The sequence below is a fragment of the Chionomys nivalis genome, chromosome 10 (genome assembly GCF_950005125.1).
Source record: "Chionomys nivalis chromosome 10, mChiNiv1.1, whole genome shotgun sequence".
Taxonomy (NCBI): Eukaryota; Metazoa; Chordata; class Mammalia; order Rodentia; family Cricetidae; genus Chionomys; species Chionomys nivalis.
Window position 1 is genome coordinate 31,500,826 of NC_080095.1, and position 144,179 is coordinate 31,645,004.

Below are 144,179 nucleotides of genomic sequence, written 5' to 3' on the forward strand. Positions count from 1 at the left end.
GCCTTTTGTTTTAGAGAGTTAAGCATAGAATCACCATGTAACCTACCATATTTTACAAGTATGTGTTCACTTAAAAGACTTCAAAAATATATGTATAGAAATAATTTCCACATACAGATCCTCAGCATATTTTCTTTTCAGAATTGCGGCCTGCCTTGAATAATCTCTGTGCTCATCAGCAGTGTGTACAGAGCATTTATTTTATTCCCATGATGTATATTGCTATTCAGAAACAGAGATTGCTAGAAGCAGCAATGCAGCTGTGTCTCAAAAGCGTTTTGTTGAGTAGGAAATCAGACAAAAAAAAAGTCATCTTGGATGATTCTGTATGAAAACTCAGAATAGACAAAGCTGATGTTTAGAGACAAGACACGGATGAGTGGTTGTCTGCAGTGAAAGCTTGGTATTGTGACAGCAAAGAGAGACAAATATTCCTATATGGGGGACAGATTTAGTCTGTCTTGGAGAAGTTGAGATTTTGGTTGCAGTTGTGGAGTATGCACAGATTTTTATTCAAGTACATTTTATCATATTTAAATTATGCAAGAACTGGTCATTTGTTTTTCAAGTGCCAGGGATTAAATCCAAATCTTGCTTTTGTTAGTCAAGTCCTTTACCACTAAGATAAATCTTCAACCCATAGAACAAGGTAAACTGGTTGAAAAGAAAATAATCTTGTGTCACAGCTTACTGGAATTCACATAATTGAAGTCAAAATTACTAAATTTTATGTCTGTTTGCAGCCATGTCAGCCAGGATGAATCTCCCCACTTACATGCTGTGGTTGCAATGTCTCGAGGATAATCGATAAAGTCTGTGTTTTCCCCCACGTTTCTGCCCTGCTTGGTTTTTTGACATTAAGCTACTTTACCTAGATATTTCAGAAATAAGTTATATTAAACTTTCTAATAGAGTTTAGAAAAAATTTGAAAAGTTCCTGATTGGTCAACTAATCTTGTATATGTAGTAACCGATATAACAGTTTCTGTGTCACCAAACTCTTGTTAGTAGCAAGAATATTAAATTTTCCAAGGTTCATTCAGTTACCAGGTTCTTCCCATTCATCTTGCCAGACGGTAAGATGCAAAAATAAAATATTAGGTTAGAAAAATTGTGAATTTATAACAACAGACTTATATTCTGGCTTGTATGCAACTTACAATTTTTTCTAATTAATTTTAAATTCTTCCATTTTTTCTCTCACTGAAGTATCTTTATGCAAAATCAGTATGCTTCATATACTATTAATTTTCTAGATAATCTTTGAAAATTTGAATTACTAGCCCAGAAAATACACACAATATTTAGAACAGCCTATTAAATATATCTAAGCTGTTGATTAAATAAGCACTTATTAAAGTACCCATAAAATATCATGAAATGTATAGAGTAATTTTAGGGAAGATTGCAGTATAAAATGTTATAAGATTAAGTTTTTAGACTTACACTTGATTTTTACAGACAGAATCAAGGGAATTGTAACATTAGTTCTATATTGTGACAGCACTATTCTTGTCTTTTGACACAACAGCATCAAAAGGAATTAAATAATTTTCAACCCCAAGACAATATTTGTACTATTTCATCCATCTCAGTACTGAGAACAACTTGTTTCTCACTATTGAGTGGAGTGCAGCAAGTTATCAGATAAAGAATGTGAGTGTCAGTGAAAACAAGCAATGAGGACAGCTCAAGGAAAGGCAGGTTTATAGCCAGGATAGCTGCTACCTCTCAGCAGGGTAGGACCACCAGTGAGAAGACAGTGCCACCTTAACTGTGCTAATTAGCTGAGCAGTCATTCCTTTAAAGAAATTGTACTTTCCTTACTCAGAATTTCTGTCCCTAGCAAGTACTAGGAATGGCTATGTGCTGAGTGAGGGTGGATCTAATCATCCTTCTGAATTCTAACTAAAGCCGGGCGGTGGTGGCGCATGCCTTTAATCCCAGCACTTGGGAGGCAGAGGCAGGCGGATCTCTGGGAGTTCGAGACCAGCCTGGTCTACATGAGCTAGTTCTAGGACAGGCTCCAAAACCACAAAGAAACCCTGTCTCGAAAAACCAAAAAAAAAAAAAAAAAAAAAAAAAAAAAAAAAAAAAAGAATTCTAACTAAAAAAGGTATAAGTTTTTCATACCTCCTTCCCAGATGATGGGCAGGACCTAAACACACCTTTTCTGGCACTTTATTTATCTATTTATTTATTTATTTATTTATTTAAGATTTTTGCCTCCTCCCCGTCATCGCCTCCCATTTCTCTCCCCCTCCCCCAATCAAGTCCCCCTCCCTCATCAGCCAGAAGAGCAGTCAGGGTTCCCTGCCCTTTGGGAAGTCCAAGGACCTCTCACCTCCTTCCAAGTCTAGTAAGGTGAGCATCCAAACTGCCTAGGCTCCCACAAAGCCAGTACGTGCAGTAGGATCAAAACCCAGTGCCATTGTTCTTGACTTCTCAGCAGCCCTCATTGTCTGCTATGTTCAGCGAGTCCGGTTTTATCCTATGCTTTTTAAGAGCCAGTCCAGCTGGCCTTGGTGAGTTCGCAAAAGATCATCCCCATTGTCTCAATATGTGGGTGCAACCCTCGTGGTCCTGAGTTCCTTGCTCGTGTTCTCTCTCCTTCTGCTCCTAATTTGGACCTTGGGATTTCAGTCCGGTGCTCCAATGTGGGTCTCTGTCTCTGTCTCCTTTCATCGCTTTTCTGGCACTTTAAACTTCTTCATTCTTTGTATAATTCTCCTACATTCCAATCATATTGCTGCTTGCCACCTTGAGGCTAACCTCCAGTCTATTTAACTCAAAAGATTTGCCCACTTTTCCGCTTTCTTCTCCATTCTTCTCTGGGTAACCGTTACTGAATAACCTTGGTGATAAGATACCTGTTCATACTGAAAAGAATTCCAGTAGAGTAAAGTGATGGGAGGTAGAACTAGGAATCACATTTCTGAATATTATCAAACAATCACATTTTAGAAGCTTGAATACAGTTTATTTTTACATTGGGGGGGAAGTAAAATGATGAAGAAAAATGGAATAGCTTGGTCAATTATAACCAGGAAAGTTCATGATGATTGTTGACATTTTGAGTTTCTGAGTTCAGAATCTAGGCTGGGGGTGAATAGGGATAGAAAGGCCCTCACCTCTGAATGGCCACTGTGAAAACCTCTCGTGCCTATGACTTTAGTCCAGTTAGTGAGGGAAATAAATTATGTTAGTCAATACTGGCACTATGTTGAAAAGTTGCTCTCCCAAGGAAACATCGTTATAGTGAGCTCTATGTTGTTTCACTTGTCTGACATAATTGTGTTTGGTGATGTGACTAAAGTATTTTGAGAAGACAACACTATAGACTTATAGCATGTCTCAAAGCCAAGTGTACTTATTGGAAACAGAATGCAAAATACACAAATACAAAAACACAAAGAATGGTAGAGAGACAGGTCAGGTATCATTGGCAGCAGAGAGTCAACCAAAAGTCAAGGGACTCCAGACATTTCTGAGAGGCAGGAAAAACAAAGAGAGATGCCTGGGACAGATTGTCCCTTCGGTTGGTCAGGCAGCAGTGTGTGCTCTGATACCTTGATTGACTTTATGGTTCAGAAATGTGGCAGAAGAAATTTTTGTTTTCAAACAAGCTTGATATGATTTATTCTACTAGCCCCGAAATAATCCTGTTGTTCCTTTCCTACCTATATCATCACTATATGATGTACCCAAGATGTGGGGAAAATCATTTGTCTAGTTCCCGAAGGTTAATTTTAAGTTGGCATTGATTATCCCTAAGGACAGCTAAACCACTTAGGTGTTAGAAAGGGCCCCATTAAATGTTAGATATGTTAGTCTCACCATCTAGATTTGGGTTAAAAAGAAAATATTCATTTTCATTAAGGATCTATTCAGAAAACTGAAAACAATAATGAAAGAAAACACATGCAGCTAGTCATTAAAAGCAATAGTTTAATGTTTGTTTTGCATGATAGTAGGATAGTCCATCAGGTAAACAAAATCAAAAATTCCTTAGCAGAAGACATAAAGAAAAAAATATGTGTTCTTTTTAATCTTTAAAATATAAGTGATGATAGCAACAAACCACAGATTATAAAAAGACAGCAGATACATGTGGCTGATTCAGGTGAACCTCTTAGTTCTAAAATAGACTCAAATAGCATGGTGGGTCTATATTGGTTTTGGTACTGGAAGAATTGGTGTTTGTTTTGCTAAAATTGATAATACATTGCCTTGTTAACATCTTCTAAAACCCACATCAATTTACATAAGAAGACAATTAAAACATGGGGATTACACAAGTCTATCTGACCTCTGTGTACATTTCTATGTTTATCATTTTTTTTCCATTTGCGAAATGTTTATGATTAGTAACCAAAACATGCTGGGCTGTGGGCTTTAGTCAAAACAGACAGGAACCTAGAAGTGATTTTCGAAATAAGTAGACTTAATTATCATCACCCTGGCTTTATTACCACAATGAAAATGTTCAAGACTTACTTCTTTTTTAAGTAAAAAGTTTTAGTAAATAATTCTTTTTAAGAAAATGTTTGAGAACATTGTTCTCAATCTTGTGCACTTTCTTAGTTTAAAAGGAAGGCAGGTTCTTGCTGATGATTGTTCTTCCTATGTTCAAAGATTCTTTATGGTTACCAACACAGCAGTTCTTCAGATTCCACTTTTAAATGCAACAATTTACAGATAATTGATAAATATTGTAACTTTTTCTGGCAAGTATAGAGAGTACTAATACTATGAACAATCAAGCTAAGGATATAACACATTATAATTTTAAAAGCAACACCATAATAAAAAATTATTTGCTATATCAATAAAATAAATTTCAAAGTAAAGCAATTACTCTTATAATATTTACACAGGGCCTTGCCTTTCTAGTAGAAATGCTAAGTACAATAACAAGAAAGGGTTGAGAAATAAATGCCATTTTTAAGGTTTTAAAACCATTTCTCACTATCTAAATGATAAGAAAGATGAAACAAACTAATGAATACTTTTAAAAAGATGATCTTAAATCAAATGCCACACTCATACAATTATTTATTTTGGTATTATTTTTCAAGGAGAAGTTGAAGAGTCATATGCATGATATAAAAGGATAAATTAAAATTTTCCTTGGAGAGGATGGGGGGAACTTGGGGAAACGGGATGATTGGGGATAAAGGAAGGTTGGATAGGTGAGCAGGGAAGCACATATCTTAGTTAAGGGAGCCACCTAAGGGTTGACAAGAGACTTGAACCTGGAGTGGCTACCTGGTGCCAGGGCAATGTCCCCAGTTATTTCCTTGGGCAGCTGAGAATAGGGAACCTGAAATGACCCTATCCTATAGCCATACTGATGAATATCTTGCATATCACCATAGAACCTTCATCTAGCGATGGATGGAGATAGAGACAGAGGCCCACACTGGAGCACCGGTCTGAGCTCCCAAGGTCCTAATGAGGAGCAGAAGGAGGGAGAACATGAGCAAGGAAGGCAGGACCACGAGGGGTGCACCCACCTACTGAGACAGTGGGTCTGATCTATTGGGAGCTCACCAAGGCCAGCTGGACTGTGACTGAAAAAGCATGGGATAAAACCGGACTCTCTGAACATGGCGGACAATGAGAGCTGACGAGAGGCCAAGGACAATGGCACGGGGTTTTGATCCTACTTCATGTTCTGGCTTTGTGGGAGCCTAGACAGTTTGGATGTTCACCTTCCTAGACCTGGATGAAGTGGGGAGGACCTTGGACTTTCCACAGGGCAGGGAACCCTGACTGCTCTTGGGGCTGGAGAGGGAGGAGAAGAGGAGTGGGGCGAGGGGGAGAGGGGCGGGAGGAGGGGGAGGGAAATGGGAGGCGGAGAGGAGGCAGAAATTTTTTTTTTCAATAAAAAAAGAAAAATAAATTAAAAAAAAAAGAAAAGAAAAGAAAAAATTTTTCCTTGGATGCTTTTGAGTTTGCTTGATTCATGTATGATGTATATTAAAATATGTTGATCAAATATTCAGGCAAGACTTAGTATAAGTTGAGAAAGGATCTAAGATTGTATATTAAAATTTTAAGAGAACATTAGGACTATGGACTGTTAATATCAGCTTTTATTTGTATTATTATCATTATAGATTAGAATTCAGCTTCTCCTCAAAAAACATACAGGCTAAAGAATGGTACACAACAATAATATGGGTAGTTCTGAGCTATGCTAATGACTATGACTGAGTTTTCTATTATGCCTTATGTCTTTCATTCCAAAATTTACTGGGATTCAAATAAAATATTTCTAATGTACATATAATACTTAATTCACTTACACAATTTATTGCAGACCACATTTTTGGGCTAACTTCTGCTGTGATTCTAGCCATGGTGGGTTTATACCTTCCAGGATAGGGGCATGAGGATTAGAAATGTTAAGTAGGAGGAATAGAGATAAGAAAGAAACACAAAGACACAGGAGAGTATAGGAAAGTATAGGGAGAACAGCTCAGTATCTCCTGCATACTAAGATCTGACTTCTGAGTTCACCCACATTTATTTTTCCATACACTTTTATATCCCAATGCAAAAGGGGGAAGAAGGCAAAAAACTGCTTTAACATGACCCAATGAACAACCATGATGGCCAATTGCTCCAGTACCTGAGATATCAATCTATTAATTCTTGAGAAAAGTATGTGATGCTTGGGACAGTGAAAACACCCTAGACCAAGTATCTTGAAAGCAGCCACTCCCTAAGTCAAACCTCCTATTTCAAAGAAGGAGCGGAAATATGCTTGAATTCTCTGATGCTTTGGAAAGGGTGGAGCAGATCTTCCTCTGTGGGCCATCTTAATATCCTAAACACGAAGTAACCACTCCCTAGGTCAGAATATCTTGTTTTATAGCTCGTTAACAACTTTGAAAGAGCAAAAATAAGTTCAAACTCTCTCACCTTCAGACAAGGTGAACTAGGTTCACATTTTTGGTTCTACACAATTCTTGTTTTAAATTAACAGAAAAAAATATCCGTGGCTATATTTTGTAAACTTATATGTAAAAAACATCAGCCAATGACAATGCTCAAATCTTTTAAAAGAACAAAAGTATTAATAAGTTTGAATTCAACTAGTAAAACATGAAATAATTCTAGCCACTTTAAGAATACTTTTTAACAATATAATAGCACTGAGACTGATTGATATATAAAGGAGCAAAGGTAATGGAAGTCACCAATTTCTTCATGTGTTCCAAGTTTTGTGTAGGAGTCAGAATCAGTTCCAAACCCAAGTAGATAGAGCAGCAAAAATTGTTTGTAGATAGGAAGACAATTAGGAATTCACTCTTTTTTTTTTTTTTTTTTTATGAGTGTAGAATGATACCCTAAATTTTAGGAGACTTGAGAAGTAGTTCCTTTTTGGACAAAGTATGTCACTGAGGGTAGGCTATGAGGTTTCAAAACTATAATTCATTCTGAGTTTTCTTTCACTGTTTGCCGCTTATGGTTTAAGAAGAGAGCTTGCTGCTCCAATTGTCATGCTTGTTGCATTCCTGTTCCCCTGTGATGGCTATAGACACTTTCCTGCAGTGTAAACCCAAATAAACCTTTGCTTTTATAAGCTTACTTGATCATGATATTATATCACAGCAGTAGAAACCCTACCTGAAACAAATACATTTTAGGTGGTAAGAATGAGGTGTTTCCTGCTTTGTATATATGCGTTTATTATTGGGTAGAGAACATTATAGCTACTAGAATCTAGAATATAGTAATCATTTTCCATAAATCCTATCGCCAAAATAATATGCCAAAATTCAATTCAGGTAGGATTTATTGCCTGTCTACCCAACAATAGGCAGCGTGATGTCCTTAGACATTCTCTCCTATAATTTATGACAATCCATGGATTTCACATTAAATTGAGAGTCACATACTCTGGTGCAAGACTCCCATATTTAGCTTCTAACTTTATTATTTAGGTACTGTGTGAAGCCATACATGTTTCTTGTCCTCTGCATTTCTCAGTGTCATTTTGTATAAAGAAAAGATGATTTCAGCCTCAGTTATATTGCTCTGAATGTGAAATTACATTAAAGGAAGGAATTGGACTCAATTGGTATTGCAAAAATTTTAGTTTGTTCTATAATTGTTGTGCTCAGCATGATGCAAATGACCTCATAGACCTACAGTGTGCTTTTAATTCTCAACAATCAAAGAGGTGTTGATCAAATCTAATAAAATTCCCTGTTAAATATATTAGAACAATCCTATTTTGGAAATACTCATTGTAAAATGTATGTGGAATGTCAATGAAATGAATTTACAAATGTGATTAAAGAATTACTTTTTTCCTTTATAAACATTTGGAGTAAATAATATAAATATTTTCTAAAATTTTTTTATACTCTCTGTAAATTTATAATATGCATTTATAGTGTTTTTAAATTTGATGCCATATCTTCCAAAAATACCTGAAAATATGATGTGTTATTTTTGCTTTTCGTTGTTTAATTCCTGTATATATGTATGTATGTCAAGTATCTTTTAATGAACACACACACACACACACACACACACTGCAACTGCGATGAACCTAAGTTTGTAAATGTTTTCCTTCTGTAATAAAGAACACTGTACTTTAGTTGCTATGTAATTTTAAACAACATTTTTTTTATGAATATCTTCTCTTGTAGATGAGTATCAATAATCACCTTTTTGAAGCAAAAAATATTATTTTAGATGTATTTATTTATGAATGTTCATGATGTCTTAAATTCAAGTGTCTTTAAAAAAACATATTAGAAAAAACAAAAACAACAAAACAAAAACACTGAAGCTGAACCCAAAACAATAACAATAGCAATAATAGTAGTGGCAATTGATTCTAATAATTAACAATGCTTTTGTTTGAAAGATTCTAAATCTTGGAATGAAGCTATTAATTTGAAATAAGTTTTCCATGAAATTGTGTACTGATTTTGTATGATCAGTATAATGTCTTAAATTCATTTGTAAAAAAATGTTTTAAAGAATAAATATGGGAAAATATCCTCCTTAATCATAGATGACTTTGGTGTTGGTGATACTTGAGTACTTCTGAATCACTTAAGTCACTATATCCTCAATGACTTTTATACCGAGTAACACAATTTTTCAGAATTTTCGTAGACATGTTGATAGACACAAAATTATTTTCTAGGTAAATTCTCCAAGATGTAAGGCAATATTAATATACAATGTATTTATTTTAAAAATCAATTGTTATCCTCATTAAATTATAAATACTTTATCTATCAGTGGTCAACGAATATTCCTGACCATGCTCTCAGGTCTAAAACGAACAAACACCATCAAACACAATTCCCTTTTACATTATTAAATTCACTAGGATTATCTTTTTGAATCTTTTAAAAATATGAAATTTTGTGCTTGCGAGTGTGCATGGGTGTTTGTGTATGTGTCTATCGGTATAAGCATTTACATAACAATATTGTAAAAGCCAGTACCGTGTGTTAGTTCACAATCTGTGAATATGGAGGTCCAGGCAGTTGTTACCTGCCACGTATGGGTTTTGGGAACCCCAATCTGGTCCTCAGGGAGAACATTAAGTGTTATCAAACAACAACCCATCTCTACAGTCCATAGCACAGTAGCAGACTCTTAACAGAAAAATCTAAAGAATCTTAGCTCATCAAATCATATGCTTCAATCATGTTTGGAAGCAAAACTTGTTGTGTACCTATCTTACTTACTGACCTACAGAACTGGTTCACAAGCAGAGGTTTCCTGGGTAAGATATGATGCTTTCTGCAACTGCTTTCTCCTTATAGAATATCTACCTGATCATATAATATATATCATCATGCATATTCTGTGACTCTACATTACTTTCCTTTTATAATTTAGTACAATGACTTGTTTATTTCTGGAATGTGCAGATCCATGGCTTAGGTGTTAACTTCACAATGGCCTTAGTACAAGAACTAAATTTGTCAGCAACTTTAGAAACCTGTGCAGAGATATCAACTCCTGTAGTCAGTACTTTTGCACAGGAATATTGCTAACTGGAGAAGGATATAAGGGAAAAAAAGGAGATAAAGTCCCCACGCTTAGGAAACTGGTGCTTTGAATACTAGTTATATGACATAAACATAGATTTCTGCTTAGAACTATATTTCAATATTATCTTCATTATTTCAGACTTCTAGAGAAAATTCCAAAGAAACAATTTTAAAATCTCAAGCTAATGAAGAAGAAAAGAGAGAGGACAGAAAGAATACTGAAGAAAAGAGCTAGTATGTGTCTCTACAGGAAATATGAGGTATTGTGGAGGTCAAAGGAAGAGGCTATATGAGAAGAAGGAAGTGCAGAATTGAAACATCTAAAAAATTATACATGGTGAAGACCTGAAAGAACCCACTTGGTAAGATGAACTCAATAGTGACCTTAAGGTGACCTGGTTTCTGTTCGAGGTGAGGTAGATATCAGCCCGGGGTACATCCTGGTGCCAGCACAGTGGAGAAGGGCAGGAATTTAGATTCTGACAGAAAAATCTCATTTCAAAAACAAAAGGATGTTGAGAAACAAAATAGTGTTTTCTTAGCAGTAAGTAGAGTTGAAGGAGTGATATTTTCAGACAAGCAATAAAAGTTCAAAGTTTTGTTTTAAAGAAACTGATCTAGGGATAAGAAAAAAATAGATTAAACAGGAAAGAAGGTGGTTTTGCAAAAACAAGAAACTTGTGACTGTTGCCCAAGGCACATGTGAACAGCCTGGTTTGGAAGACAGTCTATGTTCTTTAACACAGAGAAAGCTGATGCTTATAGAATTTGAGTCCTTGGTTTGCTTTTGGAGTGTTAAGGGGACTCATTCATGAAATTTTCTCTTTCCTCCAGACAAATTCTTCAGCTCTGGTGCCACAAGGAGGGGGAATGAGGATTTGAGGTAAGCAATGGAAAAGTAAGAATTATGATTGCAGAGTAGAATCAAACTGGCAAATACCACAACTGTTCAAATAAAGCAAGTCTTATCAATTATCTAGGATATATCTTTAGCTAAGTTTTGTCTAAAGAAAAGTGCATAAAGTGTGTCCTTGAGATACTGGGTAATTTATGAAAAGAGAAGTTGGGAACAACAGAGTCACCACTTTAAAAATTCCCTTAACTTTATAGCTACGCTAACTGGACAGAAGGAATACAAGAACCAATAAACATGGTAAGTCAACAGACTGAAGTCCTTAACAATTTCTCACCTCAACAATTAATCTCTAACTGCGCTTGAAGTCTTAAATAAAGTATTTGATTTCCTAGCTTAAGGAAATATCTGGAGAAACCATTGTAAATTTCCTATTTTGGACACAAGGATGAGATACCCAGAGACTCTTAAAAAGATTTGTTCTCCATCTTAAGAGTAATTACATGGTCATCAGATAATTCAGTTCTGACAAACTTCAAGAACTCTCCAGATGTGAACATCTGCATTATTTAAGATCATGTTCATTCTAGGACTGTCTTCATTCAAAGAGATGTACAGCTTTGACAATTGTTGCTCATTACAAAAGAGGCTGCCACTCCTTGCTCATGGAAAAAGTATAACACCTCAGTCTTTACAGATATATTATATTACATTTATAATGTATAAAATACATTTATATTACTTATCCACCATAGACAAACTTTTTCCATTCCTAATTGCATATGATAAATTATCTCTCTTCATATTATTGCATAGCAGGCATCCCTAATCTAAATATCTACAATACTTCAACATTTGGGCAATGACCTGATACTATAAGCTTCTATTTTATGAATCTTTATAAGATACACAAAATTTTACTGTATTATAAAATTAATTTCAGGCTAAGTATACAAATAACTTCCTGTGTATTTTCTATCCCAAATATATCTCTTTTTATGTAAATAATTTATTCCTGAAGAAAATCTAAATTTTGCAGCACTTCCTATCCCAGTAAAATAAGATATATTCAAATTTCAGTGATTTGCGGTGGCATACCACATTAAATGAGATTTTAAGGTAGATCTTCTGTCTAACTGTGATATACTATGATAAAAACAAACAACTCCCTCTCTTCATGTGGGTTGCCGTTCTGTATCTGTGAATATGTCTTTTAACCTTTGGTTAATAAAGATTCTAATTTCAGCAATAGCCGAGCAGCATATACCCAGGCAAGGAATCCAAGTAGAGAGACAGGCAGAAAGAAAACAGAGTCAGAGAGATGCCAGCAGCCACCATAGAAGCAAGATGTTTTGTAATGGCACAGCATAGAATAATAGTAATGGGTTAATTTAGGGTGTAAATGCTACTTAGTAATAAGCCTGAATCATTGATCACACATTTTGTAATTAAGATTAAGCATCAGAGTGAGTATTTGGGAACTGATGGACTGGCAAGAAACCTCCAGTTACACGCTATCTCTCTGCTTTTACCTTCATCTCCCTCCTCTTTCTCTCTTTATGAAGTAAAGGCCTATGAAAAGGACCCAGAAGAATCAAGAAGTAACCATTTTCAAGATATCAAGGGGAATCTTATCAGAAGTCAATCCTGATGAAAGCTTTATTTTTAAATTTTAACCTTTAGATAGATAAGAACCAAGTTACTTCCTTGGTTCCTTCCAAGTTGCTTCCTCCTAAGTTACTCATTGGACAGTTTTGTTACAATACTCATTTCATGCACTGAATGAAATACCTTGCCACCCAAACTTCCATCTGTATCTAGAGAAAAAACCTTCTCTTTCCCTTCATACCAATTATTTCCTTTTATGGTTCAGCCACCTGACTCCATGGCCTGAGAGTTTTAGACTACAGAGTCTGTACCTATAACTCTACCTTAAACATTTTTCTGCAAATATTTTAGCTTCATTTTTCACTTTTTGATGTTTTCATTTATGTGAAATTTTTTCTATAACAAATAAGATAAAATGAAAGAAAAGGATTGTGGTACCTGTTGACAAGTATGAATTACATTTTGTAATGCCTTTCCTCTTTTTTTTTTTTCATTATATTGTCTTGGTATTGTTAAATGTCTTGGGACTGAATTTGCTCAAGTTTCAAAAATATTCTTTTAAGAACTATGTCAGTACTGGGAATATCTAGCACAATAGTCTGATTTTCTAACAGATTAAAATAGATTGATTTCTAATAAAATATGTCATGCCTTATGCAGAAGTATCCAAGAAACACAGCATACCAACAGTAGGAGTCTCTGTAGTCAGCATTTCTCAAATGAGCAGAGGTACTTCTTTGCATGGCATGGCCTTGCAATGCATTGTCACCACACTTGAAATTGTAAATGCAGATTTCACAAATGACTGTCTATACTGTGTTCTAGTCAATGATACCCACATAGACCTTAAGTATAGTTGCATGATTAAGTTGTCATGATCCTCACTTTGATTTCTGTATACCCGGTGTTTTGTCTTTCCATATCCTATGACTGCGCCCAGGACCTTAAACCAAGAAACTCTTCCTTCAAAATAGAAGATAGCATTATGTCCTGATGGCGAGGAAATAGTCAATCTGGGATCCCCAAGAATGTTTTATGCTTTGATTTTGTTGCTGTTTGTTTGCTTACTTTGCAATTTGCACTTAGAAAACAATAACTGGGTGCTTAGGTTTAGGAGAGAGTTAAATTTTGTAAACTGAAAGCTTTAAACTCATGTGTTATGTGTAAATTGGCAAGATAGCATTATCAAATATGAATAGAGCGAGCTTAGTCAAGGCTAGTTTGGCAGACACTACCCGTAAAGTACCCGTAAACTACCTTGACCATATTTTCCTGATGTGTTTCTTGTAACTGTGGAGAACAAAACGCTTAGGCCATCTGTCTGTTTCCACATTCTTACAAAGCTGCAGGAATATTGTGCTGATGTTTAGAGGTAATGCTTAGAGCATGCTGACATAGCTTTAATCTCACCACTAGTCACAGGTCCATAAAACGGGATTAACTTTCTCCATGATTAACTTTTATGGTTTCATCTGGCTACTAACAAAATAAGCTTTGCATATTCTTTGACAACATTCAAGACAAGTTCTAAGGTTTTTTTTGTTGTTATCTTTTATATAATGTGATGCATTATATTTACATTGAGGTATTAAAAAGAAAAATAAACTAGGGAAAATTATGATATTTATTTCTTGATATTTTCTTACCTGGCAGATCTAAAAAAAATTAAATACAAGTAACACATCTTTACTGTCATAAAACTATACTTCATTTAATTTTTTGTGTCAAGGACCCCTGCATCAACAACCTATATCCTATTGCTATTCATTAAGTAGTCAATTTTCTTTCTCTTTAAGTAAGATGGGGACAAACAATTAAAGCAAGGAAGTGCCAATGACTCACTCCTGGAAGGGATTTTTGAAATGACTAACATACCTCTTAAGGTTCCTGACAATTCTTTCATTTCTGAAGAGGTAATGTAGTATGCTACCCTTAGAGAAGAGAAATAACATAACTCATAAATTACAATCATTAAAAATTTTCTCTTTCAAGATTTGCTATTTTTCATGTTCAATAGTATTCCTTCTTTTGCTTAAGGCATTACTAAGGGAACAGGCAAGCTGAACAAATAGATAAAGGAAAAGGAGAAAGATTAAGTGGGAGTGAGAGAAATGAGACAATAAAAGCAATAAAAACAAGCATGTAAAAATAAAACACATATTCACCTGATTAACATCTGACCAGAACCTCTTCTCCCCAAAATTAGACTTCTCTATCTGATAAACTACTTACAGATTTTCCTTCCAGCAAACTCAGTAGAATATCATTAAAATAAAAATTAATGGAGTAAACAGTAATATTTTGCAAGAGCCTTTAGACCATGTAAAAGTACAATTTCCATGTTTTCTTTGCCTAATTTTACTTTAGAGCCTGCTGAGTCTAGGATGCTAAACAGCTTCCCCCAGCTGAACAAGTGAAATGAACTTTCACAAGCCTCTATGTTTGATGAATCTAAACAGGTCTTGATCATCAGGTTTTATTTATAGTGACAACTTCAGTGCTTTGAAGCAGCTATTTATTATTTTATTTATGTAAATGTGTGTGTAACTGTATGAATTTCTGTACACCACTTGGGTGTAGGTGACCACAGAGGTCAAAGGACATTAGATCCTCTGGAATTAGAGTACAGGCAGTTTTGAGCCATCTAATGTAGGCCCTCGAAGTTGAACCTGGATAGTCTGCATGAAAAGTAGTTACTCTTAATTGCTGAGTCCCTCATCAGATTACCCAGTCATAGTTTTGCAAAGAAAACCTGCAGTGTAAGAAAGGCATGCCTTTTGTCAACCAAGTACTGCACTTGTCACCCCTGTTGGGATTTTACCACTGCACTTTATAATAAAGTCCAGATGGGATTTCAGGTGAGAGTTATCAGTGGTCAAGAGGCAGGAATCCAGCTTTAGACAAGGAAAATAGCAACAGTGATTTATAGTAGAAAAATATTAAGCCTACTTGGAACCAAATAGTTTCTACTGTATTTTGGCACCAGAAAGCTTCTGGGTTGATTGAAGACTTTGTCACTGACTGGTGAATGAAGTCTTTCTGTCTATGTGTTGCTTGTATTGCTTAATGAATAAATCTGTTTTGGCCAGTGACTTAGCAGAAAAGAGCTCAGCAGGAAAACTAAACTGAATTCTGGGAGAGAGACGGAGGAGTCAGGAGAAGCCAAGTAGCCATCACTGGGAACAGATGCCTCAGTTGGAGCCCACCAAAAGTTTTCCAGTAGGCTATGACCACATGGTTGCACAGATTAGTGGAGATGAGTTAGTTTAGGATATAAGAAGTAGCTAGCAATATGCTTAAGTTAATGGCTAAACAATATTGCAAATAATATAGTTTATGTGTGTTTTTTTTGTGGGACCGGGTGGGACAGAAACATTCATTCAACAACTGACAGTCAGGATTCCATCAATTATAGGCTTTTCTCAGAATGTTCCCTTGTTTTTGACTTCTGAGTTTGTGTGAAAGCAAATCAAAACCAGCAAATACCCTGTCACTATTGATATTTTGGCTACAATATTTCACAGAAACTAATGCTAGAACTTTAAATTTTTAAAATCAAATTTATATTTTAATAGTTTTAGATTTATCTATATATCATCTTGGTCATATATATTTAAACTCTTCCAACTTAAATATAATTACTTTGCTTATCTCTAGAGAATTTTACCATTTGTATACTTTAAAAAATAAAAAAAAATTATGATAGCTTTTCCAGATTTGAAGGTACATAGAGTCTGGCAATACATTTTGTCATGTCATAGGAAGAAAAGTTCTGACAAAATATGTTATTATTATTGTTAATAACAATATAATTAATTTATAATTGTTTGTCAAACAGTTGCTAATCTTATGAACAGTTGGTGTAGGCACTGCTAATAAAGAAATAATTTCATAAGTGTTTGAAAAGCAAAGTTGCTTTTTGCATTGTTTGTTTTTAAGATTCTAAATTCAGATATTTGATTTAGAATTGAAAGAGACATTCCAACTAATTGACAGAAAACTAACATTTAAGTCATAAAATATAAAAAATATAATGTTTTGGGGATTGGGTCTGGATCCCCACAGGTTACTAAAATGTAAAGTTAATTTCATCAACCAGATTAACCAGGAGAGCATGTCTAAAATATTGATCAAATATTAGTCTAAATTTCTTTGTGGAAATATATTTCAGATGAGATTAGTGTTTTATCCCTAATACATCTTGAAATTTAATGGTTCATATTATTTTTTATTCTACAAAACATCATAAATTAGAAATATTTTTATCCAAATATGTCTTATCTACCTGTCATAACAAACATCCCAGGCCAGGAACACAATGTAGAATATCCATTGCTCTCATTGCTACTTTGAGATTTCTCTAAAATTGTACCATGAACTACTTCAATTGTTCACCATCACAAGAACACTTTGTACCATGCATCATGTATTGGGAAAAATAAAAAAAAAAATCAATATTCTAGGTAATATTTTTTCATAGGCTTATTGAGTGGGTGATTCAATCCTAACATTTGACCAAGCCAGGAGGGTTACTGTCAGTTTGACACTAGACAGAAATATAATGAAATTTTATCATAAACCTAAAACAAAACAAAATATTTGGAAAGGCTACTAATTTTTGTTAATAATCTACCCCCCTCCTCTATAGAAATCATTTCTCTTCTTGAGAAATTTTTTTTTTCTTTTAAAGAATAGGGAGGGCATCCAGTGACTACTGTGATTTGACTCAAGTTATTCAAAGGTTTTTTATACCCCATTTCAAAAAGGTGGGGGAAAACAAGACTTCCCTGCCAGTATACAAAGAAAAATGTGATTTTCTCCATACATCTCCAAACATCAAGTAACTACACCCAAGATCAACATATCCTTTTGTCTAGGCAGAACATCTTGTAACTACACCTAGGTCAGAGTGACTTTCACTAAAGCAAAATGCAAAGACCTTTGCCCTGGATTATGGAAAGGAACTGGCCCTGTTTTAATATGGGTTCTACAGCATGTTTGTGTTCTTTCACAGGAAAAAAAATGAAATGAAGCCCAATGGCTCCCTGAGTGTTTGATGATGTGTGTGGTACGAGTTTTGGTGGTATTGTGGCTACTGGTGCTCACCCAGAGGAGTTGGGATAAGACTGCTACACCTGCTAAATCTTGAGAGTTTTTTGGAGGAGCATCCTTGAATAGGATTTCATCTGCAAATACAGGCACCTTGACTTCTTCTCCTTTGGCTCTTTACATAACCTTTATTTCCCTTCTTCTTTTATTCCTCTAGCTAAGACATTGAGCATTGTACTGAATAAATGAAGTCAGGGTAGACCCTTTATTTTTATCCCTGATCTTAGTGGGGGGCAATTTGAGATTTTTCTCCATTCTTATGCATAGGTGTGCTATTTAAAGTCATTATTATATTAAGATAATTTCCCTCCATCTGTCACCTAAATACTAGGAGCTTCAGTGAGTAAAGAGATTTTTGTATACTCAAGTAAAAACATAGGAACATCACAGATGCCTGATCATTACTGATGGGGAGTGAGGCAACCCTTTTTGGTGATAGTAGTATATCCCCTCTCAAGGGATTTTCAGTCTTATCAAAGAACTTATTTTTGAGAAAGTTTAATAAGAACCACCAGGGACTATGTAACCCAGAAAGCATATTCTTCTACTAAGCATATCAAAAATTTTTATGGGACATCTCAGTAAAGTGGACACCAGAACCACAACAAAAAAAGTAAACATTTTTTTAAAAAAAAATAATGAAATTTAACCTAAATATTCTTCTACAAAAAATAACTCCAATAGTATTCCAGGTAAAACAAGTGTTGTGGGTCATGCCTCTGACTCAAAGGAGCAGTAAGATACAGTTGGGAAGTTCGGCTCATACAGAATTAACTGAAGCATTGCGATATGGTAATAAGTGGAATTTTCATGAATGGTGAGATGGGCTTACAATGGAAGAACCAGAAATTACAATCATGCTGTACCAATGAAGTCGTTTTCAGTTAGACATTACCAGTATTTTATTTCCCAGAATACTACATGGGACCTTCAAGATCATGTACTGTGTTTCTTAAATCTGTTTTGCAAAGCAGGTTAAAAGTCTTCTCAACAGAAAAGATACAGAAAATTATCTAATTTTCCCTCACCCTGCCTTCAGATTCTTGAAGATTGAAGGAATGGTTGTGTTATGCTGCATCATTACAGGATAAAAGGACATTGTCGCAGCATGACAAGTTGACGTTGCATCATTGGAGACAGGATTATTTTATAAATTGGTAATATCACAGACTGTCAGACTTTCACTCCAAAGTCCTTGTCCTAACCCATAACTCTCTGGATCTGGGTCAATTTCATGGAAATAACTTGTTTCTTTTTTCCTTAAAGAGACTAGATTTGCTTTTCTTTGTTTTATTTTTTTTTTTAAGTCCGAGGATGTTTAAAATTTATCTAATTGAGATTTTTGATTATTTCTGGATTCTGACTTTAGAATTCAATAAAAATGAACTGATGATTCAACAAACATAAACTCTTTCATTAAAGCAAACACAAGAAAGGACATTTGCTTTACATTTTGATTGGTTTTTTTCTGACCTAGAGTTAGTCACATCTTCTCAAATAAAGAAGTTGGGACATTAGATAAGTAACTGCTTTTGAAAGTTCACAGGTGAGTCACGGAACATCTTTGGACTTTGCTCGTTGCGTTTCTTATGTAAATATCTTGAAGTCTACATTCACAAAACTGTGGAAGTCAGCATTGCTATTATGAAGCATTTGATTGTTGTAAAAGAAGTTTGTAGATTTTGATTGTAACTCAGCAAAGATGTTTCAGTGTTGATCACTAGCATTCAATAAAGAACAAAAAAAGCAATAAATAAGATTTTTCATAATTTCAATATCCAAATAATGTGATGTATTACATTGAAATACCATCAGCTTTCTAGAATAGATGCATTTTGTTTAAAATAGGCAAATTGTATTTAATCATAGCCCTTAGGCTCTTAGTTTTAGCATATGAACAAGTAAGAATCATAATTCCATGACTAGTATTCAAAAACAGTATAAATTGGTCAAACATATCAAAAATAACTAAATACAAACTGTTTTTACAGTAAGTATATTTATTAAAGAGAGTTTAATTAACTTGAGTAAGAAAATACAATAATATTATGGCTAACAGAAATGAGTTTCCTCTTTCTTCTGCTGATCTTTCTCTGTTTTACTTATTAAACTGAAATCATTTCGCCATTTTAGTTTCTTTTGATGTCGCAGATAAGAACTGCATTCCATGGTCCAATAAGATCACTCAGTGTGTAACAGTGTTTGAATTACAAGTATGGATAGCTGAGTTTGATATTATAGACCAGTCAGTGTAAAAGGTGAAAGAGTCAATTCCATAAAGTAGACCTCTGAGGCATGTGTGTGTTACATTACAATGCTAACTCACACACATGCATGCACATGCACAAACACGTACAAACACACAGTAAAAATTACTTTCAATTTTATTAGAAATTCCGGCTATGAACCTGTTTGTGCTGTGTTGATTGGGTGTGTTTGTCCTTCCACACCTTGATGATGAAGTTCTGATCTTCAATGAAACACTGTTTGTAGATAGAGCTCTGAAAAGTTAAATTTGGTCTAAATATGACCGTGAATATGGAGATAATCATGATGGGTGATGTGCTCTTCCTGAGATCATGCCAACATTCTCCCTCCCTACCATGTGAAGACATAGGGAGATGCTAAACATCCAGGAATCAGGATAAGCATTCGTGACATAGAAACTTATAGTGCTGACCCATTTATCATGGTCTTTTTCTGGGAAATAAAAATGGTAAGAATTCTGGTCTCTGATTTTCTGCCTCACTACCCCTGTTAAGATCTTTAATACAAAAAATAAAGAAAAGCATGATGGTGCAGCAAACAAACATTTAAGACCTAACAGACTGGACTGGACCTCTTAAAACCACAAATTAACGCTAAAGAACCTTAAGAAACATAGACCAAATTTTGGTTAATATTAATTAGACAGAGGGTACTTTGATTAAAAGTTACCAGTTTTACTTATAAAAGGTTAACAACTTAGTTTTATGTAGCAGTCAATTACCAAGAAGTCAGTAAATAATACTTCATCTCGTTAAAGTCTGCTAATTGATTATCAAATTAGGGGTATTCCATTTTTTAAATTAGTGAAATTAGGAAGTTGTATGTGCCATTCAGGTAATTATTATTGTAGATTTTTCATCAGTGACTACCAAAAATTCCATCTGAGAATCTTAAGGATTATGATCTGACGCAATTTTAAATAGCTAAGTGTTAACATTTTCATGGTAATAAAATTAGTTCAGATTCCTGCCAAATAGGAACAAAAACAATATTTCTCTCACAGGGATCCAATTAATTGGCATACCAATGGACTTCCTTTTTAAATATTTTTTTCAAAGTACCAGCATTTAAGGGCTGGGGATGTAGTTCAGTAAAAAGTTTGGTTGGCATTGTAAGGACCTAGGTTCAATCTCCAATAATGAAAAACAAATCAAATAAAACACCAGCTTTGAATTTACTTATAAGAGATTGGGCTCTTCTGTGGATTAGAAATTTGTATTCAAATATGAGAACAAGTTGTGATAAGAATTCTCTTGTTTTGTAGATCACAGACAGAATGGAATTGATCATTTCCTCTCTGGCTTAGTGTGGGTGGGTCTTAAGAATAGAGCAGTACTCAAAGAGAGGAATGTCTCATCATCTCCTAGAACACAGTGATGAATGCAGCTTATGAAAAGAACAATCTGTAGAGTGAATGTCTTGAAGAAATGAGTAGGAGCCATTATCTTTATAAATGGTCTTGAAGCAGGCCAAAGGAAAAGTTCTCATATTAGTATAATTGCTACATTGTATTCCATTTTGGATTATATCAAATACACTCATTTCAATTGGACCCTGCAAGCTAAAAGTTCCACTCCACTAATAAACCCTCCTATTTCCTCACAAAATCAGTGGAACTCTGAAGCACAGCCTAGGACTACACAGAGAGGACAGAGAGGAGCAAGAGAGAGAAACAAGAGAGGAACTCTGAAGCACAGAGTGGAATAGAAAGTGAACCAAGAGAGCAGAATAGGAGAGCAGACCAAGAGAGAGGGCCAAGAGAGACCTTAGTGGCTCTCTGAGACTCGAACAGTGACAGTACAGAGCAGACCAAGAACAGCTCCCAAAGACACAATCAGCTACTGCAAGATTGGACCAAGAAGTAAAACATTGCCAGCACCAATTGAAGGAAGAGATGGGTAGGTGATGATTCAAGAATCCGTAAAACAACCTAAAAACCAACCTAGTAACACCATAATCCAGTGGGTGGTCATATAACAGGAAGACTTGATCATCCTAACCCAGAAGAAGCACAAGAAAAAAATTAAATGTAATTTTATGAGGACTATAGAGAACTTTAAAGAGGAAATGAAAAATTCTCTCAAGGAAATGAAGGAAAACAAACAAACAAAAAAAATGGAAGAAATCAATAAATCTCTCAAAAAAACCCCAAGAAAACCAAAGGTGGGGGTGAATAATCTAATAGGTGAAACAAATGGTTCAAACACTCTAAGACTTGAAGACTGAAATAGAGGCAATAAAGAAAAAACAAACAAACTGAGGAAATAGAGGACATGGAAAATCTTGGTAAAAATGAGATCTACAGAGGCAAGGATAATCAACAGAATACAAGAGTTGGGAGAGAGACTCTCAGGTGCTAAAGATACTATAGAGGAAATAGAGTCATTGGCAGGGAAGGTTCAACATATGAAAATTTTTCAAAGTAATTCATTATATAATAAACTGAAGGAAATAAAACATATGATTATCTCATTAGATGCTGAAAACGCATTTGACAAAATCTAACACATTTTTATGATAAAGGTCTTGCAGATATCAGGGATATATGGAACATATATAAACAATACAAGCAAGCTGACAGCCAACGTCAAATTAAATGGAGAGAAACTCAAAATGAGTCCACTAAAATCAGGAACAAGACAAGGCTGTCCACTCTCTCCATACTATTTGACATAACTCTTTTATTATTTTTTATTTTATTTTTATTGAGCTCTACATTTTTCTCTGCTCCCCTTCCTACCTCTCCCCTCCCCTTCAACCCTCTTCCAAGGTTCCCCATGCTCCCAATTTAGTCAGTAGATCTTGTCTTTTTCTACTTCCCATGTAGATTAGATCTATGTCCTCATTGTTGTCTAGGTTCTCTGGGATTGTGATTTGAGGGCTAGTTTTCTTTGCTTTATTTTTAAAACCTACTTATGAGTGAGTACATGTGATAATTGTCTTTCTGTATCTGGGTTACCTTACTCAAAATGATGTTTTCTAGCTTGACATACTTCTTGAAGTTCTGGCTAGAATAATAAGAAAACAAAAGGAGATCAAAGAGATTCAAATTGGAAAGTCAAATTTGCAGATGATATGCTAGTATACACAAGCGACCTCAAAACCTCCACCAGGGAACTCCTACAGCTGATAAATACCTTCAGTAATGTGACAAAATACAAGATTAACTAAAAAAAAAAATCAGTAACCCTTATATATACAAATGATAAAGAAGCTGAGAAAAAAATCAGAGAAACATTAACCTTCACAATAACCACAAATAACATAAAATATTTTGGCTTATCCCTAACCAAAGAAGTGAAAGATCTGTTTGGTAAGAACATTAAGTCTTTGAAGAAAGAAATTGAAGAAGATGCCAGAAAAAGTAAAGATTTCCCATGCCCTTGGATAGGTAGAGTCAACATAAGAAAAATGGTAATTCTACCAAAAGCAATCTATAGATTCAATGCAGTCCTCATCAAAATCCCAACACAATTCTTCACAGACCTTAATCACTTTCATATGGAAAAAAAAAACCTAGGATAGACAAAACAATCCTGTACAGTAAAGGAACTTCTGAAGGCATCACCATCCCTGACATCAAGCTCTATTATAGAGATATAGTAATGAAAACTGCTTGGTATTGGCATAAAAAGAGGCAAGTTGACCAATGGAATCGAATCAAAATCCTGGATATTAATTCACATATCTATGAACACCTGATTTGACAAAGAAACTAAAATGATACAATGGAAAAAAGAAAACATCTTCAACATATGGTGCTGGCAGAAACTGGATGTCAACCTGTAGAAGAAGGAAAATAAATCCATATCTATCCCCATGCATAAAACTCAAGTACAAATGGATTAAAAATCAATATAAATCTGGCCTCACTGAACTTGATAGAAGAGAAAGTGGGAAATAGCCTTCAATGCATGGGCAGAGGAGACAACTTCCTAAACATAACACTAGCAGCACAGACATTGAGAGCAACAATAAATAAATGGGACCTCCTGAAACTGAGAAGCTTCTTTAAAGCAAAACACAGAGTCAATAAGACAAAAAGGAAGCCTATTGAATGGGAAAAGATCTTTAACAAACCCACATCAGACAGAAGACTGTGGCTGAGGACCAATTTCCAAAAAATTACCTCTTACCAGGGTAGGAGTGTGGGAATTAAAGAAATACAAGTAAAGGATATGAAGACACATAGAACAACAAGACAGATAGCGTAAGATAGTACTGGTAGGTCTTTTAGGGATTACTCAGACCCTTAAAATACTGGCATTTATTTTTCTACAGCTTTTATACCCAATTTAAACTGGAGAGAAGGTAACAAATGACCACCCTTCCCTAGGTGACCTCATAGTTAAGAAGGAAGGAGCAGATGTACATTTGCATATCCTGACCCCCTGTCAGGATGGCATTGAGCTATCTTAATTTCAAAAGAGCCAGGCAACCTCCTCATGGTTGAGTTAGGATGTGCAATTATGCCTGCCAGTCTCCAAACACTCTGACTTTCACACAAGGTTAAAAGGACTGATCTCCAAAATATATAAAGAACTTGTTAAATTAGACATCCAAATTCTAAATAATTCAATTCAAAATTGGGGTACAGAAATGAACAGAGAATTCTCAACAGAAAAATCTCAAATGGCCAAAATGTTCAACATCCTTAGCCAACAGAGAATGCAAATAAAAATGACTCCGAGATACCATGTTACACCAATTAGAATGGTTAAAATCAAAAACACCAATGATAGGTTGTCCTGGAGAGGATGTAGAGTAGGGGGAACACTCCTTCATTGCTGGTGAGAATGCAAACTTGTACAACCTCTCTTGGAGTCAGTATGACATTTTCTCAGAAAATTGGGAATCAATCAACCTCAGAACCCAGAAGTACCAATTTTGGCATATACCAAAAAGATGCTCAATCAAACTACAAGGAAATTTACCCAACTATGCTTATAGTAGCATTATTTTAATAGTCAGAACCTGAAAACAACCTATTTACCCCTTAACTGAAGAATGGATAAAGAAAATGTGGCACATTTATACATTGGAGTACTCAGCAGTAAAAAACAATGGCATCTTCAAATTGACAGGCAAATGATTGAAAATAGAAAGAAAAAAAAAAACATCCTGAGTGACGTAACTCAGTCCAAAAAGATGAACATGGTATGTACTCATTCATAAGTGGGTACTAGCAGTAAAGCAAGGAGACCATAGTTAATGATCCTAGAGAATCTAAGCCACAGGTGAATTCAACAAATACACTCATTTCCTATGAATGAATATTAATGTTGTGATTGTCTAATTTCAGGACAATAACTTTTCAAATTTTTCTCTCATGCCTTTCCTTAAGTTTTACAAACTATGTTTCATAATGATACTGCTTTGTTTAAGATTATTCTGATACGGTAGATATTCTGATACATAAATATATTATATATTGTGATGTAACTACTAATTTAGCAACCTTAAACCAATACCAATTCACAGTTCTCTAGGAATCATGTAAACAGTCATATTCAGACTTCAAAATGCACGACAGTTTATTAATGCAAAATGGCATCTCATATGAAATTTCTTTCATGCCAATAGCACTATTTTTCATTTTAAATTTTATTATAAAAATTTGAAGGTCAAATATTTCACACAACTTTATTAGTGAGATCCAATTAACATACACACACCCCACAAGCACTCACTCACACATCTCAGTTAACTTTGATATACTTAAAATAGTCATTTGAAACAGGAGCTGTATAGCTTCACATTAGATTTAGCACATTTTATTTATTTATTTATTTTTACCAACTTGCCCCCCAAATGACAAAATTAAAAATACAAATACAATAAGATTTTATATTTTCTCTCACAACTCATTAATATTTAATCTTTCTTATTGTGTTTTCTACATGTTACACTGGAATCACATTTATATTTGATCAATATATACATATAGGGCATAATATTTATTCATTATATATACTATATATGTGTTAAATTCCATGTATAAGAGACAATATGCAGTTATTTTATTTCTGAGATTTTTTGACCTTTCTTAATATTATACATTCTAAGTCATTTTCCTATAAATGTTTGATTATATTTTTTTAAAAGCTGAATATTTTCGTATAAGTATATACAAATATTGTATATATTCTTTAATATATAAATATCTTTATTTTTCACTTATATCTATAAATTGTTTTCTAATACTTTACTGGATTAATTTTACTTTTTATTGTTTTCTAGTAATTTGTCATGTTTAAATCACAAACACTTTCTCCCCTAAATTTCTAGTTTATTTTGAAATTGTAACTTGTCTTTCAAATAAAAAAGTATTTTGATAGCATTGACATTTTAACAACATTTATTGATAAGTGTTAATCAATACTTACACATTTTAAATGCTTTTTGAGATTTAGACTACTACCCACTAATGTCTAAATATTGTGTGGCTATGTTCTCCTTTGTTCAATTTACTTCAGAGTCTTGTTTGAATAGCTCATTTTCCCTATCTCCTTCTAGCACCCATAAAGAGCTTATTTGTGAGATATCGTCTGTGGAATCAATCTATCCATCTTTTAATTTATTAAGCCTTTAATGTTTTGCAATTTGCATAGGAAAGCCACTAATATTTACTTTTATTCAAAAATGGATTTTCCCATTTAGTGTCTTTGTTGTTCTTTACTAAAATATGATCTATTTGCCAAATTATATTAAAACTCTCTAGGTTTGAATGGACTTTTTCTAGAATTCTCAGAAAAAAATATTCTTCCAAAAATATTGCAGTATTAAGTCTTTCTGTGGTTCAATATTGTAAATTTATCAGGTACCTTATTTTCAAATAATCTACTTCGTTTGTTAAAAATATATTGGTAATATGTTCTTATGTTTATTCTATTTTATAACATTTTATTTTAGTAATTAAAAATTTGTATTTTCTTGTTTATGTAGCCACTTTATTAAATTACATTATTACATTTAACTTCAATATAGATACCATGTGAAACACTCAAATTCCCAAGCCTTTATTCAAAATTCTCACCTTTAAATCCAAGTTTGTGCCTTTTTTAAAAGAAAAAAAAATGTTTGGCACAACATCTTACTCCAAGGGCAAATCTGATCTGAACAGATGTTCATCTATTTGTAGTCTTTATCTTAATTGCTGTGAATATTCATAAGTTTCAGTGAAAACATTAATGGATTTGATTACTAGGGCTTTTCACAGTCTGCCGAGAATATCACACAATGTCCTGTTTCTGTACCTTGTTGTCATTCCTAAACCCACACGACTGTATTCTGGATACCCGTGTGCCTGTTCAGTTGACGACTATGAGTACAGTTTCTGTTTTTGTTTTGTTTTGTTGTTTATAGGCATATGAATTTGTATTGGTTTATCTTTGGTCAGTCTTCATATGTTTTTAAAATGGTCTCTATTCATTTTTTTTAAGCTGGTGTTAAAATATGTGTACTTCAATTTAACAGATAATCTTCTGTCATTTAGTGGGATAGTTATAAGATTTCTCTCCTGTACTCCTTTATATATTTCTGTAGAGTAATGAACTTCATAATGTGTAGTAGCATTTAACTTCTAAGTGCACAGTTCAACATATTCATGATTAATATATTTCGTATATAATTCTAGATTTGGTTTTCTAATGTTTTTCTTTTGTTGCCATTAATTATGATATGAGTCTAGATATGCAATGAATATTTTGATTATAAAAAAGTGATAGGAATGTCCCTTTTTACTCCCAAAACATTGTATAGTTGATCAGTACTGAGAGGATACACCTCGAATACAAATGTGGTCAAGGATGGCATTTTTTCCTCATTTATTTTAATGAACATATTCTTAAATATTGACTCAAACATTTACTACATATCTCTTTGGGATTAGTTGATTTTTAAGGTTCATAACTTAAATTTTTCTGAAAAGCTAGACATTTTATCTATATTTAAAGAATTCTTGGACATTATGTTTTTAATAATGTTCTTATATTTTAGTTTTCAACTAATCATTATCAATACTTTTCAATGTTTAAAATTCTTATTTTTATTTTCACTATTTTGTCTTTGACATTCTTGTTATTAGAGTGCCTAGTAAGTTATTATTTCCAAATATTTGGCCACAGTAATGTTTGCTAGTATTCACACATTCTTTTGTATCTCAGAGGCTAGCATTCTTCCACTCTTCATCTGAGACACATTCTTTTATTCTTGTATGCATTCATTAATTTCTCTTCTGATCCATGTTTCACTCAGTAGTCTCTTTAAAGACTGTATCCTTCAAATTTGATAGATAAATTTAACGTGTGATTTTGAAAACATGTTAATTTTGATGATGGATTTATCAGAACTTAATTTTTTTTGTCACCATTTATCATACACTTAACTGATGTTATTAAATGCATTTGGGGATAGAGCTTATTTGTTGTAAATAATACTCTGTATAAACATATATGCACATATATGTATGTACAAATGTTAGTGTCTATGTATATAATTTCAATTTGTCTGAAACAATTTGTTACCTAAAAATACTTTGTAAGATAATGATATAGTCACCATATTTTTTTTTTTTTTGTGTGTGTGTGTGTGTGTGTTTGTATTATATAGCTTTTTGCAACCTGGAACAAACAATATTTTTTGCCAATCTAAATTCATATGTTTTAAGAAATCTATAACTATACTCTATATGTTATTCAATATTTATCATATTTACTGCTTTTGGAGACCATGGCTATTTGTAGAGATTTGCTAAGAAACTTCTTTGAGCCGGGTGGTGGTGGCGCATGCCTTTAATCCTAGCACTTGGGAGGCAGAGGCAGGTGGATCTCTGTGAGTTCGAGGCCAGCCTGGTCTACAAGAGCTAGTTCCAGGACAGGAACCAAAAGCTACGGAGAAACCCTGTCTCGAAAAATCCAAAAAAAAAAAAAAAAAAAGAAAAAAAAGAAACTTCTTTGAATATCTCTCTCTCAAGTTATAGTTGTTTTATTTGTGGTGGGTCTTGGGATATTAATTTGGGGAAGGAAAATCGGAAAGGTAAGTTCATTACTACATATCAGCATGTGCATGACCACAAATTTACTAATATTTCTCTGCAAAATACCATGTCTTTATATGAGTTTATGTAAGCCTGAGGTCTCCAACCCTAATTCTACACAGATGAATTGTGTGAATCATTCTGGCCTCATCTTGCTGATTTGTAAAACTTCATTACAACAAAAAGAAGGCCTACTATCATCAATTCCATCACTGAGTTATTTGATTTAGCTTTGGAGGATATAAGTATTGTCAATGTTATTAATTCAAATTCTTATGAACAACATCTTTACAAATTAGGACACACAGTTCCCTTTGTTTTCAGTCTTGCATTCATGACTCATTTCTAAAGCTACTGGCAGCAACTACATTGACTCATATCACATTCTACTGTGTATTGTGGAATATTATGACCTTCTATATATACATTTTCATTATTTACATGCAATATAATTCATCGTTCACATTCTGAAGTTAAATGAACATTGGAAGCCCTAACTCTTATATTGATTACTGTAATGGCACACAACATAGTTTTCCAAACCTCTCATCCTTAACTTCATTTCCTTTCAACTCTTGATATTTTTTAATATTGTCTTGGGCTACACAATCTTTTTTTTCCCATAGAAAGTCATGTACATTTCCTTCCAGACTGACTTTTTTCACCTATATGTAGGATTTAAGAGATGGCTTCTCAGCTCACTCTTTTGTGATTCAAAACAATAGTGTAATGCACCATGTGGATTATGTCACAGGGCCTTATTTCATTCATACAAAGAAGGGTATCTTGGTTGTTCATAGCCTTAATAATTAAGAATAATAATATTTACATAACCAAAAAGCTGTTATATGCAGGCAGTTATATATAAAGCAATTGACTTTAAATAATTAAAAAAAAAAAACCTCTAAGAAAATAATGTGTTTTGGTCATGAGAAACTGCTATTCTGTCTACCACAGTGGCTTTATCATTGGTATTCTTAACAAACAAGAATGAGAGTTCTGATTGTTTTGCATTTTTTGTTATCAATGAATTCTCAATTTAAAATTTTAACCATTATGAGGTATTCATAGTATTTCATTCTTAGTTTAATGAGCTATTCTTCAATGAAAATGATCAGTGATCTGTGTTTCATTTTGGTCAAATGTTTATTGAGATCAGATAGATGTTTTTATTTAGTTTTGTGTTGTTGAATTTTTAATATCTTTCTTACATTTGACATTAGTATTTTACTAGTTTGGAAGATTATAGATACTTTCTAATTATTTTTAATTTTTCTTTTTATGTCCTTAACAATGTATATATACTTTATAATTTTAGTAAAAATCACCTTAGTATTGCTTTTTTGATTAATGATACATTTTATGTTATATCTATCATGATACTCAGTCAGCAAGAACAAAACAAAACAAAGAAAATATACTCAGAATTTCTGCTTTTACAGTATGTTTTATGTTTAGGACTATCATGTAATTCTAGCTACATAAGAAAGACTTATAAAGAGGACTGGGTCTATTTATATATCTGTATATTTTGCTTATGAATACTCAATAGTTTCTACATTATTTGTTTCAATGACTTATTTTTAATACTTATTGATTTTGCTACCTTTTATATTTTATTTTATTTCATTTCATTTCATTTTATTATTCAAGACAGGTTTTCTCTAAATAGCCCTGGTTGTCCTGAAACTCACTCTGTAGACCTGGCTGTTCTCAAATTCAGAAATCCAGCTGCCTCTACCTCCCAAATCGTGGGATTAAAGGTGTGCACCACCACTACCTTGTATAACTTTTATTTCCTGAGACAGAATTTTATGTATTTCAGCCTAGCCTTGAAATTGCTATGCAGCCAAGAATGACCTTGTACTTCTGAAGCTCCAACCTCTACCTCCCAGGGGCTGGGATTACAGGCTTGTGCTGCCACGTCTGGCAGGCGGCTAAAATCATTTAAATTAAAATGAGTCTTATCTATCTTTTTCATCTCTCTGAAATCATTTCAAGTCTATTGTTATTCAATAGAGAAAATTTTGTTGTTTTTACTATAATTTAACATCAATTTTGGCTCAATTTTTAATAATATTTAGAGGACTGGGTAATCTGAAGTCAAGGTTTGCAGGCAAGGGATTTTTATTTTTATTTTTTATTCATTTCATGTTCCTTTGTTCACATAATGCCACATACTTTCTGGGAGATCTATAGCTAGTGAGAAAATATTGTGGCATAATCTTTAAATATCAACATTGTTGTGAAAAGAATACAAATAAATGAGGACTGAATTACATCACGAAATCCTGACTACTGGCTTTATTTTGCAAATGCAATTGTTTTTACAAGTTGAACTTTGTTCTATTTGGGATATAAGACTGTCTCCAAGAGTAGTACAAAGATTAATTATAATCATATTATAATAGCTAATATTAAAACTCATATTGGATCTCACATGAATAATTAATCTTATAAATAATTTGATCTGCTGATTTTATTACAACTTCTACCTGAAAATTATAATAATTATCTGATTTTAAAATTATCTTATTTTCGTGGTAGTTTGTTAAATTTATTTTGTTTCATATATTTTGCAAGTTTTCCTTTCCTTTCCTTCTTACCTTTATTTTTTGTATCTGATGTTTGCCAGAATGTATTTCTGTACACCGTTAGAAAAACTGGTACCCAGAGAGGCTACAAGAGGGTTTTGCATCTTCTGGAACAAGAGGTACAGATCGTGTAGGTACTCGAAAGGAAACTGAATCATTTGGAAAAGATACATATTTCTTTCACCCACTGAGCCATGACATTTTTTTAAAAATTAAATAAATTAATGTTGAAAAAAATCCTTCTAAGAGCACAAAGTGGGCTTCATGAGGACCTAGGTTGTATATCCTCTTCAACTATCTTCAATTTGAATTATCATCTGAACTTGGGAAATATTCCTTTTCCTGATCCATTTTAAGCTCTTCAAAAGCACAAGTTCTCCTAAGTATTATTTTTGCTTCTATTTGTACAAAGTAAATACCTGGTCTGGCACCATTTAAAACTCTACAATTATGTGTAATTTTGTAGTAGGTTTGATGAGACTTACATTGGATAACTGTTCACCACTTGTATCTGTTTACTTGTCTGAGAGAAATAGAATTTCAATTATAACTTAATTCAATAAAGTGCTTATGAGTTTTCATGGGCACAACTATCTAGCATTGTGGAAGCCATTTTGTGGTGGTAAATCTTGATTCTGGGTTTGATATACCCTAGAATAGGGAGCCACAACTGAATAATTGCCTCCATCCAATTAGCCTGTGTAGAAGTCACTGGGGTATTTTCTTAACAGGCCTAGCCCTCTTTGTATGATACAACACCTGGAAATGAAGGATTGGGTAATATAAGAAGGGTAGCTGAACAAGGGCCTGGGTTCAAGGCAGTAAGTAAGAATTTCTTTGTGAACTTTGCTTCAGCTCCTGCCTCTGGGGTCTTGTTTTCATTATCCTTGATACTGGGCTGTAACAAATAATCCAAACAAATGCTTTCCTCCTTCAAATTTGCTGTTGGTCAGTGTTTGCCACCGTAGCAGAAAGTCAAAGAGAACACAACTTGGCAACTTCTATCTGATATTTTGATTCCATATTACAGTTGAGTAATCCTGAAGAGACGTAGGAAAGTAAATTAAAAATGGCTCAGGTCGCCGATTAAAAACAACAACAACAAAATAAAAACAGAATCCAAATTATTGAGAATCATCTGTATTCCCCCTTCTCATTTCCATTATTTCATTTAACTAAGACAGATAGAGGCTAACGTGCTTATTCTGCGATAACACGAATGATATCTCTAACTTACACCTTTGCTACCCACACTTGGAACTTTCACTTAAGTAAATACTAAAGTGAAACCTGAATTCTGCTCATTTCGACTCAACTAATGACTGAGTAATAATAGAAGATGTATTTCCAAGTACTCCTGTCTTATGTACAAGCATTGTGTAATATTGACACATAAGTACTAATAATTACTACAGATTCATCATTGAGCTTGTAGTTGCCAAGTCATTTTTCAGTTATTTGGATTTTTTTTTCGGGGGGGGAGGGATTGCATTTATAATAAAGCAAATCAGTCTTTCTAAATAGAGATGTAAGTGAAACCAAATATTTGATGAACTCTTGACTGAAAGAGCTCTATGTCAGAAACCTCCTATTAGAATCCAATTATGTTAACTGTGAAATGTTAAAAGCCCTTCATCATAAAGTGCGATGCTTTTTCCTTCTGCCTAAATGCAATCTAATATTTACCTCACCTGGAGGGTTTTGTAATGGATGCCCAGAGGAACTTTACTATTCTATGCTTTTTTTTTCTTTTCTTCAATTCTTTAAAAGTCAAATCCCAGCCTCCTTAATAGGCATTCTGGCAAAGTATAGTATATGTTCCCTGGGTAATCAAGCAGTCCCCCATAGAACCTATAAAGGAAATAGCAGAACTTGGGGGAGGTGAGTGTACCTCCGGAATAGCCCCATTGTTCTCAAAAGTAAGTTCAAAGATTTCCTAAAAGGAGAGGTTCTGATTTTATTCTGTGTAGGAAGAAGTCTTAGGGCTGTAAACTATAGCTGCCATTCTCAATAGTAAGAGACTCCTTGCAATACAAAAGGTGCTAATGTTTGATAAAAGGCAAAGCAAACGTGTACATTCAAAACTGCTGTTTTTGTATTATGCTATTTCAAAATCTTTCCTTTTGCAAGACTGTAAATTCATCCACTTTACCATGTTGGCTGCATCTAAGAAAGCTATCTCAAACATATTCTTTTATCTGATAGAGAGTATTGGAAGTGGGGTTTTGAAACACTATTTCATTTTATGACAGGCAGAATTTAATGATTTTTAAGGGTGTTCAAGGAAATATATGCTTAATAATTAAACCTTATTCTACCAAGGCAATATAATTTTCACTTCTTTTTTTAAGGGGAAAAGATGGGTACATTGATACAAAGAGTTTAACAATGAATTTCACCCTTTGTACATATAATTATACTAAGATACACACCTTGACAATACAGTAGGAAAGGAAATCAGGAAAGTGGAATTTCTGCAAATATTCAAAATACTTTGAAGTTTCTACATTAACTTTTTTTTTCCAAAATTTTATATTTGTATAATTTTAAAAAAAAACGGAGATTGCTGAGCAAGGTGATTCATTCTTAAAATCCCAGCACCTGAAGATAGAGTCAGAAGACTCATTCTAATTTCAAGGCTACTCTGACATGGTAAATAGTTAGTTCCAGGCTATTCATACCTATAGTTTTTTTTTTTTGTTGTTTTTTTTTTTTTTTTTTTTTTTTTTTTTTTTTTGGTTTTTTGAGACAGGGTTTCTCCTCTGTGGTTTTGGAGCCTGTCCTGGAACTAGCTCTTGTAGACCAGGCTTGCCTCGAACTCACAGAGATCCGCCTGCCTCTGCCTCCCAAGTGCTGGGATTAAAGGCGTGCGCCACCACCGCCCGGCTATACCTATAGTTTGAATCTTGTCTCAAAACAGTTACAGTCACAAACCTGATTTAAATTATAGCAGTATAATGCTCCTAAAATTTTTATCCAGTTACTTGCATGACAAAGAAAGTACAGTTTGAATCATGGTTCTATAAAGAGTATTTGTGTAAAACTTCTCAATACTTAGAATATAGAAATGTAGATATTTCCTACTATGTAGTCACTGAATTTTTTATTTGGGTGCATGCAAAGTTAAAAGTCGATCAGTGAGAATCAATATAAATAGTGAGTACAGTGTTTCCAGTAAAAGGAAGCATAGACCTTCTGAAAGTGTTTTGAGGCTCCGTTCTATCTGAGCTTATGTTGGGATGGAAGAAAATTTGTAAAATCAGATAAAGAATGACATTATGAGTAATTCTATGTGTATTAAAAGACATAACTAGGGAGGCAAGGAAAAATGAAGACAAGAACTAATGAGATTAAAGATTACATAATCATAGAAAAGACTGGGTGATTCATTTGTTTACTTTTCAGAATGAATTTATCATGTTTCTAACTGTGCCCAACATTTTGTTCTGTTATGATAAATAAGACTTTGGTCATTCTGTTCTGGACACTTCCAGAGTATATTGTGGGTTATGCACGTTTTAGAAATGCTTTGTGATAATTATGAATGTTCACCAGCACCTGGGGAGAATCAGTCAAATGTGTTCATAGAAACCCGACACTTGAGTTTAACCTGAGGTAAAGGAAATTTTCCAGGTAGATCAACCCAGTGAACAGGTCAATCACACAGCTAAAGAGCCACCCTTCAGAGGGCAAAATCACCCCTAGGAAGATAATTCATCCTTAAGCCATGCCAAACGCGTAGCTGAAATAGTTATTGATCTAATGAGATTCTTTACATTTCCTTCCGAGGATTTCTCCTGTCTCATGGGGTGGCATACAGTGTATCTGACATGCAGCTTTGTAAGTTAGTCCACTTTTTGGAATTTCTCACAAAAATGTCAATCTAAGTGTGATTTTCCTAACACTTTGGACTTTATTCTTTCTCTATAGCTTCTCTGCCATGCAGCTGCTAGTTTACTCTGCAGCTGACCACCACACCTGTCTCACCCAACTATCGTGGCTTTTGCTCTTCCTCCTCTCTATATCCCTCCTCCAGACAGCTGCTGAGCTTTATAGTTTAACTGCATAGGAATTTTTCATATCAACTCTCCTACAATCATCTTCAAACTCTCTTCTGAGTTCATTGTTAAACTTTTTTTTTTTTTTTTGATTTTCGAGACAGGGTTTCTCCGTAGCTTTTGGTTCCTGTCTTGGGACTAGCTCTTGTAGACCAGGCTGGCCTCGAACTCACAGACTCACAGAGATCCGCCTGCCTCTGCCTCCCGAGTGCTGGAATTAAAGGTGTGCCCCACCACTGCCTGGCTCGTTAAACTATTTTTAAATGGAACTATAAGCCCAAAAGAAGGGCACCTGTTTATCTCAGTAACATTAGTTTATGGAGTTATCCTTAGCTTAAGCAATGAAAACTTGTATGTGGGCTCAAAACAAATACTTTTTAAAAGCTTATAGAATTCAGAAAATTTTTCTCACTAGGGAAAATAGTGTGTAAGAAAGAGTAATTAGTGTAAAGTTCATGAGTTTATAGTTAAAATAAATTGCATTCATCCTTCCACGTTTCAATTGCAAATAATTATCTGTCATTTATAAATCATGTTCACAAATCTGTACTGATGCACAGCAGAAGTTAATATAGTGAGGTTAAATAAGCTATATGCAGAGATCTTATGTGACTAGAAATAAGCCATGAAAGAATTAAATCACTAAATAAAATAACTTCTTTAAATTGGAAATACATAATTTAATATCAGTACATCCTAGCTTTTTTACATGAATTTTTGTACCAGTTTAGAGTGAAGTTCAAAGATAGACAGAGAGAGAGAGAGAAAGAGAGAGAGACAGAGAGAGAGAGAGAGAGACAGAGAGAGAGAGAGACAGAGAGAGAGAGAGAGAGCGATGAAGTGGCTTAGGTGATTAAGGTAATGATGGCATTTTCACTAGATATGAATCCAGGTGTAAGAAAATATAAAACAGATGATTTTTTTCTAATTAATCTGTCAAGCCAAAAGATAAACTTTCTGATCTCATCTCAGTTTAATAGTGAGATTACATGACACTGGAAGATGATGAGAGCATAAGAAGTGACTGTCAAACACACACTTTATTTCTCATTTATGTTGTCTTTTCACAAGGGTCGTTGAGCTCCATTTCAGCCTGGAAATCTCAAAGGGATGTTCTGAAATGCATTCAAATACAGAAAGAAAAAAAACCACCAGCGGTGTAATGGCAATCATTGCAAGACACAATGTTTTACCTTTGCCTGATTCTGGTGGCAAAAACTGCTCACAAGTGTAGAAGAAAGTCAAAAAGAAGCAGAGACATCATTTTTGATTAGGAGTGTTATTAGGTACTTTGTAATATGTATATAGCATGTTAAACACTGTCAAAGAATTATTCTGGTGGTCAAAAAAGGTTGCAAAATACTGTAAATCTATATGTTATTTAAATGAATTTAAAGGGTGCATGCACTCAGCAGCCTTCTCGTGGTTCCGTTATACAACCTTGTTTCAAATCAAGGCTACCACACTTTGTCTTATAAAATACTACTTGTCCTAATTGCAGAGACACCTGATTTACTACAAGAATCTGTGAATATGAAAATGATGCAGTAATAAAAAATCTATACATTCAGTATTATAATTATCTAAAAGAAAATTATGTATATTCTCTAGGAAGGGTCTACTCAATGGCATTTCAAACTTTTGACTGAAGAATAATTAGAGTAATAAGAATAACTAGAAAGTATGATTTGACTAGTTACCATCTCTGCTCAGTATTTTGGTCCCTGTGAATATTTTATTGAAGGCATTAGATGTTAAAATGAAGATTTTTATACAGTAAAGTTTAATAGAATAGCAAAAAGCTGTGGCAGTGATGGTCTATATCCACCAAAGCTTCGAAAATTTCGGTAAAGTTTTCTATAGCAGCTGGCGCAGGCCTTAAGAGAATGAAATTATAGAGAGGGAAATGGTCATATTATTATCTTATTATCTCATAATTAAAGTTGCATGGATGGGCTGCAGAGCCCACAGAAAATATGCTTAGATAAACCGTGGTTTTAGAGCATGGTTTTGACTCATTTCAATGTTTTTCTGTTGGAAAAAATATTCCATTTTGTCTGTTTGCAGGATGAGTTAAATTAAGCTCGAAATTCTGAGAAAAATATGGCTCAGAAGTATTTTATAAATATTATGACAGTAAGTCTGTAGAAAAATCACTGCAGCCATGTTTACAAAAGGAAATATGTAAATACCCAAACTCTAGGTGACTGGATTAGTAAAGATGTTGACATTGCATTTAGTACACATGTTTTCACATGTAATTTAGGACAAATAATTTAACAGCAAACCTATATATAAGTCTTTTAAAATTTTTTACTAAATTAATTACACATATACACATGTGTGTGTGGTAGCCACAGGGCAAGTTTAAAGAGTTAGTTTTCTGTCTAGACTTTGTAGGTTCTAGGAATCAAACTCAGGTCCTTGTTGTAACACCAACTGTTCTATATAGTTTATGTCAACTTGGCATAAACTAAAACTATCTAGGAGAAGAAACTTCAATGATAAAAATAAGTCCATATTATTGGGCTATAGGTATTCTTGTAAGACATTTTCTTTTTATTTTAATGATTGATGTGAGAAGATTTGACCTAATATGCATGATGCTTATACATAGACTGTTGTTATTGGTTGCTATTAGAAAGACTGAGCAAGCTAGAGTAAGTCATCCAGATAATGGCATTTTTCTAAGGCCACTGCAGAAGCCCCAGCTTCCAGGTTCCATTCCTGGTTGAGTTCCTGTCCTGACTTTACTCAACGATGAACAATGATATGGAAGCTTAAACCAATAATCCCTTTCCTCCCCAAGTTATTTTGATCACGTTGTTCCATCACACCAATAGTAATCTAATTAAGGTATGACAGCATCATACTCTCCATTGCACATAACAATGTTTATGATAGAGTATAGCTGAACAATAGAGTGTCTGACTATCATGGCCGAATCCTGCACTCAGTTACTAGTACTAAAACTGTAAAAAAGTAAATATGAGCTTATACAGGCATGGCGACATACAGAGCTAGTAAGGTTCACGATGCTTGTCATCTGATTTGCTGTTACTTGTGCCGAAAGAACCCCATAACAGTGCTTTATATCCAGTGTTCTATATTTTTTAAATTAAATTATCAGGTCCCTCATTAACCATGACTCAATAAACCTGTAGGATATAAGAGTGAGCAGGGGTTTCAAAAAGTCATAAAAATTTAAGTTTAAAGCAAACAGTATTAATAAACTTTAATTATTAATTTTAGTTTTATTAGATTCAATGTTTCTGTGTATTACTCTTTTGCGCCGATGTATGTTTGTGAACCATTAATGTGCTTTTTGTCCACAGACTTTGGAGAAGGATCTTGGATTCTATGGTTCTAGAGCTATAGATTATTATGAGTCAGGAACAGACCCCTAATCCTCTGCAATAGCGCCAAGAGCTCTTAACAGCTATGTTGTCTCTCCAGCCCTATGTGTCATCAGCATAGGTATTACTTTTAGACTGAGAACTCCATAGTATTCTAGGCTGTTAATTTTTTTCCTTCTCGCATAATTTTAATACTGCTTATCATTTATAGATAGAGCTCCTGCTATATAATTTATTTGTATAGAAGTCCAAAAGTTAGCATAGAAACAAATGGAATCTTTTCTTTTTAATTAATCTCATTTTTACTGTTTCCAGATTGGACTCCCAGGGATGTGGCCACAGAGGTTTAACATTTAATTTTGTACAACTATTATTCTAAAATCTGACTTTGTTTTAATTTTATGTAAAATGTCCAATGAACAATGTACTAGAGGCCAGCATACCCATGGCATATTCTCCTTCTTTCTCTGGAACAGGTTCTCATTCAAACTCCTCTTGGGATCTGTTACCCTCTGTTACCCTTACAATTGAAAGATGATTTCCTGACAGCACAGGAAAAGGTTCAAAACCTTTGCTTTTTCTTCAGATCCTGGACAGTATCCTGCACAAGGATAGAGGAAGCTAAAAGAATACAGGGATCTAGTACATTCCACGTTCTAATTTTGGTCACAGCAGATATTATCTCCTTTTCCTGGCTGGCAGCAAAGAGGACAGAGCAGAAGATTTCCTTCTTGGCAATCTTGCAGCCACCAGAATTACTCACTGTTCCCAGTTAGTCCCAGTAGGATGAGGATCTCTACATTCCAATTAGAACTGTTGACTAAGTGCAAGAGGGTTATTCACTTCTCGCCTTAATGACCACACATACTTTCAAAATGGGTTGATATTTTCACTGAGCTCTAGAAATTGCATAGCTAGTGCTGTATTTTGTTGTTGTTGTTGTTGTTGTTTTTGTTTCTGTTTTTTCGAGACAGGGTTTCTCTGTGGCTTTGGAGCCTGTCCTGGAACTAGTTCTGTAGACCAGGCTGGCCTCGAACTCACAGAGATCCGCCTGCCTCTACCTCCCGAGTGCTGGGATTAAAGGCGTGTGCCACCATCACCCGGCTGCTAGTGCTGTATATTAATCACTTCCTTCTAGATGCAAGGCATATTTTGTGTTTCTTGAATACGTTCAATTTGGCAATTTCTTGTAAACAAAATTTTAATAAAAAAACTTTGAAATTTTTAAATTGAAAACTCATAAGGTATTGATTTAACACTACTAGGATTTCTTGAAAGTTGTTATTAATATTTAACAGGCATCATAATTTTTTCTCTAATAAATTTGTATAGTCTTCATGCCAATACTGAATAATAGTTTAAATCAATCTAAATTTAGTTGGTCAGTGTGTATCACCATTCTGCTCTAAAACAGACTTATATGTAAAATGTATGATGCTTATTTTTCACTGATAGTAAGTTCTGGTCTGCCATTCCAGATCCCAAAACTCAACAGAGACTACAGAGAAATAAATACATTTTTTTCTTTTGGTTTTTCGAGATAGGGTTATTTTGTAACTTTGGAGCTTGTCCTAGAATTAGTTCTTATAGACCAGGCTGGCCTAGAACTCACAGAGATCCATCAGCCTCTGTCTTCCGAGTGCTGAGATTAAAGAGGTGTGCCACCACAGACTGGTTGAGAAATAAATATTTTTAATAAACTAATCTTTATCCTTAAATATGGTAATATATCATGCAAGTTAGCTAGTTTTTGTCCACCTAGACATAAGTAGGTAGACAACTGAGGCATTGACTCCATCAGAGAGGCATGTGAGCAAGTCTATGGTACATTTTCTTCAGTGATCCTTGATATAAGAAGGATCAGCTCACTATGGATACTGCTGTCACAAGGCATGTGGATATGAGCTATATAAGAAAGAGAGCTGAATAACCTAGGAAAATCAAGACACTAAGCCCAGTTGCTTTTTTGGTTTGTGCTTCAAGCTCCTGTCTTGAGTGTTTGTCTTGACTTTGTCTAATATGAGTCTTTGAGTTGAAATAAACAATTTCTTTCACAAGTTAGGCTTAGTGAATATATTATAAAGCAAAAACTAAACTAGAACAAATATTATTTATGTAATGTTAATTTTTACACTAAATAATTTACACATTAAACTTATATGGAAAGTCTATTCTGTAACAAATGATTCTGAGTTATATTTCCAAATAGCTATCAACTCTGTTGAACTTATGACTTCTCAAGAGAATTCCTTTTTATTCTCATTTAAAACATTTCATAAATGTATATCAACTCCCCTCTACATAAGTAACATTACTGCATGAAGACACAATTTCTTTGTTGAGGGCAGGCAATAGTAACAATTTTGCTTATTTTTTTTAATTTTACTTTTAGCTTAAAGAGTTACTAATCCTAAATAACCAGATTCATAAATTTGCTTGGCATCTACCCTTGGCTTTACTTTTAATCATCTGCTGTATATCTAATGACTTCATAGAAGCATTGCCCCTAGATGCAGGTTATGACTAAGTATGCTACTTGAATTCATACAATTTTCTGAGCATTTATGATGGGAATTAAAGTAACATTTCTGAGACGTGTGTTTCTTTCCTGATATATATATATATATATATATATATATATATATATAGAGAGAGAGAGAGAGAGAGAGAGAGAGTTGGTTATTTAACTCATATTGAAGTGACGAAATTGTATTATCATATATATGTATATATAAATATTTAATTGTTGACTATTTATTTTTAAAACAAAGCCTGCAACAAAGCTAAGACATGGAAAATTTAACTTATATTGCTTCTCAGGACATGGAAGTAAGAATACATACCTTCATCCAAACACAGTGAAATACTCTCAAGAATGAACAATTAAATGAAGATATAATGAAATTTAATTACATTTAATACTTATTAAAATAATAAAGAAAAATAAATTCTAAAAATCAGTTCTTAAATGAGAGAAAATTTTCAAGTTCTTCAGTACAAAAAAAAATCAAGGCAAAAGCTGGAAGCACAAACACTGATGGAGGAACTGGACTTAGGGGCTTGCTTTCTGTGGATTGTTCAACTGCTTTCCTTATATAGTTCATATCCACATGCCTAGTGATAGCACTGTCCATAGTGAGTTGATACTTGGCATGCCCATGATCAGTGACGAAAGTGATTTTAAAATGATAAAAGCTCTACTTTAGCTAATCTATCAATGATTTTCATATTCTTACCATTTACCAACACCGTCATCAATATCAAAATTTTGTCCCATAGCTTTTGAGTGTGACCTTCATCCAGAATTCCAAATCAGTTGTACATGAAGACTACATTACAAACACAAGCCGAAAGTCTTCTTTTATCTGCGATCTGTCTAAACACAGAGACACGTGTCTTAACAGCTGCTCCTGCACTGAAATGACCAACCAGACTAACACTTGCTCGGTAGATAATGGCTTAAGTTCAGTAACCTGATTATAGGCTTGCATTAGTTTTTTTTTTTTTTTTTTTAAATCTTCAATGTTTTGAAAAACATTTCTGGAAATTGCATACTAAAGATCTATTCTAAAAATACAGTCTCATCTGGAGAGGAGACTTACCTGTGGTACCAACAGGACATAAATCCTTGCTCTGGTGAGACATTGAGATTTTAAGATATATTTACACATTATTTTAGCCTGTGCTAATATAGTCAGAAAAGCAAATGTTGTCTCTCAGCAATATCTTATAAGGATAGATTCTGGCAATTAATTCATAACTGTACTGACCTACGTAAATGTTTTTCAACAAGCAAATTTGGGAAAGTGAAAGTGATTGCCAAAATGTGTGTTGTAAGTGCTAATGTGTGCTGTAAGTATTTGCTTCCTTTCTAAGCACGTGTCTAGGCTTCCGAAAATTCATGTGGAGACTATTAGTCATATTTCCCTATGCATAGTTGTTGTATCTTTAAAAACAGCATTTTGGTTTACTTTTGTTGGTAGATATTATGACATAAGTAAAGACCATAAGGTTCTATATAGGTGACATAATCTCGGTGACAATGTACAATGCTTTAGTAACATTTACTTACAGGTGGGAGAACTGGCCTCACCTACATAAATAGTCAATCAAGAACTCCGTGAACTCACCCATTTGCTCTTGAGCCCAGTGGATGTGGAATTTGATTCTGAGGTTACAGTTCAGAAGCTGTGTCTGGGTAGCTGCACAAACTTTCACTATAAAAATGCCCCATAGGACATATTTACAACTTTCCATGTTCAGATATGAGATATAGCCTCCAATTACTCACCTTCAGTAAGTTAATGAGAGTTAATCTCTTGCCAAATAAACTTATCATCCCTGTATGGATTTTGGAGTACCTTCCATTTATCACGCATGGCAGTTTTTCAACCTGTTCTGATAACATGATCTATTCAAAGCCATACTAGAGATGGGACACAGGTACTAGGTGGATTTTCTGTCTAATGCAGTTTGCAGGAGACCAACAGAGGGAATCAATCTCTCCATTCTTCTAAGATTCTGACAGTAGACTGCAAGACTCTGGGAAATGTTACATTTCATAAAGATGTGCCACCACTACCATTTATCAGAATACACTGTGGAGAAAGTAGATCTCCATGAAAACACATAACATATTTTTATGACTTTTTACAATCAAAGCAGATCATAATTTTGTTAAAATTTCTATTCATAAATATATCAGATTTAAACTGATAAAATTATTGATTATTTTGTATACATTAAATCTATTATATTAAAGTACATAGCAAAATGGTCCCACCAATCATTATATCATATTAGACGTAGTTACCAATTGGGACATTTTTAAATAAACAGAAAATGTAATCATTAATGCTATCATACCATTAACATTTTTCTAGTAAAAAGTTTATTCTAATTCTTTCATGAATTTTATAGTTTTATTACATTTTAATGGTATCTTGAGATTTTACTATATGAATTAAAGTCATTTTCTTTAATGGTATGCAGATATGAGTTACTTTATATCCATAGAACCTAAAGTATAACCTAAAACTAAAGGGATTCTCAGAGAAGTTATAGAGAAGGTATACCTTCACCTTTCAAGAAAATTTTTCTGCTCTGTTCTCGTGTGGTCTATAGAATTTTTTTTTCATTTTATGTTTTATTTGTGTGTCTTCTCCAAATGTTTAATGGCTAAATTACCAGTGCATAGAGAACTTTACTTAGGAATGCACTGTTTAGGTATAGTGGTGGGTGTTGCCATAAATTGTCTTAATGTTGAGAGACATTCTTTTCAAGTTTCAGTGGAGTGTGAATGAATTGAATTGCCCAAGAAGCACTGTGAAGACTCAGTGGATGAATAATTAGTAAGAACAAAATGAAAGAAGGGGAATTCTGAGTTCATCAAACAAATATTCCTGGCAACAACAGGCCAGGCTAATCAAACATTCAGTGGATGGTGAAGGCTGAAGAAGCTTATCAGGTGTTTATGGCTAATTAGTAGAGAAAGACTTTTACTATATTGTTTTCATAAGGATTGTTAAAATAGAAACTAACGAGAAAGTGAAAAAAGTACAGCAAGGGTTCAGAATCCTAGAGAAAGTTTATCAAGCAAAATATCTTGGTCAGACAATGAATGGTTACAACTTGTCAATGACGTGAATTATGGACAATGGAGAAAATGGGAAAGAGGAGGAAAGGAAGAATAGAAAGAAAAAGAAATGAAAACTATTTGCAAATATTTCCGAATGCTTCATTTACTTTGGAATAATGTCTTACAGTGTTTTAAATTATAGTTTGATTTACTCCACACTCAGAAATTAACTATCAATTTCCAGGTTGCTTTTAGGGCAGGATCTTTGCCTACTAAATATATCATTTCATGCAACACTAAGAACAAAATATAGAAGGTTTAACATTTGTAATTCTTTGATTTTTTTACTACTATTATCAAACAATATGACCCAAAAGAGCTTGGGGAGGAAAGGGTTTATATCTTGTAGTCTATCATACAGAGATGTTGAGATAGGAGCTCTAGGCAATAGCCTGGGGCAGGAGTAGAAATTTTTGAGGAATGTTGTTTACAGGCTTGCTCCCTATAACATGCTCATCCTGCTTCCTTATACAACCCAGAACCACCTACCCAGAGGTAACATCACTCACAGTGAGTTGAACCTTCACCATCAATCATTAAAGAAAAGCAAAAGTTCACATATGCTTGCCTACAATCAAGTCTTAGGAAAGCATTTCCTTGATTTAAGGTCCATCCTTACAGGTGACTCTAGCTGTGTCAAGCTGACAAATTTAGCCAGCATAATCAGGATAATAGCTTCTTTATATCTTATTTTTTATATGTATATACACCAACATTGTGTATATATATTTATGTGTATATATACACATATATATATAATTTTCATGCCAGCTATATTAACATACAAAAAACCAAAAATAAGAAATTTAAAATTAGTATTTAAAAAGGAATTATAAAATCTGTTTTAATGAGTCATTTTTCAGTTTCAGTTCTATCGGTAAGACCAGCTAAACCTACTGAGGACAGATTAGAAGTGAGTGTTAAAAAGTTAACAAATTTGGTTTATTACCCAGAGATTGCAAGTCATAATGTGGCTACCATATTTATTAGGTTTGAATGTTTAAGGGTGGAGAATGTAACCCTAAAGACCTAAGACAATAGAATTTAAGACAACATGGTGGTAACAGAAATATATGGACTATCTAGAAACATGGTAAGAGAATATGCAGAAAAGGATTGATGCATGTGCTGAAAGTATGATCAATGGAATCTCCAAATTATATGAACTATAAAAGAATGATCTCTGACACTGTGAATTTATTTCACATTTTAAATTGATGTTGTATTTGAGTTTTTGAAAAGCCTCCTTGTATCATTCCAGAATATTTTATTTATATCTAATGTGATATGCATAGTTTCTACATTATATTTCAAAATTTGACCTATTATAGGCATTTATCAATTTCATTAAATGTAATTTGTAGTATCATGATGATGATGATGATGATAATGAAATTTCTATTCAAGTAAAATATAACTTCCTACAGTGCCCTAAAATTATATTAATACTTGAAAGAGTGCTTAGAGACAGTGCTTTGTCCTTAATGTCTGCACATATAGGAAACAGGAGTCAAGTAGAGTTTACTAACTGAATAGTAATTTCAAATTTGTGTTACTAAGTCCAGTACTTCCATGATCAGTCCAAAAAATAAATAATTTCTCTTCATTTAAGGGTTTGGTTAATAAATCACCTGAATTAGAATTACTAAGTCTAAGTAGAAATACATTTGTAATGTAAGGATTTAATTATTTTTAACAATTCATTTATATTTTTATTTTATGTTATGAGTGTTTTTCCTTCTCTCTGTGTGTGTATATATATATATGTGTGTGTGTGTATGCATGCATATGGGTACACATATATGTATATATACATATTTGTACATATGCACATATGTGTATATGCACACATATGTGTATGTATATGTGTGTTTATATGTATATATTTATGTGTATGAGAGTGTTTGTGTTTTGTGTGTGTACTGGGTATGTGCCTGGTCTTTAAAGTTTGTGAACAAGTAGATCCTCTATAAGAGAAAAAAGTGCTCTTAGCTGTTGAGCCATTTTCTAGTGCCCCTGAAGAATTAATTATTTAATTTAATATTTATAAAATCTTTTGAACAAATTTTGAACAAAATTCTTTCAGCATGTTATATTTATTTCCAAGTCCAGTGTAGCTGTATGGCTTTGGTTTTTTATGTTTACTCTTAAATTTTGACATAATGAGTTTGGGAAAACATATTTCCTATTTATGATTTTTTACATTTTTTCCTGTGTGTACTCATTTTTTTATATGATTTACTTATATCAAGTGCTGTTCTGCTAGGATCTTGGGTATCTATGTGATTCTGGAGTTTTCTTTCACCTGTACTGGTTGGGAATCTGGTCCTCACTTGTTTTTGAATTAGGAAATTTACTCAGACTCCTTGTGAACTTTTTCTTCATTGGTAAAATATGACCAATAAACATTCATCTCAAACGTTTCTGAAGTTACATACCTTAAAATGTTTTAAAGTCTTTAGAAGAATACCTAATGCAAATAATCTTTAAAAACATACTGGAAAGCTCAAGATATTACCTACTACATTTTGAGAAAAGTATTGACATAAAAATCTGTGTCATAACCTTGTTATATGTAATTATCTTATAGATGGGAAACAATATTGTAAGTTAATGTTAAGACTCATTAATGATGAAGATGGAGTGATACTGTACATGTTTAGTGTGTATGAGAACTTGAACATGATCTTCAACCCTCTGTAAATAAATTATTAACAATCTATTAATTTATTTCCCTTAATTATCATTTAGTTTCTTGTGTCACAGATGATTCATAAATGTTTATCGATTGTTGTCATCAGGATCTCTTATGTATTTGGCTTTCTCTTTCAAGCATCTCTGTTACTACAGCTCAAGTATTATTGCTTTAGCACTTACAGTACCACAGAGTTTTGATAAACACAGGTTGATAATGACTTAATGATACTACCAAACTATTTGAAAAATATAAAATGTTTATTTCTAATGTTTACCATTGATAGTATGCATAGACTGTGGAAGAAACTGCCCCTGAAGGTTAGTGTTTGTATTATAAATTGATAATAAGGGAAGTTCAAAATGGAAACAAAAAGAGAGCCCTAAGAGAGACATATAAGGATCCACCTGGGAAGGGGAATTAGACAAGATCTGGGAATATTATGAGGAGAGGGTAAGAAGGGAAGGGAGGAGGAGAACATGAGGGAATGATATGGTTGAGATGGGTGAAGGACAGAGAGGGAGATCAAGAAAAGAGATATCTTGATTGAAAGAGTCATTAGGGGGCTAGCAAGACCTGTCACTAGGGAAGTTCTCAGGAATACACAAGAATGACCCCAGCTAAGCAATAGTTTATAGGGTGACTATACATATCCGTCTGTTCAGAAGGACACCCTAATTGTCATCATAGAATCTTCATCCACCAACTGATGGAAGCAGATGCAGAAATCCACAGCTAAGCCCTGGACACTGGCCTGAGCTAGTGAGAGATTACTGACTCAGGACTGATATTGGAGAAACCTGCATAGGACCAAATTACATTTACTGAATGTGGTGACAGTTATGTGGTATAGGAAGTCTGTGAGGCCACTTGCAGTGGGACCGGAATTTATTCCTAGTGCTTGAACTGGCATTTTTGAGCCCATTCCTTTTGCAGTGATACCTTGCTCAGCCTGGATATGGGGTGTTGGGGGTCAGTCATGCCTCAAAGTGTTGTGCCAGACTTTGTTGATCCCCCTTTGGAAGCCAATGGGAGGCAGGGGTGAAGGAAAAATGAAGGAAGCAGGAGGAGGGGAGAGAGTGGGAACTGGGATAGGTACGTAAAATGAGAAAAGATTTTTAAAAAAATTAATAATAAAAGAACTAACAAGTAAAGAAAAGAAAAAAAAATGAGAGAGTAATTTGGGACCTAAAAGGTATTTAAAGGGAGTGCTCTGTGATTAAGGAGGGAGACTGAAAAGCGCTTCTTTTATAGTCTTGGAAACTTATTCTATTTAAAGATTTAAGAACTTAAAATTGAAGAAATTGGAAGGATGTTTCACGTTCGATTATTACCTTATTAGATTTTTTTTTATTTTCCTCATGAAATGAGTAGATACAGTTACTATTGCTCTGTGTTGATAGACACCAAAGTTTTAAATAATAGGAGAAAATAAAAATATCACTGAATAATAAAATTGGTAGAGGCTCTAATTGTTGATTTTCTCTAGTTACATTTTAATTTTTAATTTAATTTTTAAAGCTGTGTTGATAGTTTAACAATTCATTTACATATATTTTTCTGTTTTATTCATATTCACCCCTTTTCCTGTTACATCTTCTCCAAATCCATCTGAAACCCTATTTTCACAATACATTCCTCTTCCACTTGCATATCACATTTAAAAATAATCTAAGATTTCTGTTTGTGTTGCTGTGTGTAGCTGACCCAGAAGCTATTTATGGAATCATGACTGCATGTTTGGATGAAAAGAGACTGTGTGGTAATGCTAGCCAGCACTAACTGTCAATATTTCAGCCAAGGGAGGGTCTTCCTGTGATCTACACCATCTCTGCAAACTCTAAATGATCTGGGTCTTGTGCAGGTAACCTTAACTGTTGTGCAAACTTGATCACAATGACCATGTCATGTCCAAAAGATAGACGTCACAGCCCTCTTAATCAGTGTTTCATATTTGAGTAAGAAAACAGCCTTCCCTCCAAAGATTGTTTAAGTGATTCGGATTTCTGTGACAGCAAGCCAGAGAGTAATGGCATCAGAGAACTGGTAGAGACAGGAGGTCTCTGGGCCACTAACAATATTCCAAGCATAGATGTCAGTAGTCTTAGCATGCTATTCAGTCTGCAAAGTTCACTTAGATAAACATCCATTATAAGTGATGGTCCAAAATATGAAAATGGAATGTTTCAGGGATTTTAATCTCCATCACTTAAGATAATAAAGTGTTTTTCATAGAGGTCTCTGGTGTTATGAAGAACAAAGGACTTGGATTATTTCAGTTGGTCACTTGTGTCTTTTCATTCATATTTTAGTCGTATCAACTTCATAGTGACCTGTTGAATTATAGGGACTTTCTCTAATAAAATAAAATAAAGCAGCTCAAAGCAAATCAAGACAACAGATCTTCTCATTGTTCTCTGAAAGTAGATCTGAAGTCAAGAAGCCCATGGAGTTTTGTCAATCCAAGAGCTGTGAGAAAGACTTTGTCTTTCCATCTGGCTCCTAGAATCTGCTGGCATCCAATATAATTTAATCCCTGCATATTTTACTATACTCTGTTTTGCCCTTTAACACCTGGCCCAATTATGTGTCTCCAGAATGTCTAAACCCTTTCTTTTTATGAGAGAATCATTCATAGTTGATTAAGAGCACACTCTAATTCATTTATGACCTCATCTTAACTTGATTGCTTCTTCGAAGACCCCATTTCTAAATCTGACCACATTATCAAGTACTGAGCCAGAGATTCAACATATATTTTTAGCATACCAAATACAACCAGTAACAATATCTAAGACAAAAATAATACTTTACAGTCACTGAATTTGAGGATACACGTCAATAACTCAAAGGGTCTTGATATTTTCTAACCCCTTTGAATAATAAGGTAGATTCTGGTATAACAGCTACGCCAAGTCCTCTTCTCCAAGTAAACAATAAACCTGGATAATATGTGTTGCTTAGACAGCTTACCTCTTTCACTTGGTTCCTTTTCCATGTATGCTATGCTATGGTTAAACTCATCAGTCCTGTTTTAGGGCAGCTATATTCTTCCAAAGCTTCCAGGGTTGGTTGATGTCCTCTTCCAACAGCTTTCTGCCAGGCTGACCATATGAGTGCTCTTATATGCTCTCATAATGGATTTTTTTCTCCTTCTCTCTGATATTCACTCCTGAGTTCTTAAATCCATGTTTTACTCATAGCCACACAAGCCACATCCTTGTTAGTCCAAATACAGAACTGGTTGAGGCACACACCTGCTATTTGTGTATAAATCAGCAAAGTGCTCCTGTTTGACGCTCACTTCATTAACATGATTTACTATTTCTCCACTATACAGAGGATTATAGATTTCATTTTACCTTGAGTCACATAATTCATTTTTACATATTAGATCACAAACAATTGGCAAACAGACACTAATTGGCAAATAGCCGTTTATGTTAAATCTAGGAGCTAGTGTTAAGCTCTGACACTTTCCCCTTGAAAGGCTTTGGAATAAAATTAAAATTCATCATTTGGAGATGAACGATTTATGCTGTTGAGAGCTAATTACCAAGCTCATCTTGGGAGCATGTGCTTATCTCTCTTCCAGGCCACTTGTCTTAAACTAGAAGCCCTGGATTCTACAGTTAGAACTAAATCCTCCAGTTGCCAAAACAGGATAAGAGCTGTTTCAACAAATTGCATTCTCATGAGACCTTAGTCTGATGCAGGTGAATGGAAATAACTGCACCTGCTCATTGTCACCACTGGCATCATCATACATCCTTGAGTGGGTCTAATGGTCGTCAACTGTGTGATCTGCCAAGGAGAAGAGAGTGGCACACCACCATCATAAATAAGCAAAATGAATACATTTAAGAAGTGGAAACTTCTTTGTTCCAAATGCCTAATAGAGAATAAAGATGGCTACCACTGATCTGGATTCAAATTTTCAATCAAGTTAGTAAGGAATATTAAACGGAGACCAAATGACAAAAGTCAAAAAAAATGATTTTTCCTTTTTTATTTGTACCCAGTGCACCTTGTTGCCCTCGAGTTTTCAAAAATCATAGTAATTGCCCTTGACTCTGGTCCTAAGAACTAAGCCATAATGAGTGTATATAGGGCCTTATTTAGGAAAGAAATTGTTATCGGTATTTCTAAATTATAGTCTCTTGAAAGAAAGGATTCTGTCAAATGACCTATAAGACAATTTGATCAGAAGTTTATTAAGAAAAATTATTCAAACTAAGGACTCCAAAGAGAGATTGGTGTGGACTGAACTAAGGAGGGGAAAAGCCCAGGGCCTTCAACATTGTGACTTTCAAAAATGATTTTTCTTAAATATTATGAGATGAGAATATCACAGGAAAAGACTGCCCCTTTTACCACCTAAATCATGATGGGTCAGATTTCCCATTCAGAGTATTGGTAACCTTGGAAAACCCACAAAGTATGGTGATCAGAATTACAATATAACAGTATTATAATTGCATTAGTCTTCTGGGGATATAAACACTTTGTAAGGGCACAGATAAAAGGAAAAAAATCTTAGCGCCATAGATTCTTACATAGTAGGAACAGCCTAACTATAAGCTTAAGGATCTTTAAACATAAAAGAGGATTCTGACAGTAGTAAGTACATGGACCAAGATCCAGCAGTAATTTTTCTTGGTTTTATCACTGAATGCATTAACTATTCATTAGCAAATGCACATAGTTTCTTCCTATAATTTTTGACTCTGCTAAAGATATTCCTAGTGATGGCATGCTCTCTAACTTTTCTTTATCCATCTGCTTTAATCACTGTGTATTTCTCATTTCACATTTCTGTCTAGAGTTTGGACGCTTGTTTGATCTGTCTCTGGTTATCTATATGGCCATGTGTACTGGACCTTTTTGATGCCTATACTGACTGACTTTCAATAATGGAAATACTTTCATCGACTCCTCTCTTATTACTCCTGTCCTCTAACTTTATTTTTTAATGAGACTTTAATATAATTGGAGCATCCACCCCCCCCCCTTAACCTTTGTTTTTCCAGACCCTTCCATATGTCTCTCTTATCTCTCCTTCAAATCCAGGGCCTCTTCTTTCACTGATTGTTACTGTATATCTTTACATTCCTAAATAGAACTAGTTCAGACTCTACAATGTTACCTGTATGTATGTTTTCAGACCAGACCATAGCACTTCACAACCCAACTGTTGTTCTCTTTCTTGGGTTAGTCCACCTCTCCAGCTTTCTCCAGTTGCAAGAGATCTTTGTGTAGGATTGAGGCCTCTTGGGCTTTTCCTTGTCCAGTTTGGAATATTCACTGGTATCATTCTTGTTTAGCCTTTGTAAATATAATCCTGTCTTTTATTCACTATCCAAGGAATTCAACTATTTGAAATTTGCTGCTGTCCTACCTGCCCCCTCCATAGCACTGAAGACATTCTTCATCAGTTTATCCCACTGTATTTTCCCAAAGGGATCTGAGTAACAGAAACATTTATCCACTTTTACTGGCAGGAACTACCGATTTATTAGACCTGCTCCCTGATAGGGGAGCAGTTTACTGTTCCTGCCCTTGTCTAGGCTGGTAGCCAAATACCAGGTTCTCAAATTTGATCCATAGGTACTGAAACCTGGGTAGATATGTGCTCAATAAATATTATTTAATAGACAAACTAATAAATAGATGGCAATATTCTAGAATTTCTGGGCTAGACATATAAACTACAATATTGAGATTCAAAATTGAGGTCCCAGTACTGGCTCCTGTAGTCTTGAGATATTATCCTGCCACACTGCAATTTTACTTAGAAAACAGAGAGAAAGATAATAATGCCTGTTTTCTGAGAAAACTGAGAGAAGACAACCAGATGACAAAGAAAGTATACACTGTATAGAGAGACCTGAACAGGTCTCCAGGCTTGTTAGAGAGTTAATGACATTTCTCATAGTTGCTCTTGGTCAAACAACAGCATTTCGTTTTTCTTTGTAATAAGAACTTATCATTTCTTTATTTTCAAAAAGCATGTAGAAATGCTTATTTTTATATAGTGAAATTATTTATTTATAGTAAAATTATTTATACAACATGAAGTATTAAGTAATAAAGCATTCTCAAACAAGCTGGCTACTTAATGAGAGAGAAATAACTACAGAAAACTGCAAAGTGTAAATTAATAATATGTACTGTATAACGGAATCAAAGAAAGTGAAATCACTTCTTATGAATTGGTGAGGGCACACTGAACAGATTGTATCTGAATAAAACGACTTTGAAGGCTATAAGCTATGCTTTTCAGTGCTTAATAATGATGGTTACTCTCCTGAAATTGCATACAGGCAGTGATCAGGTTGCATTTATATATGCAGGCATATGTGTGTGTACAATAATGATTAAAGAAAAAGAAGGCATAACTTTAAGAGGCAATAAAGGCCTATGAGAGAGGGCAAAGGAGGGGAGGGAAAAAGACAATGAGGTAATTGTATTTTAAACTTAAAAATTCAAAAGAAAAGTTAAAAGTAGAATTCTGGGTTTTACACGTATCAAATTTTGTTTAAATAATATAGGGGACAGTGTGTACATCTTTCATATGTTAGATAAGGAGGAAATGGAAAAAGAGAGAATGCTCTCTTTTGGTTTAGTTGGTTTTTGTTTTCAAATAGATTCAATTTTCTGCCAATATTTTTATATGACTTTCATTTTAATATTACAGTCTTTTAACCATTTGAAACCACTTGATACCTGGGCTATAAATGTGGCATTGTACAATTGTTGAACACATACAAATATGCAATGTTTTTTTGTTTTTTTTTTTTTTTTTTGATTTTCGAGACAGGGTTTCTTCGTAGCTTTTGGTTCCTGTCCTGGAACTAGCTCTTGTAGACTAGGCTGGCCTCGAACTCACAGAGATCCGCCTTATGCAATGTACTTTTGAGTCAAACATGTATGTGTGGATTTTAGATAGATGACTTGTAGATAAAAGATAAATGATACATAGATATAGAAAGATGATAGATGATAGAAAGATAGAAGAGAGATAGAAGATATAGATAGATGATAGATAGATAGATAGATAGATAGATAGATAGATAGATAGATAGATAGACAGACAGACAGACAGATATGGTAAGTACAGAGAAAGCTAGGTTTCCTCCTGCTTTAAAAACATCAGCACAAATCTCCTTCACATGTCCAGGAGATTCAGTATATTTTCAGAAGAATGGTCATAACTCTGTGCTTAACTGGCTTTCCTCACTTGTCTTTCAATCATCCAAGGAACCGAAGCCATGTGTACAACTCTGAATCATTAATACGTTGTGACCCAGATATAGTTTCTACTGTTTTTTTGTAAATTGCAAATGACCAGTTACATAAAGTTAATAGATACAGTATTCCACAAAATATATATACAATGAAACAAATGTGCTTTATTTCTTTTTTTTGTTAATTAATTAATTAATTTATTAAAGATTTCTGTCTCATCCCTGCCACCGCCTCCCATATCCTTTCCCGTCCCCCAATCAACTCCCCCTCTCTCATCAGCCCTAAGAGCAGTCAGGGTTCCCTGCCCTGTGGGAAGTCCAAGGACCTCCCACCTCCTTCCAGGTCTAGTAAGGTGAACATCCAAACAGCCTAGGCTCCCACAAAGTCAGTATGTGCAGTAGGATCAAAAACCCATTGCCATTGTTCTTGAGTTCTCAGTAGTCCTCATTGTCCGCTATGTTCAGTGAGTCCGGTATTATCCAATGCTTTTTCAGACCCAGTCCAGCAGGCCTTGGTGAGTTCCCGAAAGAACATCCCCATTGTCTCAGTATGTGGGTGCACCCCTCATGGCCCTGAGTTCCTTGCTCGTGCTCTCTCTCCTTCTGCTCCAATGTGCTTTATTTCTAACATTAAAATAAAAACTTGCCCCTCTTATTTGAGATGTGTCCTCGTTGTTACAATTCAACCTATTAGCAGGATTCACTAATAATAACAAAAATAGATTTTTCTCCTGAGTGCTCATTTAGTGCTAAAAATAAATATAAAAACAAAAAAATCAAAGTCAATATGCATATATTGAAGAATATGTGGTAGCTGTGATTATGATTTTTACCCCCATTATGAATCTTTATTTCCTTCTTCTATGCTTTTTACAAACACCAGAAGCTTCTGGAGGAAAATAGATGCTTTCTTATAAAATACTTTTGCTTGAAATTGGAAATATTTTTAGTATTCACAAGCTTTTCACTTCTTCCTGAGATTATTGATAATGTGTTTCTTATGTTAGTTTTTTCTTTAGAATTTAGCCTACATTTGGACAATTTAAATATGCTTTCATTGTTCCTATTTTTATTTTTATCCCTTCCTGGAAGCCTGCACAGCTTTTCCAGGTTGGAAATCTCCTTTCTTTCCTTACAGACTATACAATACAAATATTGTATACACGACTTTCACCCTGGGGCAGCATTTTGTTTGAGGCAAAATTGTTCTTTGCTACTAATTGCAACTGCACTATTTGACAAAAATCTATGTGGAGGAATAAAGGAATAATTTAAGTGATCTGAGAGCTTAGACTCAGCTCTGAACCTCTATAAAAGACAAAAGAAAAAAGAATTGTGTTCTACAGGGAATATACCTGTAGAACATGCAATTTCAGTGCTAAATATAAATGAAATTAAAATTAGAAAAATAACAGGATACTAATAGACACTCATCACCCTAAAGGTTGATGTTCTAAATCACCATCATACTTTCAATTATGTTGGGTATATTTCTAATGTGCTCTGTGTAAACCAAACACAACTTAATAAACTTGTTTATATTTAGTAGTGATGAAAGAATAAAATTGATTCTACTGATTCACAATAAACACATAGGGGTTTCACAAGGCCAAATCTATAGATAAAATATGAAAAATTTTCTGTGTACCATGCATCTTATCTAAAAACATATGTAATATATACAGACTTGGAAGTTTATGGGAATTAAACCACATTACTAGATTTTTTTTTTAGTAAGGATTTGTGAAGTCTAATGTTTACTTGGAGTCAATGAATTTATTTACCTAGGTGGTATTGTTATTTTCCAAAACATTACGATTTTGCAATGATATGATATCTTATATTCTGATGGCAGACTAAATGGGCAATTTCTTAGATTATAATTTTTATTAACATATTTTCAGCATCTGTGTAGCAAAAGGAGAATATGTATGTTGGTTTCCTGTTCTTGTAAAATGTTTTAGTTATTAAATTGAAAGAAGAAATCTTTATTCATGCGATAGTTTGAATGATAATGGCCTGTCCAGGTTCATACACTTGAATACCTGATTCCCAGTTGATGGAACTGTTTTGAGAACGATGATGTATGGCCTTGTTGGAAGAGGTATGTCACTATTTCTCTGTTTTCTCTTTTTGCCTCCAATTACTGGATCAAGATGTAAATCTTGTAACTTCTTCAGGCCTGCCTAAGTGATGCCATGACCCTAGCTATGACGGTCATGGACTCACACTTTGAAACTGAAAGACCTCAGATAACTCTGCTTTCCGTAAGCTGTTTTGCTGATGATGGTATACTGTCATGACAATTGTAAAGTAAATAAGAAAATTTAGCTTCATAGATTTTAAAGTGCAATTAAAAACCAATTGCTCGCCCTGCCTAGGACATATGACAAGTCAGCATATGGATCAGAAGTACAAAAAAATGCAATTTTTCTCAGTTTGATTACATGAAGGGAGGAAGGGAGGACAGTGTTGGGAACTACAATATTAATTTTCCTCCATTACTCAAAACATGCTAGAGACCAAGCTTTTAAAACATAGGAGCCCACCAAGGCCAGCTGGTCTGGGACTGAATAAGCATGGGTTGATTCCGGACTCTCTGAGCATGGCGGTCAATGAAGACTGATGAGAAGCCAAGGACAATGGCACTAGAACCTTCATCTAGCGATGGATGGAGATAGAGACAGAGACCCACACTGGAGCACCGGACTGAGCTCCCAAGGTCCTAATGAGGAGCAGAAGGAGGGAGAACATATACAACGAAGTCAGGACCACGAGGGGTGCGCCCACCCACTGAGACAGTGGGGCCGATCTATTGGGAGCTCACCAAGGCCACCTGGACTGTGACTGAAAAAGCATGGGATAAAACCGGACTCTCTGAACATGGCGGACAATGAGAGCTGACAAGAGGCCAAGGACAATGGCACGGCGTGTTGATCCTACTTCAGAACCTTCAACTAGCGATGGATGGAGATAGAGACAGAGAACCACACTGGAGCACCGGACTGAGCTCCCAAGGTCCTAATGAGGAGCAGAAGGAGGGAGAACATGAACAACGAAGTCAGGACCACGAGGGGTGCGCCCACCCACTGAGACAGTGGGGCCGATCTGTTGGGAGCTCACCAAGGCCAGTTGGACTGTGACTGAAAAAGCATGGGATAAAACCGGACTCTCTGAACACGGCGGACAATGGGAGCTGACGAGAGGCCAAGGACAATGGCACGGGGTTTTGATCCTACTTCAGGTTCTGGCTTTGTGGGAGCCTAGACAGTTTGGATGTTCACCTTCCTAGATCTGGATGGAGGGGAGAGGACCTTGGACTTTCCACAGGGCAGGGAACTCTGACTGCTCCTGGGACTGGAGAGGGAGGAGAAGAGGAGTGGGGGGAGGGGGAGAGGGGCGGGAGGAGGGGGAGGGAAATGGGAGGCGGGGAGGAGGCGGAAATTTTTTTTTTCAATAAAAAAAAAATCTACCTAAAAATAAATAAATAAATAAATAAATAAATAAATAAATAAATAAAAATAAAACATAGGTCAGGAAATTTGGGATCAGCCTACCCCAGGATTCAGCAATACCACTTTTGGAAATATACCCAAGAGATGCCCAATCACACTACAAATCATTTGTTCAACTATGTTCATAGCAGCATTATTTCTAATAGCCAGAACCTGGAAACAACCTAGATGCCTCTCAATGGAAGAATGAAGAAAGTGTAGAATATATACGTATTAGAGTGCTACTCAGCGGTAAAAAACAATGACATCTTGACTTTTGCATGCAAATGGATGCAAATAGAAAACACTATCCTGAGTGAGATAACCCAGACCCAAAAGGGTGAATATGGTATGAGTCTACTCATTTGTGGACTCTAGCCATAAACGAAGGTCATTAAGCCCAGAGAAGCCAAATAACAAGGTGAACCCAAAGAAAAACATAGATATAGATACTCCTGGAAATTGGAAGCAAACAAGATTGCAGGGCAAAAGTTATGAGCATGGGGGTGGGGGCTGGGGTGGGGGTGAGGTTGGGGGAAAGAGAAGAGGGGGAGAGGAAAGGGAGAAGAGAAGAATTGGCAACAGCTTGGGGGAGTGGGAGGGTGGAGACGGAGGAAGGGCGGATACAGGAGCAGGGAAGAAGATACCTACATTAAGGGATCCATTTTAGTGTTGGCAAGAGACTTGGCTCTAGAGGGGATCCCAGGTGTCCACGAGGATGTCCCCAGCTAGCTCCTTGGACAGCAGAGGAGAGGGTACCTGAATGGTCCTTGCCCCACTATCACGCTGATGATTATCTCGAATATCATCATAGAATCTTTGTCCGGCGACGGATGGAGATAGAGACAGAGAACCTCATCAGAGGAACGGACTGAGCTCCCAAGGTCCAGTTGAAAGGCAGAAGGAGCGAGAAGACAAGCAAAAAAGTCAGGACCGCGAGGGGTTGGTCCACCAACTGAGGCAGTGTAGCTGTTCTAATGGGAGCTCACCAAATCCAGCTGGACCGGGTCTGAATGAGCATGTGATCAAACCGGACTCTCTGATTGTGACTGACAATGGGGGCTGACTGAGAAGCCATTGATAAAGGCACTGGGACTTGTTTTTACTGCATGTTCTGGCTTTTTGGGACCCTAGTCTGTATGGATGTCCAGTTCCCTAGGCCTGGATACAGGGGAGAGGGCCTTGAACTTCCCACAGAGCAGGGTTCACTGCCCTCTCTCAAGCAGGGAGGGAGAGGGAGGGGGGGGTGTGGGGGACCTGGAGGGGATTGGGAAGAGGGAAGTGTAAATAATTGAATGGAAAAATAAATAAATAAATAAATAAATAAATAAATAAATAAATAAATCAAACATAGGTCAATACAGGGCATTTAAGATAGGAAATAAAATATTTCATACCACCTCATAAACTAAATATTTGATAAATCACCATTAAATCCAAGAGTTATTTAAGTTAATGCTTTAAAAATAGAGGTTTTGATCGAATATTAAACAATGTAGTGAGAGGGAGAAATATTCAGGTTACTCCCCACTTATTTCCCTACTTCAGAGAAAATTTTGTAGAATATGAGACATCCTACTATATATATATATAGTTCATATTTTAATTGTTTACTGATTAACAGAAATTTTTTAATAAAATAAAAAACTCATATAAAACTCATATGTCATGTACAAGGAATGTTTTAAGGTCTGATGAAACAGTTGTTGCTGAACGACAACATTCCTGGCAAGATAAGATTTAAATAAATATCTACTCATCATAGACCAAATTATGAATATCACAAGAGTTAAACTTGGAGAACCAATGAGTTTTGTTGGGGTTACTTCCAGAAGCAGAAATAATTGAAATACAGTCAAAGCATGGGTGACAACTCATGAAGCCAGGAACCCAGAGCTCAGCACATAATTTACCTTGGAGCTCACTAGCTCATAACTCTTTTGGTCTCAGAATCTTTTAGGATCCTTGGACAGTCTCTGATTTGCCTAGGTTGCTGTATTGGTTCATATTTTCCTTTAACAAGGCTTGACTGGTCTTGTATCTTCTAGGCAACTGCTCTGGTCTGAGCAGCTTATAGACATTGTAGCTTATATGAGAGACTTCCATTTTTTTTATTTTTTTTATTTATTTTTATTTTTTATTTATTTTTTTAGCTCTTTTTAAAATTATTATTATTATTCTTTTTTAATTAAAATTTCCACCTGCTCCCCGTTTCCCATTTCCCTCCCCTCCTCCCAAATATTGCCCCCTCCCCCCAGTCCCCTCCCCCTATCCCCACTCCTCTTCTCCTCCCCCCACACCATTCCCCCTCCCTCTCGATACTGAAGAGCAGTCCAAATTCTCTGCCCTGTGGGAAGACGAAGGTCTTCTATCTATGTCCAGGAAGGTGAGCGTCTAAACAGGCTAAGCACCCACAAAGCCAGGCAGCTGGCTTGTCTAATATTTACTACAAACCCCTTTACTGCTTATATACTCTGTGGAGTAAAGACCCTAGTGAATCTGTTCAATTTCAAGGACTTCTTGAAGTGTTTAGATCTTGTGATGGTTAGTATTTATGTAAACTTGACACAGGTCAGAGTCATTTGGGAAGAGAGAGCCTCAGCTGAGAGCTCCCACCAGACACGCCTGTAAACAAGGCTGTAGTGCAGGTTCTTAATTAATTCTTGATGTTGGAAGACTCAGCTAATTGCGGGTGGTGCTACCCTGGAGCAGGTGTCCTGGAATGTTTAGGAAATAAGGCTGAGTAAGCCATGGGGAGCAAACCAGTAGGCATCACTTCTGGACTCTGCATCAATTAATGCCTCCAGGCTGCTGTTTGAAGTTCTTCAGTTGACTTCTCTGGATAAGGGACTACAGACTGTAAACTGAAATAAAACCTTTGCTGTCCAAGTTGGTTTTGGTCATAGTGTTTTGTTATAGAACAGAAATCCCAAAGAAGATACTCTCTGTGTTTTATGAGCATCCCTTCAGGATGGAATTTGTCATCTCACCAACAAAAAAAATTCCTGTTGCTTCATCTCCCAGTAAACATTGTGTCTTAATAGGGGAATATTTTAATATCAGAATGAACTGCTACACAATAATACTTCACTAAAGAAGGAGGCAATTATAAATACTTCTGAAAAATTTGCATTTTGTTTATCATAAAGAAAGAAGCTATTTTTTCTACATAGAAAAAGTAACTTAAAAGACAGTGTTTAATATAGTTAATGTATTTCATTTTCTATGATACTGTGGATTAGCAATGTAAGCTATGAGTTTCTGTAATCTTCCATGAGGATACTCATGCAGGCAAATATAATCTAGTGTTATGAAAGAGACTGTACCCTCAGGTTGGTTTCATTTCCATGGCTTGCATGAGGGTCTAGTTGTTCTTGCTTATTATATGGCTTTTAGCTTGGAAAATGACATATGCCTGTATTTTAAAAACCCTATCCTCCTCCATCAGTGTATTTTCCCTCCAAGATAAACTCAGGCAGTTCTTGAGAATCAAAAAATTGAAGCTATAAAACCTTTTGAGGTTGTGGAGTAAGGGGCACACTCATCCATTGCTGGTGGGAATGCAAACTTGTGCAACCACTTTGGAAATCAGTGTGGCGATTTCTCAGGAAATTTGGGATCAACCTACCCCAAGATCCAGGAATACCACTCTTGGGAATATACCCAAGAGATGCCCTATCATATGACAAAAGTATCTGTTCAACTATGTTCATAGCAGCATTGTTTGTAATAGCCAGAACCTGGAAACAACCTAGATCCCCTTCAATGGAAGAATGGATGAAGAAAGTGTGGAATATATACATATTAGAGTACTACTCAGCGGTAAAAAACAATGACTTCTCGAATTTTGATGCAAATGGATGGAAATAGAAAACACTATCCTGAGTGAGGTATCCCAGACCCAAAAAGAGGAATATGGGATGTAATCACTCATAATTGGTTTCTAGCCATAAATAAAGGACATTGAGCATATAATTTGTGATCCTAGAGAAGCTAAATAAGAAAGTGAAACCAAACAAAAACGTATAGTCATCTGCCTGGACAGGGGAAGTAGACAAGATTGCCGGGCAAAAACTGGGAACTTGCGGGTGAGGTGGCATGGGGCTAAGGGGAAATGGGGTGAGAAACGTGAGAAGGGGAGGATGGGAGGAGCTTGGGGGAATGGGATGATTGGGATATAGGAAGGGTGGATACGGGAGCAGTGAAATATATATCCTAACTAAGGGAGCCATCTTAGGGTTGGCAAGAGACTTGACTCTAGAGGGGCTCGCAGGTGTCCAGGGAGATGTCCCCAGCTGGTACCTTGGGCAACTGAGGAGAGGGAACCTGAAATGACCCTATCCTATACTGATGAATATCTTGCATATCACCTTAGAACCTTCATCTGGCGATGGATCGAGATAGAAACAGAGACCCAATTTGGAGCAACGGACTCAGCTCTTAAGGTCCAAATGAGGAGCAGAAGGAGGGAGAACATGAGCAAGGAAGTCAGGACCACGAGGGATGCACCCACCCACTGTGACAGTGGAACTGATCTATTGGGAGCCCACCAAGGCCAGCTGGACTGGGACTGAATAAGCATGGGTTGAAACTGGACTCTCTGAACATGGCGGACAATGAAGGCTGATGAGAAGCCAAGGACAAATGCACTAAATTTCGATCCTAATACATGAACTGGCTTTGTGGGAGCTTAGCCTGTTTAAATGCTCACCTTCCTGGACCTAGATAGAAGTGGGAGGACCTTGGTCTTCCCACAGGGCAGGGAATTTGGACTGTTCTTCAGTATCGAGAGGGAGGGGGAATGGAGTGGGAGGAGGAGAAAAAGAGTGGGGATAGGGGGAGGGGAGTGGGGGGAGGGGCAATATGTGGGAGGAGGGGGAGGGAAATGGGAAACGGGGAGGAGGCGAAAATTTTAATTAAAAAAGAATAAAAAAAAAACCTTTTTACATCTATCTATTGAAAGTCCCAAAAGATTATTTTTGTATTCTGTTGGTTAAATTATAAAGCTATAATTCCTATTTCCTGCTCTCTACCTAAATCTGTGGTCTCCATTCAAGAAATCGAGGGGAAAAAAAAAAGAAAACTATTCCATTTTGTGGAGAAAGTGTCAGAGTACCACTGGCCATAAACTTGTGTTCAGGAACGGATAGACTGTTATCTTTTTTAATAAGATGGCTGAGTATTGATAGAATCACAGTGCAAGCCATATTGCTATGTCAACAAAAGTTCTTAGGCTAGGAAGTCACTAACTATATAACATATATTTTAATGATTTTTCGACAGAGAAAAATCTTTCCCTTCGATAGAGCTGATTCTGAAGATGTTAGTGTTATCCCTGAATACCCATCCCCCTTCCTTTTGAGGTTTTTTTTCCACCTATGATCTGCAATTCATTAGAATAAGGGTACTGGATCAGAACATCAGCTTTAAAGTCCAAACCCTTAGTTGCTTTGTCACTTCTTAGAGCTGTAACAAACTGCTCTCCTGCTATTGATACTGGGCATAGAAACAGAGAAAAAGGATATTTATGTAAATCATAGATACCTTTTTTATGGTTTATAGGGAATTAATGATATCTACTTCTGTGACTAGGACTGGTTGTTACTGCAAGGACAGAAAATCCATGTCCATCGGTGGTACCACTAAGAGCAGAAAACTGTATGATTATAGATAATATTAATATTATATCTATTGAATATGTAGCAGGAAAGAGAGTAAGATTTGAAAATGTAATTTAGATATGAAAATTAACATGTCTGTGACACTGTTAAGTATTTAATTACCTAACAACATCATTAGAATTTGAAATATGTTCAATAGTACAGTTACCTGGTCATAATGGATATAAATGAATCATGTTGCCATTTTCTTAGTAACTTATTCTATTAGCATAAAAAAGAAATTGCATCTTTATTCTTTGATAGTTTACTTAATCAGTTATAGAAATCAGACAATAGTTACAAAAGTCTCTTAAAACTCTAACATCAAAATATCATATCTTAAGTAGAATAAACAAGCAAATGACCTCCAAGCATCTGCCAAATATTTCACTTCTTTTGTGGATGAAAAATTACATTTCTTTCTGAGTGTCATTGTGGTAGTTTGAAAGTAATTGCCCTCCTAATCCTGTTGGGATTATGGGTGTGGCCTTTTTGGAGGAAGTGTGTCACAGTGGGGGCAGACTTTGGAGTCTCCCAGCTTCACTGAGTGTGATACTCAGGCAATTTCCTGTTCTCTGCAAGCCAAGATGCAACCAGTACCACAAGTGCCTGCATACTGCTATGGTCCCTGCCATGATGTTAATGGACTGAACCTCTGAAACTGATAGAAAATGCACCCAAATTAAACATTTTTTTATAAGAGTTGCCATGATCATGGCATCTCTTCGTAACAATGCAAACCGTAAAACAGTCATACAGACCCAGCTTTGCTCTGTCATATGAATAATTCTCTTACTATTAGGTTCAAAGGCAGTTCATTTGTTCTTCCAGTGAACTCAGTTATTTCAAAAAAATCAATTCCATGATACAGCGTGCAGAATTGAACCTTCCTGGATACCATTTTTTGATGTTCTTCTTTCCCCTAACTGTTTTATAGCCACTTATATAAGAGATCGTCTTCAAATCTAACTTATCATCTGGGCTCTGTCAATTTTATCTTATCAAAAATGTCATTAGTATGCTGTTCGTTCCCTCTTACAGAGTATTAGCACCATACCCGAACAAATCTAGTTAATACTCTCTGCAGAAGGTCTGAACACCTATTAATCTTTTTTCTTTATGGATGATCTTTTAAGTTCATTTTTAATTCAAGGGCCTGTATTTTCCCCTGAGCCAACCTGTACAGAATTCCTAAGGTAACCCTGAAGCTACTTGTCCTCCCAAGGTCTTCAGAAATTCTTCTAAAGATAAACATTATGAACATTTTCTACCTTATGTGCAGGTAACCTAAAAAATCAATTCTTAACGTCTTGGCATATCATTTAAGTTATTTCACAGCTTCCTGCTTATTTCTTGTTTCTATTTTTGTCATTTATATTATAAACTAGAAATTTTAAATACCCAACATCAACACTTCTGTAGGCATTGTCAGTCAATGTTTCTGATGACGACTTTCATACTTCTATATGAAAGGTGACTTGGTTAATCTTTGCTTTTAGCCAATGCTATGCTCTTTAACAGTTTTACTTTTCTGGGATTTTAATTATTTACCTTATCAGGTAGTGCCTGCGTATGTATGTGTATTCATTTTTATTGGATTTGAGATGCCCTAACACAGTACCACAAAAACAACAAAACTTCCTTTCACAAGTTCTGCCTGAGGAACTCATGATCAAGATAGTGGTAGTTAAGTATCTACTGAAAGTCACTTCCTGGTTCCCAGCTGGCTCGCTCATTGCTAATTTTTCATGGGTGAATTGTTTTTTGATCATTGTTACACTTCCAGTTTTATACTGTCTTACCTTCTCCTCTCGAATACTTGACTTTCCCTATAGCACTCCAGTCATAACTGTATTCACCATTCTTGTTTTATACTATATGCTTGAAAACAAGTTGTTTAATTTGTGGTTTTGCTAAATTCAAATGGCATGCACACTCCCTGAATGCGTGACAATACAAATATTTCAGTAATGCCAGCCCTTCCACATCTACTAACCCCTTTCTTGCTTTAACACATGCCAACAAGTTAATTGAACACTTTGGCAACATAATTAGAATTAATATATTACTAAAACTAAGGCCTCTGGGTCGAATGTTTTCTTTCTGTTTTCATAAAATTGATTCAATTTTTATGTAAGTTATTAGCTCATGGGTCTCAAAGAAAAAAGTTTATAATTAAATGCATTATATTCTAAAAATTAAAACCTTCAGAGTTTTATATGCTGTCTTCGTCTTCCATTTACTTGATACTTGTGTGTTGTCTTTTGTTTAATGAAAAAAATTCACCATTGTCCTAGAACTTACATAAAATCAATGCAACTGGTAATGCTGCAATGATCACTTTGATGATGTGACACTTATCTACAATTGGGTTATTACATATTGCAAATACTTCAAAGCAGCAAGATGTTTCTGTTTGGTAATGTTTAGGACAGCAGAGAACAGGGCACTCTTCAAATTTAAGGAACTAAGAAAATTGTGACTGATGTTCTGAAATGTGAAACTTAGTGAACCCCTAGTGCTTGAGGGTATTAACAGGATATTTAATCTATTAACACTTACAAAATATGCACAAATGGTTTTAATCGTACCAGTAATAAAGTCTCCTAATTTCTAGGTCATCATTCAATCACAACCAATGATTATAAAATACATTAGTCATGTGAGACAGGAAGTGTTAGGATAGCGGATGTAAAAATGTGCCTTGACCATGTAAAGATTGTAATTTCTTTACTTAAACTAATTTACTTCATTTATATTTGTTTAAAATAGTCAACAAATAAACATTGGGAGATTTACAGGTCCCATTCAAGATTGATTGTTTCTTGTGATGTCAGTTGTCATTCTCTTAAATTTGAGTATTTATATAATTGTAACATGAGGTTCAGTATGGCATGTAAACACCATTTATCTGTAGGTTCATGACTGTTTCTTAGAAAGAGGTATGGTGGTCAGGATTTTTGTCATCGTGACACAGACTGGAGTTTTCATGGAAGAAGGACCCTCACTTGATAAAATATCTCCATCCTCCTTGCCTGTATAAGACTCTATGGGGAATTTCTTGATCATTATTTTAGGATGGCTGGGTGATACCCACACTGGGCAGGTGGTTCTGAATTGCATAAGAAAGCAGAGAAAACATAAAATCAAGCCAGTAGATAGTATTCTTTCTGGTCTTTCTTTCAGTTCCTGCTTTGAGGTTCCTACCTTGAATTTTTGCTTTGATTTTTCCTTATGATGGGCTGTAGCAGTGAGAGAAAACAAACTGTTTCCTTCCTAAGTTGCTTTTGACCATGGTACTTTATTATAAACTAGGACAAAGAGTGAGCTCATATTTATTAAAATTGAAGACATATTTTAGGTGGTTGATTACCATGGAAATTAGTTTTCCCGGTAACAACAATGAAAAAGACAGGCTTTGGTAAATAATAGAATTTGAATAATAATGCAGATTACCAAGGGAGCACTGAGAAGAGATTGTGTGATGAGAATGAAAGGTACAGATGGGAGAAATGTGAAGCTGAAGGGCACATCAGTAGGAGAGAAGGCTAAACGCTGTTCTACGTGAACTCTATCCATGAACTCCTCAGTTAATAATGATCCTTAAATATAAATCTCACAGAGTGAGATTGAATATGGTGACCTGGCATAAGAGAAGAGTTGATGAACCTGGCAATGGATGGTTCCAACTGAGAGGAGAGAACTTCTTTGGGCTGTAACTACAAAAGAAGAAGTATATTCTTCATAAAGTAATATATTTTCCGAAGGGCAAATTGGTTGGGACTAAATCAAAACCAGTTTCCAAATGTCAGATATAAAGTTTCCTTCCTACACTTTCATTTAGCCAAATCTTGAACAGTACATACATTAACTCTCTCTCTGTCTCTCTCTGTCTCTCTCTGTCTCTCTCTGTCTCTCTCTGTCTCTCTCTGTCTCTCTCTCTGTCTCTCTCTCTCTCTCTCATGCACACACACTATATATATATAAAACTATAATTTTATGTATTCTTAAATTATGTTTTATTTATTAATAACTCAGTTCATCATACATATATTTGTGAGTCCTGAAGAATAACAAGAAACTTACAGGAATTTTTTTCCTAGAAGTATTGACCTTTAAAACTAAATAAGATTTGGGTAGAATAAATTTATATGAAGGACATTCCTGGTGGAACAAAGCATTTTGTGTAAAAGCTTGGTGTTCCCCTTTAGGGAAGCATTGTAAAGTTTAACTAGAGGAAATATATTCTGGCTACATGTGCACAGCTTGCTTTAGTTTGAGAAAAAAATTTCATCTTAGGTTAATATTATCTTCCTAACATCCTCATTCCATTAATAACTACCAAGAATGAAGTACTTTCAGAAGCAGAAATGATTAATCTGTAAAATATCTTAGTTTTTTTTTTATTTTTCTTTTCTTTTCTTTTTTTTTTTTTTTAGGAAGGAGTAGAATGTAGTTTTTAAAATGTAGCTGGCAAATTATATCCTTAAGTTTGTGTCCATTTACTTGAAACTAAAATATATATTTAAAAGAGTATATCTGTGACTGCAGAGATGGCTAAGCAATTAAGAGGTCCCATTGCTCTTGCAAAAGACCCGAGTCTGACTTCCAACACTCATGTGAGGTTTCACAACAATCAGTAACTCTAGTTCCAGGGAATCTGATATCTTCTTCTGGCCTTTACATGTAGGCAAAGTACTGATGTATAAAATGAAAGAAATAATTCCAAAAAATAATTAAAAGTAAAAGACCATGAATATATGCAAACTTTTCTTCATTTTATCACCTAAAGAACAATTTATGACACTATTTTGTGAATACTAACTATATTCAGAACAATAAAATATAGTAGATTATCAAACTCCACCAAATGCAATATTTAAGCTACAAAAAAGAAAAATATACACTAATATAGCCACAAAATTATCGATTTACCATGCTTTCCTCCCTTCAAAATATACTAGGGTAATGGTAGCATAAAACTTGTAGGAGTAACCGACCAATATCTGATTTGATTTCAGGCTTATTCCATGAGGCAGAACCCATACCTGACACTACTTGGGTACCAAGAACCAGCAAGACTAGGTAGTTTAGAGACCTAGGGTAAAACCAAATTACTACTTGTCTTAAAGCATAGCAGTGATAAAATATCTCCTAGTGATATTTTTCTGCACCTGTAGGATCAATGCCTTATGTAGCCATCATTGTCAAAGTGTTTTCTGCAGTAGCAGAAGTGAACAAGTACTGATAACAGAACCAGATACTACACACACACACACAAACACACAACACACACACAGAGGGAGAGAGACAGAGATAGACAGAGAACTGGAAAACTTAGTTCTAAATGGGATGCCTCCATCCAATTCTTCATTCAGACCTCAGAGAATGCATAGAAGAGGAGGAAAAAATATGAGTCAGAGGGAATAAAAGGCATTAAAACAAGGCCATCTATATCAACTGAACAATACTCATATAAACGCATGGGGGCTTAAGCAGCAATCACAGGACCTACACAGGTCAATATCAGGAACTCTGTACATATATTATAATTTCAGTTTAATGCTGTAATGGAACTCTTACATGTATGAGTTGTAGTTGGTTACTGCTTGCCCATTTTCCAATTGCTTAGACCTGAAAAGAATAATCACACAGAAACTATATTAATTACAACATTGTATGTCCTATTAGCTCAGACTTCTTATTAATTACCTCTTACATCTTAAATTAACACATTTCTATTAATCTGTGTATTGGCACTAGGCTTTGGTTTACTGAAAAGGATTTGATGTCTCTCCCCTTCGGCATTACATGGCAACTCTTTGTCTCTGCCCACTCTCTCTTCCTATCTCTGTTCTAATTTCTTGTCTGGCTTTATTCTGGTAATCCATTGGTCAAAACAGCTTCTTTATTAACCAGTTGAATGAAATATATTCATGATACACATAGGGGAATCCCACATCATCTCCCCTTTTCTGTCTAAATACAAAGGAAGATTTTAACTTGAGCAAAGCAAAGTTACATATATAAAACAGTTTTCAAGCAAGAATTATAGTTACAATATTTAGTCTATTTGTATCTGGAAAAATTAAAAAAAATACTATCATCTGTTTGGTCTTTCTGGGTCTAAAGTTTCATATCTAATTTATCTTTTATCATAACTAAAGAAAACTATATGTATTTAACTCTTCAAAGACCCCAGAAAGATATAATATTACCTAAGTAAACAGGAAGTACATTGTAAGCAACTTCCAAAATTTTGAGTTGACAGAAACATCTTCCTCTCTGGGCAGGCACCCAAAATTCTTCTCTAACTTTAGGGTATATATCTTTAGCTTACAGGCCATAGTATCTATCAAACTTTTCCATGAAGCAGTAAATTAAAAAGGTTGTTTTGTCTATTTTGACAATTTGTCAGTCAATTTCTTCTGTATCCTGTATAATGTCTGGTAGATTCTTCTGTAAAGCAAAACTCTGAAAGACCATCCCATCTTTTGAAATGTTCTGCAGTCACTTTTCTGTGGGTCCCACATGTCCAGTTCATACAGTATGCCATCAAGCAGTCCAGACAAGAGCTGTTTCTTGTCCAAATGACTAACGTTGTCAAATTGAAGACAAATTCCATAACAAGATTCTTTGATGTTCATCATCTCCTCTAAAGTAACTGGTGCTTCCAGAAGCAGACATGTTTCACTGTCTAGAAAAGTCTAACTTCTTAAAACCTTTTATATGTCAAATGCTATAGGTCTTTGAAGTGCCGAAGATTATATATCTAACTGAAATATATCTCTGTATATCTAGAAAATCTAACTAACATGACTGCAAGTTTGACTATTATAAATGACTATCTAGTAATCTGTGATTTTTAATTATACATTACATTTGTAAATGAGCTGTGCAAACACAATGCCTTAAACAGGAGCAGAAATACATATACACATTGTAACAAAATTGACCTTAAATTTGTATCAGTAGACCAAGATCCTTTCCAATGCAAAGTATTTATCTCTATATCATATCCCTCTTTAAATGAAAACAAATGTTTATTAGCAATCATTTTGGGAATTTGGGCATAGTTTTTTTACAAACTGCTTCCTACTGTTTGTTGGGTTAAGCATTTTTAGGGTTCATGTAGACTTTAAAGGGGGTCTTGTTCCATCAAACCACATTAGCTCGGAAGGAATCTACAGGCTTTCATCTTCTGTGGAAACAAAGGCAGAACCTCTTTTCCAAAGTAACATATCTTTAGACTCACATTTTGAAGTCAACATATCTTTAAAAGATACGTGTTTGTATAGCTTAGCAGCCTGTATGATGAATTTGTCTCTCTGTAGTTAGCTCATTTCGCATAAAAAATTAAAGAAAACAAAATAATACACATAGTCCAGACTCTTTTTGTATTTTCCACTTTTAAATGGCTTATTTTTTTATTCCATTAATATATGAATGACTGTATTCTTTTTATATTACTTTTATTGTCTCTTTAAATATTTGTTTTTTAAACCTATTTCTTTTTATTAGTGTCAATACATTTTTTCTTCTCTCTCCCAAGCCGATATACATTTTTCCAACACTATGACCCATTCAGAGATCTTTTTTATCTAAATCTGTTTTTTATTGCGTATCTGTTTTGCTTTTCTGATGAGGAGTGCTTTTTTTTTAAAATGCTAAGTATACATGGCAAGAACAATCTGTGGCCTTGCCTGTTGTTCTGCCCCATCCAACATGGCAGAGGCATGTGCACAGCCTCTGCAAACCATGCTCACTGCCCTAGCTCCAGGGATGAATTGTATCTGTGTCGCCATTAAACAATTTATTATATGCTTTTCACAGACCCCATTTAAGTACAGGACCTACTGAAAGAGCCAGACTTCTTCCTGCCAGCATAAACCAGGAAACCAGCTTTTAAAGCAGTCTCTTAAAAGTTTTTTGCTGCTTATGCTGAGTCAGGAAGTCTTCTCTTAAAAGAATGGTGGCTCTGCTTGCCTCTAGCAAACAGAGTCTACTTGAGAAAATGATGATAACAAGAAGCCATGCTTAACTCTGTTCTTTTGTGCCTAGAATTCCTTACCAAGCTCTCTCAGGTATTTCGTGCATGTAGTTGACCCATGCTGGCTTGTCATTTTGTAAACAGAGATGGTTTGTAATTCAAGATATTTGTGTTTATTGTGGCAGCATGCATAGGGTCTGTACAACTTTAAGCCATATTGAATTCCAGCTCTCAGAAGGGGAAGTAGACATTATCCCCCATCCCTAAACAAGAAGCTATCTTCAATTGACAACCATTTGCAATGAGAAAATTATTTTTTTCCAATGGAGTTTCACAGGGATTATAAACCGTACTTAAATGTAGGCCTTATGCCCAGCGATAAACGGCCAACATGAACTCAAAGCATATTATTGTGTATTCCTTATCTTATTGGTTTTTGCTGATAGACTTTGTGGGGTTTAGGCATTTGTTTTTGTGTGTGTGCTTCTTGTGCTTTTCATATTTAAAAATTATTCTTTTAAAAGGATTTGTTTTTTTTTCTGTCTATTTCCTAAAGAAAGAAATAAAAAAGGCATGGGGTTGGGTAGATGGAGAATTGAAGAGATCTGGGAGGAGATGGAGAAGGAGAATCAAATTCAGAATATATTTTATGAGTTAATGTGTGTGTGTGTGTGTGTGTGTGTGTGTGTGTGTGTGTCAGAGAGAGAGAGAGAGAGAGAGTTTGGGGGCCTCCTATCCTCCTATTGCTACTGCAGTGATGCCAGGTCTGCCATCAAAGTGGACCCTTACCTCTCTTCAACCTTACCTCAAATAAACTCCCTCTTTCTTTCTTTCTTTCTTTCTTTCTTTCTTTCTTTCTTTCTTTCTTTCTTTCTTTTTTTTTTCTTTGAGACAGGGTTTCTCCATAGCTTTTGGTTCCTGTCCTGGACCAGGCTGGCCTCGAACTCACAGAGATCCACCTGTCTCTGCCTCCCGAGTGCTGGGCGCAACCACCGCCCGGCAAACTCTCTCTTTCTTAAGTCATTTTTCACCTTCATGTTTTAGTATAGCAATAGCAGACGATAAACAGAGCTTCCTAGCTGTTTTTCAGTTTAGAAGAATAGGTTAAATGCAGAAATTAGTGCTCATTCATAGAACTTCTGAAAAAGAAGAGACTCTGCTAGAGACCAATTTTGGTTTCCTCATTTGTAGCTGATATTGCTGGCAAATTTTTAGATGGAGGAAATATTCAGTCAGAATTAATGGCATGTGGAATATACAGACCCATCATTGTGTAGGCATGTTTGGAGAACAATGAGAAATGTGGTGAAGAAGATGTGGGAAGCAGGCAGAGAAGTGGCAAGAGACAGATTGTACAACGTTAATGTTAAAAATTCAATGATGTTTTTATCAGGAAGCTGTGGAAGTTTGACAGAACAGGCTGACTTCAATTAGGAAATTTGTTGCTTTCAAATTATCTTGTAGGTGTTTAAGGAGGATTTTGAGATAATCGACTCCCCCAAATAAACAAAACAGACGAGATTCCTGTTACTATTGTCTGTGTCACTCCAACACCTTTGCCCTTTCTCCTTTATCATAATCCCTGTTGCTGGTTTTTCTGTTATTCATTTGAAGTCCAACAGTGTGCTTGCCCCCTAGATTTATTCTTTTAATTAAATTATGAAAAACTAGTTTCTCTATGCTTTTTTCTGGCTTGATTGCTTGTGTGTGTGTGGTTCTCTATGTGTGTGTGTGGGGGGGGTTGTTTAGTTTATTTTAGTAAATGAATATACCACACTTTATTTCCTGAAAGACATCTTTTTAGTAACAGTATGGCGTGCTTTCAATTCTTTTTCTGAGGACAATACAGATAAGAATCCATAGTAGGTAAGTTTGATTTTCTTATGATCATTGAGATAATCTATAAGGCAAAAAACTGCAGTCATTACTTTTATGTTTGACCATTTAACATTAACATTGTTTTTTAAAATGGCCTTAAGTTGAAATCCAAACAGATTACTTTTTGGTCATTGGCATGTCTACAATTGATATCTTGAAATTAGTTACTGTTATAATGTTAAGATGAGTGATGGGCCAGGATTAGCTTCCACATCAAAGTTTGGGGTCTTGACAGTCCTGTAGACAATTTTTGTTTCCTGACTGTAGGTGATAGTCATTTTATGAATATAGAACAACAGTTTTGCTGTCCCTAATTTTAACTGATTAATCATTTCATCAGAGAGAGTATTCATTTTAGAATCTGCTAACAATGCCCTTGTTTGTCTTTTAGAGACAGAGCATAGTACACACAAACATGTAACACATAATCTGGGACTGTTTGTAATGTGAGAAGACTTTTGTCCAAAATAATCAAGGAGAGAATAGAACTACAATTAGCATCAAATAAAAGGTGCAAATTAGTACGAGGGACAAAATTATCTTGCAGTTTCAGTCACTTATGTGTGCATTGACAAATACCCCTAAAACACGAGCATTATTTGTTTCTTTACCCTGAAAGCAGAAGCTTCCTCCTGCTGTGTGAAGCAGATCTGTATGTGCCCGAATCTTCTTCTTTATGTCAGCACAAATAAATAAAGCAGAATTGTTTCCTGAAAATCTCTGGCGGAATAGCTGCAGACCATTAATCTTCATCCATGCTCACTTCGCAGGCACTGGAGAAGCCACCTTCTATGTCTGCTTAGGGATCTCCGAACATTTCCTTTCTTTCCCCTGCACAGTTCAATTTTGCTTTTCTCTAGACTCATTCAATTTGACAAAAGAGTGACTTCCCACAAAACAGGACAAATGTGTCATTATCAGTCAATATTTTAAACTTATTGAATGTGAGGCTACATACTATATATATACTGATGGACATTTTAACTCACAATTACAAACTGCAATATTCATGTTTATTTTTATTTGCTTTCCCCCCTTTCATTTTGTTATCATTCTTTTTGCTTCTCTCTTAGTTTTCATTTTTTAGTAATTCAGTATTTTATATTAACTATAGTTTCTTTTCCCTGCTTTTCATGCCACTTTCTTATATTGGCACATGTTTAACAATGAAACAAATAATTTTACTTAAATCATTCTAAATGTGTATGTGCAAATAATGTCAGCTCTCGGTGTTTGTTTTTGTCTTTCAGACAGAGAGTTATTAAATTTATTAATTACTTTTCCATATAAATTTGTTTCTTCCAAAGTTGAGAGTAAGGGAAACAGTAATTGGCTGTTTCCCAGGGACTGCTTTGTTACAGTTCAGCTTCTCTTGGGATTTAATTTTTCTTTTCACTGTGTTCATTCCTAGGAGTGACCTTTTGAATCTGAAGACTGAGAGCTATACATAAATATAGTGGATCAGAATCAGGAATTCCAGGTGGCGGGATTTGCTTAGACTGATTCTCAAAGTATTTAAAGGTTCAGAACAACTATTCCAAGGCTGTAACCCTTCAGAATCCTCCACCTGCACATCATTGGCTCCACAGAACACTGTTACTGCAATCAAGCCTGAAAACTGTTAAGTATCTCTTCTGACCCCTTGAGTTCCCCAGAGCCTGACATTATTTTCTAACTACTTCTCAAAGGATGGGAGACAATGTGTAAAGTAATTTTTCACATTAAACATGTAATAAGAGGCAGGTGAATGTTTTCCTGTTGCTTTATTCATTCTAAAGTTAGTTGGGAATTTTTAAATGTCTCTGTTGGTTTCTGACCTTATAGTGCATTATTTCACTCCAGACTTACTTTGTAACAGTCTGTAGCTATCAAAACACTATCAAATACAGACTTCTAACAATTCCACTTTGCATCATTAATAGATTAGTTCTCAAGTGTTTTACAAAGTAGAGACAACTAAATTTATTAAAATTGCAAAAATAAAAATCATGTAAATATAGTGTACGTTAATGCTAGTGAGATACATAGAGAAAGTTCTGAGTAACATGGTATGCAAGCTGTAAATTGGGTACTTAAAAGCGTGGAAAAATTTATACAGGTGTTTTTTTTGACATACGATTTTACCATACATAGAAATATTGAATGCTCATAGCAACGTACTGTTGCAACTTAACATCTTAAAAACATTTTGCAACTATGAATGAGTAATTCATATTTTTTATTAATTTATCACTTATTGTTTCACATAGGAAGTTAATACTCTTTACTGATTTTCAATGTTAACTATTCAATATAACTCTATTCTTATCAAAAATTTTACTCAACATTCTTTTTCTTCTTCACTTCTTTCATTATGTTCAGTACTAAGTTTACATTGTGTGTATGTGTGTGAATCAATTCTATCCTTCTTTCCTTTCTTTCTTCCTTTTTTCCTTCCTTCTTTCCTTCTTCCTTTCTTCTTTTCTTCCTTCCTTCCTTCCTGCATTCCATCTTGCTTTTCACATAACCCTACCTGAGATGGTTAATCTAAAATGTTATCCTGATAAAAATCTATTATCGGCTGTGTGAAGAGCATCTGGACGGGCCTGTGAGGTGTTTCCTTGTGTAGGTTCATTGTGATGGGGAAACTTACCCAGTGTGGCTGGCAACATTACCTGGATTGTGGTCCTGGACACTACATAAAACACAAACTGAGCTGAACACTAGCATTCATCAATTCTGCTTCTTAACTTTCTTACCATGATGAATTTTAGCTTGAACTTTGAATCAAAATAAGCCCTTTCTTCCTCAAACCTCTTAGATGTGTCTATTTTATTACAGCTGCTGAAAAAGACACAAAACATCATCATAGCATATGGAAAAGCATAGTTCACTTTGTAGTTTAAAATTAATCTCTGGTTATATATAAGAAATAGAGACACACAGATGATGAAGAATGTTTGACTAGGTAGAGAAGCAAGTGTTAATACCTTATCTCTCTCTCTCTCTCTCTCTCTATATATATATGTGTGTGTGTGTGTGTGTGTATGTGTATGTGTGTGTGCTGGATTCAGTAAGTGATTCATAGTCTATGTCTTAAGAAACTCAATTTTTACAGCCTCTATTACAACATATTATCCTAAACTAGCTGATGCAATTGTGTACCTCATAGTCTTGAAGAAAAGATATTGAATGACATACAACAAGAGCTCATCAAATAATTGCTTTATCATTTTTGTAGGATCTAATTTTACCAATTCTCTAAGTCTAAGTATTGATTTCATTATTGACTCTCACTGACCCTTAGAAAATACTATTTTCATTCTGAAACAGTAATTGTATATCACTTCATGATAGTGTTGAATTTTACATGTACATTAACATGTATATTACACATAATATTTTCTGGAGATAACCTATAATTACTTTATGATTAAAATATCATTTCCATATGGAAAGAAACTATGGGCTAATGTCTTACATCATGCATAGTTACTCCATCACTAGGATATCTATATTAGGCGGTATTTTAATATTTAAGGAAATGATAATATTCAAGACTTTTTTCTTCCATTTTGTCTATTTCCTAGTTTGAGGATCTTCAGATAACATCTAGGAGGCCTTTGATCATTTCTACTTAATGGAAATGAAGGGATACTGCAGTTGTACAATACCAGGTTTCAAAGGTTTTCTAACTTATAATATAGATAACCAAACCACTCAATATCTTAGAAGCACATTACTGTTTAATTTGTGACTCAAAATAATCAAAACTCTAAAATATCATACATTTTTTTAATAGTTACATTATGGTTTACCCTGTTACACAAATACTCAGAATTCCAATGATCTGTCAGTCATGATTCTTGTATTTGTTTGTTCAAACCATGCCTTCTCATTGTACTCAGGACATGGTAGCCAGGGTCACAGCTATGTTGACAAGTACACTTCATTTCTTCTGCCTGTTACTTACTGCCTTCTTAAGAGCCCATTATTCCAGTCCCCACTGATACTCTAACTAGAAACCATAATCTGATTCTTCAAAGACATCTATTTAGTCAGGTTAACTGCCCTTGTAGTCAATATTAATTTAAAGTGACGCTGTAATGTCACTCTGCTCTATGGAAAACTTGGTGCCTACGGCACTCTATATTCTTGTACTTCTGTTAAAGATCTCTAAGTATTTATTAACTCACTTAAATATTTATTTTTCCACAGTTTATTGATTTCTTGATATACTTGGCACAGTACTAAAACCCAGATAAACCTGGAAAAAATATTGAACATGGTTCCAGTCCAAGTTTGCCAAATCTTTCATCTTTTAGTTTCTGAAGGTACCTAGAATAAATGCATGTACATTTTGCTGGGGTAGGTTTATGTTAAACCATCTTTAACTCACCAAAATAATGTTGCTGACCTTGAAATCCTCTTTATTTCTACAGTTCATAATGAATTAGTTCAAATTTTGGTGGCATACAGTTCATCAGTCCTCTACATGATTTCTTCTTGATTAATGACTCACTATTTGGGAAAAGATTCTCAGACCTACTTTATAACAGTGCAGACTGAACTAATATGAAAGTTCTGAGTATCTTTATATCACTTCCTTCTCGACCTTATCATTCTGATTACAATTGCCTCAGCAACAATTCTAAAATTTATGTGTAGTACTTTATGCTCTATCCAGTTAATAGCTACATCTCCTAAAAAAAGATACTAACAAAGAATATTTTCCTATTGACTTTATCTGCTTATTACTTCTTATTTAATATTGGGATGGATACTTATCAATTTAAGTCTTATCAAACAGAAAGTTAGAGTCAAATATAAAGGAACTATTGAGGTGTTCTTGTCAATTTCAAAACAGGCACATACACAACACAATTCTTAGAGGTATCTTTTTTTTCATGAGGAAAAAATACATGTAATTTCTCAATATGAAAATTGACATATCATTTTTCATGAAGTAGAAACCTGCCTACAATGAAGTTATTATCTAACAATTGGAAGAGACTATAAGTCAAATACAAAGGATGTAATAGTCTTGGAAGGCTTGTGTCCATTGACTACTCTTATGTTTTTGTACCAGTTTAGCTTGTATTTTTCCTTTGTTCCATGTGGTCTAGAAATATGCAGCCAATGAATTCCAGTCTATGCAAACAATTTTGAATGAGAGCTGTAGTCATTTACACAGTGATGCTTCAGATGTCCTTCAGTATTTTGTGACACTGATTTGAAATTCCTTTTTTTTTTTCATTTAGTGGACAAAATTAGATTTCATATTTAACCTTACAAACTGTCATGTCTATTTTCTATTCTTTTCCTGCTTCTTTTTGTTGTTTGATGAGAAGTCTTAGCTTAGATATCAGACTTTCTAGGAGATTCTAGACTGTGTTGGAATACCACCTAAATGTTTTCCTTATTTTCCCCACAATCACATGCTGTGGGGCATTAATGTACCGTGCATTGTTTTTGTCAGCTTAAGCACTGTAACATGCCATAACTGGGTATCATAGAAGATAGTTTTTCCTCAAAGTTCTTCAGGGTAGAAATCAGTTAAAAGGTTACCGTCATGGTCATATTTTAGACAGCAAGCATCCTTGATTCCACATGTCAAACTGACAACTAGAAAACTCTATCCTTTTTTCCTTCTTAAATTGAAATTTTATGACTTGATTATCTGGAAACTAGTGCCTAAGCATATTGATCAGTAGGAGAGTGACCCTGTTTGAAACTCTAGGTTTAATTTTGAGGATGCTTGGTTATCGGTTTCAAGAAAAAACTCGACTGTGACCACAGAGGAATTTTGATTGATTGTACTTTTGAAGAAATGAGGCTAAAGATAAGATCTGAAAATATATGTTTAGTCTATGGAGAATTGTGTTGTAAAATAAACTGTTGAACTTGAAGTTTATTTACCAGACAGTTATGGACTGCATAAGGACCTTAGGCAATGATGGTATATGGTACTTTGTCCCTTACTAGGATCACCAAACAAGCTTGATATGTTTTCAACCAATGAAAGTTAGTCCAAATCAACTGCAAACTCAAATTAAGTGTAAATATTCTCTAATAATTGCATAAGACTATATAGAAATATTTTCTTAAAAATAAAACTATTAAAATGAACTAAAATGCTAAATCACTTTCATATTTGTTTTAGTTCAGTAATAAATCTTGTAATTCACAAAGTAAAAATTAATAATATCTTGATATACTTTCTATAAACATTTATATCAACACATTTTGCAGAATTTATGTTTGAGTACAACATTACAGTCTTTAATACAATCAAGTAATAAGTTTATTTGAAAGTATTATTTCAAGAGATTGATTTATCTTATTTATGATATCCCCTTGTCATCAGTCTCATAAATTATGTGTTCTAAAGTCAGTGAGTTGCGTAAAACTGACAAAAATAAATCTTCATTTCACTTGTTTTGGATGTGACTTGGATTCCCCGTGATTATCCCAATAAAACTTTTTATTGAGTTATAAAATGGCTAGAATTTTTAAAAGAGAACATTTGATAACTAGTACACAGATCTCATAATTAAACCAAAAATCCTACACCTATAGTTGTGAGTGCACATCCACTCATTTTGTCCAGAATTGGAACTATTTGCTGGTAGCAAAGCTACCCACTCCTCTCCTACTTTTACGGGGTAGTCTCTCTTCATGTCAGATAGTATCAATTGCAGGTGTCCATTGACTGAGAGCTGAAAAAATAATATGAGACTCAAAACATCACCCCAACAAATGAATTTTGTTTTCAGCATTCACAGTGGCAGTGGAATGACATGTTCTTTATATATAATACTCAACTTCCTAGCAGGTACATAGAAAAGAGAAAATAGGCATTCTTTATTGTTGATGTTTTGTCATTATAAAAAATGTGGCTCTATAGTTGGTTTCTCCTTCCTAGCATCAGAAAAATAGTCATGAAAGTGTTTTAAATATGCCCCTCATCTTCTTGAGATTTTTAGACTGTCCATTGTTTTTAAACTGACCCATAGTTTTTCTTCTGGTTATGGATTTCTTACAGTTTTCACAAAGAAGTTGTCATTTATGAAAAAGCCATATTTAATGATTTTGAGTAAACCATTGGAATGCCACTGGGGCTTTGGGATCTAAACTGATCTTATCTTGAAGTTGTACAAAGTCATTTGCAATGTTAGGTCCAGTCTCAGGAGTTGAATCTTGACTTAAATATACAGTGAGACTTGACTTTTTATCCTTCCATTTTATCCTGATTGGTACGGAAAAAGTAGTATTTGTAAAACTGTTCTCACACACACAGCTATAATTTTTTCAGAGATGAAAGACATGTTTAGTATTCTCAAAAATCCATAATGACCATAGGTCTGAAGATAAGGGCACCAGAAACTTTTCCACATTCGTTCAGTTTATTAGGAACAAGGCATTTGGAGTAACTTGACGTCATTGTAGAGGAAGGGAAAGAGTGAGTTTTCAAGAGTCCATCATCCAAGAATATGCCAAGTAAAGCCTAAAATCCCTGACATGATTATTAAGAATAAATCAAGCAAGCATGGGGAACTTGGGAATCATTGGAGCAGAGGGAGTTAGGAGCTGATAGTAAAACATGTCGGGCTTTGAGCCAGATCAGCTGGGCATCCCTTGAAAGGTTACTCGGGGGCTCATCAAACCTGCAGCATCCCCATTACTCACTCTCTGGTAATAAACCCGATTCAGCCCTATGGTGCTTTCTGGCTTTCCTTCTCCAACCTTCTAAGTAATTGACCATACTTCCTTTCCATGATTTAACTAACAGGTCAGCCTTTGGGAAAATGGTGTTAAAGAGAGAAATCTGTAAAATGACATATCATTTGGTGTGATTTTATGTCTTTTAGTGGATTTTTGGAAATAGTAACCTTTCTATTCCCCTGTGTTTAACTCACTTCTACAAGAAAAACCAATTTGGACACAAATGACTAACACTTTTAAATGATTTACTTTCAAATGTACATAGACATTTTATTCTTGACCACTGAGGAGAGCAAGAATGCACCAGCCTTCAGCAGGGCCATTCAGCTTTCACCAACGAGATAAAGCTAAGCTGTTAGAATTGTTGTCCCCTGAAGGAACATAAAACAAAAGCAGAAGGAATTAAGATTACCTTGATTCATTAAGCAGTCATGTATATGGCTCAAATATGTTGCTTTGCCTTCTTTTTTTGTAAATAGAGTTATTAAGTATGGGTTTGGATAGTTGCTGTGAAGTTCTGAATGGTAAATCTAAGTCAAAAGCAAATATGAAACTATCAAAAACTTAAAAATTTTATATCTGGAAAAAATAGATTTTCTTACTCTGTCATCATCATTGATGTACCTAGGGGACACATTTAAAGCAGAGAAAAGACGCTAGCCCCTTCTAGCATTGTTTTTATAATGGACCATTGTCTCTAAAATTTATAAATGCTTTCCTTTAATAATGTATATAAATCTGAGTGTGCAACTTTTAGTTCCTCAAATGTAGTTTTCTCTATTTACAGCATACAATGAATGATTGGTCTTAGTTATCTAGGAGAGGACATTTTCTTCTCTAATTAGAGGATATAGGATCAATAGTATTTTCTACTGCAGAAAAAAATATATATTTTGGACCTCTTGATGACACAATATAGTTATCCAAATGTCTCATGTCTTCAAAATACAGGATTGTGATTTCATATTAGGACAATGTGAGAAAGGATGTGAGTGTGGACTATGTATTCTATTGTTGCTGAGGGCCTGTATTTTGTGATATTCTATGTTTTAGATTAAGAGCTGGATTATAACTCTTAGAAAAATGAGCTAGATTTTAATTAAGTATTTCATTGCTTGTAAGATTAAGGTCCCTCTCTCTTTGAAGATTTTGCAAGGCAAAAGCTCAAGGAAAAGGCTAATGAAAAGCTGAAAGGCGGAAGTCTAGACGATTCTATGTATGGTGTGCGCCAAGTTCAAAGTTCTAAAAACTTGCAGGTTGCTGACTTAACACTGAAAATCCTTTGTGGCTGTCACGTAACTAAAGCATTGGTTCCTTGGCTGCTGAATACAGAGAGGCATCAGACATCAGACAGGAAAAATCAGAGAGGTGAATGCCTGTCCACAAACACGTTGTTTGTTAAAGAATTTTAGAAAAGGAATTAAAATGAAATAAAATAAAACTTCAAAAGACACCTTGAAAATGATCCCTCTGAGACCATCAAGGCCAGAGAATCAAAGTTAGTACCTAGGAGCATCCTCAAGGCAATATATTTTATCTGGAGGCGCAGTTAGCAAGACCTGGACTTAGTAATCATTTATATGTCATTTTCTAAGAACTTCTGAAGCTTTCAGCTTTCATCAGGATTCTTATAAATAGTAGACACTGTCATGGATATGAAATAAAAGAAAGGCTGAGTCTGGGTAGAGGCTTCTTTTGCTCTATAGGAACATCAATAATCATATCTACACTCTGCCACTGACTTCAAACTTGATTACTTTCATGGAACCATTTTCAACTTTCCTCTCAAAGTTTTCCTACCACTAATATTACACTGTTATCCCATTCAATGAGGTGAGGAGAGAAATAATGCATTTCAAACCCAAATAATCAGATATTTTGGAAAGCAACTATTTTTCCAAAAACTGTTTTGAATTCATTGAGGCAGAACTGATTATTTTTCAAAAACACAACAATATATATACATATATATATATATATATATATATATATATATATATAATCTTCCAGGTTTGTTTAACTTAATTGATGAAGAAAAATCTTATCTAAGAAGAAAGATCTATGAAATTAAATAGAGAAATATTGAAGTCTGGCATGATTACCCATTTCTTAAATCCTAACTCTATAGACGCAGTTTAAGTGAAATCTCTGTGAATGGAAAACCTGCCTGATCTGTACACCAAGTTGCATGCCAGCCAGAGCTAAAAATTGAAAACCCACCTCAAAACAACAAAAATGTACTGGAACCACATGAATCTTATATCTTATTAGATGAGAGATTTTTCTTGTTAAAACATTTGATCTCTGAAATCTCCACAAACAGAAATTGTGGATGTCTGAATATGTTTGAAAGTTTTAACTTATTTTTTCATGAGGAATGTATCAGAATCATTTTAATGGAGAACTCATTATAAATATTTTAAATATTTTATGTGTTTTAGTCAATCTCATAACTCTTTATGTGCTTAAAGGATTCAAACTTACTTTCCTCATTTTAATATCATATTTGAGTGGTTATTTTGTTAAAAATTTTGTGCAGTTAATATTTACTTATTTGTTTCAGAAACATTTAGTCCCTTCAGTTTGATTTGGTTAAATTTAAAATTTTTGAACCAATAAAACAAAATCGCCACTTTACTGCTCCAATCAAATTATTGGAGCTTCTATTCAAAGACTGTGTTCTTAACATATAGGTTAAATATATAGAATACAAAGATTAAAAAGCCTTGTCAGCTTAGGCTATGGTATTTGTCATAGAATTACTTCTTCCCTTAAAGATAATTGATGCCTAAGTTGAGACAGGACAGTCTCTTTATATGGACAGCTCCGGAACTGCATCAACTCTCTAGTTTTATCTTGCCTGCTGCATATATCTAAATGAGATCTCTGTTATGGCTGTTAGCATTTTTGTTTTGTTTTCTTTCTTTCTTTCTTTCTTTCTTTCTTTCTTTCTTTCTTTCTTTCTTTCTTTCTTTCTTTCCTTCCTTCCTTCCTTCCTTCCTTCCTTCCTTCCTTCCTTTTTTCTTTCTTTCTTTCTTTCTTTCTTTCTTTCTTTCTTTCTTTCTTTCTTTCTTTCTTTCTTTCTTTTTTTTTTTGCCAAATCATAAAATCAACTAGATAGTAAGAAAGGCACTCACTTTTCAGCACACAGATTCTCTACCTCAAGAAATATTTTCTTAAGGTTTGGAGTTCAAGTTGAGTTTATTTTGAGTTCTTCTGAAACTCAGCTCGGGTATCTAAGTCCCATCTGTTGCATTTCTCAACACCCCCCGGGTCAGATCAAGTGCCTCATGCATCTGGCAACCAGGAGGCAGTAAAGCTTGGTGGACAAGAGAAAGGGTATTTGGTGGGGGATGTGGAGAAGCTTTTATTGATCCCTTTGTTTGAAATGGCCTAAATGATAGCCATGTGATTTTATTCTAGACTAATATACATTTTTGTTACAATTTTAGATTTATCTCTAATTCATTTTCATTTAATCCTTGGTCATTACATACTTCACAATGCCTGTGGAAAGTGACTGTTATTGTTTCCACAGAAGCTTCAATAATACTTGCTTTCAGAGGATTGTTTTATTTCTTCTGAACAAATCACATGGCTAAGTTATTAATTACCTCTGGAGATTACATGTCCCATTTCTTATTACTGCCTCTGAAATCTTTATTGTTGAAAACATGCACAGCTGGGATTTAAAGGTTTTATTCATGAATTAAACAGAGCAAGTAGAGAATGGTTTTTCATTGGCAAACTGAAACTCCTTAGTATTTGTCAGATGAACTGGTGTAGCCTGCAGATTGCTCAGATAATTTGCCAGAGTTGGTCTGTGTGTTCAGTTGGTAGAATACTTGCCTAGCATGTGCAAGGTCCTGTGTTTCATCTCAGCACCACTTAACCCAGGCAAGATGGTGAATGGCCATCACCATAGTACTGTAAGAAGCAAACCATCAGAATTTCAAGGTTGTCTTCTGCCACCTACCAAGCGTCCCACTCACTGGTCTTCTCCACCTCAGTCTCTGGCTCACTGAACCAAAAAATATCAAAGACCATTGCTTCAGTTGTGTCTGTACAGGATTTAAAGCAGAAAAAGTGATAGGACCTTTGCATTGAGGCTGCTATGCCTTGGATGCTCATCTCTACAGAGTACTAGTCAGATTGTAATGAAAAAGTGTCTGCTAGCAGTAATCAAGTTTAATAACCCTGGCCCTGGGAACAGACCAAAGCTTTTTTAGATTTTGTTTTTTGTCATCGAAACTGCTAATTTCAGATGTTTGCTATATTGATGCGAAGTAGAATATAATATAATATATGATTGGTTTTGCTTTGTGGTCCTGATGTATGCACATGAATCTTTTTTAAAACCTCCAATTCAAAGTTTCTGAGGGGATAATTTAATATTGTCAATGGTTCTTGCTACATTCCTTTTCAGATTCTTTTGAAGCTCATAGAGGTATCTGCTCACTTCACACCTTGCACATTTAGAATTGTAGTATTTATAAGTTTTGTCAAATATAATAGAGTGAGTTTAAACAGTATGCCCCCATGACACAGAATGCTAGGAGATATGGGAAGGCAGAGAAGTGGAATTGAAACCACCCATCTCTCTACAGATTCATGTTGAAATCCAGTGTCTTCCTACATGAATAGCATCTCCACACCCCTAGGAAATCATTTCCTACAAAGATAAAAATGCCTGCAAGACAGTAGACAACTCTACTTGTTACCTAAAGACATGTCTAAGAAAAGATATATTATCAGGGGCTGGACCTCCAGCTTAGTGGGCGGGACTGTTAAGTATCAGACTCCAGCTCTGAGAAAAAAAAATTCAATTTTGAATCAATGTTTATGATACCCAGAAAAAAGAATTAATTTTTCAAAAATCTCTTTACTCTTTTTTTTTGGATTTTTCTGGAGATGAGATATTGTTGCTGTTTGCTGTCTCACACTTTCCTACTTGTTTCCCATGTAGCCATGAGTACAGAAGTGTTCCTCTCTGATTGCCTGGGTATTTCTTATTAAGTCTACTTATAAAGCCCCGGGCTCTGGGTACTCATCAATCTTCAACTATTACATAAAAAAGTTCCCCTTCCCCTCCTGGTTGGCTCCTTACTTAGATCTATAAAAACAAATAAACTGGTTTCCATAAACTGCTAAAGAGCCCATTTTTTGATACTCATCTTTTAAAAACGTAGTCTTCTTTAATGCAAAATGTTAATACCTTATTTCTGCCTGATCAATGAGATGGTATGAAAGCATTTGTTATCCTAAAGGGATAGATTTCTATTCTAGGGATGGAAACTTCTTAATGTGTTTTTCAATGACATATTTCCTGAGATCACTTTTCCAGACGTTCAAAACCATTCATGAATCTCATAAGCTGAGCATCTCCTAAAGACTGAAATTCAAAACTCTTTACAGTGAAAAAATGAGTTTAAATCTGGGGATTTTGGAGGAACACATTCACTCCGTAGCATATAGCATGTTTTGCTTAAAATAAAAGCCATGATGAAGGAGATGGGGCTCCATTTGTCTAGTATTTGCCTAGAATATACACAGCTGTGGTTTTGACTCCTATCACTCAGTTCCTAGCATTTAATTCCTATTCATTCAATGTCAGTTCTTACTCCTGTAATCACATCACTGGAAACGTGTAGTAAATAGGATGAAATGTTCAAGGTCATCCTTAGTCAATACAAAGATTTTAAGGCCATCTCAGTCTATACAATACTTATACTTCATATGAAAGTCATTCTCCTTCAACTTATTTCAAATTTTATATAAGGTATGTATAATACACTCTATGAGTAACACACTAGGTGAAGGTGCATTACCAGCACCCGAGATGAACTGGTTTTAGTCACATGTTCATATGCACACACGCTACAAATAAGTGTATAAAACATTTGAAAATAATACACGTGAAATGCAACTCCTTCATGTTACTGCTTTCACCTTCATAATTAAGTAACATGCTATTAGGATCTTAATCCATTTTTCTATTTATGTTTACTAGCTAGGAAGTTTCTGTGCCATTCTTGAGCTGTTAGTATTTTACATAGGTGAGAATAGGGATCCTGGAGTCAGCCTTCTGATGTATATCATGGAGCCAACACTCTGCAGTTGCTCAGGAATCTACCAATGATGAAAACTCTTTCTCCTGTAGAGTGTATTTAGGTTTCTAACTGCATGGCTCCAGGCAACTTATGCTCCTGCACCAAAAATCCAAGAGGCCATTCTCTCTTCCTCTCCCTTTTCTTGGCTCCCTAAATTTCCCCTCTTCTCTTCTTCTCTACCTAATTTCTTTTGTATTTTATATTGCTGTTTTACATTTCCAAAAATATTGCCCATACTACTTTCCTTTCTGAGAATTATGTGGTTACTCTCATCTCAGAATGTAGGTATTTATAAAGGTTATGGAAGAAAACTGTAAACAGTTCCTGCAATGTTTGCCTCAAAGAAAGATCTATGGCAAGGATACTAAGAGATGACTTTCTGGTTGTAATAGATTCAGGGATAAAGACACAGCATGTAGCTCAGAAAGTTCAAACATAATCTTGCCACTGCATTATTCAGACATGTTTATCATAGCCATTCAAGGTTTGCCAACAAGGCAGATAATAGCTTTTACAAATACTGGAAAGAACAAACATAGCCTTGTTTGGACATATCTGTGTTAACTAGAGAGAGAATTCTTCACGTTCCAATCTTGAAATGTAGGCAGAATAAGATATGTGTGTTTTAAGACTTTGCTTTTAACCCAACTGTTAAAGATGCACTTAAAATAAATGTCATCAAGTAACTGCTGCATCATTTTGTCAACAAGCCTATTCACTGGGAGCTGGCTTTTGGGTCTGACAAAATGCATTCATTAATTTGAACCCATTCTTTTTGCTTTAAGACGGTACTTAAAGTTTTTTATTAGTAGATTAATTTTACAAAATAATGGATCTCATTATGTTCTTTGGTACATGTAAAGAATGCATTTATTGAACTGGAAAAACCACTTAGAGTCATATGTATCCACTATAAGGCTTTAAAGATGTTAAAAATGTACCACTGATTTTACTATCCACAAACACAGTGTCTAAAAGTTTGGTAAAGAAAACATACAAAACACAAAAGAAAGAAAAATATTGCTGTAACTAAATATACTTTAAAAATTGTGAAACAAAAGTAGTACTTAATCCAGTAGTCAGAAATACAAATTTGAGTCCAAACAGGCAAACATGAGGACATGCTGTGAGGCAATCGATATTTAGTGGGTTATGTGCCATCTGAGGAATATCTGGGTTCTGCGAATATTTTATGTAACTAACTAAGAAGGAGGAAGAGAAGGAGCAGGAAAAAGAAGAGATTTCTTTACTTATATCTTTTTTGGTTTGAGATGTTAGATTTATACCATTAACAAGATTTTTTTATCTTCCTTAATTGCATTAATCTAGTTAGGAGCCTATGGACTATTTCAAACCAGTGATGTAGGTGTTGCTTTCTATGTGTTGTTTCACTGGTTAATTAGTAAAGAAACTGCCTTGGCCCTGACAGAAAATTAGGTAGGCGGAGAAAACAGAACAGAATGCTGGGAGAAAGAAGCCGAGTCAGGCATTCGCCATGATTCTCCCACTCCAGACAGACGTAGGTTAAGATCTTTCCTGGTAAGCCAGCTCGTGGTGCTACACAGAATATTAGAAATGGGTTAGACCAATATGTAAGAGCTAGCCAATAAGAGGCTGGAACTAATGGGCCAAGCAGTTTGTATTAAAAGAATACAGTTTCCGTGTAATTATTTCGGGTAAAGCTAGCCGTGCGGAGCTGGGCGGGAACGCAGCCCACCGCTCCTACTACAACAAACCGACTAAGGAAAACTAGGGATTTCAGACAAACACAACTTCATAAACTTTTGCTGTTTTTTCTTATGATAGGTGAAGCTTTTTTTAGCATTGATATGCACATGTGAACCGTATTTACAATTTCTATGTCACACTATTTGAGAAAGGGCATCAATGTTTTTAAAGTGTATATCCTCACATTCATATTTAATCTTTAAATTTCAATTATGAAAATGAAGTTTAGTTTGATCCAAACCTACTTTTCTGAAAAAAAAGTAAGGTTTAGAATAAGCAGTCTATTAAATAAATTAGCTTTTATGTCATTTTAAAATTATTTTTGAGGTCTTAGACTTCTGAAGAAAGTCCTTTCTTCATGGGGATCATAAACAAAATATATCACAAACTCCCAAACAAAACTGGTTCCTACATTATGTAACTGAGAAAATGCATTAAATGTGGATTTAGTCTGATGCCAACATTACAATGACTTATTATACTTACCTTTTAATATTTGTTAATGAACTATGGGTGGACTGAAGAGATAACCTAGTAGTTAAGAGCACTAGCTGCTATTGTAGGGGGAGAGTGTTTGGTTCTAATACATGCATTGCACCTCACAACCATCTGGAAATCCAGTTTCAGAGGACTGTAAAACCATCCTCAGGCTTCCAAGGTCATTACTACTTATGTGACATATACTCACAGATGCACACACTTACTCAAATACTATGTAAGTAAATAAATACATAAATAAATAGAACTTCACCAAAAAAGAAAAGAAATTGTAGTATATATAAGAATTTGAAAAGAAATTCACTTAATTTTTCAGCTTCCTGATCTGAACTCACTTTCTAGGCTTTCAGTTATTCTTCACATGCAAAAGGATGATATTCAGGAAGAACCTTATTTTTAAGAAATGGCAGCATTAATTAAGGATTATAACATTCATGTTGGAAAAAAACTTTATTCAGTTTTAGATAATCAACTAAAATCAGGATCATCAACTCTTTCTAATTACAATCTAAGACTAAGGGAGGCCCACCCAATGGCATAGGAGACAGCCTTTGTCTGAGTAGACCCTCTGTTTCCATGACTGAATAAACAGCTCCTTGAAAATCAGCATATTCTTTCAGAGGTAGCATCAAGTCAAGATGATTCCGGTGGATCCTGCTGTCCTCAGTCTTTCTCAGTGCAATGTTCTGTGTGGGCCAACTGAAAAGACATTCTGCATCTATTCTTAACTTCCAAAGCTGAGTCTTCAGTGCTCAGCACCTCTGCAGAGTAAGCAGAGTAATCCTGGTTTCCGTATTATTCTCACTTTTGTTTCTAACAGGCCATATGGGTTCCTGGTCTGTAAGAATCTTAATTCTTTCCATAATGACAAGGACATGTGCTGTTGGACACCATCACTGTGAGATCTTCATATGTTAGAAGCCAGCACAGAACCCATTCTGAAAACAGCACTCAGCACTACTGCCAATAAATGAAAATGTTGCCTTAAAGATCATAGAAAATGTTGATGAATCTTATACTTACCAATACAACAACACAGTTCACAAGCATTTTGTGAGATTTCTTTGTTGAAGGGAGGGTCAGTCCACTCTGCCCACATGTTTGTTAGAATGAAATTTTAGGGTAAAAATTTTATGGTATGCAAAAACTGGAAAATATTTTTAGATCTCCATGTTCTTTCTGCATTTTGCTTCCTTTATACAACCTTCTAGGTCGCTCATTTGTATCATCCATTTCAGACTGATTTATTTTCTTCTACTGGTATATGCAAAAAAATCTGGTGTTCAGTCAAGCAAATGTAAGTTATTTATACAACTTTATGAAAATATTCTTTTATGAAAATATTGTTATGTGAAATAAATCTGAGTCACCCTTTTAGTTTTATAAATTATATATAGGTTTTATAAATTTTGTAAATGTAGGAATAAAAGTTTATATTACTATTGTGGTCCCTGTTTTGAGAATTAAATTTATTTTGTTTTTAATTCTGAGTAATACAGAACTATCATTCATTCTGACATTGATTTTGTTTTGGTGTGTTTTGGGTGGGTGCACAATCACATGTATATGGAAGTCTGAAGCTGACAATAGGTTGTCTCTTTCTCTTGCTTCTCACCTGATTGTTACACGGTCTTTCTATAATTTCACTTTACCAATCTGTTTAGGCAGGCTTGCGAAAGGCTCCCAGGGATGTGCCTTCCCAGTACTCAGATTACAGGCACCGAGCATAACACCTTGTCTTTTATGTTGGTGAAGGGGATCTAAATTCATACTTGTATCAGGCAATTTATCCCAATGAGTCATGACTCCAGTCCCCAAGTCATTTTTCTTGGGTGCATACTCAGCCTTGTGTTAGAAGCATGTTCTATATTAGAGGTAAAGAAAAGGATAACATGGCTGCACTTTATATCCCCAGAGAAGCTAGGTAACAAGGAAAATCCTCAGAAGGACAAATGAATAACCCTGGGAAGAGGAAATAGATGCCTTATCCTAGGTAAACTGTAGGTGGGAGGTAGAGGGAGGCGGTGGGAGATGGGAACATGAGGAATCGGAATTGTCAAGTTGGGAAAGGGAAAGAGAAGGAGAGTAATGAAAGAAATATCTTGATAGAGGGGCACCCATTATGAGGTTAGGGAGAAACTTGGTGCCAGGGAAAATCCCAAGAATCCACAAGAATGGATTGCTAAAACTTTTAGCAATAGTGGAGAGGATTCCTGAACTGGTCTTCTCTTATAATTGGATTGATGATTACGTTAATTGTCATCATAAAATCTTCATGCAGCAACCAATAGAAGCAGATGCAGACATCCATAGCCAAGTACTGGGCCAAGCTCCCAGAGTCCAGTTGAAGACAGGGATGATGGATTAGATGAGCAATAGGGGTTAAGATCGTGATGGGAAAACCCAGAGACAGCTGACAGGATCTCGTGGGAACTCACCTACTCTAGACAGAGAGCTAGGAGCCTGAATGGGACAACCGTACACATTTTGCATGTAGGTGACAATTGTGTAGGTTGGTCTGTTTATGGGACCCCTAGCAGTGGGACTAGAATCTGTTCATGGCCCATGAGCTGGCTTTTGGGAAACTTTCTCCTGAGGTGGGATGCTTTGATCAGCCTATACATAGGGAGGAGGAGCTTGGTCCTGCCTCAACTTGATATGTCAAGCTTTGTTGAATACCTCTGGGAGTCTTATGCTTTCTGAATAGAGATGGTTAAGGAGTAGATGAGCGGGTAAACAGAAGGGAGGGAGGGAAGGGAACAGGAGGAATGAAGGAAGGAAGAACTGTGGTTTGTTTGTAAAATACATTTGAAAAAAACAAGTATGATCTAATTTCTTTCTTTTGTTCTTCCCAACAGTCATTAGGAGTCAACACTTCTTCCTATTCCAGTAAATGCTAAGAAACTTATGTTAGTGGTCAGAGTGTGTTCTGCACATACCAGAATTCACTGTAGGTAGTGGAAGTTTTGAAACTTTTGGTTGTATCACAATACTTTAATCCCAGAATTCAGGAAGCAGGAACAGACAGATTTCTGAGTTCAAAGCCAGTCTGGTCTACAGAGCGAAATCTACGACAGCCAGAGAAAACTTGTCTGGAAAAAAAAAAAAAAAACAAAGAGCAAAAATCAACAACAATTTATCTAATATGAAAGGTATGTTGTATATAAGCCTCTGAGCTAATTTTATCTAATTTACATGGCCAGGATAATGGCCTTACCTTCAATAGATATAGTGTCGTCTTTGCATCTACATTTTTGTTATACGGCCTTATAGTTAGCTTTCCCATGATTAGGGAAAATTCCTCTGTGATTTGTCTCAAGATTTAACCATGTAATTTGTTTAGACAGCAATATTATTCCCTTCTCTAAAATGGAAAGTATTTTTAAAAATAATTTCAAAGTGTGAATCTTCTTGATGGAAATCAAGTTCTTAGGCAGTTAGCAAATTTTCTCAAGTGTAATGCCTGATTTCTTAGGACTTGGAATCCTCTGAGTGTTCGAAGGATATTAGCTTTAGAAGACACCCAGAAGAGTATGGTAAATGGAATTTTAAAAAGTTTGGAAAACTGAGACAGTTAAATAAACTTAGAATATTCCCATTTTAATTTGCCCTCAGCAAAAACACTGGGCCAATCGTAGTGAGAGTCTTTGCACCCCAGCTGCAGAACTTCACCATCTCACAGGAAGGATGAACTGCAGATGCTTTTCACAGAGCAGTTGAAGCAGAAGATGGGGGATTCGTGCTACAGTTGCATAATGCATTGCAATATGCATATATAAGCCCAATTTCATTTCCTGATATTGTGCCTTAAACATGATTGTTTTCATAAAGGTTTCTTCCGAAATTCTTGAAAGTTAGGTTAGATTAATTAGATGAAAGTTAGGTTAGGTTAGAATTTCACAAAGAGAAAACTTGAACCAGTTTCTTTTCTACGAGAGTCCTGAAACAGTTCTCTTATGGTCATTCTTACTGTACCTTTGTTAAGCATTGTATCTTCTTTTAATTTATCTTGGGAATCCATGGTTGTTGTCCTAGATAAATAAGTATAGGTATATATGCTATGAATGTGTAAAAATTAGTCCTGAATTATGTTTACATTAAAATATTTAATCACTTTTGTCTTCTTTCTCTTCTCTCTACAATTTCATATTTTGCTACTCTCTCATTTTCATTGTCCTTCTGTCTATATATAGTCACGCACCTTTCACCTGCCCTAATAATTTAGTGGTAGGAAAATGAGTCATTTTTAGGTCCATAGCAAGTAAGTGAGGGAAAAATATGCCTGGAATAGTTTACCTTGTATTCTCTTCTTTTGACCAACTAAACTTTAAAAAGTGTGATGAGGTTTTGCTTTGTTCTTGAAGGTCAAATTGTTAAATAAGTGATAAATTATTTTGGTAAAACATGCATTAAACAGTTTATCTCTTGCCTCTTTAGACAAATCTTGTAATTTTAGTAAGGCAGAAACATTAAAGCTTAGTCTTACACACTACAGAAGTTGAAAAACACAGGGAGTTTCTCATTGTGAATATTGATGAATTATAGAAAACATTAACCTGTTATTTGAGAAATGTTTATTATGATATTTATATGATATTTAAAATCAAATATCAAATGTGTTCAGACTATATGGTCATATTTCTTCATATACCTTTTGCTAGGGGAAAATTATAGCATTTTTAATTTATATGTGTATCAAGAAGTAGTAGTAGCAAGTTCGACATTGAATTGAATCATAGTCTTAAAATGAACAAAGAAAAAAGTATTCCTTTTTTATTTTAATTTTTCTGCTTTAATATTTGTACCCTGCTGACAACCCAATGCAGCTACTAGCGTTCTGAGCATCATAGCCAGGATGAAAACATACTACTGTTACACAGGTCACCTGTCACTCTGTTAGAATCAAGTGACATTTCACAGAGATTTCTATGTGGAAATCCTAATGTCCTACTGGCATGTACAACAGCATAGGTTCATTCTGAGCCATGATATATCAGAAATTTTTTTATCATTCAGCTTGAAAAGTGACACTCTTTAAATGATAGATGTGACCTATACCTGATTTTGAAATGAAGAAAGACCCATAGTATTGACAAGAAGAATAATTGCTAGAATTCAATTTCTTTTTCATATTATAACATTGCTTAATTTCCATTCTTGAAGAAATAAAAATAATTAAAGAAGAAGTATTTGTGTGAGAGAAAAATACTTCATTACAATCAACAGGTGCATAGAATTAGCTTTTCCATTGTTAACTAATTCATTTGGAAAGGTATCTGACTTAAGCCACGCAGAAAACAGTGATTTCATTGTGATTCTATGAATCATTGTTTTGTTAATCATATTTATTATTTCTTTGTTTACATTATCATTATTTAAAATACTTTCACCTTTTTAAAAGTTACACAAAACAGTGTTATTATCCTCATTGTCATTGATTTGTTTCAATGGTTGTGAATTTTCAAGAACATTGTGACACACAAGTAAAAGTCTCCTTGAATAAGAAGTATCTGTTTGTGTGTGTGGTGTAGTAAGAGGTAGTCATTGAACATTCATTTTGCTTTGAAGAGTTATTTGAGAAGATGATGAGCTTGTTGCATAAAAAAGATGTCATTATGGGTTAAAATTTCATGCTTTCCCTTATGGTGACCACAAAGAAACTATATAGCCCAGATAACTCATGAATGACATTATCTTAGAAAACAAATACTTATCAGGGATATTGTAGAAACTAGACAGCTAAATAAGCAGCTAATGGCTTAATTAAATTACTAAGGATTCAGAATTTGTTAATCTGTAGTATATGCCAAGCATTGCCCCTACTTAACAAGATATGTTATTATGATTTTAACAAATTGTACATGATGTTATTAATCCATTTTAATAGATTAGTATCTATTAATATCACCCAAACACAAAGTGCTTCTTTTTTTATAGAAATTATTTACTTTTCATTCTTTTCTTAATTGTGGTAGTAAATGACAATAGTTCTTTTTTAAAGACTGAGAGACTAAAATTAATACACAAGACTGGCAGAACCAGTCACTGATAGCAAGACCAATTGCCTTCATTCTATTTGCTTTTGATATTATATAAACAGAGCAAGATAGATACAGAATTCTTCTGGGCGTTTTCTTTGATTACAATGGATGTTTTTAACTATACAAACAAATATGAGAATGTAATTTAAACAAGTTCTCCCCAAAGGATAAAAAGTATCAAAGCAATCTCTTCTATGGTACATCAAATTTATGACATCATTTTTAATGTTTATATTGTTTCAGTCTTATTAAATGGATTAGTAAAGCAAAAGTTAGAAAAAAAACAAATCTATGATAGCAACCTGAGAAAACTCATTACTTAGTCAATGTTAAATTTTCCTAATGTGTTAGTATGATCTTTATGACAATCAGATTTCTATGTGGCTATATGCTATTACTAACTCCTCAGTACTCCTTGCTTAAGGTATTTTGCTGTACTGAATTTTTATTCCTTCAAATTATGGGTGTTATTTAGCAGTGGTGCCATTTCCTTTTTCTTTGTTTAGTCTATGCATTTATTTCTCACAGTCTGAATCAAGGCTCCACACATTTACCAAATCTACAGTCCTTTATGCTTAAGAGTCAATGGGTCAAGGAAGCAAAAAGAGAGTAGAGTCTAATACATGAATTCTTACTCAGTTCTCTTTTAGTCAGTTTCCTGACTTTGAAAAAGACAGTACTTCACTTCTCTACTGCTCTATTTAGCTTTCCTCAGGGTAAAAGTATGCAAAAACATGGAACATTGCATTATGAACTTGAATACTCCTACAGCTAATGAGTGGTTTTGTTACAAACGCATTTATTGAACCACATTTTGACATATGGTCTGAGATTCTGCCTTTCGAAAAATCTCAGAGTTTAGATGAGGGATTCTCACCTCATCTGAATTTCTCATTTTCCCTACCTCCAAAACAGGACCACTTTTTGAAATTTCCAATGATAAAAGTATCCAAGTCTCATTTAGATTGTGGAAATAAACTCTGGGTGTAGGTTCAGGCACAAATATTTTTCACATTGCCTGGGTGATTTGAATGTAATGTGAAAACTGAGAACAACTTTAGGTCAAGATTCCTCATTTCTGCCAAAGCTCTATGACCACCTTAGTAGAAAAAGTGAATTTTGTAAAATCATGTGTTTTATTGCAAAATGAGACATCCTGCTTTCTGGATAGATGATATGGAAACAGATAATTGTCCAGACAGTGAATTTACATTAGTGTTAAGGGTCTCACTGCCAGAAGCAAATCGAGAACCTTGACAAATGTAATTGAATATCACCACTTGTACCAGAGGGAGATTAGGAATGCACTTAAAAATGGATACAATGTGGTTCAAAGAATGAAATATGATGCATAAAAAAGACAAAGGTCAAATCCACATTTAATTAATCCTCAGGAAAGACATATGTAATTAGCAGCTGTGTGGCAAAAATATCCCTGTCTGTGTGCTTGTAAAGGTGAAATCTCGCTGCTCAAGTGAGGGTCTACAGCCTCAGGGGAATTTTGCATTTCCCTGCTCAAGTTAAGCAATGCTTTGAACTGATTGGACAGAGTGTCATTAGGATACTGGAAATATAATTATCATATCTTGTCCTACACTCTTTGGCTAACCCCATGTTTTCTTCTTGACCTGTATTACTCTCTGATGTACCATGGGAAATATATCCTATGTTTAGATTGAAGTATAAAAGCAAACACTGGTAATTAAATTCCTCCCTTTATGCAAGGTGATTAGAATGATATTCAACGTAAAATGCATTGTCTGCATATAAATTATTATGCAAGTAAGCAAATGAAAGTAAGCTATTAAAATAAAAATTTATGAAAGTGCATGTAAGAATGGTTCAGTTTTACTCTGAGAATATCTATGAGATCATTCTGATTTCCGTGTACTGTACGGGACTTTAAATCTACACAAAAGCTTAACTGTGTAAATTATTCTGAGCTGTTGCGTCATGAATATTTTAATGATGTTTATACCATATTGGTATCACCAGTCAAAACCTTTGATTTTGATTTCAAGGGAAACCATTGTATCGTTCAAGAAGTAAATTCATTATATACTGCCAAATGTAATATGCTTGACCCAGAATAGAGAAAAATTCTGGCAAGATGATGTGGTAATGTGAACTTACTAGGTGAGGAGGAACATTTTTGTTCTAAAATGTTGTCAAACAATTCAAGAGATACTCTTAGCCAATAACTTATTTTAATAATGTGTGCGTGTATGTGTGTGTTGTATATGTATATGTGCACATGTATGCCAATTTGTGAGAATGTATACTCATCTGTCCCAGACTGTGCAGATGCTAGATGCTGCCATGATATGATGAAATGGTATTGGGTTGCTTTCCTAATTGCTATCCATGTTTTCTTTTCTTTTCTTTTCTTTTTCCTTCCTTTCTTTCTTCACTCCCTTCATCTCTTATTTTCACAAGATTATCGAGTCAAGGAATATTTCATACCATCTTAAATGTTTCTTCTAGTTCTAGGGTTATAGACAAGAGTCACTATGCCAGGCTCATACATGGGTACTGAGGACCTCATGCCTGTGTGGCAAAACTTTTAAGCAGTAAGTTGTCATCTATCTAGTGTAGTCTATTGATAATTTCTTCATAAACTTCATTCAAATTTTACTTTGTTTTGTTTCAACTTCTCATTTTTTAATGTATATAAGGATGAACTATGCCCTCCAGCGGAATTTACAGGCTCTAAATTGGTATGTTTTGTGACATCTAAAATATTGTTTTGTAAGTGGATTATTGCTGTAGTTTATTTATATATGATACATTTTATTCCCTTCATGCTGTATACATTTGTTTATTTTTTGTCTCATATGAGCTTAACAATTTTGTTTATTACATGTAAAACTTAAATCAATGCCTATTATCTTTTATATTGGGGAAACTGTTACAAATGGATGGTAGAGTTAAATCATATTAACTTGTGTAAGCAAGCACCTATTTTAAAATATAAATTTTAAGCAAAATATATTCTCCATTGTGTTTAACAATGTGGTTGAATCAATGGAGAAAGCAGCAACTACTCATAAAGAACATCCCACATCCCATCCATTAAGTTTACTTCCAAAAACTTAGGCATAATGAATCACTGTCGACCACAGACCACTTTGTCTCATTCTGTGGTCATTGTGGCTGCTGGTGGCTGAAACGTTTGTATCTCCAATTAGCTATGGAAAGCAAACAGCAAGCAGAATTCTGAAGGTTGTCCATATCCTTTGTAAGTTGTTTGCAGAACTGAGAAATGAAAAAAAAAAAAAAAGCAAATAGTTTTTTATAACTCTTTGGCTTATTAAAACCCCAAAGTTTGGCTTCATAGAAATTGTTTTTTTAATCCCTTTATTTTGCTCCTCCAACTTAGAAGGAACAATTCAGGAGGACATTTATGAGCAATCTTAAACTATATTGTGAGAAAACCTCCATAACTATATTTTAAATTTTGTTTGACAAAGCCTTAGGCCATTCAAAAAGTCAGATAAATGATGTGAAATTTCTTTAGCTGTTTTCAAGCCCAGAGCCATGAGAATAAAACAAAACTTGCTGCCTTGAGTTGATTGTAGCAGCAGGAGATGGGAACACAAGACAAACTCTAACCAGTTATTAGTAAGCAGAAGCAAAGGGGACTCAGAGGTCATACTATCTTAAGAATGATGAGCATGCACATGTATTCTGAAAGGGAATATTTAATAGATGTTAATTAACTCATGTTAGAGGTTAAAGGCAAACAGATAATCATAATGATACAATGCTCAGAATTAATGTTTTCTTTGGTACAACTATTCAGAGTATTTGGATTTGAATTCAATGTTTAAGCCAGGAACGTATAAATAATAGGGGCTAAGAAACAAGACATAATTTTATCTGATTATGAACGAAAATAAATGCTAATTGTAGACTGTACATAGCTTTAGGGCCCAATGTTGTTTCAGACTAATAAATAAGGGATAGCATTTTCTAGGAGATCCAGTAACACACAGAAATCTCTAAGTACATTCAAAATGTGTAACTATGTGTAGAAACGCAAAATTGTAGCCTTGGAAAGAGAAAAATGTAAATGCCTGCTGACCGGCTACAAAGTAAGATGAGCCTGTAGAGGCAAATTTTCGTAAGCTTTAGTTTACATAAATAATTCACTGTCTTTATCACTGTGTTTTAAAACTGTGCAAGGTTTAAAAAGTACATGAAACTTAGGCTTTGGACACAGACAATACCAATCTGAAAGGTGACGAAGATTTAGATTGCAAAGCAGACAGGATAAGCTGAGGTGAAAAGTATTTCCAAAAGCAAGAACTTCTCAGACAGAACTCTACTTCATGTCCTTTGCTCTTTGTCATTTAACTTCCCCTAAAGCTCACACAGCTTCTGCATCTCCCACAAATAAGGACAAGAATGACATCTGTACCTGATATAGCAGTGCTTTGTTGATGGTCTAGAACCCATGCACTAACATATCACCTGCTAACTCTGTTCTACCTTTTACTGTGAATTTGTTTCCTCCGTGGCACTCAGCTCTCTTCCCCTTACTTGTGTACCATATGATGTTGTGCTCTCGAGGATTAATGCAGAGTTTAAGAGAAAAGGGATTTGAGTGCTTCTTTACTTTCCCAGAATCTACTCCAGGTCAAGGCATAAAGAAACTGCTTATAATGAATGAATAGCAGAAGGAAGAGTAAGATGGAATTGAGAAGCACATTGTCAAACAACATATGACCACCGCATGAAAGTTAACTTTTTCCATTACAATAATATTTTAAGTGCCAATATTAATTCTATTTGTCTCTTGTTATTGAATGGTAAGCATAATAAAAAATCAGAACAGACAGAATCATGGTTTACTGTAAGCCTGGTCTATTTCTCCTTGGTTAGAGTTCCTTTCATTTGTGCACTCTCTGATGATGTTTAACCACTTCAACAAGTATCACATAAATAGTAAAATGTAAGCAATGATGACATAGAAATGTTTTCTGGTTCAAAATATCATACTTTTACAAACATAATAATTATATATATATATATATATATATATATATATATATATATGATAAATTTCCACTTCCAGGTGAATAGGTATTTCTTGCTGATTTCATCTAGGAGAGGTAGAGTTCATTTTCAAGGATGTAGGCTCTGGTAAGTTGTCCAATCTCCAGTGGATGGCCCATAACCATCAGTATATATGCATCACATATTGGATATATGTATATCCAACTGAAGTTGGAGTTGAAAGAGGGGAGGTAATACTATCAGAATATATTCTACACACACACACACACACACACACTTCTCAAGGAATTATTAAAATATACTGTTGACTGAGGTTTTTGTCCTGCCACAGCCATTCAGTCTCAAAGAAATGCAGAGGTCTACATCAATTATAAACTGCTTGGCCTAGTATCTCAGACTTCTTTTTAACTCTTATATTGGTCCATCATTTTTGTCTGTGTTAGGCACATGGCTTGGTACTTTTTATGGTGAAGCAGTCACATCTTGCTTGCTCTGTGTGTGACTTCCTCTGTGACTGGGGGACTACTGCAGACTGAAAAGTCCCTCTTCCCAGAATTCTTGTTGCCTTGCCTCTACTTCCTGTCTTGTTGCCCCACCTATACTTCCTGTTTGGCTACTGGCCAATCAGCATTTATTTAAAATACAAGTAGCAGGGTAAAGACCATTGTCCCACAGCATTCCCACTCCCTTTTTTTAAACAAGAACTCTGAATTGAATCTCCTTTGTTTAACTTTTCTACTGACCATTATCCATAACAACTTACAACTAACATTTAAACAAAGACAAAGACCCATAATCCATTTTTTTGGGGAATGTGGGCATTGTCTTGCAGGGTACTTCTTGCTGATTCTCGATGCTGATAATCTTATGGGGACCTAGTCCTGACTAGAGTATCTTGTGAGGCTTGATCATCTCAGGCAGTGGTCTTTGAACTGTTCTGGATGTAGAACTCAGACATCTGGGTTATTCTCCTAATTGGAGATTTCTCAGGAAGTCCTCTTTGGTCAACCTGATTTTTCTTAATGTCAAATGAATCCACAGTCCCTCATTTCCTGTGGAAACAAAAGTAAAACTTCTTTTCCAAAGTAACATGTCTTTTGACTTAAATTTTAAAGTCAAAGTATTTTCAAGATATATCTATTGGGTTAATCCAGCAGCATTTATAATCAAATGTCTTTTAGCAACTTTTGCTTCTTCCTCAATCATCAAACAATTAAAGACAACAAAATAATAATACAGAGTTTCTTTGTGTATCTTTCATTGTCCTGGAATTCACTCTGTAAAGCAGGTTGTCCTTGAACTCACAGAGATCTGCCAGCCTCTAACTCCCAAAGCCTGAGATTTAAAAAAAAAATTATTTATTTATTATGTATACAACATTCTGCCTCCATGTATACCTGCAGGCCAGAAGAGGGCACCAGATCTCATTACAGATGGTTGTGAGCCACCATGTGGTTGCTGGGAATTGGACTCTCTACCTCTGAAAGAGCAGCCAGTGCTCTTAACCACTGAGCCATCTCTCCAGCCCAACTCTGTCCTTTTTTAAAATTCTATTTTATTTTTATGAGCATTGAAGTTTTGTCTACATGTATGTTTGTGTGAGGGTGTCAGATCTTCTGGAACTAGAGTTACAGACATTTGTGAGCTACCACATGGGTGCTGCAACTTGAACAGGGGTCATTTGGAAGGGCAATCAGTGTTTTTAACTTCTGAGCCTTCTCTCCAGTCCTTGGCAATTTCGCTTCTCATAATCCAAGGCCTGAGATTAAAGGTGTGTATCACCACACCTTGAACTCACAGAGAGGTTGATCAATGGAATTGAATTGAAACCTGGATATTAATCTACACATTTACGAACACATGATTTTTGATGAAGAAACTAAAATTATACAATGGAAAACAGTAAGCATCTTCAACAAATGTTGCTGGCATAACTGGATGTCAACATGTAGAGAAATGAAAATAGATCCATATCTATCACCATTCACAAAACTCAACTCCAAATGGATTAAAGATCTCAATATAAATCTGACCACACTGAACCTAATAGAAAAGAAAATGGGAAGTAGCCTTCAAAACATCGGCACAGGAGACCACTTCCTAATTATAACTGCTGTAGCATAGACACTGAGAGCAACAGTTAATAAATGGGACCTCCTGAAACTGTAAAGCAAAGGACACAGTCAATAATACAAAAAGGCAACTTACAGAATGGGAAAAAAAATCTTCGCCAACCCCACATCAAACAGAGGCATGATCTCCAAAATATATAAAGAACTCAAAAAAATTAGACATTAGAAATTTAAATAACCCAATTAAAATATGGGATACTGAACTAAACAGAGAATTCTCAACAGAAAAATTTCAAATGGCTAAAAGATACTTAAGGAAGTGTTCAACTTCCTTAGCTATCAGAGAAATACAAATCAAAACAACTTTGAGATACCATCTTACATCTGTCAGAATGGCTAAGATCAAAAACACTAATTATAGCTTATGCTGGAGAGAATGTGGAGAAAGGGGAACACTCATCTATTGCTGGTGCGAATGCAAACTTGTGCAATCACTTTGGAAATCATTATGGTAGTTTCTCAGAAAATTGGGAATCAACCTACCTCAGGATCCAGCAATACCACTCTTGGGAATATACCCAAAAGATGTTCAATCATACTACAAATGCACTTTTTCATATGTTCATAGCACCATTATTTGTAATAGCCAGAACCTGAAAACAACCTAGATGCCCCTCAACTGAAGAATGGATAAAGAAAGTGTGAAACCTTGATATATTAGAGTACTATTCAGTGGTAAAAACGATGACATCTTGAATTTTGCATGCAAATGGATGGAATTAGAAAACCCTAACTTGAGTAAAATAGCCCAGACCCCCTCCCAAATGAACATGGTATATATTCACTCATAAGTGGATACTAGTTATAAGCAAAGGACATTGAGCCTATAGTTAATGATCATAGAAAAGCTAAGTAATAAGATGAACCCAAAGAAATTGGAAACCAACAAGATCTCCTGACAAAATTGGGAGCATGGTGGGTAGAAAGAAGGGGAGAAAGGGAGGGTTGAGAAGAATTTAAGGGAATGGGATAGTTGAGATGGAGGAAGGATAGATATGATTGCAAGGAAAGAGATACCCCATTATGGGGTTAGCAAGAAACCTGGCTCTAGAAAATTTTCCAGGATCCACAAGGATGACCCCAGCTAAGACCTTAAGCAATAGAGGAGAGGGTACCGAACTGGCCTTACTCTGTAGTCAGACTGATGATTATCTTAAATATCACCATAGAATCTTCATCAAACAACATATGAAAACAGAGGCAAAGGTCCACATCAGAGCACTGGACTGAGCTCCCAAGGCCCAGTTGTAGAGTGGGAGGAATGGGAATATGAGCAAAGAGGTCAAGACCATGAAGGGTTTATCCATTGAAACAGTTTACCTGAGCTAATGGGAGCTCACCAACTCCAGCTGGACTGGGAACGAACAAGAATAGGACCAAAGTAATCCCTCTGAATGTGATTGACAGTTACATGGCTGGGACAGACTGAGGGGCCACCAGCAGTGGCACTGGCATTTATCTCTACTGCATGTATTGGCTTTTTGGGATCGTATTCTCTTTGAATGTATACCTTGCTCAGCCTAGATGTAGTAGGGAGGGGGGCCTTGGACCATCCACAAAGCAAAGTAAGTGCCTTACCCTCTTTTAGGATTAGAGGGTGGTGGGGTGGGTGCATGTGCGGAGGGAATGGGAGGAGAAGAAGGAGAGGGAATTTGGATTGGTATTTTTTAAATCTAATAAATAAATAAAAACTCTTAAAAAAACAAAAACAAGAAATAAATAAAATATAGGTGACAGTATATAGACAATTGTCCCATAGCAATATACTTTAAATAATGCTTTGTGTCATAAGCTTGTATCTTGCTTTTTCCCAAATCTTTCCTTTAATTCTTCAATCACCTATTACATGGTTACTCATACATGAAAAATAGACATACCCAAATATATGAAAGATATTTGCTATTAAAATATTTTATAGTTTTACTGATTATACTTTTGAGGATATCCTGAGCTTTATATCTTTTACATATAACTAAAATTTGCTACATAGGATTATTTGAAATTGTTCATGATTGTAAACTTCACATTTTTCCTCCATTCTCAAACTTTTCCAGTACTGTATATGACAACTGGCAAGGGAGACACTTGCCTTTCATTCAGTAAATAATGAAAATAGATTTTCTCACAATCTCAAAATGCAAATACTGAGGAAAATAATTTATTGTTCTATTTATGGTTTGAGAGTGGTCTATGAGCTACTGGTGTTTTATTGAACTCTCCTTGCAAATTGACTATCAATGCTTCAAAAATTAATATTGTTGCTTCAATGGCTAATTGAACAGCTATAATTAAGTATAAATTTTTTTTAACTTCAGTTAAAAAAATCAATAAAATGATAAGTTTAAACTGGAAAGTACTTTGAAAAGTCAAATGTTATAACACTGACATTCTTATGAAACACAAGTAGATTAAAAAATAACTATGACAAAGATAATGGAGTCTCTTTGAAAAACAGACATCCGATTTTGTCTTGATTTGCATATTATAACCTGATTTTGATTTAAATGGCAAATGTGTCCCTGCATATGTTACTCATAAATAAACGGAGCATTTCAGAAACAGTGAAAAGAAATTGTCACATTTTTCCACCCTGGTCATTCGTTAATGATGTTGAATTTAAAACACGAAATCATTTATGAGAATAAAGATAATAGATCTTTGGTAAGACTATTTTTCTTATAATCTTATCTGTTCAAAATACTGTGCCAACCTTGTGGTAAAACCACAGAGAGAGCAATCCACTAGCTGTATAATAGCAGCAACATCAATGCGAAAAATTCTATTGTTAGATTTCATATTAGTGATTATTCTCTAATAGTAGATGGGCAGGACGGAGAGATGAGGCATTCATTTCTATAGGAAATGTGTGCGTGGAAGTTACCTGAACTTCAGTAAGAATGGCTGTACCATGAGCTTATAGCAGGAATTTTTTTTTGTTTGTTAATTTGTTTTCTTGTCTATTTCTTTAATGAACCCTTTGAAGGTAAAGGGTAGATTATAGAAAAATGGGAAAACAGTCCTCTGTCATAAAATTGCAGACTGACTTAGACTCTTAGGATTCTTTAAAGCATTAATACACTTAGGTAATTATGCCTGCTGTCCAGGAATCTTTAGGTAGTAGGTAATAAACCCAAAAAGTAGTGAACAATAATAGCTAATTGGATCCCATTATTGACTTAAGTATTGTCTTAGAGAAAGAGGTCCACTTAGTACTTAACTGTGGTGTGTTGAGATGCACATTATATAAAATTTGGCAGTGCACATATTTCAGCAAGGACAGTCACTCCTTCCAATAAACAACCATTTGCTTTGTGTAAAGCTTCTTGCTTAAAAACTATCTTCAGTTATCTGTAGTAGGGAGCTGCGGGCCTCTTCCCACAGCCCGGCTCATGGTTGCCTGGCTAGCTTATGCCCCCAAATAACGACACACAAACTCTATTCTTTTAAACACTGCTTGGCCCATTTCTGTTCATGTATGTAGCACCCCAAGGTGCGCTTACCAGGAAGATTCTAGCCTACGTCCATCCTGGGTCAGAGCTTCATCGTGTCTGCTCTGGAGAGGAGAGCATGGCGTCTGTCTCTCAGAGGAGCTGCCCTGCATCTGAGCTCACTTCCTCTTCCTCCCAGCATTCTATTCTGTTTACTCCACCTATCTAAATTCTGCCCTATCAGATGGGCCAAGGCAGTTTCTTTATTAGCCAATGACCTTCCTCCATCAGTTATCCCAATAATCTTTCTATGTGACATTTCTATTTATTTTTTCCCGGCCTACAAGGAAACCTAGCTACTGCTGGACAATTAGTAATTTAATATTAACAGCCAGATTCGACAAAAAATGTACATCAGGTTATCAAATATCTCATTACAAATCCATGTTCTTAATGACTAGACCTTCATGTCAGGGTATTGTTAATTAATTAAATAAAGAATTGCAATATAAAAACAACATGATCTAAAATTTCAAATCATTGCATTAGGAATCAAAGGGGAAGGAAAAGGAGAAAAAAGAATTACATACATTGAGGTATCTTATTCTGTAAGATTTTTTTTTTCAGATTTTAGTAAGAGCCATTGGAGAGATTCCGTTTTGCAGAAATAATCAAAAAGTAAAAGTGAAAAGATAAAGCTTTGTGTAGGGTGCTTTAGGGGTAAAGAATAAATATCTCCAGATGGCCTTGTGTAACTGACAGAAGGAAGAGTTGACTTTAGAATCTTATCTTTAACATTCCCAGTGGATTAAATAGCTAACAGAATAAATAAGTAAATTTTGTGTGGAATAAGGGAGAAAAATCAGATCACTGGCTGCTCTGAACTGATCATAAATAGCCAAATATGATGAACTCATTGTTCTTGTTCATATTACATCTTTCCCACATATATGTGCTAAAAGAAAGAAGAAAGAAATGTATGGCTTGCTCTTAAGAGTAAAAATAACCATTTTGTTTATAAGTACAGTTTATAACATACATGGAAATATTCTCTCTCTCTCTCTCTCTCTCTCTCTCTCTCTCTCTCTCTCTAAAACCTTTTAATGCTACAGGAAAAATTATGATAAATCATTTGGCATTTTCTATATACAGTCAAAGCATGGATTGTTTTTAGTAGAAATATTACAATAAGATATTCACATATATGGGGCTATTTCCAGAAGCTATAAATAATATATAGTGTTCAATGAAAGATTGTTAGAATATTACATAATATGCGTGTTATCTCATAGCTATATTGTTAAAGTCAAAGCCATTTTAAAATAAAATGGTCTGATATACTGATATGCCCAAAGAGTTATTAGAAAGAGAAAATATATGGTTGAAACTACTGGTATTTTGTTCCTTGTTTTAAAGTAGTAGAGATATGGGGAGTAGAAATGATGAAGACACAGCTGTCTTTTCTTTCGTATCAGGCACAACTCCCTGGCTATTTTCTCCACATCTGTTTTTCTGACAGTCTTTGAAGCTGTCATGTACACAGCTATCAGAAGCTTTGAACTCAAGAAATCCAGACCTTCTTCCTTTTTATATTAGTGTTAGTAATTCTGTAAATAGTGGCAGACTATATAATTAATTACCTAATCTTATCAGTGTGTGTGTGTCTGTCTGTCTGTCTGTATGTCTGTCTGTCTGTATGTATATATGTGAAGAACAGAGGATGAGTATAGTTTTCAAAACCTCTGTTGAAAAGTGAGTAGAGAAATGGCTCGGCAGTTAACAGCACTCAATTATTTAATTTCTCGTATTCACATGAAGGCTAACAGCCATCTGTAATCACAGTTCAAGGGTATCCTTGTCTGGTTTGTAAGGGCATTCACACACATTATGTATAGACATAAATGCAGGCAAACACTCATACACATAAGCAAAAAATAATATTTCAAAAACAGCAAAACAAAAACCCAGTATATTTTAAAACTAAAGGTACATAGAAGAAACAAGGATTTGGTGAGGTTTGGGGCTATCCTCAGAGAACTTGTATACCATATCACTGAGAAACAATTTTTTTTCTGTATGAAGCTAGAAATGAATATATTAAATAATTCTGCCTATAAACCATATAGTATCATAAAAAAACAATCAAAACACCAATGCCTTACTCTGTAATTTGGAGTCTTTCCAGGTGTCTCCTATGGTGTAATTCAGGATCATGGCTTGCTCTTCATTTTGGGTTATAGAGTCCATTGTTATTCCCCATTATTCTGTGGTGTGAACTTCATTCATAACTTCAGATAGGTAAGTATTATAAATTATATCTTAGTTAATCTATTGTCAACACTGCTTCCATATTAATCTCCTGGACCATCTCTTTATTCAGAATCTTTTTTGTAATGACAAGATAATAGAAACACTTCATTGTATCAATAAAGCCAACACATTCACAGCTCCTGAACATGAGTCTTAATTAAACTGTCATAACTGTCCAAAGACTTAAGATTGAGAACACAAGAACACATATTATTGTGTTTCAGTGGGATTCACTGTGAATTCACTGATGTGATTCCCCAATTTTAAGAACATCTGCCCTTCCTGTGTTCTATTTTGTATTCTCCTTTAAAATGATAAGTCTTCTGCAAGTTCTTCTTCATATGCATGCATTACTGTAAAATTTATTTCTCCTCCCCACCATAAGCAATAGAAAATGTCTCAACATTTGTTCCTTCATGATCTTTTACAAGGCTACCTCTTATACAACATCATTTTTGTTTCAAATGTTCAATAGAACATATAAAACATGACATAATTAATCAGAGACTAATACATATGGTTGAAAGAGCAAAGTTAATAACCATACAGATTTATTAATATTTCCTGGATACATTTATTCAAGTTTTGTTCCTATTTTCTTAAACTGAATAACTGTTGATTAATGCCACACATGAAATCTAGAAAATAAGTTTCAATAGATATGATGAAGACATATTTTAGCTCACCTACTGGGTTGCATTAGGTATCAAGTCAACCCCAGTGACCCTTCCTCAATGTTGAAGTTATATGTTCCCATTTCTGCAGCTGGCTTTCTATGTGCATGTGCAGAAACAGTCTCAAGTCCTTATGCTTGCATTTCAAGCACTTTACCAATTGAACTCCATCTCCATATTCCTGAGATATTATTGTAGCTTTACCACAGTGAGCGCACAATCTGTTGATACTTTTATTTTGGGGTTGACTCACCTGTTTATTTTGGTGAGTAAAGAATCACGCAATGCAATTAGAAAAATTCTTGATAGAAGGACAACAGAGAACAATCCACAAATATTAATATGTTCTTAATAATAACTGTGTCTATCAATCAGTATAGAAAAAGACCCGACTCACAAAAATAAAAAAATCAGTAATTAGTCTTGAAAGAAAAATAGAGATACAAACTCTTAATTTTCTAATATTTTAGAATAATAAAAACAAAAATAATTAATTTGTTTTGTTTTCAGTTACAAAGATTTGCAAGCTTTCTTAGAAACAAAGGCACACATTATTTTTAATTAAATTAGGAGCTTAACACCAAAGGAAAGTTCAATCAGTTTCCATATTTAGGAAATAGCACGGTTTTTCCTTTATGCATTGACATGTACTATAAATGACTCATTTTTCTTTGCATGTATTTTCTCAATCACATTATTTCTGTAATAGATAACCCAAGGGGAAAGGAGTCTGCATCTTGCCACTGCAGTCATGAATAGAGATACTTCACACTAATGTTGGCAAGTGTGATATGAAATATTTGACATCTGTGTAATGTAAAAAGATTAAGCTGACAATCATGTTTCTGATACAGAGGTGTGGATTCCAAAGACATGGAGTAATAGGTAATGATGACATAGTAATTCAAACACAGCACTAAGAGTACACTGAAAAGTTAACTAATTCTCACACAAATATTTCTTTACGAATAACAGTGTTTATGTGCCTGTTGTCATTATTTTTAAGAAAATAACATAGTAACCATTACACCTTTAATGGGTTTAACTTTTTTGGAATAACTTAGAAATGATATAACTTTAGGTTTTCTATAGGTCACACAACACATTTTTGTGAATATCAATTGATATGTTCAACATATGAACAATCATATTCCATTAGAAATATTGTTCTCTCAATAATAGTATTAATGCTTATAAACTTATGTCATCTCAGGGATTTCCTCATTCTCCCTTAAACTCATTCTCAATATTTTCACTGTAGCAGGTGCTATTCCAATTGTATTCTACACCTTGCCGTAGATGTTTTTCTTAGACCTCTATGTCTCACTTCTTCCTCCTAGACTGATCTTTGGAGATTCCTCAAATTCCACACCTTTCTGTTCTAAGTGAACTGATAACTTTTCTTTTAGCATCTGGATCAACTAGCTACATGCAATAGCTTTGTTTCAAATCAGATTTACCAATGTGGACACTTAGGCATAAACACCTAATTTCTAGTACAGAACCCAATTTAACCTCTGCCTCTCCAAAGGCTGCGTTTACTAATACCTATGGCTTATTACCCAGGGTTGCAATTCAGTAACTCTAGTAACTATTCTATTTAATTCTACATGCCAGTTAGTAGTAAGTTGTATGTCACCTTGAAGATTTTCTATTGCTGCAGGTTCAAACCAGGCAGTAATTTAGACAACCAGATGTGATATTTCTTCCTGAAGGCACAGCTCATACTCACTTTAATAATCCATTGTTTTCCCAAATGAAACTCGGCTGAGGTGCAACATCTGGTTTCTGAAGAAAAGCCAACATAATTTACTCAAATCCCTGGTGTGATTTGCAAAAGCACGAAAGAAGGTGGAACATTCTGACACGTAGAATACCAACGGGCTGTGTCTACATTGGCAAGGGTTTTCTAAATGGCTCATTTAAAGCAATCAGGGAGTCTTTTATTTGGTACCACCCTAATAGCCCAAATGTTTACATTTCTAAATGAAAACCTTTTTTCTTCAGCTTAAAACATTTTCCAGAAAAAAAAAAATACCTTGGCCATTGAAGGCAAAGACAACACTTTTCTTTGAACAGTCGAGATGGTAAAATATTTCACAAATGCTGCACACACTGTGATGAAAATATAAGCATCTGATAATGCTGTGGTTTAAAGTTCAAGTATTAGAAAAAATCATGGGTAAGTAGACAAGTTCTGGAATTCAGGGAAGACCCTGAATCTTGTGTGGCAGTGGGGGAGCATTTGAAAACACATGCGGAGTACAAAGGTAAATTGAGTGCTGATAGAGAGTATATCATCAGGATAATTGAGACCAGTTGTCACATGTCTGCATAAATTTACAAATGGCCAAACAAATATAATTGCAATACATCTTTTTTAACGCATGTTATTTTTGTTTTATTGAGAATATGAACTCAAGTTCCAAAGTAATTATCAATAAATTCATATTTATTAAGGACGTATTATACAATGCTATAAGCACTGCTAATAAAAATAGGGGGTACTTGGGTTTTGGGGGTAAAAATAACTTACTCTAATCAGGACTTTTGCTTTTTATTTATTTATTTTTAAACTAAAATGGTATGTGGAGACACAGGTGGCTCCCACCAGGCTCCCACAAAGTTTTCTGCTCGTTGACTTCATCATAACAAAATCAGGGCTCTCATAATCAGCCAGATATAGTAGAGCTAAGATTTGCAACAAACAAAAGGAATAATTTCTTGCAAAAATAAACAAGTACTATTATTTTAGATTCAAATGTGATACAACAATAAATCAATGAAAAGAAGGTAAATGTGGCACAATAAACTTTAAAATTAGTATATATAAAACTGATATAAAGAATCCTTGATGCCACCATGGATAATTACATAGTCCCTGATATGGACATACCAACCAAGAGATATTTCTCAGTTTGTTCATATAAGGTGTTTGTGTGTGTGTGTGTGTGTGTGTGTGTGTATGTCTGAAATTTTAAGGCCATTAAGTGTGTGACACTCATAATTGTATTAGTATGTCAATGTAATATTTGCATCTATTTTATTTTTAGGACTGATGGAATGAATTGAAAAATTTAAAATATATCATTTTAAAATGTTATAACTGTTATAAATTATGGAGGAGGTCACCACAGTAAATTATCTGAGTTTATTCCTTACAATCACAATAATTGCTGGTTCTCTTGGAGTAGATTAAAACAAAGAATTATCCACCCAGTTCTATTGGACATAGGATAACAACACATTTGTACTTCTTCATTTTAATTGTCCATATTCACTCATCTTAATGTGTATTTATTTATATGTGAATATTCTCCTCAAACCTCTACTAAAATTATGCTTTACATCATAGTTTTCTTATATTTATAACAGCATAATTGATTGCCTTGTATAATATATGTCAATATTTAGAGGCCACACATACAAATGTTCTTGACAGTTACTAAGCATGCAATATAAGTTACATGTTTCAATGAAAAGACAGTTTTCCAAACTCCACCACCTTCTCCTAGATTACCAAATTCATACCAGTTCCCCACCCACTCAAGTCCAAGTCTTTTTTTTTTTTCGGAAGCAAACAAACAGGTAAAACAAGCAAACAAACAAACAAAAACAAGATAAAACAAAAAATTTAAAATACACAAAATAAGAAAACATAGTATAGTAGGAAAAACCTGAGACCAAAAATGCTAACCAAAAAAAATGTTAAAAAATGGAGAGAAAAAAATATAAAAATATATCATTGAGTTCATTTTATGATAGCTTATTCAGGGCAGGGGGCCTAACCTTAAATGTGGTTAATATATTTTATGAGTACATCAATGCCATAGAAAAGAACTAACACAGATATTGAAAACTAGATAATATACAGAGGATGATGTATTTTCAACACACATCCCTAATGGTATCAAAGTCCTTCCCTTAGAGCTCAGGGGGCTATGCAGAGTAGGAGGTAGAAATATTGGAAGAGCCAGAAAGGATGATGACACCAAGGAAACAGTATTTACCAGACACAAGAGAACTAATGTACGTATAAACACACAGAGGGTGTGGCAGCATGCACAGGACCTGCACAAATCCAAGTCCAATTGGGTCCAGTACTGAGATGGGTAATTGGACTCAGGTTCACATCTCAAACCAAGAAGATGTCTGCAATTGACACATACCTGCAAAGGAAAATTAGTGTTCCCCAATAAACTCACACTGTTTTGTTGTCTTTTGGTGCTTTTATAAATTTTAATTAACATATACAGTTCTTCACTTTCCTCATTTCTTTTCTCATTCTCTCCCTTCCAAGGTCTCCTCCTTCTAACTCCTCCTATACAGTGGAGGGGGGTGTAAATGCGGTGTGTTTATGTACATATAGATAGATAGATGTAGATAGATATGATTGTAACAGAGAGAGAGACAGAGAGAGTCAGAGAGAGAGAGAGAGAGAGACAAAGGAAAGTATGCCACTTGAGCTGACATTCTTCACGTAAGAACCATAAATGAACAAAATTCCTAGTACTAGGCATGAGAAAAAAAAATATCTCCCTGTAATAGTTGTTCAAGGTAGTCTATACAACTCCAAAAGCAGCACAGTGTTGTTCTTGCCTATGGCTGCCTCTATAATGTTGAAAGTAACCCCTTATTTCCGAAGACACTGCACACTTGGTACACAGGACTGCCATTATTTGAGCTGGATCTTTCTTAAAAGCCTCTTTATTACCATCTAACTTCCATAGTATCAGACAGAAAAAAAATAATTTTATGTGAACACCCACAGATCATTTCTTAGATTATTTTACAAAAATAACTTGATAGTTGCTGAAGAAACAGCTCATTGCTAAAGTGCCTGTCTTGCTGGCATGATGACCTGAGTTCAAATGCTCAGAAGCCGTATAAAAAATATAGAAATAGAATTGCATGCCTGTAGTGTCAGTCTAAAGTAGCAAAAAGATTGGTGAGTTATTGGTCAGCAAGTCTAGTTAAGTAGAGGAGATTCAAGGCCAAAAAGGGAAAGGGACCTTTTGTCAAAAATTAAAAATGGAAAATAGCTGAGGAAATAGAGCTGTCTTCAGCCTTGCAATACATATGTACACACTCATGTACATGTGTACTCACAAACAATGTGCACACATATGCTGCACCACACCAAGAGAAATGTAAAACCTTATTAATTGTTATATGACTATTTCATGAAATATTTGCTTTTTATGCATATGTTTATATCTTGTTTACTCTGTTTTTATTTTATGAACTATTATCCTTTTCTTCATAAGACAATATTCACTAACTCATTTATTTGAGATTGAGGATAGTGCTATCCCAAGATTTGTTTCTAGAAGTTAGTGAGGGAAAGAAATAGCACTCAAGTTCAGTGCATTTATGCTCTACTGATATGGAGAGGAGATATACAAATGAACAAATATATAATGTACCACAAGAAAGCAAATAGTAGAATTTGTCTATGTTCTTCAAGAAAACAGAACACACTGTGTATGTACATATGATTGAAAAATATTTATTTCTGATAGCATAACCACCTGGTATGGTAAGAAGAAAAATTTTAAGATGGACCAGCTGGTAAAGTTAATATCACAATCTTGAGTGTGAAGTCTGAAGAACATATACAGACAGTGAAAGTGGAACTAGATTTCTATTCCTTCTTAAGTCACAATTCCACTTTCTACGGAAACGCAATTATTTAAGGTCACTAACAAATTGGAAAAATACAACTACTTCTTAAAGCATTCTCTCTATTGTGAGCTGATTCTAAAATATAACCGTATCATAAAGCCTTCAACAATGATGTGTAGGGTAGTGTTTGAACAAACTGATTATGACATTTTTGATATCAAAAAATTAGCAACAATAGGGTTGGGAAGAAAGGAGAAGTGTGATAAAGGGTAAAATGATGAGAAAAGAAAAATCCTTCTTCAAATAGGCAAGTCAAAGAACTCTTCTCTCTTTAGCCCATGCACACACAGTTAACTACTCTAAGTGAGGAGCAAGCTACGGAAAACATTTGGATAGAGAACTTAACACAAAAGAGGCAACTCAAAAGACTCCACAGAAGGACCTCTCTTGTTACATAAATATGAGAGAAGAAAGACAGCTAAGTACACTGAGAAAGATAACCTAAGAGAAATAATACAAGAAAGCTCATAGAATACCAGTTTTTATTATAAGATACGGAGCCACTATAAAGTATTAAGTAGAGGATGGTTGTAGCTTGCAGGGATAAAATTGTATGGATTCCTTTTCTAAGTCTCTCTCTCTCTCTCTCTCTCTCTCTCTCTCTCTCTCTCTCTCTCTCTCTCTGTGTGTGTGTGTGTGTGTGTGTGTGTGTTACACTACCAGGGCAAATGAATGTAATCTATAGCATAAAAATAGAGAATTATAGCACACAGTTAAAATTGTTCATTTCTTCTATATTTTCTTCTAAATTGTTGATAAGAAAAAAAAAAGCAGTTACCATTACAAAAATGAAAGTCCAAGGCAAAGTGGTGGTTCCATGATAAGCAAGAATATAGAATACACATTTGGAGCTATTTCCAGAATATCTAAGCAGAGATGCCCCAGTCATGAAAGCAATGAAGACAGGCATGACACAGGTCTCAGAATATTGAGTGTTTAAATCCATTGCATTGAGATAATCACATCTGTTGTTATAAAAGGAATTTGATGTACTAAAATACGTCATTAGGCTGAGTTTGGGAAAATGAAAATCTACGGCACTACAACAGCTCTAACAGTAGCAGCACCAGCAGCAAGGTCACCAACAAATCCGAATCTACTTGAGCACATTTATTTAATTCAGAAGTGCAAACGAGTGTATGCCTGGAAGATTAGTTCTGATTGCTTTGCAATTTGCCAAGCTATTCTCCTCAAATAAAAGGTTTTAGGTCACAATGCACTTTCGCAGTCCTTCTGCCTCTCTTTGAAAATGTTAATGAGCACTTCTAAATTGAAATTAGTGAGAAAATCTACAACCAATTAAGGCATTTTAACTTAAGTGTAATATTATTTTAAAGTTATTTTAGGATGACAGCTGATAGCTCTCTTCCTGTCATAATTTTTCTGCATATTGTTTTTCATTTCATGCTTCAACATTGACTATTATTTGATTTGACACATGTTTAACAGATAACCATCAATGTTGTTTTCAAGTTTTGTAAATTTCAAGTAATGGGCTTGAGGAGAAAGCCTTGGGATAATGGTTCACTTTATAAACAAATACAACTAAATAATTTTTATTTAAATTTATCCATTCTTTATGTGTCTTATGACAGTGTAAAAATTATTTCCTAATCTAATTTTAAGAAGTTTATTATTAATTTTGTTATTATTTTTGCATAATTACAATGTTATTATGTTAGTTTATTAATTCTAAAGTTTTACTGGTGGAGATTTTGGAGTTTCAACAAATAGTATCATATTACCTAACTGGTAGAGACAATTTGATATCATTTCTAATGTTGTTATATGTTATTCTTTCTCTCAGTTAATTGTTCTGAGACTTACAGTAATGTCCAAAAGAGGCTATAAGAGGAGGTTTTGCCCTTTTCCTAATTTCAGAAGAAATAATTTTAGCTTCTAACATTTGATTATGATATTAACTCTAGAAGCTTATTTCATTGGATTGAATTTTTCTATACCCAACTTTCAGATGGTCATTTTTGTGGAAAAATATTAAGCATGCCTTTCTTGAATCTGTTAATGTCATGTACTGTATTTACTGATTTCAATGGGTTGAGCCATTCTTACATTATAGAAATAGCTGTCATGAATCAAGAGTCAGAGCACTTTAGTAGGCTTAAGTTGAATTAGATTAGCTACCAAATTGTGGGTAAGTTTTGCGTCTACATCATCATTCTGTAGTTTTTCTTCCGATAGCACTTATCTGTCACTATTTAAGTCTAACAAGGCCTCATAAATTCATCTAAAGTGGGACAGATAAGATCTAAATCTTGAAAATTATAAACTTCTTGTAAAATAAATTATAGAAAACACAAATAGGAAATAATTCTCTGTTCCTTGTAGGAGAATAAACTATAAATGCCTATACAACATAATGTAACATACAAAATCATTGTTATACCTAGCAAAGCTTATACGGTCTTCTTTACAGAAATCAAACAATCTTCTAAATTCTTATGCAAGTAAAATAGTGTTGCTAATCAAAATGATTTTGTACATGAATCATGGCTAAGTCTATAACATACGAAATGCATGGCCTTAAAATATACCTCAGTGATCTATGACTAAAACAGCATAGTTTAGAAATAAATACAAACCTGCACCCAGAAAAGAGTAGAAAGCATAGAAATAAACTCATGTGTTTATGTGCAATAGATCTTGACAAATTTCCATTAAAAACTATGGGCTGGGCAGTAGTAGTGCATTCCTTAATCAGGCACTTGGGAGGCAGAGGCAGGCAATCTCTGTGAGTTCGACGCCAGCCTGATCTACAAGACTTAGTTCCAGGACAGGCACCAAAGTTACACAGATAAATCCTGTCTCAAGCAATCAAAAAAGTATGAAAAAGACAGACTTTTCATTTAATAATATTTAGGAAAACAATATATAAATGTGAAAAAGTTAAGTTTCTAGCTTAAGCCATATCATACACAAAATATCAACTCAAGAACAGTAAAACACACATGGTGGTATTGAAATAAAATATGGAAAAAATCGCAAAATGAAGGGGAGGATAGGGAGAACTTGGGGGAATGGGATGGTTGGGATAAAGGAAGGGTGGATATGGGAGCAGGGAAGTATATATCTTAATTAAGGGAGCCATTTTAGGGTTGGCAAGAGACTTGACTCTAGAGGGGTTCCCAGGTGTCCAGGGAGATGTCCCCAGCTAGTTCCTTGGGCAGCTGAGGAGAGGGTTCCTGAAATGGCTCGATCCTATAGCCATACTGATGAATATCTTGCATATCACCATAGAACCTTCATCTGGTGATGGATGGAGATAGAGACAGAGACTCACATTGGAGCAATGGACTGAGCTCCCAAGGTCCTTTGGAGCAGAAGAAGGGAGAACATGAGCGAGGAAGTCAAGACCTCGAGGGGTGTACCCACCGACTGAGACAGTGGGGATAATCTATTGGGAGCTCACCAAGGCCAGCTGAACTGGGACTGAAAAAGCATGGGATAAAACCGGACTCTCTGAACATGGTGGACAATGAAGGCTGATGAGAAGCCAAGGACAATAGCACTGGGTTTTGAACCTACTGCATGTACTGGCTTTGTGGGAGCCTAGCCTGTTTGGATGCTTACCTTCCTAGACCTGGATGGAGGGAGTAAGGCTTTGGACTTCCCACAGGGCAGGGAACCCTGACTGCTCTTTGGACTGGAGAGGGAGGAGGAGAGGAGTGGGGGAGGGGGAGGGAAATGGGAGGCGGGGAGTAGGCAGAAATTTTTTTTATTTTATTTTTTTTATTGAAAAAAAAATTTTCCGACTCCTCCCTGCCTCCCATTTCCCTCCCCATCCTCCCGCCCCTCTCCCCCTCCTCCCACTCCTCTTCTCCTCCCTCTCCAGTCCCAGGAGCACTCAGAGTTCCCTGCCCTGTGGAAAGTCCAAGGTTCCCCCCCCCCAGATCTAGGAAGGTGAACATCCAAACTGTCTAGGCTCCCACAAAGCCAGAAGAGGCAGAAATTTTTAATAAAAAAAAAAAAAGAAACAGTGTTTTGGGTCTAACATAAAATCCTAAGCATTAAAGCAAAGAAGGCAAATGCGAAAGAAACCATATAGCATAGGAGACCATAGAAAAAGTTAAGATGATCTATTCATAGAGAAAACAATTGTGTTGCGGGAGGTCCTTCAGCTTCTCCAGCCAATAGCCGCTGAGATACCAGCCCGCAACACAATTGGGGCCACCTTATTTGATAAGGAACTAGTATAAAAAATGTGAAAGAAGTTAAGCAACTGAGGAACTAGAAAAAAAAATCAATTAAAAATGAGTCAAGGATCCAAACACACTTTTTTTTTCAAAAGCAATATACAAATAACAAAGAAATACAAATAATTTTGTTCACCCTCTCCCAGTAAATAGAGAAATGCAAATTACAACTACTAATAAAAGATATCATTTTATAATTATAACAAAAATGATCATAGGTAACAAGAAGTGATGAAAATGTGAACACTATGAGAACCTTATGCACCGTTACCTTGGAAAATAAATTGATATCATGATCATAATGCAGATAGTTTCTGAAAACATAAGCATAGAGGTTGTGGGAGTTGCTTAGTTGGTAGAATGCTTGCATTTATAAAGCACTTGGTTTGATAACTAAAACCACAAAATCAAACATGGATCACATACCTGAAATCTCAGCACTTGGAAGATAGGGGCAAGAGTATCAGATCTTCAAGGTCATTTTTTGTTTTTCAAGGAGTTTAGTGTCAGTATAGGCTACCTGAGACTCTGTATCCTATGAAATGAAAACATAAAAGTAAAAATACTATATGATACCTTAATTCCACTACTTACTGCATAATCTAAGGGAATGCAATCAGTCTCTCAATGAGATATTATGCATTCATGTCACTTAAAACACTATTTGCAGAAGCCCAAATAACTATGAACCAAAACATGTGAATAAATGTACAATCATTTCTCAATATACACATCAAGATTATGCTAACATACACACACCAAAAAATAAAAAGAAACCCAGTAAAATTAATTGCAACATGAAAGAGGGGAGCTTGGCTAGGAGAAAAAAAATAGCATTCCTTCTAGTAAAAGATGAAGCTGGGGAAAATATAAAATTAATTGAGGAAAGACCGACAAATTGCCCTAAAAAATTTAGCAGAATTTAGCTGGGAAGTGATGGTACACACATTTAATTCCAGCATTTGGGAGGCAGAGACAGGTGGATCTCTGTGAGGCCAGCCTGGTCTACAAAGCAAGGACAGGATCCAAAGCTAAAGTGAAACCCTGTTTTTTAAAAATAAAACAAAAATTTAATAGAATTTATTGACAGTGAGATAAAATACAAGACTGGAAAGGTGTGTATGGAAAGTGTTTTGTAGAATGAGGATTTCATTAAATTAGTGACACATATTTGACAAATTCTGCCAGACTAATGGGCATCTGAATGCCACCCAAAGGCAATTTATGACCAGACAAATATGATAATGAATATAAGATACTAAACATAAACAAAATGCAACTGAAATCAGTAGAAATTTTAAAGAGACAGTGTTAGAGGCTGACTTCCCCCAGTATGTTTGAAAAAAGTACAAGAGATAGAAGTCAAGTAATAATAGCCCAGTAGAATATTTTATGCCACTATCATGACAATAATATATCACCAAAATTAATAGCACCATAATTGTGATCCACTGATCAAATCACTGCTAATCTTTTGATAGGAGTGTCAAAAAGAAGTAATTATAAAGATTTCTTTCTTCAACCACTCCATATTCTAATCTTAACAGACTTGCACCCCTCTCAATTAAACCAATCCAACACATGTTTTCAAAAAGTCCATTTTATGCTACATGTAGTGAGCTGAAATGCAAAATCTGGATAGGCAATGCCTATTGGATTTAATTGTCTACCAATCAAATCATTAACTGTACAAGTTGCCAGAAAACGTCTTGATTTCTTATATTCATCACAGCACTGTTTTCCCACTGATTCTCTTTTGAATAAATGAATGCAGATTGATTGCTTGTAGACATAGTCATTATATTTTTCAAGACTTCCTTGGAATTTTTTTTTGGCAATTTTGTCAGTCTTTTTCCCCCTCTGATGACTGCTATTCCACTACATGAAATTAGCAAGCCTGCGATTACTTGTCATTTGTGTTTGGGACAGAGTTGGTCATCATTTAGAATGAGAAGGCTGATTAAATTTGTTAAAATACTGAAAAAATTTATTTACTTTTATTGTCAAAACTAAGCAGCAGATATCAAAAAAGCTACTGTTACTTAGCGTCAAATTATTATATCCATCTCTACAAGTTGTAATAAAAAAGGCAAAAAATTGGCTACCTTTCCACTATAGAATGGCTGCTTTGCATTTTGGGAACTGATTGCTCCTGCATGGCAGAAGCAAGTGCTGCAGCATTGGCAGGGTAATGTTAGGTACACATAGTGTGTGATATAGATAATGTTTTGTTTTACTAAAACAAATCAGATTAAGAAGGCTTTAATAACACATGAGCAAAATAAAGTTAAGAATTCTGTCTCTATACTCCGAAGGCATCTGCTCCATCTTGCAGTAGTACAAGCAGCAGATATCAAAAACCCTTAATATAAGTAGCTATTGTGCGTTGTCACCATCTTCCTCTTGTTTGCCCCTCAAGGAAAAGTAAATAGTTAGTAAAGGCTCATTAGAGATGACACCATAAAAGAACCAAGTACATTCATCGCTGCTGAACAGGCTCTGGTGAGGATTTCTGCTTGACATGATTGTCCATAGTATATAGAGTGTAAAGGATGAAGAGTCACTAAATATGAGGAACTCGTATTTTCAAAGCTGGGCAATGGTGGCACATGCTTTTAATCCCAGAATTTGGGAAGCAGAGGCAGCAGATCTCTTTGAGTTTGAGGCTACCTTGGTCTGTAAGAGCTAGTTCCAGGATAGGCTCCAAAGCTACAGAGAAATAAACAAACAAACAAAAAATATTTTCAAATGATGGAATTCTGTCAGAACATCAACAAATTAATTCTTGTGGTGTTTCAGTGATAAACCAACTATTTTCAGGTTTTTAAAAAAGAGCTAGTCCTGAAGGATTCCTTGATTTAATTTTTCATGCACCTCTTGGAAAATTGAACATATTTCAAAGGAAAGCAAAATTTCTTGTATGCCTTTGAAAATATTTGGGGTGCATGATCAGTGCACTTTTTTCTTTGTAAGACTGAATTCATGACTCTTTTAAGATTTTTTGTGTTTTCTTCTTATATTTTATTATGATGCCCCCAATATATTGATTGCTTTAGTTCATGCACATCGCAATAACATAGTGTTGACTTATGATACATGAACAGTCTTATTACACTGTTAAAGTTCATATTTTCCATATTTATTGTGGAAAAAAGTGTAAAGGCGTATTTGTTCTCAAGTCTAGGAGCTGAAATATTAATGCTTAATACATAATTCCTGAAAGTTTTAATAGAAATTAAACAGTGTTTCTCCATTTTTTCATTATGTGGATATAATCAAGAGTAAAATAATACCATTTTTTTATCAGCAATTTTTTTTTATCCTGGTTGGTGGGATATTGTCAATGCTGTATACCATAGGACTGAATGAAAATAAAATCACGGGTTCTATAGTCATAAACTAACAAGCTTTCTTTGAGTCCAGCAATCTCCAGTCTTCAATCTCAGAGTTAAAAACATATTTAAGTCTTGATCATAAACTCTTCAACCAGATCAAGGCAAATCATGTCTTCCTTTTCTTTAAATTCATGACCAGACAAATCCCTCTGTGTGCATCTTTCTGTAAATTTTGTTCTGCCCTTTAGGCATGATGTCATAGTGTCAGTCATTATGTTGCAACTTTGATTATGCACAGAATGTTCTTTTTATGTAGTCATTGGCACCTCATTTCATCATGAGTTGAGTGTACATGAGTAAGTAGATAATGACAGTGATTTATTATTGCAAAAATAAATTTATGTCTTAAATCTACTTGAAGGAAAGTTATTCTAAAGCAGATAGTACACTTAGATACATTTATGAGTAGCATGGAATTTTTGTTTTCTTGTACCATTTCTATCAATCATAGAAATATTCCACTTCCTTAATGCATGAAAAAATAACCAGTCAGACACATCATTTCTGTGTCATCTTCTTCTTTTAATTCTTCTCTCATATATTATTTCATGACTGCAGTTTCCCCTGCTCCCTTCCCCCAGTGTACTCCCTACCATTGTTCTCCCCTAGAAAAGAGCAGGCCCCTCAGGGACATTAACCAAAAGCTACATAACAAGCAACAATAAGACAAGGTACATGCTATCACATCAAGCCTGGACTAGGCAACCCAGTAGGAGGGAAAGGGTCCCACATTCAGGCAGTAGAATCAGAGACAGCCCCTATTTCCACTGTTAGATATCCCACAAAATCACCAAAGTACTCAGCCATAACATGCAGGCAGAGTCCATAGGTCAGATTCCTCTGGACTCCCTGATTTCTTCAAGCTCCAAAGGAGTCCTGGTCAGTTGATCCTGCGGGTTCTTTTATCGGGATATCCCTGACCCTCTGGTTCTTCCTATCCTTCCTCCCCATCCTCCAAAGAACTTCCGGCAAGTAGTCTGTGGGAGTCTGTATCTGCTCCCACCATTATTTCTTCTTTTTTCCTCTTTGAACAAATAGATGTGATGGAATAGATGAACTTACTGTATTCACATGTTCCCTAATCACATGATGTACCTATTAACATACTGTATTCACATATTACCTAGTGACATGGTGTACGTATTAACATACTGTCTTCACATATTACCCAATCACACGCTGTACCTATTAACTTACTATAGTCACTTGCAATCTATTAATTTTTTAGACTATGTAGCTTATAACTCAAAATTCTATTGAGTCTATAAGTATTTTAAAGCACAAACAAAAAGATTCATCAATGTGTAGGCAGGTGTGTGGATTGTCAGTAAATTCATAAGATTCCTTACCACTTTTCCTTTATCAGAATGGCAAACATCATATTGCTCCATAGTCTTCTTTTTAATACAGTGAAAGTACTAGATATTTCTTTAGCTAAAATATGTCCTTATTCATTATACGCTTTCTAAAAAAGAGCAATGATGTGTACAGCAGTTGCTCAGAGATTAGAAGTACTTGCTGATTTTCTAGAGGACCTAGGTTCAATTCCTAGCACCCAGGTCAATGGCACATAACCACCTATAACTCTAGTTCTACAGGAACCAATAATCTCCCCTGGTTTCTATGGGCACCTTCACATATGTGGCATGCCCACAAACATATTCAAAGTGCATAAAAGTAATAAACAAATTGACATAATTTTATAATGATTTTGATATTAAAGTTCTTGTTATAGTAGTCAAAAAACGATAGATTTTATTTAGTAATAGGAATACCTTCTTTGGGTTTACAACCTTCCTTAATTTTTCCAATATTAAATAATGTTTTCTGAGGTCCCCCTTTATGGTATCATATTATATGCCTACATTATTTTCATATCTCTAATTTTATAAGTCACACACTTATTGAACATTTCATTTTTTCCTCCAAAGCAGATACAAATCTGCTGTAAAAATCCTGTTACTTTTCGAGCAAGCACTCTGAAGGCATAGTGTTTCTTATCTAAGTGATACTATTTTTGACTTCTATGTTCCATTCTGTAAAACGGTCTCATAGTTGCATAGAAGATCAAGGCTAGTATGATCTATGCCATCTTGTGTCAGGACATAAAAGAAGAAAAGAATTTAAGATAGCTCATTGCCAAAATGCTAGGCAAGCTCTAAACTTCTATAGGTTTTCCTCTCCCTCAGTGAGTGAGTAAGCAAGAGTTCTCTTAAAGCACCATCCTTATTCCTTTTATGCCACGTTTAAATAAACCAATTCCAAAATATGTATTTCATTCACAACACGGAATAAGAGAGAAATGTTCCAAATATTCTATATTGGTGGAAATTTCAGTGCCATTTCACTTGTTTATTACATTTAGTTTTTACAAAATCCCAAATAAAGTAGTTTCCAAAGAAGGAAGAAGGGAAAGAGAAAACAATGGAAGGAAAGGGAATAGGAGGAAAGGCAGGTTGGAAAGAGGAAAAAGAAAGAAGTGAGAGTGGGAGAAAGGGAAAGGGAAGAAAGAGGTTCGAGTAAGACAATTTAATTGTCAGCATTCTTTGATCCAGGGATCTACCACCTCCTTTCCTATGCTGAATTTAGCTCGCTGATCATTGCTGCCTACTTTTGATTACCTAATAACAACCTAATATTTGAGAATTATTCTACAGAAATGCATCTAAAATGATGTCAGTAAGGCAGATTTCTAAAAATGTTGTTAAATAAAAATTAGAATCACAAATATAAACAAAAAACAAGGAGCAATGGTAACACACACATATAGAAACAGCCAAATAATTGTCCATTTTTTAAACTTCAACTTTGATCACTGTTATTGCATGTAAGGAAACCTTAAGTAAAAATGTAACAAAAAATTTAAGCTTATATTTCCTGCTATTCAATAAGATATGAAAATAATGAACAAAACAGCAATGTATTCTGTACCATTAGACAGTGGAATTTGATCAATGCTAAAATTAGCTTTCAATCAAAAATATTTAACATGCAATGTACATAAAACAAATGAAAATTCTAAACAAATTTTCTTTTGATATTTTCTGTTTGATCTTATTTCAGAATGCATACTTCTTAAAATATACTAGTTTTCCTTTGAAAATAGTATATAAAAATTTATTTTTCTTCCAATATCCAGTGGGATGACTATATGTTTTTCTTTGGGTTCACCTTCTTATTTAGTTTCTCTAGGATCGCGAATTATAGGCTCACTGTCCTATATTTATGGCTAAAAACCAATTATGAGTGAGTACATCCCATGTTCATCTTTTTGGGTCTGGGATACCTCACTCAGGATAATGTTTTCTATTACCATCCATTAGCATGCAAAATTCAAGAAGTCATTGTTTTTTACTGCTGAGTAGTACTCTAATATGTATATATTCCACACTTTCTTCAGCCATTCTTCCGTGGAAGGGCATCTAGGTTGTTTCCAGGTTCTGGCTATTACAAATAATGCTGCTATGAACATAGTTGAACAAATACTTTTGTAGTATGATAGGACATCTCTTGGGTATATTCCCAAGAGTGGTATTGCTGGGTCCTGGGGTAGGTTGATCCCAAATTTCCTGAGAAACCACACTGCTTTCCATAGTGGTTGCACAAGTTTGCATTCCCACCAGCAATGGATGAGTGTACCCCTTACTCCACATCCTCTCCAGTAAAGGCTATCGGGATGTAGTCAAGATTGCTGGGCAAAAATTTGGGAATTGGGGGGTGGGGTGTGATGGGCAAAAGGGGAGATGGGGAGAGAAAAGTAAGAAGGGGAGGATAGAGAGAACTTGGGGGAATGGGATGGTTGGGATAATGGAAGGTTGGATATGGGAGCAGGGAAGTGTATATCTTAATTAAGGGAGCCATTTTAGCCATAGAGGGGTTCCCAGGGGTTCAGAGAGATGTACCCAACTAGGTCCTTGGGCAGCTGAGGAGAGAGAGCCTGAAACGGCCTGATTCTATAGCCATACTAACGAATATCTTGCATATCACCATAGAACCTTCATCTAGTGATGGATGGATATAGAGACAGAGACCCACATTGGAGCAATGGACTGAGCTCCCAAGGTTCAAATGAGGAACAGAAGGAGGGAGAACATGAGCAAGGAAGTCAAGACCGCAAGGGGAGCACCCACCTACTGAGACGGTGGGGCTGATCTATTAGGAGATCACCAAGGCCAGCTGGACTGGGACTGAAAAAGCATGGGATAAAACCGGACTCTCTGAATATGGTGGACAAGGAGGGCTTCTGAGAAGCCAAGGACAATAGCACTGAGTTTTGATCCTACTGCATGTACTGGCTTTGTGGGAGCCTAGCCGGTTTGGATGCTCACCTTCCTAGACCTGGATGGAGGGGGAGGACCTTGGACTGCCCACAGGGCAGGAACCCTGACTGCTCTTTGGATTGGAGAGGGAGGGGGGAGAGGAGTGGGGCGTGTGGAGTAGGGGGAGGGGGAAGGAAAAAAAAGGCCCGGAGGAGGCGGAAATTTTTAATTAAAAAAATTTAATAATAAAAAAAAATATTTTTCTTCAGCACCAATATTAGATACTTTGCTTTAAATTATGTCAGAAAACAGGTCTTCTAGATTTATATTATAATTAAACAATAAGGAAAACATACTCCTGCTCCATTTTTAGCCTTCAAAATTACTGCTTTGAAGACAATACTTTTCTGCATCTCATGAAAGGAGAGGAGATACAGGGCGTATTTCCCTCCCTCTCTCTGCCCCTGTGATAATTTAGCCTTGACCTTGACTGGCTCATTTGGAGAATAAACATAACTGAACAGTATTCTCATTTGATGAAAAGCAGAAGTCTTTGATAAAGTTTACAAGGGATGAGAAGGAAGGAAAGTTGACATTTTTTACAGAATAATTATGATTAATAAAAACAGACCTTCTGACCTTGTCTGTGTTGGTACTTTCTGGACAGAGTCAAAGTAAGTAGCCATGATCTTCACCTTAAATTTATTGTCTATTGACAGAAGTGTAGCAGATGCTTTCAACACTAACTCATCTCAATATGAGGAGATTCTTTCCTTTATAAAATTATGATTTGAAATGGAAAAAGAAAAAGAAAAATTAAAGTTTAATTATTATTATAAAGTGTCAAGATATATTTGCAGAAATTAGTCAAATGTTCAAGGTAAATTGTGAATCAGTGTTCACAAATGTGAAATACACAGGGCAAGAAACATATATAGGGAGATTGTATGTTTCTTGAGTCTTAAAATACCATGAATCTGGCTTAAAACAGACATGAGAGTGCAGGTTATGTAGAGGACATGCTGCAACCTTCTTATGTTCTTCAAATTAAAAATTTAGACACTTAGTGAGGGTTCTCTCTTTTTTTTTACAAGCCATATTATATCACCTTCTTAGATACTATGGCTAATATTAGTGCCTTGTGAAACTCGGTGGAGTTTTAGTTATTGAATTGTCCTGTAAACTTGGAGATTGTCTGGGTAAGCTTTAATATTTGAAGTAATGAAGCTCCTTCTAACTATTCTGCTAGGTGTTTTGACATGACTCCTGTTATTTTCTGTGTCATTGATTTGTAATCTGTCTTCTAAACATTTTTGTGACCAACTAGCTAACCATGTGCATCATCCCAACAACATGCAAACATCATACAAGATTCTCCCAGGGAATGTCATAAGGTAAGAGTTCTCAGCTGTGGGTCGTGACCCCTTAGGTGGTTACATATGAGATCATGTGTACCAGATATTTAAATTACAATTCATGACAGTTTTAATTTGCAGCTATGAAGTAGCAATGAAATAATTTTATGTTTGGAGGTCACCACAACATGAGAAACTGTGGTAAAGCATTGCAGCATTAGGAAGGTAGAGAACCACTGCCATAGGGCATATATACAACAACTATATATATACTTCTGCTTTGTATCTTGATGTTTCTACTCAATTTGGAGCAGTAATCTCATCATCCCCTTCCAAATAACCTTCTGAGCCTTTTTGGGTGCATTGTCCAGTCTTACATCTTTTTCTGTTTTGTCATTAGACCTAAATTTAGTGCATGTGTGTATTTGTTCGTGTGTGTGTGATTGTTTGCCCACTGTAGTATGAAAGACAGTGACTAAATAAAATAGGAATAACTGTCTTTTAAAGGTATTTTAATCACAAAACTCATGGTTTGACTTCAGCTATGGGTTAGCCGTAATTTGCTGCATTTTGCTCATGGAAAAAGCAGACCCTACTGAAGGACATATACAAGAGAGGGACTGACTTGACATTGGTCAACATTCCCAGGAGGTGATAGACACAGATGAATAAACAGAAGAACAGATCTGAGAAATACAGGATCTTCATCAAATGGCTTCTGACAGGCTTCTAGGAGATAGGGACAAAAGGACTGTGTGCTGTCATAGAAATAAAGGAAAGTAATGGATTTATAAAGATCTCCAAGCAGTATGAATTTCAATGTGAGATGCAAGATTAAATTTAAAAGGTATATAAACAGATTGTAGAAGACATATGTCTCTTTGAGAATGTTATTCTGTACCTTGTATGTAATAATGAGCTTTGGGAATTTTAAAGGATAGAGTTGGATCAGGATTTTAAGAAAAGACAACAGGAACTTCTAAAATGCTTGCTTCTTAGTTTTCAAAACAGAGTTCATTTATCTATATAATGATATCTAATTTTCTTATTTCAGTTTCCTTTCAAGGCCAATACATAGTGGTTTATCCCTAGTTCTGGTGGTGCCTCAGGAAAGATTGTGGCATGTATTCTCAAGGTGGCTTCCTACCAATGAAGTGAGTATTGCATCATAGGTCATTGGGCTTCCTCCTTCCAGTTTCTTCTTGAATAACCACAAATGTTTTAAAGGCGTTTTCTGGATGTCAGGGTAAAGTTATTGAGCATAATGTACTGGCATTTGCTTTTGCTAAAAGAATCCAACTGGTTCAGATAAAAGTCACACCTTAGAATATTTAGTTCCAGGATTTGGTGAATAATCAAATTCACTTTGTATCAAATTTCAGGGACCCATCTGTTCAAATCAGCTCTAATGTAAACAGCTCTTGCAATCACTTTGAAAAGCAAAATACCAACAAGAAAATTCTCTCCACTTTTATTTTTATTGTGACTGCCTTAACTAATTCCTTCTTTCTTTACTAGTTGGGCTAAGGCTAACAGAAATGGCTACACTCTATTATTCCTTCTCTAAATCTGTAGGCTAGTTTGGAATAACAGAATCAAGGAGAAATTTAGTGCAATCTCAATTGCAGTGTTCTAAAATTTATTTGAAATAAGACAATATCATTTGGAGGGAAAAAAAACAAGAAAGGAAAAAGCAAGTCACTGATTTTTATCTAAAATATTTTAACATAATCAGTATAATTTAAAATATAAGGAAATATGACCACCAAGATAGATTTGTAAGTGAAGGAGAATGTTATAAATCCAATAACTAGAGTTTATTTCCTAGAACACCTGAAGGAAGGTTACAACTGACTTTGACAAGTTGTTATTTGGCCACCGAAGGCACATTATGATAAGAATATTTCCCTCCTCTTTAACAGCAAAATAAATGTACATATATTATATATATTAAGAGGCATTTTAATAAATAAATTAGGGAGGCAATGGTATGACTCAGCAGTTAAAAATGCTTGCAAAACAGAACTGATAGTGTGGGTTTAAACATGAGAAACTCTCTGCTGGGAAACTCCTTTAGTGGAGTGGAGCAAAGAAGCAATGGAAATCTCTGCTGGGAAGCTCTCATAGCAGGGTGGAGTAGACCCCAGTCAGAGAAGAGAAGGATTGCCTCATCCTGCAGGGAGACCATCCTACCAGAATACTGCTTCAGACATAGCCTGACTTTGCGACTGTCAGGATTACTTTCTCCTCACAGTTTAGTTACCCAGGATGCTTTTCCTTTACAGGTATAGGTATAATCTGAGTTCCAACAGTCAGTGTATATTTCTCTTCTGAACTGTAGGTATCAAGAATACTTTCCCTCCACAGCTTCAGGTATAGCCTGACTTTGATACAGTCAGGATACCTTTTTCCTCAGCTGTAGTATCCTTTCTCTTCCGAGCTGTAGACATTTAGAATACCTATTCCTTTAACAGCTGTATGTATTGCCTGACTTCTGATGGTCAGAGTACCATTCCTTCCAGAGCTGTAAAATTTGCAATATGAATTTAAACGATAATGTAACCATTTTAGATTTTATATGTCTCTTCATTTAGATAAAATAACTAATTCAGGTTTAAAACTTTGTATTTGTATTAGTTCCTTTTCTGTTGTTGTGATAGAATGTTGAGTTTATTCAGACCTTTTGTTCCGGAGGGATACAGGATCACGATAAGAGTAGTATGGCAATAAGTGTTAGGCATGGCAGTTAAAACAGGAGGTTAAGAACCCACATCTTTTCTTTTAAATTGATTTGTATTTGAGCTCTACATTTTTCTGCTATAATGTATAAAATGTGATCTCCATCATCTAAGTGGTCCATTGTTGACTTAAATATCAGGCAGTGTGTGATCATAATTTTCAAGTAAGTGTATTTGTTAAGTGGTGGTGGACATTTGTTCCACTTTTTTTTTCATATTTTGCCAAGCTCCCTTGAAATTTGTTTGTTTGTTTGTTTGTTATTCAGCCTGCCTTGGATGTCAGTAATGATTCTGGGACACAATCGAAATCATGAATCCTACATATTTGCCTCCTGAGTAAAAGTTCCAAGGGTGGATGATGTACTACAATCTGTGCTGTTTTGTCAACACAGTTTAACAATGTTAATGGAAAAATGCTTAATGGAAAAAAACACAAGAAATATTAAATACCTCATGTGTGTATTCAAAGCAGTATTTTTATTTGTCTGATACAGATGTAATAAAATAGGATAATTAGTAATCAACTGTCTATCTCATACCATAGTTTAATGGTCTATGTACATATATAAAATTTGACATTCCAAGTTTCTACCTGTCCCCATTAGTTAAGCATTTGACATTTCATCTTGATGTACTGCTTTCTAAAGAAATTATTCGGAGATGTCAGATAATATAATGTCACCAGGTTGAGCTCAGCCTCGATGTAATGGGGAGGGCCTTGGTCCTGCATGAAAGCAATGTGCTAGACTTTGTTGACTTTCCCTGGGCAGCCATACCCACTCTGAGGAGTAGATGAAGGTGGGAGGGGGCAGATGAACAGAGCGGGAAGAGGGGAGGAAGTGGAAACTGGGATTGAAATGTAAAATAAGAAAAAAGATTTTTTTAAAAAAGATAAATTATTAAGAAAAAAAAACATATGTGGAGGCACACCACTCATAAACCACACTTTTACAGAAAGAAGAGGAATTGGAGAGAGACAAAGGAATCCCTGTAAACTACTGAGTTAGTTATCTACCCCAGAGTACCCCCGTGCAGCAGAAACAAGAGTAAACCTGACAGCAATGTTGAAGGGAAAAACTGAGTCCATATAATAGTCCTCTGACTCCCCATGGTTCTTTGACAAGTACCTTTTACACTTACACACACACATACACACATACATGTGCACACATGGATGAATGAGAGACAATAAAATGGGATTACAGATTAGAAATTTAATTACATGATTGTCTTTTAATTTAATTTTATTTTTGTTTAGCTTAATTTCTTTCTTTCTTTTTTTTTTTTTTCTCTACAGCTTTGGAGTCTGTCCTGGAACGAGGTTTTGTAAGCCAGGCTGTCCTCAAACTCATCCGCCTTCCTCTGACTCCCAAGTGCTAGGACTAAAGGCATGAGTCACTGCCTCCTGACTTTATCGTAAATTCTTTTGATTCTTTGGAAATTTCATATCATTCATCTTTCAGTACTTCCATATCCTCCCCTCACCCCTGCAGGGCCCTCAAAAGAAAATTTAAAAACAAAAAGTCAAACTAAACCAAAATAAAGCAAGCAAACAACCATAAACAAGAACAAACCAAACCAAATAACAGAAACAAAAACAAAACACAAACAAACAAATACCTCTTGGCGTCTTCTTCTTTCCTGCCTCTCCAACACCTTTTCATTCATCCTGGTGGCATTAGGAGGAGTGTGTCACATGATATACACATTTGTCCAATCAATTTTACTAGCAAATGTTCATTGCAGAGCCACTGGTCTGGTACAAGGCCTCTGGTTTCTGGTACACCATCATACTTTATTCTCATCATAACTCCTCGGGGAGATCCTGAGGCTATTGTTTCACAGGACCAGACCGTTCATGGGCTCCAGCAGGTCCAAGATGCTGTCAATGTTAAGATGAGCCAATGCAAAGCCTGGCTATGGGTCTGGGTGGTAGCTTAACTAGTCAGGCGAGGGGGTTCCTAAACGCAGGCTATCATGGTCAATTTTCTCTCACCTCTGGTGAGGGATAGAACCATGCCTCCCAAGTGCAGGGTCCCACTCTCCCATAAAGGTTGTGGCCATATATTTCTCACTTATTTATGAATATTGGTCTGCCTATATTAATGCACTACAAATTTCCTCAAATGTACCACACTTACAACACTTCGTGTTTTAAATACCTTTTTGCCTTAAGAACACTGGACAAAATAAAAGTAAAATATAAAGCAACTAAACGAAGTAAAAATATACCAATAGATTACCAAAAGAGAACAGCAGATTCTAGAGTGATCCTGTTTTTCCTTGTTTCCATTTCCTGGCCAGTGTTGAATCCTTTGACCTCCAGTTCAGTTCTATTGTCTGTGTTTTGTGTTTGAATCATCCACAGACTTCCAATTTGACAAGAAGAATTAGAGATAAGACACACGATTTCTACAGAGACTTTTCAACAGAAGAAGTTCAAATGGCCAAAAGACACTTAAGATCGTGCTCAACTTCCTTAGCAATCAGGGAAATGCAAATCAAGACAACATTAAGATACCATCTTACACCGGTCAGAATGGCTAAAATCAAAAACACCAATGATAGCCTCTGCTGGAGAAGTTGTGGAGAAAGGGGCACTCTCATCCATTGCTGGTGGGAATGCAAACTTGTGCAACCACTTTGGAAAGCAGTGTGGCGGTTTCTCAGGAAAGTCGGGTTCAACCTACCTCTCGACCCAGCAATACCACTATTGGGAATATACCCAAGAGATGCACAAACATACAACAAAAGTATATGCTCAACTATGTTCATAGCAGCATTGTTTGTAATAGTCAGAACCTGGAAACAACCTAGATGTCCTTCAATGGAAGAATGGATGAAGAAAGTATGGAATATATACATATTAGAGTACTACTCAGCAGTAAAAAACAATGACTTCTTGAATTTTGCATACAAATGGACGGAAATAGAAAACACTATCCTGAGTGAGGTAAGCCAGACCCAAAAAGAGGAACATGGGATGTATTCACTCATATTTGGTTTCTAGCCATAAATAAAGGACATTGAGACTATAATTCGTGATCCTAGAGAAGCTAAATAAGAAGGTGAACCCAAAGAAAAACATATAAGCATCCCCCTGAATATTAACCTTCATCAGGCGATGAAAGAAGACAGAGACAGAGACCAACATTGGAGCACTGGACTAAAGTCTCACGATCCAAAGGAGGAGCAGAAAGAGAGTGAGCACGAGCAAGGAACTCAGGACTGCGATGGGTGCACCCACACACTGAGGCAATGGGGATGTTCTATCGGGAATTCACCAAGGCCAGCTGGCCGGGGTCTGAAAAAGCATGGGACAAAACCGGTCTCGCTGAACATAATGGACAATGAGGACTACTGAGAACTGAAGAACAATGGCAATGGGTTCTTGATCCTATTGCACGTAATGGCTTTGTGGGAGCCCAGGTAGTTTGGATGCTCACCTTAATAGACCTGGATGGAGGTGGGTGGTCCTTGGACCTCCCACAGGGCAGAGAAACCTGCTTGCTCTTTGGGCTGAGGAGGAAGGAAGACTTGATTGGGGGAGGGGGAGGGAATGGGAGGTGGTGGCTGGGAAGAGGCAGAAATCTTTAATAATTAAATAAATTAATTTAATAAAAAAAAATAAATAAATAAAATAGAAGACTTCTATGGTTTACTGAAAGTCTTTAAATGTAATTTATCTTTTTTCTGATTTGTTTCTTTTATAAAGTTAACCTTTCAAAAATAATCTATTGAAAGTAAATAATTCCTACAATAATCATTCTTAAATAGTGTCTTATTTATTTATTTATTCCTCATTTATTTATAGTTTGCCTTAGTTGAAAGTTTTGCCAAAGATATACAAGAAAATACTAAATTCCTTTTTATCTAGTTGAAATAAATGTTCTTTTTCATTTTTATTGATTGCCAGTGTTGCTATTGTATTATTTTCCTACTACATGTTTTTCTATACATTTGAATATGTCAATTATTTTAGTCATCAATATAATCTGTTTAACTGAATCTAATATGTGAGCTACATACACATGACTATTGAGCATTAAAATGTGATTAGGGTGTATAAACAGCTACATGTTTATTTTTATTTAATGCTAACTGAATTCAACTTAAAGCCCAACATATGCCTAATGTCTACTATCTCTTTGGAGATTGCAACTCTAAAGTATAAATTTCAATTTACACAGTCAGCTTCACTAAAGTGATAACCAAAGCTTTATCATCGACACAGATGGTAGAGGAGAGTGAGATGGCCTTCTCTATGCCATGGATTAATTGATGCATTCTGAAATAAGGGATGACAAGTTTCCCTTTTATGTGTAGATTTAGAGTGAAGAATTTAACTGCCTAGGGAAGGTGTTGAGTTTTCTTGCTGAGACAAATTAATAACATGTTTTGAAGATGATTTAAGGGTGTAGGATTGACAGGCACTGTGTGGAGAAAAAAATAACTTCGTGAAACTCTGCCCATTATGTTGGAATGTAGAATCGTGATTTGCCCGTAGAGATGATACTCAACCCCTGCGTTCAGAAAAGCTATTTTTTCTTTTTTACCTTATACTCTCCTGGTGAGGTACAATTAACATCTCCTGGAATGTAGGAGGATTTTTAAGAGCAGGTTTGGAGGAATTTAAAGAACACGTTTTAATTATCTTTCTGTCTTTGGACGAGTTGTTCTTAGAGAACTAGAGTCATAAGTTGCGGAGAGAAATCAAATGGAATTGTTATGCATGCCCCATGTAAATCATTTGATCACTTTCTCCCTGCTCTCTTCCACACCTGCATTCCCCCATATGGTGGGGAAGAAATAGACACAATAGTCAGTTTAAGAACCCTGCATCCCTTGAGCAGTTGCTGGTCCTTTAATTTACCATGTGCTTAAGTTACCGTTTGATATTACAAGTCAGTCACTCGCTGGAATTTCATGATTAGAATTCTATGTTGTTTTGTTTATTTCTGTTGGTGTATTGCTTTGTTTTTACATCTTCCAGATCTTCCAGAACTGCACATTGAATAAAGACTCGGTTATATCCACTACTTAAATTACAGGACTTTGCTCTCTGTGTCCTAACATTTTAACACAAATACAGGAAACAACATAAGTGAAACAATTTCTACATGGGACATGGTTTCAAAATCAATAGCACTTTTATTGCCAAGCAGATTGTTTAAACATTAATGAAGAATGGATTAGTTGCTAAAATGAGAGAATTTTAAGCTTCTATCAACAGTAACTCCAGGGCCTTTAGAATATTTCTTAGAAACTTTTAAGCTTCTATAATGCTGCCTGGTTCTTCATTGTTCCATGGTTTAAAATGAAGGGCATTTAAATTATTTCAAAGGAAAAGCCTGTCTTTTCATCACCGGATACTTTTACTCAATACAGTGAAGATTCACAGACATTTTCTTGGACACTTCTTTTCAATAGAGATTATTTACAAGGAAATTAAATTGCACTTTGAGTGAAAGGAAGGTCAGTGACTCTTTCTCTCTCTTACTCCCTGATTTCATCTGCCATTGTCCTTAAAGTACTTCAACTAGGTCCACAAAACAATGAAAGTGTACACACTGTAAACAATGAACTAATTCTCTGAAGAACTATTTGTGCCCCACACAACCTTAAAATAAGTTTAGTAGTGTAAACAAAAATAGCCTAAAACTCTAGTATGTGTATAATGCTCTGTTTTAAAAATTTGGATGTAATTTGTTTTTAATTTGTATCTGGCAAAGTCCAAATATCTATATATAAGGATATATCTATGCAGGTTGTACCCCCGACACTTTCAGAGAGAGAGAGAGAGGGAGGGAGGAAGAGAGAGAGAGAGACAGAGAGAGAGAGGAGAAAGAAAATATCACCCTTTCAAATATGTATATTTACAGTATATTTTTATGTAGCCTGATGAGTCTACGTGTATTCCTCTTAAACTGTCAAAGATATATCCCTTCTGGTTTGTTCTGATTTCCATTAATTTCTCCATGGAGCAGATATGTAAAGCATCCATTTTTTTAGAATAGGTGCTCTTTGTAATCATATATAAAATAAAACACAATTTTTTTTTACCTATAAGCCTTCTTAAATACTAACACAAATAAATTTATTTTTAAAAAGTGCCTTATATGTCAGTTAGAAAAGGGTCTGTTTCTGATGAAACAAAGCCAGGAAAAGGATATGATCACTATGTTTTTATATATTAAAAGTGTTTCAGTGAAAACAGCATTGATACAGAAGGATAAGGAGAGGATCCGAGTCCTTCAGGTATCTAGAAAGAGTGTTCTAGGAAATATACAGGAATAACAAAGGTCCAGAAGTGAGGCCTGTCTGGCATTTACTCAGAACAGCAAGGCAGCCAAAGTGACGGAAAGGAAACTGATCTAAGAAGATGAGATTAGCCATTGAGGTCCGGGAAATGAATGGATTCATCTTTGTGTTTATAGAGATGTTGGCTTTTACTCTGGGTCAAATAAGAAGATACCAGTGCATGCTGAGCTGAGTAATCCATAAACTGACTTCCGTTCTAACAAGTGAAACAAGTCTGTGTGCTGTGCTAGTAACTGTTAGAGGATTTAGCAGAGATTGTCACAACGAATTCTAACTTTAGATAAAAGATGTTTGAGTTCATATCGTAGCTTCTAAGAAGGAATCTCAGAAGGAAACTCTAGATCTAATTTGAAAATACAGAGATTTAAATAGCAGATATATTTCATGTGGGATCATATCGAAGGAGTCAGCCTAAAATTTTCCTAATTTGTTATTCATGTGATGTTTCTCTTATGGCATAATAGATATAATAAGTAGGAACACAGATATCCTAATCTTAATTTCTGGTTGAAGATAAAAGTTTTAGACTCACTATCATAGCTTTTACTGACCTGATATTAAAACAATTTTTAAAATGTTATTATAGTGAGAATGCATATTCATTTTTCTTGACATGATTTTCTTAAATGATGCACATAACATTTACTTTACATTAATTTTTATAAGTAAGCTGAAAATGGTTTGAAGCATCCAGTAGAATATACATTGGATTTGGATACTGTGCAATTTTACATAAGGGATCTAAATAATTTAATATGTTATCATCAACAGAGGATACTGGAGTCACTCCTACATGGATGATGACTGACAATGCCACAATTAAATGGAGTTGTGCAAATTGCATCCCATAACTATAAAGCACTGTACTGGCTGGCTCATTCAAAAAGAAGGCATACTGAATAAATCAGGACTGCAAGATATTTATTGGGAGTCAGGTGGTTGCAGAAGCAAGGATTATATTCTTAGAAAACCTAAGGCATTCAAAAGGGCATTGGCTTAAGTAGGTGCAAACATTGTGCACCTCACCATGTCCTGTCAAATCTGTGAAAATTGTGACCAATGTTCCACTATTTTCATAATCAGAGTGTTGCACTGAACATGAATGGCCAATCATAGTAATCAATGAATAATAATAATCACTTACTCTTTATTAGAATAGATTAGCAGTAAACATCAACTACAATGCAAGGCTTGAATGCTCTAAGAAGCCATGTTCACATAACATATTTTCACTTCCTTATTAATAATTTGAAGTACCAAATAATTAAAATGATTAAAACATTTATAATGATTTATAAAGTCTATCATCTAACAATTCAATTCACGATTCTCTTAATTTCATTAGAAACTAGAAACTCGGTGCAAAAACGAGCAACACCTCTGTATTCAAAATTTTCCCAAATTTATTACCATAGAATTTATTCTCATAATATTTCATTTAATTTAAAAATGATAATTAAGCCTATTAATGCTTTTTTAAAGATATCATGTTAAAACTTTGAGTTCCTGGAGTTCAGTTGAAGAGAAGGAGGAATGAATATATGAGCAAGGATGGTCAAGATCATGATGGGGAAAACCATTAAGAGAGTTAATCAGAGATAGTAGGAGCTCACTGACTCTGAATTGACGGATGGGGAACTTGCGTGGGACTGAACTAGGCCCTCTGAATGTGGGTGACAGATATTTTGCTTGAACTGTTGGGGGGAAGCTCTTGATTGTAGGACCAGGACTTATCCTGGGTGCATGAATTGTGTTTTGGAGCCCATTCCCTATGACAGGATACCTTGCTCACAGTTGATACAGGGAGGAGAGTCTTGGTCCTAACTCAAGTTGGTATGCCAGACTTTGTTGACTCCCCAAGGGAGGCTTTACCATCTCTAAGGAATGGATGATGTGGGGGTGAGGGCAGAAAGGTAGGGAAATGGGAGGAAGGGAGAAGGGGAGGGTGGGGGAACTAGGGTTGGTTTGTAAAAAACAAAAAAAAAATAAAAATAAACAAAACAACAAAAAACTTTGTCATCAGCATTAAGTACAAAATTCTAAGCCTTTTCATCTTAAATATGATGTTGATAATATAAAAACTTTTGATATGTTAATTTTAAATATATTTTAATTAAAGCTGAACAGCTATGAAATTAGTTAATTCAAATTATAAAATATATGTCATAGAGTATAAAGAGAAAATCAAGTACTCATATCTAATTCAAGTGTTCAACTAGTATCTATCTTTTGAGTAAATATTCAATTTCTTTTTATTTCCAATAAGACTATAAATGTATGTCCTTGTGACACTCATTTTGAACTTTCATGATATAATAATCATGTAACAATTTTTTGCCATATGTTTATTCCATATATATATACATATGCATAAGTTTGTATAAACATATTGATGCTTTCAATACTCTAAGGAAATGGATGCTTCAATCTCATAAAGATTTTTTCTTGAGTGAGCAATTTCTCTGTGATACTCAGGTAGTTAAATATAAGTCACCAGCACTTTTCACCATGTAATTTTATAGTACAGTACTATACATCTGTTCCATAATATGGAGTGGTTGCTAAACTCACTATTCTAAAACTTTATTTTATCCTTCCCAAGAAAACAAAAACAAAAAAAATTTATGTATCTCATTGAGACGCATTAAGTTAGTAGTAGTAAATTTGATTTTCATGAAGATTTTAGATTCATTAGTGGTCAGGGGAAAAGTGCAACAGTAATCTTCAGAAGGTCTAAAATTATACAAGATGCACTATCGAAAACAACCCTGCTGTCTATCCTGTAGGCACATTCTTAGATTGACTTAAAGAATGCAGCACATGGTTCTGTATTTGGAAATGGAACAAAGTATTTTGTATTAATTAAAGACAACAACACAGTTCTCATGTATCTTTAAAGAATAATAAGTAATGTGAAAGTAAACAGTGTTTAAAAGAGAAAATTACATTTCAAGGAAAGGCATCTAGTATAATAGAAAAGAAATAGTAACTTCTTTTTGTCTTGTCATTTAAAGACAAATTTCAGTTTAAAATTCTTAAGTGATTCAAGTAGACAGAACACATCTGTGAACACATCTGCCTCTCACTCAATTTATATGTAAATATTGCTACTATCTTCATGTTTATTTTGTGTAGTTTTTCTCCTCACAGTTGAACATAAGTTCTGACACAACAATATCTATTTTATTGGATTTGATCTAGTGTTAATTTCAACCAAGACAAACAAAAGGTGATAAATCTTTAGCAACTATTAAACTAAGACTGTATGCTTCACATATACAATGCTAGTAATGGCTAACTTTATATAATCCTAACACACTTCACACACTTTCAAGCTATTCTATGGTAGTAAAAGTCATTAACTTTGTTCAGGTTGTTAAAATGGCCTTTTGAAAAGAATGTAATTTCCATTCAAAATATTGTAAGTTATGACGTATTAGTGTCCTATCTTTTCCTAGAAATGTTTGATAGACCCAAGAATTCTTTCTTCCCGACGAAAATCTAGCATTTCCAAGAATATTGCATTAGAAACCTTGAAAAAATTTAGTCTGATCATATTAGTGAAAGTTTCTTTTTCATTATTCAATCTTTACCTAACTATTTACACTTAATGTCAATAACACAATTATATAAACATCAACAGTTTCTACCATTTTTAATCATACCATATTGTTCTTTCCAGTATAAATAGTCTATATCCCTCATTTGTATATAGAATTTTTATAATTTTGTTTTGATTTTTTTTGTTGTTTATTGTTGTCTTGTCTACCCTGGCTTTACCTCTTTGTAACTCCATATCACAATTACCAGAAAAACATAAGAATATATTCCAAGTCCTCCAGTGAACTAACTGAATTATTACCAGTGGATTATAAGAGTATTAATCTTCTTAAAATCCTACTAACAGTGAGTATATAATAAATAGAATATATTTTATAGTCTTTTACTATTTCACTTTGTTACTAATATGTACACTTTGGTTAAGTGATGCTAAACAACATATTGTTTTATCAGTCACTAACTGTGTGCTAGATTGTTTCATTTCAACTTGATACAAGCTACAGTTATCCTAAAGGAGAGAACCTCAAGTAAACTACATAAGAACCTGACGTTAGTGCATTTTATAAATTAGTGATTGATGGGGAGGATCCAACCCATTGTAGGTGGTGCCATCCTTAGATTTGTGGGCCTGGGTTATATAAGAAAATAGGCTGAGGAAACCAGTAAGCAGCACTCTCCATGGCCACTGCATCACATCAGCTCATGAACCCAGCTTACTGCCTTGTTTGAATTTCTGTCCTAACTTCCTTCAATGATGAACAAATATAAAGAAGTGGAAGCCAAACAAATTCTTTCATCTCAACCTAATTTTTGGCCATGCTGTTTCAAGAGAGCAATAGAAATCCAAACTAAGACAAACTTACAACTTATATTTTTGCTGAATATTTTTAAATAAATTTTTAAATTTTACTTTATGTATGTGAGTTTTGCCTACATGTATGTGGGTGTACTGTACCCATTACAGTGTCAGAGAAGGGCAGAGAGAGGATTTGATTTGTTCATTAAATTGGTGTTAGACATCATTGAAAGATACTATATGGGTGCTGGGATTTGTATCAGACTCTGGAAGAGTAACCACTGCTCTTAACTATTGAGCCATCTCCCCATCCTCATGGCTTCTTATTTTTTTTTTTTTTTGAGCTTCAGGTTTTTCTTCCATGTACATGGCAATGCTATTGTTATTAACTATTAGTTATTTTAAGAAAAGTGTTCAGAACGTGATGAGAATTGCATTAAAAGAGAATTGGCAGGACCATCATAGCTATAAACACCATCACCATCTTCCCCATCAGCATTTTCTTAATGGAGTATAATTTTATAAAATACAAAGCTCAGCTTTGTACACATACTTCTGACTTATTTAAGTGTTGAACATATTTTTTAATGCATGTACATTTTCATTTACTGGTTCATTTTATTCTCCTTTCTGAATGGTCCTATTCTCTAGCATGCTTCAAAAACGTTCAGTTCTCCAAACACATTTCTAGGTCTTATTGTTTGCAGGCTTACTTTGATCACAAAGACCCTGAGCGTTCCTTTCATGAAAATATAAGCTAAACACAGTCTGAACTGTCATGAGGTGAGGAGTTCTGCATAGATGCATGAATAGCATGTTCTATCTTTATTCTTGTGAATAAAATCTACTTACTAGATGTTTAATTGGCTGGGAAGACTGAATCGGTGAATAAAGAGCTTATTACACAAACATGGAGATCTCCGTTTTAATCCTCAGCAATGACACACATCTATAGCTCCAGAACTGTGTGCAACGAGGAAACAGATGGATCTCAGGGATGGATATCTACTCTGCCTGAGAAAAACAAGGTATAAAGCAATGGAGGAAGACAATGTCCACCCATGGAATCTACACACTGAATACCCCTGAATGAGCACCCACACACTACGTCTAAACCCAGACAGTGGAAGGAAAACAAAGGAAATATTTCAGATAACTGTCAAATTTTAGTCATGGAACATTTTATTTCATGGTATTTATATATAATAAAAGTCAATTTTCCAAGTTTTTCCCTCAATTAATTTAGTCAAATTAAGTAACAGTATTTGTTATCATTAATTTTGTGTTTGTTCTATAGAATATATGGAACACCGTCAAAATTCTGACTCGAAGGAATTCTTAGAGCTTGTCTTGAACAACTGATCATTTTATAAATATGAAAACTAAGTATAATATATTTTCATTGACTTTAATAATGATATTCAGCCTAATGTAGACTCTAAGCTCTACTGTGACTGAATGATCCATGGCAAGAATGAGATCCCATTTGTAAGACCCAGCTCTTCCTCCCAAGGTTTTACTTATTCCCATTGTACAGAAGAAGGAAATTACCTCCTCGCAAAACTGTATCTAGTTTATATTCAGGTCCAAAGTCATGTTGGCCACTCTATCAATCTATGTTTTCAGAATAGAAGAGAAAAGACATTTTAAACTAGCTGATGTTGGTCATGCTGTAAGCATGCACCAAATACTGACTCGCTTATATCATAAAATTATTCACGCACTTTTCAGTGTGTTTCAAAGAAGGCAACTGGCATTCCTTTTTACTCCCCTGTCATTATCAGGCACTTCAAGCCTCAGAGAGTGCTACACATGCATTTGCTGAATAAAACTTCTGTTCATATGTCTTCTAAACACAAGGCCCTTAAGAATGTTATTTGGTGGAAAATGCCCTAAATGAATTCAGGAACTCCAGTATGAAGAACGATGTGATCAAGAAGCAAATCTGTGCTTGAATGGCTTTTCTAATGTTAGGCTTTTCCATTTATGCACTATATAAGATTTTACTACAATGTTCGAAATTAAACCACATTAAAGCAATCAAAGTACTCTCAGACTTAAGTCTGTAATAACGATGATTGAGGCTTAAAGGTACAGCTGGCTTTGGTTAAGACTTGGCCCTTGAAATTTATTTAGATGAAAATTAAATGAAAAAAAAACTTTTAATTTTTTGTATTTTAGAATATTAATAAAGGAAGTGATCAGGTGGGAGGACTGTGCATTAAAAATGGCTGTAGTATTTTTTTCTTTCTTTTTAATTGTGACCCTTTGAACACAACAATGTAAAAAAGCATGGAAGTTTGGCAAGCTGTTTATATGAATCCAATATTCCCCAAATTTGTTCCCCATATGCTAGCACATTTCTCCCTTATTTTGCTCCTGGCTGTTCAGGAAGCTAAATTATATGTAAAGCCATTCTCCCCACCTACATCCCCACTCCTTTCTTTTCATTCATACAAAGCATTTCATTTTCCAATTTGCAGTTTTTTCCATAAAAGTGGTTTTTGCCTGTTCACAAATGGGCCAGTTTTGAATCTAAGTCCTACAAAGAAGTGGCCTATTCATCTTCCCTGAACAATATACATAAACCTAAATTTTCCAGACTAAAAATAATCATAGATTAGAATAAAGCTACCACACAGGGCACCATAATGATTAAATTTGCTAAAAAAAAACAAAAACAAAAAAAAAA